The following is a 138,402-nucleotide window of genomic DNA, read 5'->3' as shown; positions in this document are numbered from 1 at the left end:
AACCATCCTTGCATCTCTGGAATAATTCCCACTTGATTGTGGTATATGATCCTGTTAACATATTCAGTTTGCTAATATTTTGTTGAGGATCTTCTCATCTACATTCATCAGCGATATTGGCTTGTAATTTCCTTTTTTTGTGTTGTCCTTGTCTGGTTTTTGTATCAGTGTAATGTTGGCCTTGTAAAATGAGCTATGGAGCATTCCATGCTCTTCAGTTTTTCAGAAGAGTTTGAAGAAGGATAGGTATTAAATCTTTGAATGTTTCGTGGAATTCACCAGAGAAGCCATCTGGTCCTGGATTTCTGTTTTGGGGGAGGTTTTTGATTAATGTTTCAACTTCCTTGCTAATGATCAGTCTATTCAGATTCTCTGTTTCTTCTTGATTGTTTTGGAAGTTTGGAAGTTTTGGAAGATTCTAAGAATTTATCCATTTCTTCTAGGTTATCTAATTTGTTGGTGTATAGTTCTTCGTAGTATTCTCTCATAATCCTTTGTAATTCTTTGGTATCTATTGGAATTTCTCTTCTCTCATTTCTGATTTTATTTATTTGAGCCCTTTCTCTTTTCTTCCTAGTGAGTCTAGCTAAAGGTTTATCAATTTTTTTTTCAAAGAACTAGCTCTTAGGCTCACTGATCCTTTTTAATGTCTTTTCAGTCTCTATTTTATTTATTTCTGCTCTGAGTTCTATTATTTCCTTCCTTCCATTGACTTTGAGCTTTGTTTGTTCTTCTTTTTCTAGTTCCTTTAGGTGTAAAGTTAGATTGTTTGAGATTTTTCTTGTTTCTAGAGGTAAGCCTGCATTGCTATAAACTTCCCTCTTAGTACTACTTTTGCTGCATCCCTTAGATTTTGGTTTGGTGTCTTTTCATTTTCATTTGTTTCTAGGTATTTTTTTTAAATTTTTTATTTGATTTCTTCATTGGTCTAATAGTTGTTCAGTATTTGTGACTTTCTCAACTTTCATCTTTTAGTTGATTTCTAGTTTCATACAGTTGTGGTAAAAAACAATGCTTGATATGATTTCAACCTTCTTAAATTTATTGAGACTTGTTTTGTTTCCCAACATATGGTCTATCCTTGAAAATGTTCTATGTGCATTTGAAAAGAATGTGTATTCTGCTTCTTTTGGATGGAATTTTCTAATGTATCTCTTAAGTCCACTTGGTCTAATGTGTCATTTAAGGTCAATATTTCCTTATTAACTTTCTGTCTGGATGATCTATCCATTGCTGTGTGGGATATTAAAGCCTCCTACTATTATTGTGTTGCTATCAGTTTCTCCCTTTAGGTTTGTTGATAATCGCTTTGTATATAATGGTGCTCATATCTTAGGTGCATATATATTAACATGTTATGTCTTCTTGATGGATTGTTTGCTTTATCACTATATAAGGTACATCTTTGTCTTGTTATCGTTTTTGACTTAAAGTCTATTTTATCTGATATAAGTATGGCTACACCTGTTTTCTTTTGGTTGCCATTTGCTTGGAGTATCACTTCCATCCCTTCACTTTGAGCCTATGTTTGTCTTTAGAGCTGAGCTGAGTCTCCTAAGGGAGCATATTGTTGGGTCTTGTTTTTTAATCCATCCAGCCACTCTGTGTCTTTTGATTGTAGTGGCAAACACTTTTCTTATTTAGGTATAGCTTTGTTTGTTTTGATTCTAACTATTCAACCAGTTGGTGATTAGAGGTCTTTCTTTTGTTTTCCACTAGGTGGCACTATTTTTTTTCTTGGTTTCTCTTACCTGAGCTGCCTCTAGCTACATTTGAGGATGGGCACTTTCCACTCTCCACCTCCTCTATAAAAAGGTGTCACCAGTACTCTTATTATTGCTTCCTGTGCCTCCAGGGGTCACTGATGCCTTCCTTTGCCAGTGTCACTGTGGTTGCTGGCTTTGCCACCAGGAGTACCAGGATTACTAAACACCTCCACTGGATCAAGGATCACCTGGGTCAGAAGCACCACCACTATGGCAGAAGAGGAGTATGGGGAGGGAACCAGGTTCGCAGGGCACTGCCTCCGCTGTTGCCAGTTTCCTTGTGGCTGCTGGCACTGCGGTGGTTGGGAGGCTAGAGTCTTATGGGCACTTCCACTTCTGCTATTAGGCTCTGAGACATAGCCAGGGGCCCAGGAACATGGGGCTCCACCTCCACTGTTGCTCTGCTTCCCATGGCTGCAGGTGATGCTGCAGCTAGGAGGTTGGAGTCACGTGCATGCCTCCGCTGCTGCCCACTAGGTTTTCTAGGGCTGGGAGAGGCTAACTCAGCTGCCATGGCTGGGGGACCAGAATCTTTAGCACTACCTCTGCTGTTCCCCCAGTTTGCTTCTTGTGTATGCTGCAATCCACCCACCTTTGTATGTACCAATATGTGGATCTCTCTGGCATCCTGGTCTGTTGGACAATGTAGCCTTTCTTGAGTTATGAATGTTTCACTTGTTGTAGATTGAAGGAGAGAGACAGAGGGATCCTCTCATGTCCCCATGATGATGACATCTTATTTTAAATTTCTCTAGTATGCTGATACGTGCATGAATGCAGAGCTGTAAGTTTTCTTCCATGTAGTTTTGTCAAGCACCATTTTCTTTTTTCTTTCACTTTATTATATAAGGTTCAGGTGTACAACATTATAATTTGACATATGTATGGCACTACAAAATGACCACCTCCAAAAGTCTAGATATCATCCATCACCCTACAACTGACCCCTTTCATCCCTTTCACCCACTCCTCAACCCCCTTCCCCTCTGATAAACACTAACCTGTTCTCTGTATCTATGAGTTTGTTTTTTTGTTTGTTTTGGTTGGTTGGTTTGGATTTTTTAATTCCACATATGAGTGAAATCATATGGTATTTCCTTTCTCCTTCTGACTTATTTTATGTAGCATAATACCCTCAAGGTCCATCCATGTTGTTGCAAATGGCAATATTTCATTCTTTTTCATAGCTGAGTAGTATTCCTCTGTGTGTGTGTGTGTGTGTGTGTGTGTGTGTGTGTGTGTGTGTCACATCTTCTTTATCCATTCCTTCATCAGTGTACACTTAGGTTGTTTCCATGTCTTGGCCATTGTAAATAATGCTGCACTGAACATAGAAGTGCTTATATCTTTCTGAATTAGTATTGTCATGTTCTTCAGATAAATATCCAATAGTGGGAGAGCTGGGTCATATGGTAGTTCTATTTTTACTTTTTTGGGGAATCTCCACACTATTTTCCATAGTGGCTGCACCAATTTACAATCCCACCAACAGTGTATGAGAATTCCCTTTTTTCCACATCCTCTTCAACACTTGTTATTTCTGATCTTTTTGATAATAGTCATTCTAACAGGTGCAAAGTGATATCTCATTGTAGTTTTGTTCTGCATTTCCCTAATAACTCGCGATGTTAAATATCTTTTCATGTGCCTGTTCATCATTTGGACATCTTCTTTGGAAAAATGGGCCCATTTTTTAATTGGGTTGTTATTGAGTTGTACGAGTTCTTCATATATTTTGGATATTAACCCCTTATTGGATGTATGATTTGCAAATATCTTCTCCCATTCAGTAGCTCGCCTTTTCATTTTGATGATGGTTTCCTTTGCTGGGCAGAAGCTTTTTAGTTTGATGTAGTCCCATTTATTAATTTTTGCTTTTGTTTCCCTTGCCTTTGGAGTCAGATCCACAAAAAGATCATTAAGACTGATGTCAAGGAAATTACCAGCTATGTTTTCTTCCAGGAATTTTATGGTTCAGGTCTTACATTCAAGTCTTTAATCTATTTTGAGTTAATTTTTGTTCATGGTGTAAGATGGTGGTCTAGTTTCATTCTTTCACATGTGCTTGCCCAGTTTTCCCAGCACCACTTATTGAAGATATTGTCCCTTCTCCGTTGTATGTTCTTGGCCCCTCTGTCATAAATTAATTGTCCATATATGTGTGGGTTTATTTCTGGGCTATCAATTCTGTTCCATTGGGGCGCATGGTTGTTTTTGTGCCAGTGCCAAACTGTTTTTGTTACTATAGCTTTGTAGTATAGTTTTAAATCAGGGAGTGTGATACCTCCAGCTTTGATCTTCTTTCTCAAAATTGCCTTGGATATTCAGGACCTTTTATGGCTCCATACAAATTTTAGAATTATTTGTTCTAGTTCTGTGAAATATGCCATTGGAATTTTGATAGAGATTGCACTGAATCTGTAGATTGCTTTGGGTAGTATGAACATTTTAATAATATTAATTCTTCCAACCCATGAGCATGGATTATCTTTCCATTTATTTGTGTCTTCTTTAATTTCTTTCAATTACATGTCATCTGCAAATAGTGACAGTTTTATTTCTTCCATTCTGATTTGGATGCCTTTTATTTCTTTTTCTTACCTAATTGGTATAGCTAGGACTTCCAATACCATGTTGAATAAAAGTGATGAGAGTGGGCATTCTTGTCTTCTTCCTGATCTTAGAGGAAAAGCTTTCAGATTTCCCCTATTGAGTATAATGTTAGCTGTGGGTTTGCCATATATGGGCTTTATTATCTTGAGGTACGTTCCCTCTATATCTACTTTACTGGGAGTTTTTTTAAATGGATGCTGAATTTTATCAAATGATTTTTTTGCATCTGTTGAGGTGATCATGATTTTTATTCTTCATTTTGTTAATGTGGTGTATCATGTTGATTGATTTGAGGGTGCTGAACCATCCTTGCATCCCTGGAATAAATACCACTTGATTATGGTGTATGATCTTTTTAATGTATTGTTGAATTTGATGTGCTAATATTTTGTTCAGAATTTTTGCATCTAGGTTTAAGGATATTTGCCTGTAATTTTCTTTTTTGGGGGTATCTTTGTCTGGTTTGGTTATCCTGGTAATGTTGGCCTCGTAAAATGTGTTTGGAAGCATTCCCTCCTCTTCAGATTTTTAAAAGAGTTTGAGAAGGATAGGTATTAAATTTTCTTTAACTGTTTGGAAGAATTCACCGTTGAAGCCATCTCGTCTAGGACTTTTGTTTGTTGAGAGGTTTTTGATTACTGATTCAATCTCCTACTAGTAATTGGTCTATTCAAGTTTTCTATTTTTTCATGATTCAGTCTTGAAGACTGTGTGTTTCTGGGAATTCATTCATTTCTTCTAGGTTGTCCAATTTGTTGGTGTATAATCGTTTGTAGTAGTCTCTTATGCTCCTTTGTGTTTCTGTGATATCAATTATAACTTCTCTTTCATTTCTGATTTTATTTGAGCCCTCTCTGTTTTTTTTCTTGGTTTGTCTAGCTAAAAGTTTGTCAATTTTGTTCTTTTCAAATAATCAATTATTTAGTCATTGATCTTTCCTATTGCCTTTTTGGTCTCTATTTCATTTATTTCTGCTCCGATCTTTATTATGTCCTTCCTTCTACTAGCTTCGGGCTTCATTTGTTCTTTTTCTATTCCTTTAGGTGTAAAGTTACATTGTTTATTTGAAATTTTTTGTTTCTTTAGGTAGGCTTGTATTGCTATGAACTTCCCTCTTAGAACTACTTTTGCTACATCCCATAGATTTTTATGTATTTCTGTTTTCATTTGTCTCTAGGTATTTTTAAATTTTTCCTTTGATTTGTTTCATGACCCATTGGTGGTTCAGTATTACGTTAATATCCATATTTTTGTGGTTTCTCCCTTTTCTTCTTCTTCTTTTTTTTTTGCTCGAGGAAGATTGTCCCTGCACCTTTCCACATTCTTTACACACACATGGTTTCTCACAAGTGCAAATTCTCTGATGTTTTGTAAGTATAAGACTGTTATAAAAGGTCTTTCCACGTGCCATACAAACATAGAGTTTCTCACCTGTGTGAATTCTCTGATGTCCTATAAGTTTTGAACTGCTACAAAAGGCCTTTCCCCAATCCTTACATATATAGGGTTTTTCACCAGTATGAACTCTCCGACATTGATTAAAGGCTGAACTACTTCCAAATGTCTTAGCACAATTTTTACATTCATAGGGATTCTCACAAATATGAATTCTATGATGTATAAAAAAATATGATACACTCTTGAAGGCCTTGCCACATTCCTTACATTCATAGAGTTTTTCACCAGTATGGATTCTCAGATGTCTTTTTAGATCTGAGGAATAATGAAAGGCTTTTCCACAATCTTTACATATATATGGTTTCTTACCAGTGTGAATTCTCTGATGCAGAGTAATGACTGATATACTACTAAAGGATTTTCCATATAACTTACATTGATAGGGTTTCTCACTGGCGTGAAGTCTCTGGTGGTAACTAAGGTCTGAGGAATGATGAAAAACCTTCCCACTTTCCTTAGGTAGACAGGGTTTCTCACATGTGTGAATTCTCTGATGTGACCTAAATATCGAACCAGTACTAAAGGCTTTTCCATGGTCTTTACACTCAGAAATTTTCTCCTCAGTATGAATGCTCTGATGCTATACACAGTCTAAGGACCCACCACATTCCTTATTCCATAGGTTTCACCAGTAAGCATGATCTGATGCTGAGTATGTTCTGAACCTTGACTAATGGCTTTGACGTACTTTTTATGGTTATTTCCTCCAGTATCAATTCTCTGATGTGCTGTTAGTTGCAATCTTGTACAAAAGCTTTCTCATAGTCTTTGCATCCACAGGCTTTCACTTCAGTATAAATCTTTTTGATATAGAGTAGAAGATGTGTGCTGACTGAAAGTGTATATATTTTCATAGTTTAAAATAACTTGATTAAAATATTTCTCATGAGGCTGTGTTTTTTCTCAGTCTTCCATTTACATTCTCAATCATCTCTGAAACAGAAACACTCAGGTTAATGTTTTTTTAAGACCTCTCAAGATAAACCACTGGGGTGATTCTATTTCATAAATTTCCTTCTTCTGAGATAATCCTTAGTTTCACACCTAGATTCACGGTCTGAAAGAAAGCATAAAAGAAAACATTCACCGTTTTTCCTGGAAGAAATAAAACGTCTTTTTGGAGGAAGATTGGCCCTGAGCTAACATCTGTAAGAAAGTGGCCTTTGTTCTTCAAAAAATGATAATGTGGGGCTGGCCCCATTGCCTAGTGGTTAAGTTCAGTGTGTTCCACTTCAGTGGCCCGGGTTCAGTTCCCAGGCATAGACCTACACCACTTGACAGTGGCCATGCTGTGGTGGTGACCCACATACAAAATAGAGGAAGACCGGTAACAGATGTTAGCTCAGGGTGAATCTTCCTCAGCAAAAAAAAGAAAAAAGAAAAGAAAAGATAATGTAATTATAAACAATGAAAGTCTAATGAACTGTTGCAACTTAAAGGAAACTAAAGAGACATGCCAGTAAAATGCAAGGCCAAGTCATAGGCTGGATCCTGTACCAAATAGGGAGAAAATGCCCTAAAGACATTATTGAGACAGTTGACACAACTGGAATATGAATGATCAATTGGATCAAAATATTTTATCAATGTTTTGATATGTATTGATATTTTATCAATATTATATTTCCTAAATTTTATTAGTGATGTTGTAACAATGTAAGAGAATAGTCCTGTTCTTAGGAAGTACACAAAGAAGTGTTAAGGCCTAAAGGGCCATCACGTATGCAACCTATTCTTAAATGGTTCAGGAAAAAATGATACTTATGACTGTGTGTGCATGTGGAGACAGAGAACGAGAAAGCAAATGTGGTGAAATATTAAAAATCGGAAAACTACTGAATCTAGATAAATGATGTATAAGAGTTCTCTGATTCTTCCAACTTTTCTGTAGGTTGAAATTATTAAAATACATATATTATATATATAAATATATAAAAATATTATATATATTTAAATATATAAGTATATATTATATAATATATATTTAGTATAATATAAAATATACAATTAAAAATATATATGGAAGAAACATTCCTGTACTCATAGGATGAGGCTAATAAAGCCTTTAAACTAAATGAAACAAAAACTGTACAAGAAAAGAAAATTATAGGCCAATCTAAGTCATCAAATAGACATGCAAAATCTGAACAAAGTATTGGCAAAGTGTATCCTGCAACATAATATAAAATAAACGAACATGACTGTGTTAATTTTATTCTAGGAACACAAAATTGCCATTATAAAATTAATTATATTAACCAATTAAAGAGAAAAAATGATTATTTCTAAAGATAGGGAAAAAATAATTTTACGAAGTTGAACATCTGTTCATAAAAATAAACTCTCAACAAACTATGGATAGAATAGATTGTTCTTACTTTAATGAGATCTACAGATACATATGACAAAAACATGCATGACTATGAAATGTTAAAATGATGCTCTAAAAAAATCAGTAAAAACAGATGGATGCATCTACTATCCCTACTTTTCTTTAACAATTACTGGAACATTGTAGGTACTGAAGTAAGACCAAGGCAAGAAGAAAAAGAAGCAAAAAGTCTAAAGCAAGAAAAAACTTGCAATTGGAAAAAACTGACATTGGAAAACAAGAAAAATCTGACAATATTATCTATAGGAAAACAACAAATTGTGGAAGTATTCTAAAAATTAATAAGATAAAGAAAAATCGACATATAAATAAAGTTTGATTGCATTTATCTTTTGAAATTTTGCCTGCTTATTATTGGAATGAATTACTAGGAGTGAGATATCTGGATCAATGGGTAAAATCAATCTGTCATTTCCTAATATTGCCAAATTCCTCTCCTAAAAAGGTGTACATTCACTCGAGCAACATTTTAGTGTCTGTTTCCTCACACCTTCTCAAGGATAGTATACCATCAAACTTTGGAATATTTGCCAACTTGATGGCTCTCTCAGTGTAATTTTAATTAGCATTTTTCTTATAATGAGCAAAGCTGAGCATCTCCTTATGTGCTTATGTGGACTTGCATTTTTTTTTTTATATTTAAATCTGAGACTCATCTGGAATTTAATGTGATATAGCAACAGAGTGAAAGGGTAACCCACAGAATGGGAGAAAAATATTTGCAAATCATATATCTGATAAGGGATTCAGAATATATGAAGAACTCCTACCACTCCACAAAAAAACCCCAAACAATCTAACTTCAAAAGGTGCAAAGGACCTGAAGAGACATTTCTGTAAAGAAAATCTACAAATGGCTAATAAGCTTATGAAAAGCTGCTCAACATCATTAGTCATTAGAGAAATGCAAATCAAAACCACAATGAGACACCACTTCATACTCATTATGGTGGCATAATTAAAAAGACAGACAATAATAAGTGTTAGTGAGGATGCAGAGAAATTGGAACCTTATCCATTGTTGGTGGGAATGTAAAATGGTGCAGTCACTATGGAGAATATTTTGGCAGTTCCTCAAAAAGTTAAATATTGAGTTACCATATAACTCAGCAATTTCATTCCTAGGTACATACCCAAAAGAACTGAAAACATATAATCATACAGAAACTTGTACATGAATGTTCATAGCAGCATTATTCATAATAGCCAAATTGTGGAAATAATCCAATATCTATCAATTGATGAATGGATAAACAAAATGTGGGGTATCTCTGTGATGGAGTATTAAATAATATTCCAAATGGCCATAAAAAGGAAGTTGCAATCCAGGCTACAACACATGAAACTCAAGGCATTATGTTAAGTGAAAGAGCCAGTCACAAAAACCACATACTGCATTATCGCATTTATATAAGCAAACTCTAGAGACAAAAAGTAGATTCCTGATGGCCTAGGGTTGGGGGGAGAGGGTGGAAAAAGGTGAGTGACTACTAATAGGGACAAGGTTTCTTTGAGGATGAAGAAAATGCTCTAAAATTAGATTATGGCGACAGTAGCACAACTCTGTAAATGCACTAATAATCATCTAACTGTATACCTTAAGAGAGTGTACTTTATTATATGTCAATTATAGCTCAATAAAGCTATTTTCCTTAAATCAAGTTGTTTTTTAAAAATACATATATGGTTTTCATTTTACCATTCTTTGAACTTTTTTGGAGGGTTGAAATATTTAAAAGACAAAAGTTGGAAACAAACCATAAAAGTACAATTTTATGCAAATGTGTATCAAAGATGTTTTTTAAGTAAGAAAGTGCACATTCCTAATGAGGATGTAATAAAACCGCTCTCTTCTCTGGACTAAGCACACTCATTCTCTACAACCCCATTCTATCATACAACTTTAAATCCCATCTAGACAGTCATGGCTTCCATATTTTCTCTCCAGCCTGCACTCCATTTGAAAAACCACAAACATAAATCCAAATAACTCATTACCTTTTACATCTGGACACATGACAATCACCTCAAACAGAGCATGTCCAAAACCAAACTCTTGAATTCACTCACCTTCACATCTTATCTTCACTTCATATTCCACATCCCAAAAAATGTTAACTCAATTCTTCAACTGGTCGAGCCAGAAAACTTGGAGTCATCTCAACTCTTCTCTTTTTCTCACACCCAAGCACCAAAGTATCTGCAAAATTTCTGGTTCTATGATCCAACCACTTTTTATCACTTACACTGTTAATACATCACTCACCTGGATACTGGAAAAGCCTTTTTTTGGCCTCCCTTCTTCTACCTTGTACCTCCAATCTTTTCATTACCTAGCAGCTAGGGTAATCCTTTTAAAGTAGGAGTCAGTAATTAAAATCTTCTATTTATGTCCCATTTTAGTGAGAATAAAATCATCATCACAATTTAAAAGCCATTACATAATCTGACCCATTCCAAAATCCACAGCTCTGCTCACATTTCTTCCCTTTTCTCACTGTGTCTGAGCCACACTGGCCACCTTGCTGTTCCCCAAACACAGTAATTCTGTTCCTCGTGGCCTTTGTATCTACTGTCCCTTTTGCCTGAAATTCCTTCTTCCCACATAACCACATAGGTTTCACTCTCTAATACATGTTAGTTGAATGGAAAAATGCACCTGTCTGGTTCTCCTCCTTCGCCCCAATCTCTCCTTGCCTGCAACCTCTGCCTTGGGATTTCAGGCACATGCCCTTTATCCCCAATACTCTCTACAGAGGTGACTGCAATCACTCCCAAGGCTCCTACTATTACATCTCTGTGAGGCTGCAATGGACTGAATGTTTCTGTCCTCCCCAAAGTCATATGTTGAAATTCTAACCCCTTAGGTGACAGTATTAGGATGTGGGGCATTCAGGAGGTGATTGAGTCATGAGGGCAGAGCCCTCATGAACGGAATTAGTGTCCTTAAAAAAGAGACTCCAGAGAGATCCCCCTTCTGCCATGTGTAGTTACAACGAGAAGATGATCGACTATGAGGAAGTGGGCTCTAATCAGACACTGACTCTTCAGGTGCCTTGATCTTGAACTTCCCAGCCTCCAGAATTGTGAGAAATAGATATCTGTTGTTTATAAGCCACTAATTCTCTGGTATTTTATTACAGCAGCTCAAATGGACTAAGACAGGTGCTTTCCACTTTTCCATCTACAGCCCTTTCTTCTGAGCACCCTACTGAAAGCTTATAGCTGATTCTACTTTTAAAGAAATTATTTATGGAGTTGTTCCTAGGTTCCTTAGTCTATGAAATTTCTTAGTAGCTTAAGATCTCGTAATATTTCCATCACCTAGCAGAGCATCTTGTATCAATTATAAAATCAGTAACTGCTGGTTGGAAGAATAAACTAATAAATGAGTAAAATAAATTAAAAAGAAAACTGATTCAAGGAAGAGAAGCCTCAAAACTTATAAGAGAAAGTGACACTTACACAAATCTAAATGCAAAATAAGATGAGGAACTATGCAAGAATTCTATGCAAAATAAAGGTAGAACAGAGTCACTGAAGAGGAACAGGGTTGTACTGCCCGCTTTGAAATGGGAACGAGGCATGAGAGGAGAGAAGCATGGACGGTGAGGGTGGAGGCAGAGGCAGGGAAACTTGGACAGTTTGGTGCAGAGGTCTTAATTTTCTCCACAGGTTTTTGACTGTTGATGGAAACTTCCCAGAAACAACTTACAGAATTATTTCCTCCATCAACAGCTGGCTCACATCCTTCAAAGCCCTCTCCTTGCGTGACTATCCCTCACTTACCTGGAAGCCAGCCCCTTGGCAGCTCTCTGCCAACCATCCAGGGCTCTTCCTCTTGCTCCCATAAGGATACCACATCTAGCTTAGAAATGGAGAGTCCTGATCCCAAGAGAAATGGTACACGGTTTTACTATGGGAAGCCTAGAATTCGACATCAAAGAGGAAAGGTCACTATTTAGAGAAGATGGGGCTTCAGCCTCAGCCCCAATGGAGCTGCACATTTTCTACTTTATAAAGCTCAAGGCTATTCTTTGAGAACAAGGAAAAATAATCTACAGGATATTTGAAAGGAGCTGAGAAATTCTGAATTGGGGAAGCAAATATTCCAGAGGGAAGACTGAATTTTTAGAGGTAGCCATGCTTACCAACTGAGACCAGGTTGTTACAGTCTTCCAAAGTCACTTTTCTGTAAAATTCCTCTGATCATAATCCAGGAATTCCCACTCGTCCTGAGAAAAGTCTATAGACACATCCTTGAATAACAGCAATCCCTGAAACAATAAACCCATTATTAAGGGTATAATAAAAACAAATGTTTTTATGATGAGAAGAGTCAAGAAAAAGATGAAAATGCAGGTGATAGAGTGTTTATAGGAAAGGATTCATAGAACAGAGTTGGTCTGGATGCCTGGAAGTCAGTATGATTTATGTCTATTTCCTGAAGATTGATCAAACCACCTGTTCACAGTGGGATATTTTCAGTATCCAATCAGGTTTGGGATATACGAAGGCTAAGTGAAGTTTCTCTATTATGTGAAATAGTATAAGCCATTATCTGGTCTAGTAACGCTTGGTATATAATTAATTGTCAGTAAACGGTAGTACCCTGCACTCTTTACCCATTTAGCTCTAAGGGAGAAAAAGTGATCAACTTTACAAAATATCTTAGAATAAAATTTGAGAACAAAAGGGATAAATAGAAGATGCTAAAAAAAATTAAGACAGAGAAAACAAGTCATCTATAAAGTATCAGGAATGAGAAATGCAATGGACTTCTAAACATCACTGTTAGAATCAAGCGAATCATATAAAGACACATCTGGAGGAGAGTTTCTCAGCCTTGGCAATGTTGACAGTGGCTGGATAATTCTGTTTTGGGGGCACTGTTTTATGCATTGTTTCTTAGCTGTTTAGCAGCCACTCTGACCCCTACTCTACTAGATGCAGGTAGCACTCCCCCCTCCCAGCTCTGACAACCAAAAATATCTCTATACATTGCCAAATACCCCTGAAGCGGGTGAGGGTGGAGGCAAAGTTGTCCCTGGTTGACAACCAGTTTAGAGTCTAGACAAGCAAGGGCTCAAAATAGTCACTTCCTACTTCTATGCATTTTTGCTTGGAAGTAACTGGTTGTGTTCCATAAAAACGATAGAGCAAACCATGAAAGCGGTATATAAGATATTCAGGTAAGGGGAAATAAGAGTCACAGGAGAGAGAGGACAGAAGGTTCCAGTGTAACTGTGAAAGAAAGGTGCCAGGATGGCAGTTGTATAGTCTGAAGAACAATCAATTGAGACAGGAGCAGTAAAACAAAGGAAACCAGAAGAAAATACTGGGGAAATAAATGACTGATGTTTATGACAATATGGAAAATGTAATTGATAGTCATGTGAGAGTGATGTTTGCACAATTTGATGGATTAGCAATACAAATGTGGAAAACTAAGCAAACAAATTTAGAAGATAACTAGCTCCAGGAAAAAATATTACACTAGAAATAATACATCTGCTTAGTATACTACTTGGCTCAGCTATAATATTTACATGTTAATAACTATATATACACTAAAGAGTTAACTAAAAATCATGTTATAACCATGTTGGGGGAAGTGTGAGAAAGAGCTAAGTTTCCATTCCAACACACAGGGAAGCCAAGGAATAATGACTAAAATTGATAACTCCACAAATAGAAAAACGAGAATAACTGGAAACACAGGGGTAAATCCTGAAGGCAGTCAGTTGAGGGTAATATGGTGTAATAGGGTAATAGGTGATAGGCCAAGCCCCTGCTATTTTAACTACAAGCATCATATTTCTATTTGAACCATTAATATTTAAATTTTGGTATGAGCTCTAGAATATTTTTAATAAATAGAATCTATACAGAATTTAAGAATTTTTTCAAGACTGAGGTTCCTTCTTATACCAGTAATATAAAGGGATTTATTCTTTTTGTGAAAATTCTTTAATAAACATCAGTTTTATTGGAAGTATTATTATCCATCATATGGAATCAACTGATTTAATCTTTCTTCTTATTTTGGTCATTTGGCTTTAATGAGACCTTTAAGGTCTGTCTGTCTGGACTCTAACAGGAAGGTTCTCAATGTATGCTCTGGGATGATCTAACCTGTAACAAGGCATCACTAAATTGTAATAAATGTTCCTGAGTTGCCAAAATCTGATGGAAGATGATGAATATTCACAAAGAGGTTGAGGTCAAATGAAGACTGGACCCACCAACACTACCCCTCATTTTGTCTTACTGGGAAACCCCAGTCTGTGGAGATGAACATGACTTTCCAGATGTGAGCTCCCACTCAAGTGCTCAGCTTGACCTCCTCACGTCATCGTCCAGATAAAACAGGTTCATTTAACAAATAATGTCCTCATTTTCCTCCCTGTGCACTTCCACTCCATCAACATTTCTGACTCCACAGGGAAAAAGATAATGAACGATTTACAGGAAAAAAGTCGGGAACACTTGGCAATCAGAGGGGGCATCTAGGGAACAGAGCTGAGCAGATGGAATGAGAGGAAATGGTTAGCAGGCCCTGGAAGACAAGCTCCTGCCCAGGAAAGGTCAGGATAAAGAAGGTGAATGCTCATGTGTTTCAAGAAGCACAGAAGTGTCACCTCACCTGGGTCATGGCTTTCAGTCATGCAAGAGATGTGCAGTCCTCCTCAGGGCTCCTCTTCTTAAAAAGGGCAGAGTCTTGAGACTGCGTGGCTGGCAGGGCAATGCCAGCCTCACAGTTCCCAGAACAAGCCTGTTCAAACAGCTGTTGTTTACCCTGCTTCCCTACTGTCCACTCTCTCCATTTCACAAAGGCACATTTACAGGGATGGGAGGGAGAGTGAATGAATCCAGCCCCATCCTTAATCCTGAGGCCCCAGGTTCTGGCTGTAGCGGAAGAGCCTCTACACAGCTGGCCATGTCTGGAGACATGGATGCAAATGCCTCCTACCCCACGTCACCTTATTTCTGAGCATCCTCATGTCCCAGCTACACCTGGGGAGAAGGACTCTGGTGAGACTAGACCTATAGCAGAAAGACTTGCCTCAGGCAAGACCCTGAGCCAGAGATGAGCCCAAATTCAGGTCCCATATCAAAGACTCAGGGATGCCACTGTCCTCAAGGAGGCCATCTCTGCCCTGAGTGTAACCATGGGCCTACTAGGACCAGTTCAACTGACCCATCTTATCAACAGAGCAATTAAGAATTGCTTTTCAGGATCTGAGAGTCCCCTTTTGTTCAGTTCAGGCTGGTTGAGACCACCAAACCATGAACTGGGCCTTTACAAATGCTTAAGTGATCTTTTTGACATCAAGGGGCTGAAAACTTCACATCCACATCAAACTAACACCACCATTTTGTGACACCATTTGGTGTCAGACTAACACCACTATTTCGCATCCTACAAAGAGCCATGAAACTTGCCTACACTAGTGCAGATTATCAATTACCTCACTTCTCCTAACCTCCAATCATCTATCTCCACAGTTCAGGTAGCCTCTGAACTCTCCATATCTCCAGACATGGCCAGCTGCCTAGAGGCCATTCCACTACAGCCAGAACCTGGGGCCTCAGGATCAAGGACGGGGCTGGATTTGTCCAATTCTCCCTCCCATCCCTGTAAATGTGTCTTTGTGAAATGGAGAGAGTTCCGATAGCATCTCATAAATTTTGTGCATGCCCTGGATCTGGGAGACAGATCTGAGAGCTCACGCCTCCTGTCTCCTTGCAGATCTACCTCACAATAAAGCTGTATTCTTTTCTCAAAAGCTGATGCTGTAATAATTGGCCTTTTTAATGTGCATCGGGTAGAAGAATCCCATCTTTGTGAGGTAACACAAGCACAGCTTATCAGTCAGCCCCAGATGCCCTTGTGACGTAAATCACCCTCCAAATGTTAAAAGCATGGCTTGCTAATAACTGAGCCCAACTCGCAAAGACCATGGCAACAAATAAAGAAGCTTACTGGATATAAGGCCTCCAGTCGCGAGGTTATGCTTTTCCCCTTTTGGGCCTGGCCTGAAGGCACTCCCACACCGTGAGCCTTTCAGCCCTAAGAAGGGCTGTTCCCCACTGCGAAGTAGCAATTGGAGCCCAACATATGGCCACAGGAAATAATAGAAGTGAGACAGCTGAGAAAGCTGGGCCTACTTTACCAAATTGCATCTGCTCCTGTGCACATGGAGGCATTCACGAGGCCTGAACCACAATCCCCAGAATGCTTTGAGCTCACTCTCTCTCTACTCTTGACAGCACACCACTCCCCACTCTCCCACTCCCTCCATGGCTATACATCTAGCACGGGGGTCATACTGCCCTCTTTGGTGAACTGGCTCTGTGGGGTGGGCCCACGTCCTGCAGACTCCTGTTGCTATTCAACCGCTAATATTATTTAGTAACCACTGCCTATGTGGTAGAAGGCTACCAATGCCCTTGGCTCACTCGATTCCATCTGGGAAGTCATTACTCTGTCCAACAGACTTTGGAACCCCCGCTTAGAAAAGTTTAGTGACAACTAGAAAGTAGAAACAGATTGTAACCGAAGATTGATTTTGTAACAATTTAAAATTGTTGTCCATGGTATAAAGTTGGCTGACTAATTTTGCATATGCTAAATAAAATAAAAATTAAAAAGCGATATAAGGTGAAAAATGAACAGCTTGCATCCTTGTCTCCCAGACACCCAATATTCTCCAAGCAACCAGAGCATTCACCACCCTCCCATCACAATGATAAGTGTGTGGGTGTTTGTTTACATGTAAAATGATACATTTTAAACAAAAATATTAGCTTGTTACACACACTTACAATATTATTTGTAACTTTCATATTAATATATAGCTACCTCGTCCTTTTAATTTGCTGCATATTTTCCATTAAATAGATGTATGATAATTTATTTAACCAATTTATTAGTGTAATTGATCCACCATAGTTGTAACTGAAAGTTCAGTCTCTGAACCCGATGCCAATCCAAATAACGAGAACAAAGTCTTGAGTGGAAGAGGAAAGGTTTTTACTATGCCAGGCACAGCGAGCAAAGCAAGGGCTCATGCCTCAAAAATTGCTAGCTCCCCCATCAGGAATGGGTAGGGATTTTTATTTGGGGTTTTGGGTAGGGGAGGGGAACACGTAGCTTGTGCAGCTCAGTGATTTTCCACCAGCCTCCATTTGGCCTTGAGAGGCTGCTTGCAGCAAGGCGTGGGGGATGGTGAGATATGAGGATGGCAGGTGGGCGACCTTCGCCGTTGTCTTGTCTTCCTGTTTGAGGTGGGTTTGAGCGCCAGGAGTTGAGGTCTGGGAAGCCTCCGCTCCTTGATACTCTTGAGACAGCAGCTTTCCTGGCAAACTTCAAGGACACATGATTAGCTAAACTTCAGTGTGCCTCCAACTCCAGGCCACCTGGGCTCAAAGCAATTGTAACTCCCATTTAGTTGTAAAGCTCAAGGAGTCCAAGTTTAAAGAAACAGGTATTTACATATGAGAGGAGCTAGAGAAGCAGGAAAGGGGGTGGTGGGTTTTAGTTTTAACCCCATATACGCTGGGTTCAATGTGGGGGAACTGATATCAGGGCTGATGTTAAGAGCCTGTAACATAGTCTTTTGCTATTACACTGGTGCCACAAATTATACTCTTGTGGATATGTCTGGTGACATCTATTGCATAAATTCCTCCATTAATTCTGGAGAAATGGGCACCTATGTTTTAAGTTTTGATAGGTATTTCACTACTGCCCTCTTAGTTATATCAATTCAGCTGTCCACCAGCAACTTGTGTAGAACCCTGTTTTCCTATTCTGTGGCTAAAAGATTAGATATTGAATTTCCTTATTTTGTCAATCTAATGGATGAAAAATGCATTTCTAAATTACATATATCTTATTGGGAAAGAATATAAAAATCTTTCCAAAGGAATAAAAATTCCTTTGCAGTTTCTCTTCTGTGATATATTTTTTCCTATTCATTCATTTTCTATTAGGTCATTGTTTATATTTTCTCTTAATGATTTATATTCCCTATTTTTGTTATTAAGTAATATAGACTGTTTTCTGTTAAATAAATTTCCAAGTTTGGGATTTATATTTTGACTTTCAATAGTGTTTCAAATATTTTGAATGTAAAAGTAGATGAATATATTCTCTCCTACAATGGCTTCATGGTTTTGTGTTTTACAATATTGTTTTCTTCTATGTTTGTCTCTGAGATTTTACAGTTTAATCTTAAATCTTAGAATCCTTAACCTACATCTTTGATCCATTTGCATTTTATTTTGCTTTGAGCTGTGCACTAGGGATCCAATTTTTTTTCTCTTTCCCATATGGCTACCCAATTACATAAGGTCATTTAATAATCTATTTTACAGACATATCTACATTTTACACATGTCCTATGAACTGGTACATTCTTTAATATAACCACAATAAATACACTCAGGAAATTTAACAATCACACCCTATTATGATCTAATATGTAGTTCATATTCAAATTTCTATCAATTATCCCAACAATGATTTTAAACTTCTTTTTTAACCCAAGATACAAGGATCATGCACTACACTTAGTTGTCACGTCTCATTAATCTCCTTTGATCTAGAACAGTTCACAGCTTTTTTTACTCCAAAACTTCATATTTTGGGTCTCCAGACCAGTTTTCTCCCCCAGAATGCCATTCTATACATTTAAAGAAATTACTTCCCCATGATTAACTTCAGGCTAAATACTTTAGCCTGAAGCTGTTTTGTATGGAGTATTATTTTGTGTGGAGTATGTATTTTGTATGGAGCATTTAAGAATACTCCTTGGGTAATACTGCGTCCTTCTTAATGTAGCACATCAGGAGCCACATGATGTCACTTTCTCCCATTCTTTTTTCTTTTTTTTTTTTTGGTGAGGAAGAGTGGCCCTGAGCTAACATCTGTGCCAATTGTCCTCTATTTTGTATGTGGGACACCACCACAGCATGGCTTGATGAGTGGTGTGTAGGTCAATTCCCAGGATCCAAACCCATGAACCCCAAGCCACTGAAGTGGAGTGCACAAACTTAACCATTACGTCACTGGGCCGGCCCCATTTTCTCCCATTCTTGATGTTAAATGTTAATTTATTTCCCTTAGTGTTGTGGTCAACAGCCCTATCCACTGTAAAGCTATATTTTCCCTTTTTATTATTGTGTAAACTATGGAGTGATGTTTTCAGACTCTTTGAATAAACATGAATACAAATTTGTCTTATCTTTGCCATGTGGCTACTAAAAACATTTGTCAAAAAATCTATATGTAACACATGATATCCACATGAAATAATACATCCAAATCCTCAAGATTTGTTAACAGTTCAGAAGGGTATTAAATGATCCAAATGCCTTCATTATCATATATGATCTTTCCTATGTGTTTGGATCTATGGCTGGAGTAAGTAGTTCTGGTGATCCATTATATTTTTGCTGGAGCATCACCCTTAATTATTGTAGAGTTAAATTTTAATGTCCAATAGTTCTAACTATCCAATTATTATTATTCTTTTTGAGAATTTTACTGGTTATTCTGGTTTCTTTATTTTTCCAATATAGACTTCAGAATTAGCCCATATGGTTTTAAAAAAATTCTTATTTTAAGTTGAGATTGCATCACATTTATAACCTAAGGAATTGTGATATCTCAATGAAGTTAGTACTGCAATCCCAAAACATGATATTTCCCTTCGTTTTTTATCTTCTGATTGCTTTGGAAAATTTTTCTTTATTTATTTTTCCATAATGGTCATGGACATTTCTATTTAGTTATATTTTGTGATAGCTCAAATTTTTTGTGACTATTGGAAAAGCTTTTATTTTCCTATTGGACCTTCTGCTTCTTAAGAATATTTGTACATGAGTTCATATGTTAATTTTCTACAAGCCAATTTCAGATTGCTCTGTCTTCATAGTTTAATGTGCAAAAGGATGATAAAATACAACTTTTTTCTCTTAGGTTTAGGTGAAGCCATAAAGTAACTGGGGCCAACTCTCCCTAACTTTCCAAAATAAGTCTGTAGATATCAGTGCAGGATATGCAACAGAATCAATGAAAACCAAGTTTTCTCCTATAATACAGTAACTCTGACAATTGTTTATGTCATTAGACTGTTGGGGTAATTTTTTACAATGATGGAAATTATCTATAATATGCTGTCCAATACAATGGCCACTGGCCACATGTTGCTATTGAGAACCTGAAATGTGCCTAATGAGACAGAGGAAATGAATTTTAAATCTTATTTATTTTAAATCTAAATTTAAATAGCTACATGTGGCTACCAGCTAATGTATTAGACACTGCAAAGTAAAGATGTCCAAGAAGCTGAGAAATGGGATTGGTTTTGAGATAAAGAATTCCTTAAAAAGAGTTGGTTTTTGCTGCATATTCCTACCTTCATGGAGGAAAAGATGGGTTGCTTTCCTCTTGCCTCAAAAACAGGCAATGAGGCCACTGGCAGTAATTAATATCTTATCTTTCTGCTTCAATTCTAATACCTCCATTCACTGCTTTATGAGTTTGTAACTAGGGACTAACATTCCAGCTGGTTTTCTATTAGGCTTTACTAAAATGGAGTGCCAGAGGAAAACTGGAAGTCTTAAGGAGGGAAAAGAGGCTGGCTGGTTCATTCTTCTTTGTTTCCCAAGTTCTATATTGGTAACTGTTTCTTTCTGCATTGCCCAGAAATGCTTCTTCACATTGTGTGGCAAAAAGCAGAAGGCAAAATTTTAAGATGACTCTCAAGGACCTATGCCTGAGTCAAAGGCAGGACCTGTAACCTGTTTCTAACCAATAAAATATGGCAAAGAAAGTGGTATGATGGTATATTACTCCCATAATTATGTTAAATTGTATGGCAAAGGTAAAGGGATTTTGGCAAATTAATTAAGGCCTCTAAACAGTTGACTTTAAGTTAATCAAAAGGGAGATTATCCTGGACGGGCAGAGGACCTGACCAGATGTGCCTTTTAAGAGAAGATCTACAGGTCAGAGACAGAAGATGTCAGACTCTCCCTCCTGCTGCCCTTGATGAAGCAAGTCACCATATCTACAGCTACAAGGAAGTTAATTCTGCAACAACCATGTGAATTTGGAGGATGACCTGAGCCTTAGATGAGACACCATTCCCAGGTGATGCCTTAACTACAACCTTTGTAAGACCCTGAGCAGAGGACCCAGCTAGGCTGTGCCCACCTACCTACCCATGGAAACTTTGAGATAATAAATGTGTGTTGCTTTAAGCTGTTAAAATTGTGGCAATTTATTATGCAGCAATAGAAAAGTAATAAACCCTCTCAGTGGCAGTCTTTCCCTGTAGAAGCTGGTGATTCTAGTTTGCATTTGTTCCAAAATTCTCAGAACAACCTATCCTATACCTCCTCAGAGACACCGGCACCAGCCAAGCTAAGCCCCACTCTTAAGGTAGTCTGAGTCCCAGATCCATGGAATCTTCCTCTCTATTCCTAAGCCACCAGTAACAGATTTCAAGTATTCACTATTCCAAGTCTTCTCATTGTTCTCCTACACAGAGGTGGTACTTGCTTTCCAAAATTACTATCCTTGTGATATCTTAATGGTTACTTTTTGCCTTTTTAATGACTCAATACATAGCTTAAGATTATTTTTCTTATTTTTTTTTAGTAACAGCTTTTCGAGATAATTCACATACTATGCAATTAACTTATCTAAAGTAATACAACAGTTTTTTCTGTTATATCTGGTATAGTCTTCTGGTTCCAACTAAGATAGAGTAAACATACACCACTCTATCTCTCTCACTGATTACAACTAAAAACCATGGATGGAATACACAAAGCAACTATCTGAGGACTCTGATAATAAAATAATAGCAGATGGATTGAAGATGGAAATTAGTACACAAAGAATGATTGATAGGGTGATTAGTCTCCTGGTTTTTATTTCTTTAACATATCATTTGGCTTACACTTGAAGCAGACCAATTAAAGAAATGTACAGTGGATGCAGACAGAAAATGCTTCAAGAGGAAAAATCGTGTTGGTCAGAGACTAAGAAGGGAATCCTTGAAATACAGAGAGTGTAGGGAGAGTTGACCCATTTTTCCCTTTTCTTCTGCCAGACCTGTCCAAGGCAATCTCCAGTCACAAAGCTTCAGTGTTGTAGTTGTGGCAGCAGATATGCACACACAGACAACTCTTAGATAAAATCTTTAACATATTAAAATTTTTCTAGATACAATTCAAAATTACTTGACATATGGTGAACCAGGAAAATCTATAACTCAAGAGGAAAGACAATAGACAACAACCCCATGATGATCCAGATGTTAGAATTATTAGAAAAAGACTTTAAAGCAGATATTATAAACATTCTTCATGAATGGTAAACATTCTTGAAATGAATGGAAATAAAGAATTCAGCAGAGAAACAGAAACTATTAAAAAAGAAAGAAAGAAAGAACCAGGCAAGACATTGACTGGGGAAATTCTGACAAAGAGACAAGTGATGAGCACATAATAGATTTGGAAATAAAAAGGAAGGAGAGTAAGAGCAAGAGAAAGAAACAAGAAAAAGAAGATGAATATGGTGACAGGAAAAAAGGAGGAGGAAGAGGAAGAGGGAAAGATCAAAGGCTGAGGAAAGTGGAATATACTCACTGATACCTGCATAGGAAATAGGTAGAAGGTTAAAGATGTGATTTAAGGCTAACAAACTAAATAATATAAGCATAAGTAAGAAAAAAGCAAAACAAAGGCATTATAAAAGGAATAAGTAAATAGTAGAATACCACTAAATCAGTGTGGACAAACTTCTTAAAAGCCAAATGCAAAGCAAGTCAAAGGAGAAATGTGATTATTAAGAATCCAGAAGAAAGAAAATGTGAGCCACAGATTTTATATCCAACAAAGATGACCTTCAAGTATCAAGATTAGAATAAAACAGTTTTAAACATATGAGAACTGAGAGAACATTGTATTCATAACTCTTTGTGGAGGAATCTACAAAGGTGGGGTCAGATTTGGCCCCCAAACCGTAGTTTGCCAAACCTTAACATATGCAAAAACACATCTAAAACATAATGATTATGAAAGACTAAAAATGCAGAGATGACCAAGTGGTATCAATGAGAAAACAGCTGTAGTGAGCCTACTGTAGAACAAGATAAAAATCAGAATAATCAAGACTAATCTACAGTAGAAAAAAATCAGAAGAATGGCGGCATCTGTGAAGTGGAGATCATTTTGACTAGGAAGAAGCATGAGGGAACTTTCTGGGTGGCACTCCTGAATGGGATTTATGTTATACAGGTGTATGTGTTTTTCAAAAGTCATTGGATGTGACTCAACACAAGCAGATCAATCAATGTAATCCATCACATAAATAGAGTGAAGGAAAAACATATGATCGTCACAACTGACACAGAAAAGGCCTTTGACAAAATCCATCAACTTTCATGATAAAAAAAGCATTCAGGAATAGAATGGAACTTTCTCAATATGATAAAGGGCATTTATGGAAAACTCACAGCTAACAGGATACCCAACAGTCAAAGACTGGAAGCTTTCACTCTAAGGTCAGGAATAAGACAAAGATGTCTGCTTTCATCACTGCTATTCAAAAGTATACTGTAAATTCTAGCCAGAGTAATTAGACAAGAAAAATAAATAACAGGCATCCAAATTGGAAAGAAGTAAAACTGTTGCCATTCTCAGACGACATGATTCTAAATATAGAAATTCCCAAAGCATCTGAATGGAAGCTACAAGCACTAATAAACAAATTCAGCAAAGTTATAGGGTACAAGATTAATACATAAAAATAAGTTGTGTTTCTCTATACCACCAATGAACAATATGAAAAGAAAATTAAGACAGCAATTCCATTTACAACAGCATCTAAAAGAATTAAATATTTATAAATACATCCAACCAAGGATGTGAAAGACTTGTAGGCTGAAAACTACAAAACATTGTTTAAAAAAAATAGTACTAATTAAACGGAAAGATGTCCTGTGTTCATGGGCAGGAAGACAATATTGTTATAATGTCAATACTACCCAAAGCAATTCAATGCAACAGATTCAGTACAATTCTTATCAAAATTCCAAAAGTTTTTCTCAAAGAAATGGAATATCCAATCTTCAAATTCATATGAAATTGGAAGGGACACTAAATAGCCAAAGCAATCTCAAACAATAACAACAAAGCTAGAGGACTCACACTTCCTGATTTCAAAACTCACTCCAAAACTATTGTAATCAACAGTGTGGTACAGCACAGGGATAGACATAGAGACCAATGGAATAGAATTAAGAGTCCAGAAATAAACACATACATTTATGGCCAATTTATTTTTGACCCAAGTCAATTCATTGGGGAAAAAATAGTCCCCTCAATAGAAGGTACTGGGACAATTGGATTTCCAAATGTAAAAGAATGAAGCTGGATCCCTATCTCACACCATATACAAAAATAAACTCAAAATAGGATAAATGACCTATATATGAGCTAAAATCATAAAACTCAAAATAAAACATGGGGTAAATCTTCATGACCTTGAATTTGGCAATGGATTCTTAGTTGTAACAACAAAAGCATAAGCAATAAAAGAAATAATAGGTAACTTGGATTTGATCAAATTTTTAAAAATTTTGTGCATTAAAGGACATCACCAAGAAAATGAAAAGACAACCTTCAGAATGGGAGAAACTATTTGGAAGTTATATACCTGATGAAGGTTTATACCCGGAATATATAAAGAACCCCTAAAACTCAACAAAAAGGGGCAAACAATCCAATTAAAAATGGGCAGACAACTTGAAAAGACATTTCCCCAAAGAAAATATACAAATGGCCAATAAGCACACAAAAAGATGCTCAACATCATTAGCAATTAGGGAAATGAGAGTCAAAACCACAATGAGATACCAGTTCACACCATTAGAATGGCTATAATTTTAAAAAGCAAAACAGGAAAATAACAGTTGTTGGCAAGGATGAAATTGGAACTCACAAATTGCTAGTGGGAATGTAAAATTGTGAAGCCACAGTGAAAACAGTACAGTGGTAGCTCAAAACACTAAGTGTAGAGTTACCACATGACCAGCAGTTCTATTCCTGGTTATATACCAAAATAATTGAAAATAGGGACACAGATACATGTATGCCAATGTTCATTGCAGCATTATGCATAATAGCCAAAAGGTGGAAACAACCCAAGTGTCCATCAACAGATGAATGGATAAACAAAATGTGGAATGTATTATTCAGCCTTAAACAGGAATGAAGCTCTGATATATGCTACAACATGGATTAACCTTGAAAACATTATGCTAAATGGAATAAGCTAGACACATAAGGACAAACATTGTAAGATTCCACTTACAGGAAATATCTAGAATAGGTAATTTCATAGAGACAGAAAGTAGATTAGAGGTTACCAGAGGCTTGGTGGGGGGGGGGGAGGGTGGCAGAATTGGAAATTATTGCTTAATGGTTAGAGTCTGTTTGGGGTGATAAAAAGTGTTTTGGAAACAGCTAGCGGTGATGGCCTCACAGCATTATGAATGTAATTAAGGTACAATGTATACTTAAAAATGGCTAAAATGGCAAATTTTGTATGATATATATTTTACTATAATAAAAAATGAAAAAAATATATATTAAAAAAGTCATTAGATGAAATCTTCTGTTCCTGGCCAAGATGGAGAAACAGAGACTAGATATACTGTACTACCTGAAAGAACCAAAAAAATAAAGACTGTACCAAAATATATGAAATGATGGTTTTCAAAACACTGGGCATCAGGTGATGAAGGCCAGTGATCCCTGAGACACAAAAAACAACTGACGCAAGTTCTATGATTACACTTACTGCCTTGAGAAAATTCACAGACCACAAGCAAGGAAGAACAAACCAGGCAGCATCTGGTAGACTCCCTTAGGTGGAGGAGACAGAGCTGAGAGTCTGAAGAGATCACAATGGCTAGAGATCACAATGGCTAGAGTTCACAGGACAGAGTTCCAAACAGAAGAAAAATGCAGAGAGAGAACTGCAAAGATTTGCAGAGAGACCTGCTCATACTGATCAGCACATAACATGTAAGGAAAACATTCAAGGCCAAATATAGAACCACCTCAGAGAACTAGAGGTAACAGTGTTCAGTGCTTCTAAGATCCACTTCCATGCTCACTCACATGGCTTTGGGCAGGCCTCAGATCCTCCCCTGCTACTGGCTAAAAATATCAGTTGCTTGCCACATAGGTTTCTACATAGGGCTGCTTACAACAAGAAAGCTTGCTTACTCAAGACCAAGGGCTCTAAGAGAAAGAGAGGGCACCCAAGACAGAAGCCATATGGTAAACTAATCTCAGAAGTGATATCCCATTCACTTTTGCCTCCTTCTATTTATTATAAGCAAATCACTACATGCAGCTCAAACTCAAGAGGTGATGATCCAAAGGCATTTTGAATAGTGGGGGGAGCGATTTTGAGGGGCATCTTAGAGGCTGCCTACCACAGCCCTCTGGAAAAAAATATCTGGCAACTTCTTATAAAATCAAACATGCATTTCCCATATGACCAAGCAATCTCACTCCTCAGTATTTATCCTAGTAACAAAAAATCTTATGTTCAGACAAAAACCTATACACTAACTTTATAGCAGCTTGATTTATAATGCCCCCCAAACTGGGAACAATCCAAATATCCTCCAACAAGTGAACAAATAAATGAACTGTGGTGCATCTATACATTAGAATATTACTCAGCTATAAAAAGCAATTAACTATTGATTTACACAACTTGAGAGTTTCAAAGGCATATTGTTGGAGAAAGAAGCCAGTGTCAAAAGGTTACATACTGTACAATTCCATTAATAAAACATTTTGGAAAAGGTAAAAATCTTGGAAGAAAAAAGATCAGTGGTAGACAGTGATTATTTATAAGTAGGGGTAGGGTGTGATTCCAAAGCAGCAGCATAAGGAAGTTTTGGTGGGTAATAGAATCATTGTGTAACATTATTGTGATAGTGTTTTCAAAACTATACATTTTTAAGAATTCATAGAATTGTACATCCAAAAAAGAGAAGATTTACTTCATGTAAATTAAAAAATAAATATCTAGTACATTTTCTGTCTTCTTACTGAGCCTGAATGATACAGGGCCCTGAAAATCCTTGTACCAATTGAAAAAAAGAGAATGTTTCTGGGAGAATTCTACCTGAGTCCCGGCATTTGAAAAGTAAACTTTACAAACTAATGGTAAAAAGAGACTTCTTGAACACAGAGAGCTAGATCATATCCTTGATGTCACTTTGTGCAATTTAAAAGTAAGATATCAAAGGATAACAGTTTTATCTTTAGGACAATTTATCCGAGGGGAGTGCCATCAGCATCATGGCAGAGTGAGCTTGCCCAGTACTCTCTCCCCTCCAACATACAACAAAAAGGGATATCCATACTTCTGTTGGACATCCATCCAACAGAAGACATCCTAACAACACAAAAACCTTGGAGAGACATGCAGCCACATGACGGAAGGCAGAGAGGCTGGAGCCCCCCTCAGAGGAGCTGGAACTGGGTAAGAGAGAACTTCACTCCCTCCCCTAAAGACTGCAATTGCTGCCATAAGGGGATCCATGAGAGGAGTGGGGGAGGGGTCGCACATCCATGGGATCACCCAGGACTCCCTAGGGCCCTTGCAGCCTAGAGGGAAGCTCTCTAATGGGGCAAAAGCTTTCACATGGGGTGACCTATCAAGCCAAGACCCCAGGAGACCACATAGCGAGAGCTGATCAAGAAATCCCAGAATGCATCGTAGAAGAAAGTGCCCCTCCCCCCACCTGCTCCATGCTGTTCCAGTGCCTGGGATCTCAGATAAGGCAGAGGGCTGAGTATATGTGGCTCTTGACTCCCACTCAGTGGTGATAGGCTGTAACTGCAACCAAATAATATCAGAATGAGAAAGAGTCAACTTTCGAACATCAGACACTACACCAAATCTCCAGACCAGAGAGAAAATGACAAGCACCCAGAACTCAGCCCTGAGGACACAGAAATATGTAAGCTAAACGACAATGAATTCAAAATAGCTATCATCAAAAAACTCAATGAGGTAAAAGAGCATGTAGAGAAACAATTCAACAAGTTCAGGAGCTACTTCACAAGAGGTTGAAACTATAAAGAAGAATCTATCAGAAATATGAGAAATGAAATACACAATGGAAGAGATAAAACAAAATATGGATTCCCTGAATGTTCGTGTGGACACCATAGAGTAGTGAAACAGCATAATCGAAGACAGACATGTTGAAATGTTCCAGACAGAGGAGAACAGAGAACTAAGACCAAAAAGAAATGAAGAAAGTCTCCAAGAAATATTCAACTCAATGAGGAAATGCAACAGAAGAATTATAGGTATTCAAGAAGGTGAAGAGGAGAATGGAGCAGAAAACGTGCTCAAAGAACTAATAGCAGAGAACTTCCCAAATCTAGGGAAAGAGAGGGAAATATGTGTGGAAGAAGCTTCTAGATCTCCTAGATTTGTCAATGTAAAAAGACCTACTGCAAGGCATATAGTAGTAAAACTGGCAAAAATGAATGACAAAGAAGGAATACTCACGGCAGCAAGGCAGAAGAAAATAACCTATAAAGGAACCCCTATCAGACTTTCAGTGCATTTCTCTGCAGAAACCTTATAAGCTAGGAGAGAATGGAACAACATATTCAAAACTTTAAAAGACAAGAATCTCCAGCCAAGAATACTCTATCCAGCAAAAATATCCTTCAGATGTGAGAGAGAAATTAAATCTTTTCCAGACAAACAAAAGCTAAGGGACTTCATAGCCACAAGACCCCCCCCCCTACAAAAAAATCCTCAAGAAGGCCCTCATACCTGAAAAAAGAAAAAAAAAGGAGAAAGGAGTCACAAAACACAGAGTAAGGACATAAATAGGTAGACAGAATCAGAATAGGATAGCAAATATTCAACTATAGCATTAGGCTAAAGGGAAGGAAAACACCAAAAACAAAGACAATCTTGTCACTTTAACCACAAACTCACAACACAAGTTGGAATAAGACGTGAGAAAAACAACTTATCTGAGTATATCATGGGAGTTTAAAAAGTTAGATATATCTTATTTAGGACATTGAACATACCTTCATAATTGAAACTAAAATGAAATTTTATAACTTTCCTAGTTCAGGTTTACAATTAGAGTTAGGAAAGTCATAGACTTAGATGTCAATCTTGCTATATTTTCATATGCAATAGTTCTTGATGTTTTGAGAATTTTGCCTCTATAGATGGTCTGGATATAGTTTTCTGTACAGGCAACAATCTAAGTTAATTTCATTGCACTAGAAATGGTTCTAAATCTTCTAGTCAATTCTGGAGACTTATAGCTTTCATACACACATTCCTTATTTTTAAAAATTATTAATAAATAGTTATATGTATAGACTATATAATCTTTGCTAGTTCATTTTCATTTTTTCTGATATTGTAATATGTCTTGATATAGTGTTGTAAGTTCTCCTGTGAGTAGTTTTGCTCACCTCCCACAGGATTTGCTGTGTAGAATACTCAGTGTTGTGTCCAAAGAAATTGTAGTCTAAATTTTTATTTCATTCTTAACCAAATGTTGGTTTAAACATGCACTGGATAAGGAGTCAGATGTTCCTACAATCTAATATTATTTTTTAACTAGCCAGATAATGTGGGCAATAATATTCTCAACAGTGTTTCATGCTGATTGGAATTTTAGGATTCAGCATAAAGGGTTAGATTTGAATGAAGGCACTATTCATTATATTTTTATGGGTTTTTTTTCCTTCAGGATGAATCATCTCATGACCAAGAAGGAATGAACAATGATGACTTTGCTATATTCAGTAGAGGTTTAAGGTTTTTCTTTAATATTAAATTTCTGATATTAAGTCAAGTGTGTACCACAGTTAAGAGTGTTTCCATAAACAATAAAAGTCAAAGGAAGAAATAATTTTGACAATGGATTATATTTACTGAGTATGTTACAGTCTCAACTATAAGCCATTTATGTATAATCCTTACAAAACCCAAGTATGCTAGTGAATATAACCATGTCCATATCACATCAAATATAACAATATATATGTATAAATTTTTGAATATGAATATATTGAAATGGAAATAATTTTTTAAAAAATTAAATATTCCCATAAATACTTATATTTATGCAAAATCATTAGGAAAAACTCTGCAATAAGAAGTAATATGGGGAGGAGAAAAATGGCTAGCACAGTGTGGTCAAAAGGGAAGTCAGCTTAATCTGTCATGTTTAAAATCTGTGCATGTTAAAAAGTACAAATGGATTATTTCAGCAATGAAAAGCAAATAAGCAAACACAATGTATCAAGTGGAATGCTAAATGAGGCATTCTTTAGAATCACAAAAAGTGGAGTCAATTACAGTATTTAACCACAGATATTTGGTAAAAATAATGGTATAGTCACATATATTAATACTATTAATACACTTACTTACATGGGATGTTATGTGTAACGTATCTTGTCATTAGAAAGGCAATTTATGAAACTATTTGAATAATATGATTACATTTTCCTTAAAAAATTTATGAAAGGATTTGTTCCAACAATTTGACAATAGTTACATCTCCTTGGGAGGATAAAGGTAATTTTGTTGGCCTCTTTGTAGTTCTTTAAAAATTCAGAGAAAATTACTACAACAAAGTACCAATTTTATTAAAAGAATATTAATTTGTATATAAAAGTACAGTTTTATCAATGTTAAAACATATTTCTTAAAGTAACATTTTAAATAAAATGATACAGATGCAGAGATATACAGTTAGAAATTTATTTTTAAAAAATCAATTGAAGATTCTCCAAATCGGATGTGGGATATAAAAGGACTGTCATTAAATCCAAGCTTATAATACTAAGAATATAAAATGTCATTAAACTATGCATAAAAAGCATCAGGAAATAGTTACTGGATAAGTGGTATTGGAATAAGAATTTCGGTGAGAACAAAATAAATTTAAAAATTTAATGTGCAACTTACGATAGTACTTTAGTTATGTGCAAACCAAACTAATCATAGCTAAACAAAAAATAAAGTGGATTTAAAGTATTTTTAAATAATAAAAATGCAACAAAGAAGGTGTTTCACTTTCTACACTCATGATTAGAAAGTTTTTGAAATTTAGAAAAAAGTGAACTGTTGATAAAGGCTTTCCAATGTTCATTTTCTTCTTATGATAGTCAAACTGTGAAACACTTAAGGCATTCTTGTATTAATTATATTTTTATGTTTTTCCCACCGATGAATTTCTTAGGATTTCTCCTATTAATTTTGTTTCCAGGGTTTATCTCTCACGTCAGGTGACCTAAAAGACATGCTCAAAAGTCTTACAAAGCCTCCTTTCATACTATTTCTTACCATCATGAACTTTTTGATGGCGATTAAGATTTGAACCTCTTGCAAAAGCCTTCCCACATTCCTTACATTTATATGGTTTCTCACCAGTATGAATTCTTTGATGCAGAATAAGGTCTGAAGAACGAAGAAAGGCTTTCCCACATTTGTTGCAAGTATGTGGTTTATCGCCAGCATGAATTCGCTGATGCCGAGTCAGGTATGCTGCACAAGTAAAAACTTTCCCACATTCATTACATTCCCAGGTTTTCTCACCAGTGTGAATTTTCTGATGTTGTATAAGTATTGAATCTCTACTCAAGATCTTTCCACATTCCTTACATTCACACAATTTCTCACCAGCATGAATTGATTTATGTCGAGAAAGTTCTGATGAACGACGAAAGGCCCTTTCACACTCCTTACATTTATAGGGTTTCTCACCAGTATGAATTCTCTGATGCTGAGTAAGGTCTGAAGACTGACGAAAGGCCTTCCCACATTCCTTACATACATAGGGTTTCTCACCTGAGTGAATTCTCTGATGTGCTGTAAGTATTGAGGCAGTACTAAAGGCTCTTTCACATTCCTTACATTTGTAGGGCTTCTCACCAGTATGAATCCTCTGATGGCGAATAAAGGCTGAAACATTACTAAATGCCCTAACACAATACTTACATTTGTAAGGTTTCTCACCAGTATGAATTCTTTGATGTTGAGTAAGGTATGAGGAATGACGAAAGGCTTTTCCACATTCTTTACATTCATTGGGTTTCTCACCTGTGTGAATCCTTTGATGTACTCTAAATATTGAACTAGTACTAAAGGCCTTTCCACATTCATTACACTCATAGGGTTTTTCACCAGTATGAATTCTCTGATGACGAATAAGGGCTGTACCATTGTTAAATTCTCTAACACAATCCTTACATTTAAAGGGTTTCTCACTCATATAAATTCTATGATGCAGGAAAAAATGTGAGGCATTAGTCAAGGCCGTCCCACTTTCCTTACATTCATTAGATTTTTCTCTAGTAAAAATTATCTGATGTTGTATAAAGTCTGAGCCATTATTCAAAGACGTCCTACATTCTTCACATTCATAGGTTCTCATACCAATATGCACTGTGTGATATGAAGTAAGTTTTGAAGTCCTACCAAGGGCCTTCTCATAGTCCTTATAGTCATAGAATTTCTTGCCAGGATGACTTTCTTGATTTGCAGTAAGTTGTGAGTCTTCTCCACAGGCATTTTTATATTTTTTGCATTCATAAGATTTCTCTTCAGTGTTAAATGTTTGATGTAGTGAAAGAGATGTATGCTGAATGAAAGAGGATATGTCTTCAGAGGTACATGACACTTGGTTAAAATGTCTTTCCTGAGATCCCTGTTTAAGTCCATGTTTTGTAAATCCTTCCATTTTAACACGTTGGGATGAATCCATTTCATAATTATCCTTTTTCAGAGACAATTTCTTATTCTCTTTATATTCTGAAAGAAAACACAAACAAAAATGTTCACTTTTTTTTCTTGGAAGACACAAAACTTACAATAGAAAAGGGAGAATTACACTGACATAAATATCTATAAATGTGAATAGAATATATTGTTCTCTTATGGTGGTGCAATTTGAGAGATAAAGTATAGAAATTGAAAAGTGATATAGAAAGGTAAGGGGGAAGCAATTAGGAAAAGATTAAATCAATGACTCTCAGATTCTGGAACAAATTCAAAATATACTTTGGCAAAAAACTGGAAGCTTGATAACATACTCTGTTGGAAGGCTATAGGTAAGTAAGTCTCTCTCACATATTGAGCGTAGCAAATAAAAATGACACAACCACTATAGAGGGCTATCTGCCAGTTTCTAGCAAAATTATATAAGCATTTACCTTTTGACCCAGCAGTCTTAGTTCTAGGAACCCAAACATACACTTTCTGGGAAGAATCTGAAAAGATTTATGCAGAAGGGTATCCACCACAGAACTATTCATGAGAGCAAATGACTAGAACCAATCCAAATAGCCATCAATGTGGTACTACTTGAACTCATATAGTATATGCACACAACAGAGTTCTATACAACTGTATAAAGAAATGAGAAGCATCTATATATCCCTATGGCATAATCATCATGATTTTTTTTAAGTAGAAGAACAAGGTGGAGCAAACGGTATCTAGTGTATGCTACCACTTATATAGAGGGAATGTATGAAGATATATACATACGTGCTCACATTCAATGAAACAATGAAAGGATAAACCATAAAGTTTATAAAAGATCTCCTATGTTGGAAGGAATGAAAACAGTGGGAGGGGACAAGAATGGAAGCTAGACTTCTATGAGTATATGTTGTTTTGTAGATCTGACATTGGAACTTTGTAAATATTTTATAAAATTGTAACAAATTAAATAATAAATGCAAAAATATGAAAAACAAAGTTAAATAGATGAACTTTGTAAGGTACTGGGCTGTTCTATAAGTAGAGATAGAAGGTAATTCTAATGTTGCTAAAACATAAGATTTGATTGTACTTACTAATGGGTTACCAAACACACTATTGAAAAATGTCACATGCTAGTTATGTGAGTGTACTTATTACTTGAAATGTAAAATACACTTTATAATCACTTCTTTATGTATATTTCCCCCAAAAATATTGAAAAAAATAAGAGGAATAAAGGGGAATAGTCTCAGTTCATCTGATGAGGCTGGTACAAAATGAGACCAGGACAGTATTAGAAAGAAAAATTATGATTCAATCTAATTAATGAATATAGATGTACAGATTCTAAACAACATATCACCAAATTGGATCTAGTAATTTAATAAAAAATAACATCATGACCATTTGAATTCATTCTAAAAATATAAAATTAAAACAGGAAAATTTATTAATGTAAGTCACTATAATAAGGGGAAAAAAAAACATGATCCCAGAAGAAAAAATAATTAAACAAAACTCAGCATCCAACATAAAGTAAACCCTTATATGCTATGTATAAAACAGAATTTCATTATACTAATGAAGTGTATCCTCATAAAAATACAGCAAAAATACATACAACAATGAAAGTTTAAAATCAAGCCCAAATTCAACTTTGTGCTATTCTTTCCAAAACCCCCCAAATCAGAAGTCTAGTTATCAGAAAAACATCAGACAAATACAAATTGATAGATATTCTACAAAATACCTGACCAGTATTCCTCAAAACTGTCAAGGACATAAACAACAAGGAAAAATCAAGAAACTGTCACAGACCAAGAGACATGGTCTAAATAAAACTAAATAAAATGTGTTATCCTGGATTAGGTCCCCTAACACAAAAAGGACATTAGTGGAAAAACATGAAATCTGAATACATACTGCAGTTTAGTTAATAAGAATGTACCAGTCTTGGGTTCTTAGTTTTGACAAATATACCACAATAAGGTAGGGGGTGAGGGCTATACGGGAACTCTCTACACTATTTTTGCAACTTTTTTGTAAATATAAAATTATTCCAAACTTTAAAATAAAAAAGAAGGAAAAAACCATACTCATAAAAATCATTAAAAAAGATGAAAACACACAGCAACACCACTTCTATTGAACATTTCCTGGACGGTATAGCCACTGCAGTAGGACTAGAATGAAGTATTAAGGTTACGAGCATAGGAAAGTAAGAAACAAAACTGAAAATATTTGCAAATTTTGTGATTGTCTACATGGAAATTCTAATTATTGGAATTATTCTTATAACTAATGGGTCATGGCAAAAGTCAACATATAGAACACCAAGAAAGAAAAGTCTATATTATATACCTTTTTGATTTTTGTCACTGAATCTATATGGAATGATTTCCACATCTTATTAATAATCATAATAAAAAGAAAACAAGTACAGTAAAAAAGAGTGCAGAGAGAATAACAGGCCATGTAAAAGAGGGAAGGAGAATTGAGAATATAAATGTGAACATACTTTATTCCTGAAAAAATAAATACAGAAAGGATAAATCAGACTAACCAAAAAAAAAAAAAGGTTACCTAGAGTTGGGGTGGCAATGGATGAAGCAGATAGGGATGCGAATATGACTTGTCTAAGTATAATTTTCATAGTTTTGACTTTTGAAGCAAGTAAATGCTTTACATATTCCAAATATAAACTAAAAAATATCTAAACTCAACAATTAAACTGTATATTAGGTTGAAAATCCAGAGAACAGAATTAATCTAACAACTTTTCAAACTAAACTCTGACTGGAAATCCTTAGAGTAACACATTCTAAGCAAAAAACAAATTAAAAAGAAAAAAAAGGAAAACAAAACTAAGAAATCTTGAACTTTACTTAGTAGGTTTTTTCTCAGTAGTTGTGTTAGTTTTCTAATTCTGAACCTATTCTATGGCATTTAGGACAGAAGACGCATAAATACACTCATATTGTGGAAAGCAGCGTTTTTTCACTGTTCAAGGTAAAGTTACAAAATTGAAATGCAGAAAAGTGAGACAGAATCTCATCTTTTGGATTTGAATTTAGAGTTATTAGTATGACTCAATGATAAGAACAGGTTTCCTCTTTCCAGTGAATGGGAACAGAAGCAGTGATAGCCCAGCAGTAATGAGCACACTGAATACTCAGGTATTGGTCGCTGAACACTACTCCTTATTAAAAGAAACTAAGCCTTCTTCACGAGTTGGCTAATTCCAAGTGGGGAGCAGCGAAAATACAAGATGAGCCTGGAACATATTTTTGTGTCAGAAAAAAAAGTCATTAAAAACATGAAGACATGAAAAAAGGATGCACAAGCTAGCTGAAAGTGGTCCCCAATAGCCAAATTTGAGACAGTTTAATCATCAAAAAGAAAAATGATTACAATGGATTATAAGATATTTAATTAAAAAAAGAATCAATGAATCTGTAATGCTTCTCAACAAAAGTGGAGAGGAAAAGCTCTTCTTAAAGCAAGACCAACGAATAAATGCAGAAAAAAAGGGATAATTAGAACCTCACCATTTTCTAAGCTCAATGTAATTACTTTGAAGAAGAACTAATGAACGTCAAACCTTCTGGGTGAGCCATTTCTGGAGGACATTTATACAGTCTCCAAGAATCAGCACACAGATTAGTCAGTAGTTATAAGGGGCAAAATGTACCTTTCCAATGGAGCGATCTGGCTGTCATCTCCATAACCACTTGATCAACATTACCGTCATGTAATGAGAAAGATTGACTTTCCCTCCTGATATGAGAAATTAAGAAGTACACAACCCTCCCTAAGTATCAGATCAGACAAAACTTTTTAATGTAAACCTAATCATGGAGTGGCAACTAGATAAGTCCTGAATGTAAAACATTCTATAACAATTTGGCCTTCACTGTTAAAACATTTTTATTTTGAAAAACAAAAAGATGGGCAAGGTATTGGTTTCAATTCCAAAACTAAAAAGAACACAGAATGATTTATTTAAAAAAAAGATATACATTCCTGAAGATGATGCAATAAAATTGAACATATGCATTGTATGCATTGATGGAAAAGCTTTAAAAATTCTCTGCTTTAAAAAAATCAATCATAAGAAAATATGGGGGAAAATCCACTTACAAAAAAATGTATAGAAGAATGGCAGTTTCAATTATAAGTTGAAACTGGAAGAATTTGGAAGGCAACCTAATTATGCAAATATATCTATATTATAATACTGATATAATATATCTAAAAGTTTATTAAGATAGGAAGGCACATGATACAGTATTTTAGAGGAAATCTACAATGCATTTCTATACATCAAATGTGTCTATGTGTGTACATATATGCATGTAATGCATGTGTTATAGTTACCTAGTTGTTTGTGGAATATTAAATGTATTTTAAAAATTCATTTTAAAAATTAACTTGTATCTATTCACCTGTAATTCAGAGGAAAACATGTCCACTATGTCTACACTCTTTTGATTAGACTTGGAGAGGCAATATAGCTCAGGAGCTTAGAGCACATATAGCTTCGGTTCAAACCTTATCTCCAACACTTACTCGTTGTTGACCTTGGACAAGTTATTTCGAGTTTCTGTGCCCCAGTTTCCTCTTCTGTAAATGGAAAAAAACCCCGGTATTTTTAAAAAATAAAAATCTAATCATGTCGTAGTTCTGCTTAAAATCTACTTATGTCCCATTTCACTCAGAAAAACTTCAACTGCAATTTACAAGGTCACCATAAACTGACCCTTTCCAACATACACCTCTCTGATCACATCTCACCCTCCTCTCCTCTTCGTTCACTCTCACCTAGCCATACTGGCCACCTTGGTGCTGCTGACACACAATGAGCCTGACAGCCTCTGGACTTTTGTACTTACTGTGCCCTCTGCCTTGAATTATCCATCTTCACATGCTCTTCTCCCTCACTCCCACTCTATTTTATGTCGATTGCATGCATTCACGCAATTGCTTGATCCTCCTCCCTCATCTCAATCTCTCCTCGTCTGCACCCTCTGCCTTCCCATTGCAAGCACATACCCTTTATACTCAAAACTCTCTACCAAGGTGACTGCCATCACTCCCAAGGCTCCAACGATTACAGCTCTGTGAGGCTTTTCCACCTTTCAATCTCCAGCCATTTCTTCTGGTTGTACTATTTGAACTTCTCTTACAATTAATTCTACTTTTTGAAGGACTTTTATGGATTTTTTCCTCAACTCCTAGGCTATAAGTTTCTTAATAGCTCACGTATTTTATAATCTCTACATCTCCCAGAAAAATGTCCTCCTCAGCATAGAATATAGGGAAGTGTTGGTTGAAAAAAATGAATATATGAATAAAGTAATGAATCAAAAAAGTGAACATACTGAATAGCAAAATGTTTAAGAGAGTAACGCATATATAGATCAAAGGGCAAAAGACAGTAAGCCAATGGGAATGAATTAGATCTCAAATAAAGGTAGAAGTCTGTCATTAGAAATATCTACTAGGAATTGAAAGAAAATATGAAAGCAAAGAAGCAGGGACAGTGTTAGGTTCGAGATGGAGGTGTGGGTGTTTGGAAGCTAATGGTGAAGTTTACTTTTCCCTACAGCTGTGGGCCTTTGAAGGAAGATTCTGCAAAACATCTCAAAGATATGGTCTCCTCACTCATCTGAGTTACGCCCTGCACAGCTCTCCCCTTGCCTGATCATCAGTCACTTACCTAGGTACAGGCCCTTTGTCAGCTCACCGTCAAAAACACGCCAAGGCTCCTTCCCTTGCTCCAATAAAGAGATCACGTATGGCTTGGGAATGGCAAGTCCTATTCACAAGAGAAGAAAGGAGAATTTTTATGTTGTACATGTCTCAGGACTCAAATCCTGTCCCGTGATCAGCAAATAAAAGATGATGCCACTCTTGGAAGGGCCACAAAAAAGCAGAGAAGACAGAGCTTTGGCCTTAGGCCCAATGAAGCTCCCCATTTCCAACTTTACAAAGCTCAAGCCATTTCTTTAGAAAGAGGGAGAAGAAATGCATGATACATGAAAGGAATTGAGAAATTCTTCTTGAGGGAAGCAAATACATCAGGGGGCAAAATTTGACTTTTTAGAGATAGGTATACTTACCAACTGAGACCAGGTTGCTATAATTTTCCAACATTACACATCTGTACAAATTCCTTTGAGTTGAGTCCAGGCATGCCCACTCTTCCTGAGAGAAGTCTATGGACACATCCCTGAATATCACAAATCCCTGGAACAAAAAACATGAGTCATACTTGTGTAATGAAAATAAATGACTTCAAGATGAAAGGAGAGGAAAAACATAAAAGTAGAGGAAGTAAAGGAGAGTTCTACAGGAAAGGAGAGAGAAGGAGAGCAAACAGACTGGAGTCACTGCCTGTGATGAGTGAAGAATAGAGTCAGTGTTAATCAATGGGCCGGCCTCACACAACCTAATTCCTGCAGGCAAAAACTCTGTGCCCAGAGGATTCCAAGATCATTCTGGTTTAAAAATATATTAAATTCAATTAAGAGGAATATCCCAATTAAAAAGCCAACTTGGATATAGTATATTTTCAATAAAGAGAAGTAACTTCCTGCTTCCCCTTCTCCCGTGAAAAGCCAAGTTATAAATAATTGGTAAACTCTTGGCAGGGTATCAGAGGATAAAATTGTAGAATAATAGGAATATAGAGAAGGTCCCAACATTTTCAACAATCAGAAAGCAAGTCACATGAAAGACACCAGGAAACAGAAACACAACAGCCTGCTCAATAGTACTCTTCAATGGAAACACAAAACAAAATATGTAACCAATTTTGCAATACTGAAAGAGAAGTGAATTCTTGACTAGAGTTATTTATCCAGCCAAAATTCACACTAATGTGAGGGTTGTATAAGACATTTTAGATAAGCAAAAGCTCAAATATATAACTCCTACATACCTTTTTTATTCTTTTATTTAAAACAGATTTTTCAGCTTTATTGAGGTATAATTGACAAATAAATTGTATATTCTTAAAATGTATAACGTGATGATCTAACATACAGACACTTCGTGAAATGATTACCACAATCAGGTTAATTAACACATCCATCACCTCATGGAGTTACCATTTTGTGTGTGTGTGCATGGTGAGAACACTCAAGGTCTACTCTCCTAGCAAATGTCAAGTACATAACACATCACTGTTAACTATAGTCACTACAATGTACATTATTAGATCCCCAGAGTTTATTCATCGTGTAACTGAAGGCTTGTACCCTTTGACCAGCATATCTCTATGTTCTCCACCCACTAGCCCCTAGTATCCACCATTCTCTTTGGCCTCTAAGAGTTGGACTTTTTTTTATTTTTAGATATACAGGTAAGTGAGATCATACAGTATCTGTCTTTCTCTGTTTGGCTAATTTCACTTAGCATAACGTCCTCGAGATATATCTGCAAATGGCAGGATTTCCTTCTTTCTTATGGTTGAATAATATTCCATTATACGTATATCTATCTATTGATAGATTGATGGATATCTCACATCTATTTTTATCCATTCCTCCATCAATGGACATTATTGTAAATAATGCTGCAATGAAAATGAACATGGGAGTGCAGATATCTCTTCAAGATACTGATTTTGTTTCCTTTGGACATATACTCAGAACTGGGACGGCTGGATCATATGACAGTTCTAATTTTAGTTTTTTGAGGAGTCCCCATTCCATATTCTATATGGCTGTACTAACTTACATTCCAACCAACAGTATACAAAGTTTTCTTTTTATTCACATCCTCACCAACACTTATCTGTTGTCTTTTTGATAAAAACCATCCTAACAGGTCTAAGGTGGTATCTCACTGTGGATTTGATTTGCCTTTCCCTAATGATTAGTGACGGGGAGCACCTTTTATGTACCAGTTGGCCATTAGTATATCTTCTTTGGAAAAATGTCTACTCAGGTCCTTTCCCCATTTTTTAATAGGGTTACTTGTTTTTTGGCTATTAAGTTGTATAAATCCTTATATATTTTGGATAGTAATGGCTTATCAGATATATGGTTTGCAAATATTCTTTCTCATTCTGTAGGTGGCCTTTTCATTTTGTTGACTTTCCATTGCTGTGCAGTAGCTTTTTAGTTTGATGTCGTCCCACTTGTTTAGTTTTGCTTTTGTTGCCTTTGCTTTTGGTGTCATATCCAAAAGATCATTGCCCAGACCAATGTCAAGAAACTTTCCTGACGTTTTCTTCTAATAGTTTGTTCTAATAGTTTTATGGTTTCAGGTCTTACATTTTCTTCACTGTTTTTCATTCTTTTTTCTTCGTTTTCTCTGACTGGATAATTTCAAATGATCTGTCTGTGACTTCACAGATTCATTCTTCTGCTGGATTAAGTCTACCGTGGATGCTTTCTATTGCATTTTTCATTTCATTCATTGTATTCTTCAGCTCCAGAATTTGCCTGCTTCTTTTTTATGATTTCCATCTCTTTGTTAAACTTTTTTGTTTTTGAGTTGTTTTTCTGATTTTGTTGAATTCTTTCTGTGTTTTCTTGTTTCTCATTGAGCTTCCTAAAAACAACTCTTTTTGATTCTTTACCAGGAAAATTGCAGATCTCCATTTCTTTGGTGTTGGTTATTGGAAAAGTACTGTGTTCCTTTGGTGGTGTCATGTTTCCTTGATTTACCATGTTCCCTGAAGTCTTGCATTGCTGTGTTCACATTTAAAGAAGAAGTTTCTTCTTCCAGTCTTTACCCACTGGCTTTGGGAGAGGAATACCTTCTTTCAGCCCTTTCTGCGGACCATTTTTCTGAGAAGGTAATAGAGGACATGTTATATCAAGACCAGACAGTAAAAGAGCAAAGAGTTACATAAGAGATCAAGAAAGAAAAGCAACATAGCAGAGTGGCAAGAGAAGGTACCAGCGTAAATATAAAATGGAAAAGCTAGGACAATAGCTGGGAAGCAAAGATAAAAATTTGTCCAGATGGCTGTAGTGGCCATGGAAGAACATAAGAGACTCCTCAGGAAATAATGTTCAGCAATGTGGAAATTGCTATTAATATGTATGTAATAGAGATATTGTTACATTTTGAAATATTAGCAATAAATACTAGAAAACTAGGTGAAAAAAAATTCATCCAAAAAATTAACTTCAGAAAAAAATGAAGAGTTATACAAACTTATCTCTCATGATGACTATTTAGGAATGATTTTTTACTTCAAAAGCTTCCAAAAATTAAAGCATTTCTTCCACAATAACACTTTTAATTTTGAATATAATGACTCTTCTACTCCAAAACACACTAAATAAATATAAGAACTGATATGTGAACATTATGTGGTTTTAGGCACAAACAAACACCAATTTACTTGCTACAACAATTTCTAGTCAGAGAATATAATACGGAACACATTTCCATTGTTGTGACATTTGGATGAGCCTCAACTATTTTCTTTGTATACTTTGCCAAGTGAGAAGGTGAAGAGAGAGTGTTGTCCAGGATTCTTTGGAATGTTATGCATATGTACCACTATTGACGTGTGTTTCAATGCACTGTTGTGATTACCCTTTATTTTGCCTTAAGGCAGTCTGCGTGTGTACTATACTTTAAAGAGTAGTTTGATTATAAGATAACCAAGAACTCAATAAGGTTGAAAAATTGGTGATGAAAATGGGGTAGAAAGAAATATATATATTCAATTGTTTAATAAATAACAATGTGAGAATAACTGGAAATCTAGGAGCAAATGCCATTAGTTGAGTGTCAGTGCCTTTGAGGAGTTCGGCTGAAACTGAATGACAGGGGAAACACTGGTGGTTTTTTTCCATTATAAATCTTTCAGTGCTATTTCAATATTTAGTATCTAATAAGAATTAATTTAACTATCTTCATTACAGAAAATAAAATTTGTATATAACTTAAGAGATTTTAGAAGCTCTTGGTTCATTTTCATGACACATTTTAGTATAAATATATTTTCCCCTATAGAAACAAATTTATTTCATCAACAGCATTGCTAGGAGAAGCATATATATCATAGAGAGGCAACTTTCTTTAAGACCCTCAAGGTTGGTCTGAACTCTGACATTATGATTCTCAAGAACATATGCCTTGGGCTGATGTCCTTCTTGTAACCATCTATCATCAAATGCAAATTTTTATTTTTCCTGAATTACAGAAAACTAATGAAAAATGATGATAGAGTCACAAGGAGGGTGCCATCAAATGAAGTCTTGGCTCCACTAACACCACCTCCCATCTTTTCTTACCATGGAGAAGAAATCTTCCCCAAGGAGATAATCATGAGTTTCCACTGTGAGCTCGAACCTAAGTACTCAGCTCCACCTCACCACATAACTTTCCAGGCATGTCAGGACCCCCAACAAACATCTCTGCTCTATCAGGATTCTTGGCCCCAGTAAACCAAGGAGATGTCATTTAATTAACAGAAAGAATGTATAAACACTTGTTTGCAATTAGAAGGGAGATTAGACAGCAAGTAAAACAGAGATCCCAGAGCTGTGTGCCTGGAATGGGATGAAATGGTTAGGAGGCTCTGGAAGAGATGTCATTGCCCTGGAAAGGTCAGGATAATGAAAGCAAATGGTCATGTGTCCTGGAGGGAAGAATATATTTCAGGAAGGAGAGAGGATGAATCATCTCACCTGGGCCATAGCTTTCAATCTTGTAGGAGATACGCAGTCTTCCTTGAAGGTCCTCTTCTGGAAAAAGGCAGAATCTTGAGAAGGCAGGTTTGATGGCACAGCGCTAGCCTCACAGTTCCCAGAACTAACATATTCAAATGGCTGTCCTTTCCCCTGTTTCCAACCCTGTCCACTCAGGCAACCTGCAACTACCCCGCACCAAACACAGATATGGACAGTGGTGGGTTGGAGAATGTACAAATACCACTCCTTCACTAAGCTTGAGTCCCCACAAACCAGCTGCAGCATGCTGAACTACAGGCACCTGAACCTGGTTGGAGATGGGGATCCAGAAGCTCCTTCCTCTGCTTCTCCTTCTTCCTTCTCCTAAACAGCTCTAGGTTTTTCCAAGCAGTAATAATTCAAAAAGAATAAAAGGGGACATTGTGATGAAAGAACATCTCTCAACTATATACGCCAGACTCCAGGTTTTTCTCCCCATGCAACAAGTACACCTTGAGAGTACATGTCTGTATATATGTGGGTGTGTACATATTTACACATATAAATAAATTTTTTGATAAATTATTGGCTTATTATACCTATTTCTGCATCTTACTATTTTCACATCTTAATATTTCTTAAAATGGTTCTATATTAATACATAAATAACATCCTTTTAATGTTCTACACTTTTCATTAAATTTATATACAATAATTTATTCGACCAATTTGACATTAGAGGAAATTGACATTGTTTCTAAACTTTTGCTTTAATTATAAAATCAATGTTTCTATAAACAATATCCTTGTCCATATGCCTGACACCAGTAGGATAAAAGCCTAGAACTGGAATTGCTGACCAACAATACATGAATTTTAAAGTTTGAAAGGTATTTCCAATTGACCTCTATTGAGGTCGCCGTGCCTATCAGGAGGGTGTGAGAATATTATTCCCCACACAATGGCCAACTTAGTTAATACCAAATTTCTGTATCTTTGCCAGGATAAGAAGTGAAAACAAAAGTTCTCATTTACATTTCTCATAATATTGATAATTATTTTCAAAATATTTTAAGGATAAGTACTTCTTTCTAGTTCTCACTGCAGTTCCCGTTCTATGAAATATTTTTTTATATTCTGGCAATTTTTTAAAGTTAGTGTTTTACTCTTATTTAGATTAGTACTAAGTCATAATTTTCAAAAAGTGTATCATAGTTTGCTACTTGTATTATATGCAAAAAGTCATACTTATCAAATCTTTTCTATAAGGGATTCTTGGTTTTGCATTATTAAAAAATATTCCTTTACTCTCAAGCTTACATGGAAGATTCACCAAGATAGACTATATTCTGGGCCATAAGACACACCTGAACAAATTTAAAAGAATCCAAATCATACAATGTGTATTCTCAAACAACAATAGGATTAAATTAGAAATCAATAACAGAAAGATACCTGGAAAATCCCCAAATACATGGAAGTTAAACAACACAATTCTAAATAATACATGGATCAAAGAAGAAATATCAAGAGAAATTTTAAATATTTTTGAACTAAATGAAAAAAACACAACTTGTCAAAATTTGTAGGATGCAGCAAAAACAGTGCTTAGAGGGAAATTTGTAGAAATGAATATATACATTAGAAAAGAAGATCTAAAATCAATAATGTAAATTTCCACCTTAAGAAATAGGAAAACAACAAATTAAATCCAAAGTAAGGAAGAAAAGAAATAATAAGAATTAGAGTAGAAATCAATGAAATTGAAAACAGGAAATCAACAGAGAAAAGCAACAAAATTAAAAGCTGCTTCTTTGAAAAGATCAATAAAATCACTGAGCCTTTATCCAGGATAACTAATAAAAGAAGACAGGACATAAATTACTAATATAAGAAATGAAAGAAGAGATATCACTTCAGATCCCATGGACATTAAAAAGATAAAATAGGAATACTATGAATGACTCACTCTATGCCCACAAATTTGATAATCTAGATAAAAAACAATTCCTTGAAAGATACAATGTGCCAAAACTCATACAAGATGAAATAGACAATCTGAATAGGCATAAATGTATAAATACAATTGAATCAATAATTAATAACCTTCCAAAACAGAAAGCATCAGGTCCAGATGGGTTCACCTGTGAATTCTATCAAACAATTGAAGAAGAAATTATTCCAATTCTCTACAATCTCTTTCAGAGGATAGAAGCAGAGGGAATACTTCCTAACTCATTCTATGAGGCCAGTTATTACCCCAGTACCAAAGCCAGACAAGACATTACAAGAAAAGAAAACTGCAGATCAGTATCTCTCATGATCATAGATGCCAAAATCCTCAACAAAATACTAGCATTTGAACCCAACAATATGTAAAAATAATTATAATCCACAACCAAATGGGATTTATCCCAGGTAAAAAAGGCTGGTTCAATCTTTGAAAATCAATTAATGCAATCCATCACATCAATAAACTAAAAAACAAAAATCATATGATCATATCAAGAGATGCAGAAAAAGCATTTGAAAAAATCTAACATTCATGATAAACATTCTGAATAAACTAGGAATAGAGGGGAACTTCCTGGACTTGATAAAGAATATCTACAAAATCCTACAACTAACGTTATATTTAATGGTGAGAAACTTGAAGCTTTCTCACTAAGATCAGGAAGAAGGCAAAGATGTCCCCTCTCATCACAGTTTTTCAATATGAACTGGAAATCTTCGCTAATTCAATAAGACAAGAAAAGGACATAAAAGGCATACAGATAGGGAAGGAAGAAATAAAAATGTCTTTGTTCATACATGATATGATTGCCTATGGAGAAAATCTGAAAGAATCAACAAAACAAAACAAAACAAAAAACAAACCAAAAAACTCTCCTGGAACTAATAAAGGATTACAGCAGTTACCGGATACAAAGTTAATATACAAAAGTCAATCACTTTCCTATATACCAGCAATGAATAAGAGTATTTTTAAATTAAAAAACAGAACATCATTTACATTAGCACCCCCAAAAATGAAATAATTAGTCTAGCAAAATATGTACAAGATCTATATGAGGAAAACTACAAAATTATGATAAATGAAACCAAAGAAGAACCAAATAAATGGAAAGATATTCCATGTTCATGAATGGGAAGCTTCAACAATGTCAAGGGTTCAGTTCCTCCCAACTTGATCTATAGATTCAATGTAATCCAAATAAAAGTCCCAGCAAGTTATTTTGTGGATACTGGCAAGCTGATTCTAAAATTTATATGTAGAGGCAAAAGACTCAGAATAGCCAACATGATAGGAATGGAAAAGCACAAAGTTGGAGAAAAGAACAAAGTTTCAAGACTTATTACAATGGTACAGCAATCAAACAGTGTGATAATGACAAAAGAACAGACAAATAGATGAATAGAGTCTCTTTAACAAATGGTGCTGGGAAAACTGGAGAAACACGTGCAGAACAATGAAACTGGACCCCTATCTCACACCACTCACACAAATTAACTGAAAATGGATCAAAGACTTAAACATAAGACCTGAAACTATAAAACTCCTAGAAGAAACATAGGGAAGGAGCATATCAATATTGGTCTTGGCAATGTTTTCTTTTTAATATGATGCCAAAGCACAAAAAACAAAAGCAAAAATCAACAGATGGAACTACATCAAATTCAAAAGCTTCTGCACAAAATAAACAACTAACAAAATAAAAAGACAACCTACAGAATGGCAGGAAATTTTTGCAAACCATACATTGGATACAGGGTTAATATCCAAAATATATAAAGAACTGGGTCAACTCAATAACAACAAAAAAAATTCAATTTAAAAAATGGGCAAAAGAATACACAGACATTTTCCCAAAGAGGACATAAAATTGCCAACCGACACATGAAAAGATGCTCAACATCACTAATTATCAGAGAAATGCAAATCAAAACCCCAGTGAGGTATCACCTCACACTTGTTAGAATGGCTATCATCAAGAAGAGGAGTGACAACAGGTGCTGGAGAGGATGTGGTGAAAAGGGAACCCTTATAAATTTTTGGTGGGACTGTAAATTGGTCCAAACACTATCGAAGACAATATGGAGGTTCCTCAAAACATTAAAAATAGATCTACCATATGATACAGTAATTCCACTTCTGAGTATATACTCAAAGGAAATGAAAATAAAATTTCAACAAGATATGCACAAGACTTCAAACACGCACTCCCCATGTTTATCACAGCATTATTCACAATAACCAAGACATAGAAACAACCCAAATACTCAACAAAGGATGAATGGATAAAAAAAATATGTGGCACATAAACACAATGGAATATTATTCAGCCATGAGAAGGGAGGATATCCTTCCATTTGTGACAATATGGATGGACTTTGAGTACATTATGCTAAGTGAGATAGGTCAGACAGAGAAAGACAAGTACTATATGATGTTGCTTATATATGGAATCTAAAAAAGGTTAAGCCTGTAAAAAACAGAGAGTAAAATGGTGTTACCATGGGATGGGGGGAGGATAAGAGTGACGGTGTTTAAGAGTACAAATTTGTAACAAGTAGTAAATAGAACCTAGAGATCTAACGCACAGTATAAAGAATATAGACAATACAGTACAATAATTATGTAATATGATAAATACTGCATGATAATATTACAATATATAAATGCATCAAAGTAACATGCTGTACACCTTAAATTTACACAATGTTACATGTCAAATTTATTCAACTAAAAAAACAGATCAATGGAACAGAATAGAGAGCCCAGAAATAGTTCAACATAAATATAACCAACTAATCTATGACAAAGGCACAATAGCAATACAATAAAGCAAAGAAAGTCTTTTTAACAAATGGTGCTGGGAAAACTGGACACCCACATGAAAAAAAATGAATCTATATAAAGCACCTTCACAAAGATTAACTGAAAATGGATCATAGATCTATGTAAAATGTAAAACTATAAAACTCCTAAAAGATAACATAGTAGAAAATCCAGATGACTCTGGGTTTGGTGATGACATTTTAGATACAGCATCAAAGGCATGATCCATGAAAGAAATAAGTGATAAGCTGGATTTCATTAAAGTTAAAAACTCTTTCTATGAAAGACCATTTCAAGATAATGAGAACACAAGCTATTGATTGGGAGAAAAGACATCTGATAAAGGATATATGTCTATTATCCAAAATATACAAAGAACACTTAAAACTCAACAATAAGAAAACAAACAACCACATTAAAAAATGGGCCAAAGAACTTAACAGAAACTTCATCAAAGAAGATATACAGATGGAAAATAAGCCTATGTAAAGATGCTCCATATCATATGTCACTGGGGAAATGCAAATTAAAATAACAATGAGATACCACCACTTATCTATTAGAATGGCCAAAATCCTAAACACTGAGAACACCAAATGCTGCCAAGAATAGGGAGCAACAGGAACTCTCTTTCATTGAGAGTGGCAATGCAAAATGATTCAGAGACTTTGGAAGACACTAGCAATTTCTTATAAAACTAAACATACTCTTACCATATGATTAAGCAATTGGGCTTCTTGGTAGGAGTTAAAAACTTATATCCACACAAAAACCTTCATATGGATGTTTATAGCAGTTTTATTCACAAAGGCTAAAACTTGGAAATGATCAAAACATCCTTCAGTAGTTGAGTGGATAAACAAACTGTAATACATTGAGACAACAGAATATTATTCTTGAAATAGGCATTTATTGCTTTGAACGTCCCTCTTGGAACTGCTTTTGCTGCATCCCATAAATTTTGGTATGTTATATTTGCATTTTTGTTTGTCTCAAGGTATTTTTTAAATTTTTTTGATTTCCTCTTGAGATGTTGGTTATTCAGCAGCATGTTGTTTAATCACCACATATTTGTAAAATTTCTGGCTTTCTTGGTGTAATTAATTTCCAGTTTTGTACCATTGTTGCCAGAAAAGATGCTAGATATGATCTCAACCCTTTCTTCAAAAACTTAAAAATAGAACTACCATATGATTCAGCAATTCCACGTCTGGGTATTTATCTAAAGAAAACAAAAATACTAATTCAAAAAAGATATATGAACCCCATGTTCACTGCAGCATTATTTACAGTACCCAAGGTATGGAAACAACCTAAGTGTCCACCAATGGAGGAATGGATAAAGAAATTGTGGTATATATAGTGGAATATTAGCCATAAAAAATAATGAAATCTTGCCATTTGCAACAACATGAATGAACCTTGAGGGCATTATGTTAAGTGAAATAAGTCAGACAGAGAAAGACAAATACTGTATGATCTCTTTTATATGTGGAATCTAAAACAAAGAAACAAACAGAAAAATAAAACCAAGCTCATAGATACAGAGAATAGATTGGTGGTTGCAAGAGACAGTGGGTGGGGTGTGGGAGAAATGAGTAAACTGTCTTGGTTTTTTTTCCTTAGTTTAAATAAATTGAATAAAAATTTTAAAAAGAATAACCATAACCAAAGAAATTTGCTAATGAAAATATAATATAAAAAAGGTAAAATCTAACATCAATTATATAAATTGTGTGTGGAGAGAAATAAAGTGTAGAGTTTCTGTATATGATTGAAGTTAAGTTGTTAGTTTAAAATAGACTGGTATAACTATAAATTATTTGAGTCAAGCCTCATGGTAACCACAAAGGGAAAACCTATGGAAGATACATAAAAGATAAAGAGAAAAGAATCACAGCATGTCAGTACAAAAAAAATCAAAGTACAATAAAAAAGCAAGAGAAGAAGAGAGAAATAAGAACTACAAAACGGAAAGCATTAATAAAATGACAAAAGTCTTTACCTATCAACAAATACTTTAAGTGTAAAGGGACTTAACTCCTCAAGCAAAAGACATAAAGTGGCTGAAAAAACACAGAGTGGACCAAAACCCCCAAGACCCAACTATATGCTGTTTATAAGAGACTCACTTCAGAGTTAAGGTAAGTAAGTAAGGTAAGTAAGTTTGGCTGAAAGTGTAGGGTGGAGAAATATATTTCACGCAAATGGTAATCAAAAGCGAACAGGCATAACTATACTTATAGCAGACATAATTGACTCTAAGTAAAAAATTGTCACAAAAGACAAAGAATGCCATTTATAATGATACCAGGGGCAACTGAACAAGAAAGTATAACAATTATAAATATATATGTACCCAATATCAAAGCATCTAAATATATAAACCAAACATTGACAGATTTGAAGGGGAAAACAGCAATACAATAATAGTAGGAGACTTCAATACCCATTCTCACTAATGGACAGATTATTCAGACAGAAAACCAATAATGGAAATGCAGAACTTAACAATACAAAACACTAAATGAAGCTAACACACATATACAGAACATTCCACACAACATCAGCAGACTACTCATTCTTCTCAAACATACATGCAACATTATTCAGGATACATCACATGCTAGGTCATAAAACAAGTCTTAACAAATTTAAGGAGATTGGAAATTATTCCAAGTATCTTTTTATATCACAATGGAACGAAACTAGATATCAATAATAGAAATAAAATGGGGAAACATAAATATATGGAAATTACAGATCCAATGCAATTGCTATCAAAATTCCAATGGCATTCTTTATGGAAATAGAAAAAAAATCATAAAATTCATTTGGAGCCACAAAAAAACACCAATTAATCAAAGCATTTTTGAGCAAAAACAATAAAGCAGGAGGCACTACACTTCTGATTTCATAACACATTACAAAGCTACAGTAATCAAAACAGTATGGTACCAGCATAAAAACATAAACATAAGCTAATGGAATATAATAGCCCAGAAATAAATCCTCACATACATGGTCAATTAATCTTTGACAAGGGCACCACAAATATAAAATGGGTAAAGGGTAGTCTCTTCTTTAAATGGTGTTGGGAAAGTTAGATATCCACCTGCAAAAGAATGAAATTGTTTCAAATCATACACAAAAAATCAAATGAAAAAGGATTCAAGATTGAAACATAAACCAGATGGACATATACAAAACATTCCATTCATAAACAAATATACAGGGGCTGGCCCCGTGGCCGAGTGGTTAAGTTTGCGCGCTCCACTGCAGGTGGCCCAATGTTTCGTTAGTTCGAATCCTGGGCGTGGACATGGCACTGCTCATCAGACCACGCTGAGGCAGCGTCCCACATGCCACAACTAGAAGAACCCACAACGAAGAATACACAACTATGTACCGGGGGGCTTTGGGGAGAAAAAGGAAAACAAAAAACAAAAAAACCCCACAAATATACATTCTTCTCAAGCACACATGGAACATTCTCCAGGATAGATTATATGTTAGGTCACAATAAAAGTCAATAAATTTAAGAAGATTGAGATCCTATCAAGCATCTTTTCCAACCACAATGATATGAAACTAGAAATCAATTACAAGAAAAAAACTTAAAAATTCACAAATATGTGGAGATTCAACAACATGCTACTTAAACAACCAATGGGTCAAAAAAGAAATTTAAAAAAATAAGAAAACACTTGAGACAAATGAAAATGTAAATACAATGTAACATATCTTATGGGATGCTGTAAAAGCAGTTCTAAGAGGAACGTTCTTAGCAATATATGCCTACATCCAGAAACAAGAAAGATGTCATACAACCAGCTTTACATCTGAAGGAACTATAAAATGAAAGATCAAAACTCAAAGTTAGTGAGAGGAAGGAAATAACAAAGATCAGAGTGAAAATAAGTGAAATAGAAACTAAAGAGACAATAGAAAAGATCAATGAAACTAAGACGTGGTTTTTTGAAAAGGTAAACAAAATTGACAAATCTTTAGCTAGATTCACCAAGGAAAAAAAGAGAAAGGACTCAAATAAAATCAGAAATGAAACAGGAAACATTCCAACTGATACCACAGAAATACAAAAGATCATAAGAGACTGCTAAGAACAATGATATGCCAACAAATCAGACAACCTAAAAGGAAATGGATGAATTCCTAGAAACATAAAACCTACCAAGATTAGGGGCTGGCCCCGTAGCTGAGTGGTTAAGTTCGTGCGCTCTGCTGCAGGCGGCCCAGTGTTTCGTTGGTTCGAATCCTGGGTGCGGACATGGCACTGCTCGTCAGACCACGCTGAGGCAGCGTCCCACATGCCACAACTAGAGGAACCCACAACGAAGAATACACAACTATGTACCGGGGGGCTTTGGGGAGAAAAAGGAAAAAATAAAATCTTAAAAAAAAAAAAACCTACCAAGACTAAATCATGAAGAAATAGAAAATCTGAACAGCCTGATTACTATTAAAGAGATTGAATCAGTAATCAAAAACCTCCCAACAAAGAAAAGTCCAGGACCATATGGCTTTACTGATGATTCCTACCAAACATTCAAAGAAGAATTAATACCAATCCTTCTCAAACTCTTCCAAAAAATGGAAGAAGAGGGAACACTTCCAAACTCATTTTATAAGACCAGCATTACCCTGTCCCCAAAATTAGACAAGGACACAAGAAGAAAAGAAAATTACAAGCAAATATCCCTAATGAACATAGATGCAAGAATTACCAACAAAATATTCCAAACCAAGTCAACAATACATAAAAGGATCATACACCAAGGGGGATTTATCCCAGGGATGCAAGGATAGTTCAACATCCACAAATCAATGTGATACACCACATTAACAAATTGAAGGATAAAAATCATATTATCATCTCAATAGATGCAGAAAAATCATTTGACAAAATTCAACATGCATTTATGATAAAAACTCTCAACAAAGTGGATATAGAGAGAACATAGCCTAACATAATAAAGGTCATAATAGACATATACACAAAATATAATCTCTCCCTATCTATCAAGATATGTGACTTTATTTTTGTATAGCTTTTAAAATTTTTAATTTAATTCAAGCTGTATTGGTATAATTGACAATAACATTGTGTAAGTTTAAGGTGTATATCATGTTGATTTGACACACTTATTTGATGCAAAATGATTACCATCATAGTGTTAGCTAATCCTTCTACCACGTCACATAACTAACATTTCTTTTTTGTAGTGAGACATTTGACATCTACTCACTTAGCAACTTTCAAGTATATAATACAGTATTATTAGTCACCATGCTGTACATTAGATCCCCAGAACTTATTCATCTTATAACTGGAAGTTTGTACCCTTTGACTGACATCTTCCCATTTCCCCCAACAGCCCGTGGTAACAACCAATACACTGTTTCTATAAGCTCAGCTATTTTAGATTCCACTCGTAAGTGATATGATACAGTATTTATCTTTCTCTGTCTGACTTATTTCACTTAGCATAATGCCCTCAAGGTTGATACAAGCTGTTTCAAACAGTAGAATTTCCTTCTTTCTCATGGCTGAATATTCTATTGTGTGTGATACACACACACACACACACACATATCACATCTTCTTTATCCATTCATCCATTGACTGACTTAGATTGTTTCCATATCTTGGCTATTATGAACAACACTGCAAGAACATGGGAGTGCAGATATCTCTTCAAGATCCTGTTTTCATTTCCTTTGGATATATACCCAAAAGTGGTATTGTTGGATTATATGGTATTCTTATTTTTATTTTTTTAAGGAACCTCCATATTGTTTCCATAGTACCTGTACCAACTGACATTTCCACCAACAGTGCATAAGGGTTTCCTTTTCTCCACATCCTTGACAACACATTTTAACTCTTGACTTTGATGATAGCCATTCTAACAGGTGTGAGAGAATATCTCATGATTTTGATTTGCATTTCCCTGATGATCAGTGATGTGGAATATCTTTTCCATTGGCCATTTTTATGTCTTCTTTGGAAATATGTCTACTCAGTTCCCCTTCCAATTTTTTAATCAGATTCTTTTGCTATTGAGTTGTATGAGTTCTTCACATATTTTGAATGTTAACCTGTTATGAGATATCTGATTTGGAAACATTTTCTCCATAGGTTGCCTTTTCATTTTGATGGTTGTTTCTTTTGCTGTGCAGAAAAGTTTTAGTTAGAGGTAGTCTCATTTATTTTGGTTTTGTTGCTTGTGCTTTTGATGTCATATCCAAAAAATCATTGCCAAGACCAATAACAAGCAGGTTTTTCCCTGTTTTCTTCTAGGAGTTTTAGGGTTCCAGGTCTTACGTTTAAATTTTTAATCCATTTTGAGCTAATTTTTGTCAGTGGTACAAGCTAGGGGTCCAAATTCATTCCTTTCCATGTGAATATCAAGTTTTCCAAACACCATTTACTGAAGAGACTATCCTTTCCCCATTGAGTAATCTAGGCTCCCTTGTCAAATATGAGTCGACTGTATATGCAAGGGTTTATTTCTGGGTTCTCAATTCTGTTCCATTGCATTTTGTGTCCATTTTTATGCCAGTACCATCCAGTTTCAATTACTAAAGCTTTGTTGTATAGTTTGAAATGCGGCAGTGTGGAGTCTCCAGCTTTCTTCTTACTCAGGATTGCTTTGGCTAGTTGGGGTCTTTTGTGGCTCCATACAATTTTTAGGATTGTTTTTTCTGTTACTGTGAAAAATGCCATTGGAATTTTGATAGGGACTGCATTTAATTTATAGATGGCTTGGGGTAGTATGGACATTTTAACAACATTAATTCTTCTGATCCATGAACATAGGATATCTTTTATTTGTGTCTTTGACTTTTTTCATCAAAGTCTTGGAGGTTTCAGTGGACAAATATTTCATCTCATTGGTTAAATTTATTCCTATGTATTTTATTGTTTTTGATTCTATTGTGAATGGGATTTTTAATTTCTTTTTCAGATACTTTGTTGTTAGTGTATAGAAATGCAACTCATTTCTGTATATTGACTTTGTTTCCTGCAACTTTACTCTATTTGTTGATTAGTTCTAACAGTCCTTAGGATTTCCTATATATAAGATCATATCATCTGTAAACAAAGCTAATTTTACTTCTTCCTTTCCAATTTGGATGCTTTTACTTATTTTCTTAAATTACTGCACTGGCTAGAACTTCCAGTACTCGGTTGAATAAAAGTGGCGAGAGTTGGTACCGTGTGTTGTTCCTGATCTTAGAAGAAAAGCTCTCTACTTTTCACTGTTGAGTATGATAGTGGTGTGGGTTTGTCACATATGGCTTTTATTGTGTTGAGGAACATTCCTTCTACACTCAATTTGTTGAGTGTTTTTATCATGAAAGAATACTGTATTTTGGCAAATGTTTTTTCTGCAACTACTGAGATAATCATATAAATTTTAGCCTTCATTCTATTAATGTGATACATCACATTTACTGATTTGCATATGTTGAACTATCCTTGTATCCTAGGGATAAATTCAACACGATCATAGTGTATGATTCTTTTAAAGTGCTGTTGCATTAGGTTTGATAATACTTTCTTGAGAATTTTTGCATCTATATTCATCAGGGTTATTGGCCTATAATTTTCTTTCTTTGTGGCATCCTTGTCTGGTTTTAGCATCAGAGCGTGTCTGGTCTTGTGAAATGATTTTGGGAGTATTCTCTCCTCTCTGATTTTTTTGGAAGAGTTTGAAAAGGACTGGTATTCTTCTTTAAATATTTGATAAAATTCACCAGTGAAGCTGTCTCATGCTGGCTTTTCTTCATTGGAGATTTTTGATTACTGACTCAATAGCCTTACTAGCAATTGGTCTGTTCAGATTTTCTATTTCTTCATGATTCAATTTCGATAGGTTTTATGTTTCTAGGAATTTATCCACCTCTTGTAGGTTATCCAATTTGTTGGCATATAATTGCTCATAGTAGTCCCTTATAATTCTTTTTATTTCTGTGGTATCAGTTGGAATGTCTCTTTCACTTCTGATTTTTTCATTTGGGTCCTCTCACTTTTTCTTTTTTATTCCAGTGAAAATTTTGTCAATTTCATTTATCTTCAAAAAAAACAGATTTTAGTTTTGTTAATCTTTTCTATTGCTTTAATAGTCTCTATTTCACTTATTTTTGCTCTGATCTTTATTTCCTTCTGCTAACTTTGGCTTAGTTTGTTCTTTTTCTAGTTCCTTGACATTTAAAGTTAGTTGCTTATTTGAGAGTTTTCATTTTTGTTAATATATGCATTTATTGCTCCCTCTAAGAACTGCTTTTGCAGCATCCCACAGGTTTTCATGTGTTGTTTCTATTTTCAACTGTTTAAGTTTTTTTTTAAATTTCTTCCTTGAACCACTGGTTGTTCATGAGTGTGTTTTTTAGTTTCCAACTGTTTGCAAATCTTCCAGCTTTCTTCTTCTTCTTGTTAATCTCGAGTTTCATACAATTGTTCTTGAACAAGATACTTGGTATGATGTTAATCTTCTTAAATTTCCTAAGACGTTTTGTGACCTATCAGATGATTTATCCTGAGGAATGTCTTGTGCACTCGAGAAGAATGTGTATTCTGCTGCTATTGAATGGAATGGTTTTTTTTTTTTTTCAGGAAGGTTAGCCCTGAGCTAACATCTGCTGCCAATCCTCCTGTTTTTGCTGAGGAAGTATGGCCCTGAGCTAACATCTGTGCCCATCTTCCTCTACTTTACATGTGGGAGGCCTGCCACAGCATGGCTTGACAAGCAGTGCATAGATCCACACCCAGGATCCGAACTGGTGAACCTCAGGCTGCCAAAGTGGAATGTGGGAACTTAACCATTGGGCCACCGGGCCAGCCCCTGGAATGTTTTATATATGTCTATTAGGCTCATTTTGTCTAATGTATGGTTCAAGTCCAATATTTCCTTGTTGATCTTTTGTCTGCATGATCTATCCATTACTGAAAGTGGGGTACTTATGTCCCCTACGACTGGTGAACTGTCTATTTCTCCCTTTAGATCTGTTAGTATTTGCTTAATATATTTACATGCTCCAATATTGGGTGCATACACATTTATGATTGTTATATCTTCTTGATGAATTGATCCCCTTATCATTCTATAATGACCTTCTTTGTATCTTATCACAGTTTTTGGCTTAAAGTCTATTTTGTCTGATATATTTATGGCTATACCTGCTTTATTCTGGTTTCCATTTGCATGGAATATCTTTTTCCATCTCTTCACTTTGAGCCTCTGTGTGACCTTAAAGCTGATGTGAGTCATCGGAGGCAGCATATAGTTGGGTCTTATCCACCCAGCCACTCAGTGCCTCTTGATCAGTGAATTCAATCCATTTACATTTTGAGTAAACATTGACATGTCAGAACTTACTAATGCCATCTTATTGCTTTCTGGCTGTTTTGTAGTGCCATTGTTCTTTTTCCCTCCCCTCTTTCTGCCTACCTTGCTGATTTGGTGATCTTCCATGGTAGTATGCTCTGATTCCCCTTAATCTTTTGTGAATCTACTACAGCTTTTTACTTTGTGGTTACCACGAGGCTTACATAAAATACCTTATAGACAAAACAGTTCATTTTATGTTGATAGCAACTTAACTTTGATGAAAAACAAAAGTTCTACTTCATTTACTGCCCCCTTTGTAAAGTTTTTCATTTTCCCATTTACCTCTTTTTATATTGTGTATTCATTAACCAATTACAATTACTAATAGTTATTTTTTATATTCTTTTCCTTTAACCTTTATACTCTAGTTAACTGGCTAATACACCACATTACAGAATTAGTTTTCTCAATCTGATTGTATATTTACCCTTACTAGTGTGTTGTATATTTTCCTGTCTCCAGGTTACTAGTTAGCGTCTTTTCATTTCAGCTTGAAGAACTCATTTTGGCATTTCTTGTAAGGTGGTGATGAACTCCATCAGCTTTTATTTATCTGGGAAAGCTTATTGCTCCTTCATTTCTTAGTGATAACTTTGCTAGACAGAGTATTCTTGGCTGGCAACGTTTTCTTTCAACACTTTGAGTATGTCACTCCATTCTCCTGGCCTGTAGGGTTTCTCCTGAGTAACCCACTAATAGCCTAATGCAGGTTCCTTTGTAGATTACAATTCTTTTTTTCTCTTGCTACTTTTAGGATTATCTTTGATTTTTGGAAGTTTCATTATAATGTATCTTAAAAAAGGTCATTTTGAATTGAGACAATGAGGTGGTCTATTAAGTTCATGAACTTGGATGTCCAAGTCTCTCCCCAGGTTTGTGCAGTTCTCAGTTATTACTTATTTAAATAAACTTTCTTCCTCTTTCTCTCTCTCTCCTTTTTGGAACTGCAGTGATCCTGCTATTTGTTCATTTTATGGCGTTCCATAGATGTAGGCTTTCTTTGTTCTTTTTCATTCTTTTTTCTTTGTTCTCCTCTTACTGGGTTCTTTCAAAGTTCCAATACTCTATCTCTCTGATTCTCTCTCCTCTTTGGTCTATTCTGCTGTTGAAGCTCTCTATTGCATTTTTCATTTCATTGATTCAATTCTTCACCTCTAGAATTTTAGTTCATTTTTTATTTCTCTTTTTTAAATTTCTCATTTTGTTCATGTACTGCTTTCCTGATTCATCGAATTGTCTTTCTATGTTTTCTTGTAGCTCATTTCTTGTAGCTATTTTGAATTCTTTACCAGGCAAATGACAAAATTCTGTGTCTTTGAGTTTGGTTACTGGAGGATTATTGAAATCTGCTTGTGATGTCATATTTCCTTGATTCTTCATGTTCCTTGGAGTTTTGCATTGCTATTTTCACATTTGAGAAAGCAGTCACTTCCTCCTATCGTTATTAATAGCCTTCAGGTGGAAGACAATTTTTGTTGGTCCTGCTTATATCTGGGGTTTTCTCTGTTCCATGCTTCTTGCTCTCTCATGGCAGAATTCTTAAGCTTTTACATCTTCTCTCAATCTTACAACTCACCAGGCTGGCTGCTGGGGATTCCTTTGTTTTCTCTAAGATGATACTACAGGTCAAGTTTTTGGTTTCTCCCTTGCCCACAGACTCTGGCCTGTTTTCTGCATGCATTCCCTTTCTACTGGAACTGGCTCTCACTGTTGCACTTGGAAGCATGCACAAGGAGCCAGCTGCAGAATGGGGAAGGTGTGGGTCTAACATTCAGTTTTGGGGTGCCTGCAAGCCAGGTTGGGGCAATCACTGAGTGAGGTTTCCCCAGAAGCTCATGGTGGGCTTCCTGCTGGAGTCCTGAATGCAGTCAGTAGGAACTGCATTCCTTTAATCCAGTCTGATATTCTTACCTGCCTCTTCCCCAATCTCCTCCCTCCCCCAAGTCATGGAAGTACTGTCTCAATACTCTGGGTGCTGGAGAAGAGAAATGGGCTTCTCCAACAGCATCCTGTACAGCTGGGGAAGCTGGGCATGCACTCACCACTCTCCCTTTCCCCTGCAGGAGAGGTTGTCAGTCACTGGTTAATTCAGCTCTGTGCTGTGACACCTTGGGGAATGAGCAGTGCTGGCAAAGTTCATCTTACCCTTTCCAATGCATCCAAACTTTTGTTTGCTCCAACAGAAATAGAGACTGGATCTCTTCTTAGGAAACTTGGACATCTACAAAGGCTCTCTTATCTGTGGGTGTCTGCAAAATCAGCACTCTCCAGTTTTACCCTGACTGCAGACAAGAGGACCTGTGGCTGTTTCACAGACTCCTGCTGGTTCCACAGCCTGTACCAAGGGCAGCCTGCCTATTACTTGATGCACACGTGGGTGAGACTCCTCCCAGGTCCCTTGACATATGCTGTTGGATCTCACAACTCCCACAGAGGCACTTTTGTTTGTGGATGAATGCTGAATTTTAGTTTTTCAAACGAGGGGCAGGGGATGGAAGGGCATCTTATGCTATCATGATACTGACACAATTCTTCAGTATTCAGATTTTCATGAAGGAGCTACCACATTTTTACTTTCATCTAGGTATGAATTTTAAGATGCATTTTGCCCTCTTACACTTTACAGTCTCATATTTTTCTTCAAGATGAATTATCCCTTATTCAATAAAGAATGAATATTGATCAAACATTTCCTATATTCATTTACATGAATGTCTTTTTTTCATTATGATATCTTTATGTTGAGTTAGGTATGGACTGTGATTAAAACTTTTTTCTATAAATAACAAAGATTAAGAAGATAAAAACAATGATGATGACTAATACTGACCAAGTATTTATTATGTGATAGGCACAATTATAGAATGCACATAACAAGCTTCTGAAGTACACTAATTATGCCTGTATTACCATAAATACATTATGTGTGCATATAAAAGGATCTGAAAGAATAAGTCAGTTGGTTAACATTGGGGAAATAACTGAGGTAAGGGATGTTGTTCAAAGGGAAGCACAGCTTTATCTATAATGTATAAATCCTCCAAAGCAGAAGAAATCCACAAATTGTCTCTGAAATGACAATAAATAAAGCAGACATTCAAAAGGGGCCATTAAAGTAACTCTTTATAGTGGAAAAATTCTTGATATTTGACAAAATAGGGGTTTGATAAAGACATATGAATACTTTCAAGCCAATAAAATACTAATAACATATTTACAGACAAAGACTATTAAAGGCTGATTTTTGTATAGCATAATCACACTTTCTTTCAAAAACAATGATATATAATCCTAATGTGTTTGCTCCAAAAATTTGACAGTGATTGTCTATGACTGGTAATATTACAAATAACTATACCTGGAGTTTTTTTTTTCATATCTACATTTTTATAGAAGAAAATTGTTTTTGCAAAAAGTATAAACTTTATAAAAGGAAAATAAAACAATCTTCCAAAACAAAAGGTACAGATCCACAAGATATTAAAGAATACTTAAAAGTAACAGTAACTTAACACAAGCAGGGTGAAACAGATATGCAAATTTAAAAAACAAAGACTGACCTGCTATCCAAGTTTTATATGTATAAAAATATAACTTACTATCAAACAGGCAATAAAAGAACAATACAAAAATAAATATGGTTAGTGAATAAATGGTGTTAGGATGAGAAACGGAGGAGGGAGAAAAAGGATAAACTAGACCCTCAATAAATAATTTAAAATAATTTTGAGATGGATTAGTAATTCTGTATAATCCACAAAAAGTCAAGAACATTAAAAAAAAAAGTAGCAGGGTTAGCTCCCACATGAATTTTTCAATATTTAAAATAAATGCAAAATACAATAAAAGGTTTTTCAATTTTTAATATTCACAAGTATGAATTTTCCAAAAGTAACGAAGGAATGAATATAGATAAAGAATGTTACATATTTATTTTATTCAGGATGATTTTTTTTCCTGTATAAACTCTCTCAGACTAAGTGGTAAAGCCTAAGTAAGGTATTTGTACCTTAATTACATTTGTAGGGACTCTCACTAGTGTGAGTTTTCTTATATGTTGTGTGTCTTTCCTTAACCACATAATTCTTACCTATAGAGTTTCCAACTCACAGATCTTACCACTATAATTTTTCTTATGTTGCTGAATCTCTGAACCCCTCCCAAAAGTCTTCCCACACTTCTTACATTCATATGGTTTCTCACCAGTATGTATTCTCTGGTGCCGATTAAGAGCTGAGCCACTACTAAAAGACTTTCCACATTCTTTACATTCATAGGGTTTTTCACCAGTGTGAATTAGCTGATGTTGAATAAGTTTTGAGCCACTACCAAAAGCTTTCCCACATTCCTTACATTCATAGGGTTTCTCACCAGTATGAATTCTCTGATGTTGAGTAAGGTCTGAACCACTACTAAAGGCCTTCCCACATTCCTTACACTCATAGGGTTTCTCACCAGTGTGCATTCTTTGATGCTGAATAAGCTTTGAACCACTTCTAAAGGCTTTCTCACATTCCTTACACTCATAGGGTTTCTCACCAGTGTGAATTCTCTGATGCTGAGTGAGATCCGAGCCACTATTAAAAGCCTTCCCACACTCCTTACATACATAAGGTTTCTCACCAGTGTGAATTCTTTGATGTCGAGTAAGGGCTGATCCAAAACTAAAAGCCTTCCCACATTCATTACATATATATGGTTTCTCACCAGTATGAATTCTCTGATGCCGAGTAAGGGCTGAACCACTGCTAAAGGCCATTCCACATGATTTACATTCATAAGGTTTCTCACCAGTATGAATCCTCCGATGTTGAGTAAGGTTTGAACCACTGCCAAAGGCCTTCCCACAATCCTTACATTCATAAGGTTTCTCACCTGTGTGAATTCTGTGATGCCGAGTAAGGGCTGATTCAAAACTAAAGGACTTTCCACATTCCTTACATTCATAGGGCTTTTCACCACTGTGAATTATCTGATGTCGAATAAGGCCTGATCCAAAACTAAATGCTTTCCCGCATTCCTTACATTCATATGGTTTCTCACCAGTATGAATTCTCTGATGGTGAGTAAGGTTTGAGCCACTACCAAATGCCTTCCCACATTCATTACATTCATAAGGTTTTTCACCCGTATGAATTCTCTGATGGTAAGCAAGGTTTGCACCACTACCAAAAGCCTTGCCACATTCTTTACATTCATAAGGTTTCTCACCAGTATGAATTCGCTGATGTCGTATAAGGACCGAAACAAAACTAAAATCCTTCCCACATTCCTTACATTCAAGGAGTTTCTCATCAGTATGAATTCTCTGAAGCTGGGTATTGAAAGTGGGCATGTCTTCAGGAGTGAATATCATTTGACTGAAATGTCCTTCCTGAGATTCCTGCTTTCTCTCAAACTGGCTTTTACATTCCCAATCACCTCTGAAACTTGAATACTCAATGCTGTTTCTTATAAGTCTTTCCATTATTTCCCATCAGGATGATTATATTCCATAAATATCCTTTTTTCAGAAATAATTTCTTGGTCTCAACCTTGAGTCACAGTCTGAAAGAAAATATAAAAGCAAACATTCACTTTTTTTGGGTTCTGGGAGAAATAAAACTTTTAAAATAGATATGAAAAGACTTAACTGACACTAATTTTCATAAAAAGTGAGTGGTTTATACAGTTCTCAAATATGATTGGCAATTTGACAAATAGATAAGGAAAGTAAAAAGTATGAGAAGTCACACCAGAAGGTGAATGAGGTATTTAAGAAAATAGATTAAGTCAATTGTTCCTAAATAGTGATTTAGATAAAAATCTCTTACAGACATGGTGAGCTTGATAAACATAAAGATACCAGGCCCCATGCGAATTTTGTTTGAGGATAAATCTAGTGTCATATACATTTAAAAATAAGGATAATTACCGTTTAACTTGTTTCTTAGGGTCGTTTGGAGCATTAAGTAACCACATCTGGAAGAAAAATCTAGGATAGAGGGTCAAGTAACAAACATAAATTGCATATAATCAGAAGGAGCTAGAAGAGAAAGTTACTTCAGATGTAGCAGTATCCCAATGAAAGATTAATGTGCTGAATGAGTCTGGGATGAGCAATGAAGAAGGAAGATTCTTCTGTGGTTAGAATGTGGTTTGCTTATGCCATTTGATAAAATTGCCTAGGAAGTCTATGAGAATAACCTTGAGAGAACAAAAGAGGAGAATCAGTAAAGGCTCCAGCAGAGTAATTGAGAATCTAGGTTTAAAGTCACAGAGAAAGAGGGGCTGGCCCCGTGGTCAAGTGGTTAAACTTCTGCATGCTCCATTTCAAGAGCCTGGGTTTGTGGGTTTGGATCCTGGGCACAGATGTACTCCACTCATCAGCCATGCTGTGGAAGGCATCCCACATACAAAACAGAGGAAGATTGGCACAGATGTTAGCTCAGGCTAATCTTCCTCAAGCAAAAAAAAAAAAAAAAAGAGGGAGATTGGCAACAGATGTTAGCTCAGGGTGAATCTTCCTTACCAAAAAAGAAAAAAGTCAGCGGGGCCAGCCCTGTGGCTGAGTGGTTAAGTTTGCGCTCTCTGCTTTGGTGGCTTAGGGTTTTGCTGGTTTGGATCCTGGGTGTGGACATGGCACTGCTCAAGCCATGCTGAGGTGGCATCCCACATAGCACAACCAGAGGCACTCACAACCAGAATATATAACTATGTACCAAGGGACTTTGGGGAGAATAAGAAGAAAAAAAAAGAAGATTGGCAATACATGTTAGCTCAGGTGCCAATCTTTAGAAAAGAAAAAGTCAGAGAGATGGGAAGAGAAGATAGGAGGTAATGAAATACTACTGGAAGATTACAAGAAGGAAGCAGATAGACAAATATTCTAAACCTCAGCTCTGGTGATTATTGAATGATTCTGAAATCACACTTAATGTATTTATGTAGTTGTATAAAGCAACCGCACAGTGTTTGGTAGCTATTATTTTGGAAGACTTACATGCCATAAAAGACACCAGGGAAAAGAAGGGATTTAAAGACATCAGTTAAGACCCTGAGCAAATACCTCAAGCCCCAGAAGGTGAAAACATCTCAGCTCCATCCCCTTCCTATGACACTCATACAGCAAGCTTGTTTAGACCAAGACTAAATGTCTTGAAATTGTTCTTTCCATCTCCACTGTCAATAGATAACCCAAGTCAAAATTACCTTTTACTTGGACATTAAAGCAGCATTTTATCTAGCTGCTTGCATTTCCAGTTTTGCACCCTCAGCAGCCAGAGTGATATTCAGCCTGGCACTGATCTGCTCAGAATGCTTCAATGGCTTCCCACTGTCCTTAGGATAAGACCCCACACACCTTACTTGGTCTTAAAAATTCCTCAGTGATCTGTCTCCTGCCTGCCTCTTCAACCTGTACCTCTCTCCCCTCAACAATAAGCTATAGCTATACTGGCCTTCTCAGTTCTTCAAACACACTAACTTATAACACTCCCCCTCCCCAATAGTTTCATCTGCCTGAAATATTCTTCCATACCCCTTCCCTACTAACCCCACTCTTGGACTTGCAAGTTCCTGGCCATTGTTTAGGTTGTTTAGGTCTCTGCTAAATGGCATATTCTAATAAAGATTTTTTATGAATATTCAGTCTTAATTATGCACATCCTGTCATGATTTCCCAAAATACTTTTTTTCTTTTCTTTTTTTCTTCCTTTCTTTGTATTTTGTTTTGGTAATGGGTGATTACACATTTGTCCCCTACAACTGCAAATTCCATATCTGTTTGAATGTTTGCTTAATGTCAGTCTGCTAGAATAGAGCAAACATTCAGGAAGGCAAGGATAATGCCTGTCACTTTAATCAACTTGAACCCTGGCACATGCAAAAAGATCAAAATATATTTACTGAATGGCTAATATAATAAATTAGTTTCAAAATTTATTATCCTTAAAAATAAACTTCTAAAACCAAGATTTCTCTAGAAAGAGGATATAGTTTCTCTCAAACAGGACAAGTAGATCACATACATTTTTCCTGCCCTTTTTAAAATCTCACTAAAAGGAATGAAATGGATTTTTAAAAAACAAAGAAAACTACAAAGTCAAAGAGATTTAAAGAGGAAATAGGAGCCACCAAACTTCTGAAGCTAGAAAGCATAAAAATAAATGATTACTAACTTAACAAACCAAAGAAAGATGAAACCTAACCCAAAAGTAAGGAAAACCCAGAAGAGGATGATATATGCTGCAGAACCCCACAAAAGCTTAAGAAATGCGGGCACTACATACCTAAGACAGTCTACCAGTTGGCATACAAAAAGTTACATCAGCTTCTCAGTGTCCACTCTAAAATATAGACTGGCAAATTTCAACACATATTTGAGGAAAGTCTGTAATGTAGAGGAATTAAACAAACGAAACCCAAAGGAACTTAGAAGAGAAACTACATAGGAAAACAAAGGAAATTCCAGAAGCCACCATTAATATCCTCAGAGGAATATGAGAAGCTATTTCACATGACAGAAGAATAGGATAACATGAAAGGAATAAGAGACAAAAAATAATTCTTAGAAAATAAAAATATAAAGTGGGAATAAAAACAAATCATTAGAAGGGTGAAAAGGTAAATGAAATAAATTTCTTTAAAAAGTACAAAAAGATATGGAAATAGAAAATAGGAAAGAAAATTGGAAGGTCATTCAAGGCAGCTCAACATCTAATGAGGGGGGATCATTTTTTAAAGAGTGCTAAGCATCTGCTAGGTGTCAGGCAGGGTGCTAGAAGGAATGACGGGATCTGAAAACCACCATTTTGAAATCACCAATCTAATAATTGAGTCAGGCAAGTACCCTCAACGGCTTTCTGGCTTCACAGAAAGTGAATGGGTGTTGGAAAACAGAATATTCGCTTGGTCTCATATCACTCCACAGATTAGGATTTACTACTTATAAAGGAAAACATGTTACCTTTATAATGGAAAGATTTATTACTCACCATCTTTAACCTTAAGTGATAAATTGGCATCATCAATACTGGAACAACCTGACATTTGCACCTCCCAATGCAATGAAATAAGAGGTACACCATCATATCTCCTATACAGTATAGTATGCTTGCCAAAAATCCTTAAGCTGAATCTAAACCTCCTATTTCCATTAGAAACCCATCAGACAAATGGAGGTTGTGAGATATTCTATAAGACAACTGTTTTGGATTCTCCAAAAAGTTCAATGTCATATAAAACAAACAAAAAATGAGAAGCTGTTCTAGATTAAAAGAGACTAAAGAGACCCAACAACCAAAATAATGCATGAATCTTGATTGGATCCTAGATCAAGCAAACAACCAACCAAATAAATATACAAAAAACATAACGTCAGCTAAAAAAAGACATTTTGGGAACCAGTAGAGATAGCTGAACATGAAATGTTTGAAGTGATATTAGTGAGTTAATGCTAATTTTCATAGATTTGATACATCATTGTTATTGTTTGGAAAATGTCCTTATACTTAGGAGCTGCATACTTAATGCATTAAAGTTAAAATGTCAGAATGTCCCAAACTTTCCTTCAAATGATTCAGGGGAAAACATTTGTTTGTGTGTGTGTGTGTATATTTAGAAAGATAAAGCAAATGTGGCAAAATGTTAACAATTGGTGATTTTAGGTGATGGCTATATGAAGTTCACCGAAATATTCTTTCAATTTTTCTGTAGGTTGGAAAGCTTTCAAAGAACACAATTACAGATTGTTTTTGAAAGCAACATTTAAGAAAATTTTCCAGAACTTACTGAAGCACGTGAATCTCAACATTTAATGGGCTCACCTGATGCCTAGCATAACGAATAAAAACGAGTCACAAAAAGACTTTATTTCTATTAGGTTCCAGGACACTGGGAACAAAGAAAAGATTCTAAAAGGCTCCAAAGAGTAAAAACAGGGCATAAACAAAGACCAGGATTGAAAACGGCTTTGGAGTTCTCAACAATATTCTAAGTTAGAAGTCATAACTTCAAAATTCTGAGGGAAAATAATTTCAAGTAGAATTCCGTGCCCTGCCAAAGAATCAATACACTAGCTGAAAAAGTTCTTTTCAGACATGTTAGAACTCACAAATTTAACACATTTATCCTTTGTTACATGTCACCTTTATCAAAAACCAATTTTGACATTTGGAGCTTTTTTGGAATAAACCAAGAAACAGGAAAGCATGGAGTCCAAGAAATAAAAACTCAACATAGAAGAAGAGAACAGAATTCAAAAAGAAGGCCAATTCTAGAATAATAGTGGTACAAACACAGTTGGCAGAGAAAACAAAGGACTGTAGCAGGGCTGCCTTTAAACACATGAAACTGACAGATTTCCCAAAGATTTATTTTCTGGAAAACTGAGTATGAATTAGTGATAGATAATATGGACAACCAGGCATCACCCTCCCTTTTAATAAAAGGTAATATTAATTACCCAGAAAACAAAGTAGTACAACAATGTCAACATTATTCATAGCTCAGTTATGAATAAAAGTCATTATAAAGAGTAAAGAAATAAGCCATAGAATAGGAGACGATATTTACAAAGTATTTACCTGCCAAAGAACTATTCAAAATATAAAGATCTCTTTCAAATCATTAATAAAAAGCAAAAGGATTCAAGAGAAAAGGAACCACTAAATAAATGGGAAGGTATCAACTGTATAATAAAGAATTTGGTCTTTGTACCAGGTTCCCAGAACAGTTTCTAAAACCCTTGGAATTTCCCAAGCAATAGAAGTGTCTTTGTTATTGAATCACACCTGAGTTTATGCTAATGAGGTGACTCATGGTGCTCCATAGGCAGCTTCAGCATTGGGCCTGGTCACCAGAAAGACTGAGCCAGCTCAACCTTTGGGAGAGGCGAGTGGAGATGGAGATTGAGTTTAATCATATGGTCAGTGATTAATCAATCATGCCTACATAATGAAAACCCAATAAAAATTCTGGACACTGAAGATCAGTGGAGCTTCCTGGTTGGTGAAAACATTGACAGCAGAAAGGTAAAGCACCCTGATTCTACAGGGAAAGGGCATAGAACCTCTGTGCCTGGGTTCCTTCCAGATCTTGCTCTATGTGTCTCTTCATTTGGCTATTTCTGATTTGTATCCTTATTGTTTATAGTAAAAATTTAAATGTAAATATAGTGCTTTCCTGAGTTCTATGAGTCATTCTAGTAAATTATTAAACCTGAAAGGGAGGGTGGTCATGGGAACCCCTTCCCCCCAACCAGATTTATAGTCAGTTGGTCTGAAGTAGGGGCAGATAAACTTAGTGAGCTAACACCAGTGGAGTGTGACACTAACTCTGGGTGGTTAGTGCCAGAATTGAACTGCAGTACACCAGTTGGGGTTGAAAGAGAATAACATCTCATGTGCATGGAGTGGAAGACTTAATAGTTAAGATATTAATATTCTCCAAAGTCATCTACAGATTCAATGCAATCTCTATCAAAATTTCAATAGTCTTTTTGGAGAAATGGAAAGTCAATCCTCAAATTCATACGAAATGGGCCCTGAATAGCCAAAACAATATTGAAAAAGAAAAACAAAGTAGGAGGACTCGCCTCCTGATTTCAAAACTTACTAACAAAAAGCTACAATAATCAAAATAGTGCGATACTGGCATAAGGATAGATATATGGACCAATGGAATAGAACTGAGAATTCACAAACAAACCCAAATATCTATGGCCAGCTGATTTTTGACAAAGATGACAAGTCCATTCACTGGGGAAAGAAAAGTCTCTTCAACAAATGTTGCTGGGACAATTGGATAAACACATGCAAAAGAATGAAGTTGGACCCTCTGTTTCACTTGATATAAAAAAATTAACTCAAAATGGATCAATAACCTAAATATAAGAGCTAAACCATAAAACAACTCTGTGAAAACAGAGGAATTTGAAAATCTTCACGACCTTGGAACTGGCAATGAATTCTTAGATTTGACACTGAAAGCAGAGCAAAGAAAGAAAAAAATACATAAATTTTAATTCATTGAAGTTAAAAGTTTTGTGCTTGAAATGGGTACAAGGTGTTTTATGGGGTGAAGAAAAAGTTTTGAAACCTGAAAGAGTTGACGGATGCACAACATTGTGAATACAGGTTAAATATCACTGAATTGACACTAAATACCACTGAATTATACACCTTAAAAAATATACACCTAAAATGGTTAACTGTATGTTACGTGAATTTCACCTAAATAAAAATTGAAAAAAAGACGTCAAAAGGAAACTCAAATGAAAAGATGTTCTGTTTCATTAGTAATTGAGATATTATAAATTAAAACCATAATGAGATATCACCATATACACATCAGAGAGATAAAAAGTATGATGATTCCAAATGTTGGCAAAGATGTGGAACAATGGGAAATACACTGTTAGAAGTAGAAACTCATACAACCATTTTAAAAGAGTTTGACACTATCCAGGTTCATATGCATATTCCCTATGACTCAGCAATTCCACTCCTAGGAAAAACATATACAAGACTGTTCATAGAAATAGTTTTTATTAAGAGCAAAAAACTGGAAATTCCAATATCCACAAAAAATATATATTGGATAAAGTAAACTATGATATAGTCATACAGTTCACAAAATAAAATAGCATACAGCAGTGAAAATAAATAAGATACATCTAAACGTAAAACTAATATGAATTAGTTTCAAAAACAAAGTTAAACAAAAATTAACAAAAGAACACAAACAGTATGATTTAGTTTATATATAAGCAGACCTCATTTTATTGCACTTTGCAGATACTGTACTTTTCACAAGACTCTCCACCAGGAAAGATGACAACTTGCTGAAGGCTCAGGTGATATTTAGCTTTTTTTACGAATAAAGTTTTTTTAATTAAGGTATCTACACTACATTATTTTTTAGACAAAAGCTACTGCACAGTTAACAGAGTATAGTATAGTGTAAACATAACTTTTATATGCGCTGGGAAGCCAAAAAATTTGTGACTTGCTTTATTGTGATATCCCCTTTATTACAGTGGTCTGGAACTGAACCTGCAATATCCTCAATATACTCTTAAATAAAAGGTGCTAAAATAATCAGACATGCATAAAAAAAGGATTATATCTCTATCTTATATCATACATAAGTCAAAATTAAAATTCGTAGAAGGCTATATGCTAGTTATCAATTTATTGCCTACTCTGTGAAAGTGGATCTGGGCTATTTAAACACTTTTCCTTCGCCCGCACAGGGTTAAGCTTTGGCAGTAGAGGATGGCAGAAAGACACTGCAGGAGGAAGTACTCCCTCCCAGGTCTGGTGTGCTTGCCCGTCAGGCTCCTCCAGCACCCAGGTCCACCTCCTGCAGCACACGCAGCTTCCCTAGTGCTCAGCTCCTGCAACCTGGGTGGCTTCACCAGGCTCTCGCAGTGCAAGCAGCTTCTCCAGCCCGTGTCTTAAAGTCAAAGGTGGCCAGCAGCATCCGTCAGCTGGCAGCTTCCTCTGGCAATTTTTTTTGCAAATGCTTCTGGTAAAACACCTTATCCTACCCTTGAGGACAGATTTCTGACAAATTCCAGGGGGCAGATTTCCAGCAAGTTCCACTGCCACAGCACCATGGCAGGGACAGGACCTTGGTGAGGCAAATGAGGCACCTGGGACACAAAACTTAAGCAGTCCCTCTCAGGTGCCAACCCTGCACTTGTACCACCCTTAAGAATGAGGCACCCCAGGTGCAAAATTTGAGGCACTCACTCTCATGGTCACGAAAGTGTAGAGTTGACACCTGAGAGTGAGTGCTTCTTTAAATTTGCACCCTGGCTACCCTAAGTGCCTCACCTTAGTCCCAGCCCCATGCCACAGCAACTACTCTGTCATTCAGTGAGCCACAACTGTACCCTCTCCAACAAGGTCTGGCTCTCAGCCCTGGGCTTCCTCGGGCGCTCAACCTCAACCATTATGAGTAGTGGCTGCTCTTTATATCTGCTATTCCTACAGTCTTCAGCATTCTCTTCACTTCTTACTAGCCAATCCTTTGCTGCTCCAATCCCATTATGGTTAATAATTCTTTATATTAAACTTTCCCACTTCAAATTACTGTGTGTTTTCCGTCTCCTGATCGGATCCTAACTGCAACACAATTGATACCTGAAGTGGTCCCAGGAAACAGGCCTGTAAAGATGGGATTTGGGGATTAGTTTGGTCATGCCTTTTAGCCACCCCTTAAATCTCTGTTGCTATTCTTTTCTAAATGTTTACTAATCCTTTGGGCTTTACTACAGAGCAGAGTTCCTTGTCAGTGGGATTTGGGATGCTAAAAATTCACGGCATGCAGTGGGATCACAATTAATCAAGCTGTGGTTGATTGTGATGAAGTGTCAACTAAAGCATGTGCCTTGGGAGCCATGTAGTTGCTGTACTTGACATGATGGCAGTAATGATGACTTACAAGGACTGTGGTGTGGGATGTATTCATTTGTGCTCACTTGAGCACTTACAAAGAGAAATTAACAAGACCAGGTCTATTAATTCTCACAGGGCTGATACTGTTGAAAATCAAACACAAAATTGTGCAGGTTGCTGACTTACAATAACAGATGAATTCACAGTTTTGCCATGTTTTTCATGTGAAAGTTAGAGGATTGATTGGTAAAGAATGAGATCCATAAATATGAAATTGAGACAATTGGTTGGGACCCAGATGAAACTGACAATCTTGAACCCCCCAAGTCACTTTAGGCCTCTCTTACCAGTAGAAGAAACCTGCAATGCAGTGTCTGGGAGACTAGCCTTCCTTTCATTGAAAATCTATGATAACATCACCTGGAACAGTACCTTGAAAGGGCATCCTCATTCTCCTCAAGACCCATCAGAACCAGCCTGTTGCCACTAGACCTATACTGAGGGTCTAATCTCAGCATGTTCCAGGGGGACAGGTACATACTACGAGGCAGGAGGAATTAACTACTAGTTTGCTAGGGCTGCCATAACAAAATACCACAGACTGGGTGGTATAAACAACAGAAATTTATTTGCTCATAGTTCTGGAGGTAGGAAGTCCAAGATCAAGGTGTCAGCAGGTTTGGTTTCTTCTGAGGCCTCTCTTCTTGGCTTGCAGATGGCCACCTTCTCACTGTGTCGTCACATGGGCTTTCCTCTGTGTGTGTGAGCATTCTTGGTGTTTCTGGGTGTCTAAATTTCCTCTCATACAAGGTTACCAGTCAGATTGGTTTTGGGTCCACCCTAAGAGCCTCATTTTAATTTAATGATCTGTGTAAAAGCCCTATCTCCAAATACAGTCACATTCTAAGGTTCTGGGGGCTAGAGTTTCAACATATGAATTTTGGGGGAACACAGTTCAGTGCATGATATTCGCTAAAACATATTCACTGTGGGAGCAGAGTGACACCGTTCTCTATACCTTTTTGTACAGTTTTAACTTTTGGACCCATGTTAACGTTTTACATACTCATCCAATCAAATCAACAAGAATGGATTAACAATAATAAAAAAGTTAAACAGAATACAAACAAGAACAAGTGAACCTAAATGTATTCCAAATGAATAACATAACCACACTGAAGGAGGGGATAAAAAATGAATCCAAGTAAATCTGAACACAGTATTTTAACTATGCACCCTTATTCTAAAGACAAAGAGAATTATAAAAAATACTGCGCTCCACTTAGTAGGTTTGATTCACTATAACTATTTTTGTATATTCTAGAATTGAACAAATTAGGAAACATAATGAGGATAATGGGAACCAGGTTTTTAACTATTGTAGAAGAGAGATACAAACATGCAACAAGACTAGAATGAACACTGTAGTCCTCTCTCTCAGATCTTGATTTCTACATATTCTTTATTGCAAGGAACCAGGCTCTTTAGAGAAATAGTTCACTTCAGGCTGGAACTAAGACAGTATCTAGAAATGAGCCTGTAACATCTTCTTGTGCCAGAAAGTAAGGAAATGCTCAAAAAATCATGGGCGAAGTCAAAAGGACATAGAAGCCAGCCTGAATAGGCTCTCATTGGCCAAATCTTGGACAATTTGAGTATCAAAATAAACAGTAACAGATTATAACCCCATTATGAGTACAGTAAAAATCTACGAATTCATACTGACATACAAAGGAACAAATAAGGGAGGGAGAAGAGAATGCTCTTCTTTACAGTAGAATGCCGACTAATTAATACATACAAAATGATGGAGATTTAAAAAACCTGACCATTTTGAAAACACAGCAATAATGAATCCAGATAATAATAACTATGGATGCTAAAAGTAGGGGGTGAAAATTTGGTGACAAGTTATTTACACAAAGTATGTCTCCATAAATTATCTATTAATTACAAAAAAGACAATTATTACCTTTACAAAGAGAAGAAACATAGTATATAACACCTTAACTAATTATCAAAGTCAGCATCTCCAAATACAGGACGGGTCAACATCATGTATCCCCTGATATGATGCACTGAGAATGATAAATCACTTTTGTGGTATTCCTGCCAGAGAATTCACAATCTGAATCTAAGTATGAGGAATCATAAGACAAACTCTAATTAAGGAACATTCTACAAAATAACTGGCCAATCCTCTTCAAAAATGTCAAGGTCATGAAGCAGAGAAAGAGAGAGCAACTCTTCTAGATTAAAGAAGACTAAAAAGGATAATTAAATTCAATATGTGATCCTAGACTGTCTCCTGGACAGTGTGTGGGGGTGAAAGGGCAAAGGTACGGTGAATTGCTACAAAGAACACTTGGGAGGAGTGAAAAACTTTGAATATGCTCTGTTAGATAACAGTATTGCATAACTATTAAAATTTCTTATGTTAACAACTGTACAGTGGTTATGGAAGAGAAAAATCTTGTTCTTAGGAAATAACACACTGAAGTGTTTAAGGGTAGAGGAGCAAATACCTAGAATTTATCCTTAAATGGTTCAGATAAATGTGTGTATTGTGTGTGTCACTGTGTGCGCCTCTGTGTGTGCACGTGTGTGTGTGCACACGTGCATGCATATACAGAGAACAACTCCAAGTACATACAGGAATGATAATGCAAATGGGGAAAAATGCAAACAATTGGTGAATCTGAGTAAGGAGTACACAAGAACACTTTATATTATTCCTGTAACTTTCCTGCAAGTTTGAAATTTAATCAAAATTTTAAAGCTACCCAAAACAAGACATATTCCTAAATAACTCTCATGTTAAATATGAAACTAAATAGAAAAAATATCTAGAAATGAAGTGAAAAGGAGAGCAATGCATATAAAAAACTTGGACACAGAAAAATTGCCACCAAAAAAGAAAAATTAATAACATTAAACTCCTTTAAAAAAGAAAGTAAAACTGATCTGAATTCAATACTACAACAAAAGATCTCAGAGAAATGCAGGAAATAATGAAGTTAAAAACAGTACATAATGATTTAAAATATGTAAGAGTCACAAAACTCAAAGCTCGTTTTTGAAAAAAAATGAAGACTGCTGGGGCTGGCCCCGTGGCCGAGTGGTTAAGTTCGCGCGCTCCGCTGCAGGCGGCCCAGTGTTTCGTTGGTTCGAATCCTGGGTGCAGACATGGCACTGCTCATCAAACCACGCTGAGGCAGCGTCCCACATGCCACAACTAGAAGGACCCACAACGAAGAATATACAACTATGTACTGGGGGGCTTTGGGGAGAAAAAGGAAAAATAAAATCTTTAAAAAAAAAAAAAAAATGAAGACTGCTGATTAAATATGTGTATACCACATGCTTTAGGTTTTCTCCCAAAACACCACTAAAATGACCAAACTGATATATTCATAATAACTGCTGGCAAGGGCACTGGTAAGGCAGATACTGTTGAATGCCTCCTCAGAATCATCGCTCACCTACCTCCCTGCTACAAGTATGTTGGTTTTTCCCATAGCTATGGTACTCAGCTCCAGAAAATGAATCATGATCTGCCTAAGCCAGTGGTTCTCAACTCTGACTGCAATCAGAATCAACTGGGTAGCTTTTTAAAAAATTCTAAAGCTTGAACCCAACTCCAGACCAACTACATCTTACTGTTTTTCTTGTCACTTTCTATGAGCTTCAGTCATTAATTCTCAACTGTGGCAGTACACTAGAATCAGCCGGTGATCTTTTTAAAAATGATGATGCTCAGGCCATATCCCAGACCAAATAAATCAGAATCGCTGAGGCTACAACCCAGACAGATCTCAGTAATCAAGGTTAAGAACAACTAGCTTAAATTAAATGAAATAATTAACCCTCGGTCCTATTTGTTGGAAGTGCTTTTCTGACCTTGTGCAGTCATGAGTAACTGAATCGGCAGCAGAGAAACAGGTTCTGTCAGAGACAGGTGGGTGTGCCATGAAGTGACAAGCCCCCGGGAAGGTTAACTTAGAAACATTTACCGAAGTTTAAAATATGTGTAGTCTACTGTCCCCATAATTTCACTTTTACTATATACCTTAGAGAAGGTCTATACATAGATGTTTACTGGAGCATCATTTGCCACAGTGATAACTATATAAAATATAAATGTTTAAAAACCAGAAAATGATTAAACATACCACAGTTTTACAAAACATGGCCTTACATGAAGCAATTAAAATGAGGTAGCTCTATACTTACATGAATAATTCTCCACACAGAATGAAAAAGCAAGTTTCAAAATGGTAACAGTAACTACCAAGTGACCACTAACTGACACTAAGTGAACATGTCAGGTCCTGTTCTATGAACCAACTTGATCCTGGGATCAACCCTACAATGCAGTTACTTTCCACATTTTTGCAGGATGCACTTATAATCCTCTTTATATAGAAATACTTTTAAGCGACAAAACAGTACCACATACACATTTACACGAGTATGAATTTAAATGCAGAGGGTAAAAATTAAAAGGATAGCTAATTAGCGGATAACAGTGGTACCTTTGGGTACTTTGGGTAGAGACCTGGGATTGGGGACTGTGGTCACATGGGACTTGAGCCCCTCTATAACATATAAATTATTTTTATAAGAAAATATATTCATTATTTATTTAATTATAATTTAACTAAAAACAAAATAAAATAAGGAAAACACCAGCATTCAGCCTAAGGATATGCTCATTGTTTATAACAGCAATAATCTGCAAGCAAACCATATTCAACAAAAGGGGCTTGGTGAAACGGTAACACTATCAGGCTGTTAGAACTCATGGTAAAGATAAACGTGTACAAACATTGACAGTTTTTCATAAGGTATTTTGGCATGACAAAGGTGGGTTGTAGGTCAGTAGCCATAGTATGAATCACATTAAAAAAAAGAATGCTAAGTATTTGCTCTAACAGTTGGACAGCAGTTGTCTTTAATCAATAGCATTACAGATGACCTTTGTTTTTTATTTGTGCTTCTCTGTATTTTCTAAATTTTTTGTAATAAAGAATTCTTTTGTAGTGAAAGGAATAGAGAATGCAGCTATCTTCAGAAAAGATGTGACATATTTGATCAGGTATTCAAAGATTTTTAAAAAGAAATAATCTAAAAATCTTGCACAGGTGCAAGCACAGAGACATAATTTAAAAATTTCAAACAAATAATACAAACTATTTAAATAATATAATACCAAGTAGGAAATGCAAAGTAATAGAAAAGGAAATAAGTTACTATTGAATAAAAGATACTGGAATAACACTGAGTAAATGAGAAAAAAAGTGAATTTAGACTCCCAATATACAGCAAAACAAATTAAGGTAGATTGAAAAGTTATCTACATAAGAGAATTGAAATATACAATCTTGACTCTCGAGGATTTACAATGCAGCTAGGGAGCAAAATTTGCCAATAAGATCCTTAGGAGAACACAGATGGAGACATCACACTCCGTGATTTCAAACTATATTACAAAGCTATAGTAATCAAAACAATACTATGGTAGTGGCATAAAAACAGACACACAGATCAATGCAACAGAACAGAGAGCCCAGAAATAAACCCAAGCATACATGATCAATCAATTTATGACAAAGGAACCAAAAATATACAAAGGGGAAAGGATAGTCTCTTCAATAAATGCTGCTGGGAAAACTGGATAGCCACATGCAAAAGAAAGAAACTAGACTACTATCTCACACCATATACAAAAATTAATTCAAAATGGATTAAGGACTTGAATGTAAGATCCAAAACCATAAAACTCCTAGAAGAAAACACAGGCTGTAAGCTCCCTGACATTGGTCTTGGTGATAATTTTTTGGATATGATTCCAAAAGCAAAGGCAACAAAAGCAAAAATTAGCAAGTGGGACTACATCAAACTAAAAAGCTTCTGCACAGTCAAGGAAACCATCAACAAAATGAAAAGGCAACCTACTGAATGGGAGAGAATACTTGCAAATCATATATCTGATAAGGGATTAATATCCAAAATATATAAAGAACTCATAAACTCAATAGCAAAAAAAACAAACAATCTCATTTCAAAATGGGCAAAGATCTGAACAGACATTTCTCCAAAGAAGACATACAGATGGCCAACAGGTACATGAAATGACGCTCAACATCACTAATCATCAGAGAAATGCAAATCAAAACCACAATGAGAGGCTGGCCACGTGGCAGAGTGGTTAAGTGTGGTGTGCTCCACTTCAGCAGCCCAGGTTCATGGGTTCAGACCCCAGGTGTGGACCTACACCACTCATCAGCCACGCGGTGGTGGCAACCCACATATAAAGTAGAGGAAGACTGGCACAAATGTTAGCTCAGGGCTATTCTTCCTCAAGCAAAAAAGAGGAAGATTGGCAATGGATGTTAGCTCAGAGCGAATCTACCTCCCCCAAAACAAAATAAAACAAAATACAAGGAGATATCACCTCACACCTGTTAGAACAGCTATTATCAAAGACAAGAAATAACAAGCGTTGGCAAAGATGTGGAGAAAAGGGAACCCTTGTGCACTGTTGGTGGGAATGTAAACTGGTACAGTCGCTATGGAAAATAGTATGGAGCTTCCTCAAAAAATTAAAAATAAAACTACCACATGATCCAGCAATACCACTTCTGGGTATTTATCCAAAGACAAAAACACTAATTCAAAAAGATATGCGCACTTCTACATTCATTGCAGCATTATTTACAATAGCCAGGATATGGAAACAACCTAAGTGACCATCGATGGACAAATGGATAAAGATGTAGAATACAGTCATGTGCCACATAATGACGTTTCTATCAATAATGGACCACATACATAACAGTGGTCCCACGAGATTAGTACCATATAGCCTGGTGTATAGTAGGCTATACTACCTAGGTTTGTGTGAGTATACTCTATGATGTTCACACAATGACGAAATCACATACCAACACATCTCTCGGAAGGCATTCCCCTTGTTAAGCGACTCACGTGACTGTATATATACAATGGAATACTATGCAGCCATGAAAAGGAATGAAACCTTGCCATTTCTGACAACGTGGATGGACCATGAAGGCATTATGCTAAGTAAAATAAGTAAGACATAAAAGCGAATACCCCTGTGATCTCACTTACATGTGCAATTCAAAAAGACAAACAAACAAAAACCAAGCTCATAGATATAGAGAACAGATGGGTGGTTGCCAGAGGCAGGGGCTGGGAGGTGGGTGAAATGGGTGAAGGGGGTCAAAAGGTATAAACTTCCAGCTATAAAATAAATAAGTCACGGGGATGGGATGTACAGCACGGTGACTATAGTTAATATTACTGTATTGCATATTTGAAAGTTGCTAAAAGAGTAAATCTTAAGTCTTCATCACAAGAAAAAATTTTTTATAACTATCTATGGTGACAAATGCTAACTAGACTTATGGGGATCATTTCACAATATATACAAATATCGAATCATTATGCTGTACACCTGAAATTAATATTATTTTATATGTAGATTATACTTCAATTAAAAGGAAAAAAGATCGTTTAGAAACCACCAAAAGGGCTTTAGTTAAGTGCTTTATCCTGTAATTGATATAGAGGTCCCAAGAATGAGAGGTAAAGGAGAAAGGGAGGTAATATTGAACTTCTGATGTGTACCAGGTGTTCTAGACATATCTTAGTTCATTCTCAACAACGTTGGAAATGAGAACCTCTAATTTTCAGGTTAAACAGCTCACAGGTGTAGCTGAGATAAAAAACCACATCTGATACTAGATGCCATGTTTGTTAGACCATGTTACGGAAAGACTAGTGTAGGTATAATTGAGAGATGACTTTTTTTCTGAAGAAGCCAATATTTAAACTAAAGGATTAATGAGAAAAGACGGCAAAGATGTAGAGGCAGAAGATACCTGACAGAGGACAGTGGGGTGGGGCGGGGTGGAGGGAGAAGAGGAAAGGGCAGTTAAAAAAGAAATACAATATGGCGAGAACAGTAAAAGATGCCACACAAAACAGACTTCATTGGACCAGAACGTTATTATAATAAAAATATTAGACAATAAATATCTACATCTGTATCTAAGTCTCTATCTCATTTTTATATCCCCCACTTCCAAAAATGTATTGGAGAAGGCTAAAGATAAGAAAAAAAATTTTAAATCGTACACAAAGGTCATAGGTACTCAATATCAAAAACCTAGGCTAAAATTATTACTTTGATCATTATCTGAAGCGCTCAGATTCCTGGCAGTCAATGCAAAAGGGAAATATAATACAATAGATTAAATGATTCCTATTTGCCTAGGACTATTTACAGGAGAGAAGACCTTGTTGAGAAACATTAAGAAAACCTAAATCAATTGAGAGGTTCATGTTATTGGGAGATTCCCCAAATTTCTACTCACATAATTATAGACACAATGGAATTCAATCAAAATCCCAAAAGATGTTTGCATGGAATCAAGCCATTTCAAAAATTTATATGGAAATGCAAAGGAACACAAACAGCTAAGACACTCTTGAGGAACGAGAAGATAAGAGGACTTGTTCCAAATATTATAAAGTCACACTAAATAAGACAGCAAAGGATTGCTGCAAGGAGAGACAAACACAGCAATGGAATGGAATACTGAGTCCAGAAACAGATGTAGACATATACACACTTGATTTTTGACTATCATGGTGCTGCAGATCAGTGAAGATTAGATGAACTTTTCAATACATGATACAGGACCAAGTGGATAACCACATGCGGGATAAGATGAAATTGAATCCCTAACCTACAGAAATCAATTCCAGGTAGTGTAAAGATCTAAATGCTAAAGCCAAAAACCAGAAAGCTTTTAGAAGAGAAGCACTAACCATCGAAAAAGATTTCATTGAAATTCAGGACCTCTATCCATCAAAGGGCACCACGGAGTGAAAAACCAAGTCAGAGCAAAAGAAAATACCTGTCACACGTGTAACTGACAATAGACTAATATGTAGAAGATAGATACACATACATATATCAACATACATATATCAACCGTCAATCAGTTACAGAAAAACCACCTGATTAAAAATTGGCAAAATATTTGAACAAGCATTTTACAAAAGAAGACATCAAGGTGGGCAAGAATTGGTATTCGATTTCATTGATAATGAAAAAAAATCAATGAAATGTGATAACATTAGACATCTACCAAATTTGCAAAAATTAAGAAGTATGATAATGCCAAGGGGTGGCATGGATGTGGAGCAAAAGGAACCTCTGTAAACTGCTTGTACAAGTAGATAACGCACGGTATCTTTAGGGAACAGTTTGGCATTGTCTAGAAAAACTGAAGATGTACAAACCCTAGTCCTCAGCAATTTAATCACAATTTTACTATATATACTAAAGAAATGCAAGCACGTGTACCAAAACATGTGCAAAAATGTTCAGTCACATTGTTGTAACAGCCAAAAATTGGAAGCAAGTCCAATGTCCAGAAAAGGAGAACGGATAAGTAGTAAATTATGATATTATCATAGAATGAGATAGTATATACATAAAGCAAGGAAAAAAATGAACTGTAGTTATGTAAAACATGACTGAAGCTCACAAACAATTTTTATGAAAAAAAAGAAGACGCAAAAGAATGTCTATTCATACAAAGATAGAAAACAGACAAAAAATAAACCTATATGGCTTTGGAATTCACACAGAGGTACTAAAGTTCTAATAAAAGGCAAAGAGATGATCACAGTGGTTATCACCAGAGGAGCACGATTGTTTGTGACTGTGGAGGCGTACATCAGGACTTCTCTGGAGACGGCTGTATTCTATTTTTTGACCTGGGTATTTTTATATGGGTCTTTATAATTATGTGTTAAACTACACAAATGGGCGTTATATGCCACTTCTATATCTAATTTGAAAGGAAAAAAAAAATAAGCCACAGGCATTCAAATAAATATGCACCTCTAAAAATGTTTCAAATAGTAAATTGCAGGGGAAAATACTTATATATAGTTTTATGTGAAAATGTAGGCCATAAAAAGGTAACTGCAGAATGAATTCAATTTTAAAAAATCATATTTTATATACATACATAAAACACACTGGGAAGAAAACATCAAAAAACGTTGGTTTTAACCGGGAATTTACATTTTCTTCATTGGGGATTGCTGTACTTTTGAAATTACTTAAAATAATGTTTTACTTTTATTATCAGAAAGAAACTTTTTTTAAAAAAAGACAACATAAGGAAAAATTAAACCATTTCACAAATTAGTAAGAGACAATCAGGTGGAGCGGGGGAGGGGTTGGAGCCAATCACATTTTCTCAAAGGGGAAATTCCAGGGATCAGGTCACCTGATGGGCTAGAATTTTCAAGAGAAAGAAAGCAAGTCAGGTCCTGACAAAGAAAAGGGGATTTCAGGAAACAAGGGGCAACAACAAGCTACCTTGCAGGTGCCTTGTGGATGTTCAACAGCCATTCTTTATTCCACTCTGGAAGCTTCTGTGCAAGCAGAGCAGAGCTAGGGAAGGAGAAAGGAGTCAGGAATCACTAGGCTCTTCTGGCGGCGCAGGTCCGCCTACAGCCCACCACCCACACGCAGGTCAGACAAGGCGAGGGATCCTGCTCAGCACCAGCATCACAGACAAGAGCAGGGTCACGGCAGCTGTGGGCAGAATCTGTCCCTGAGCTCACAGAGGTCTCCTGGGAGCAGAACGCTGGAGTCACAAAGGCACAGACAAAGGCGCCCCACACCTACAGTGCTATACAGACACACAGGCACACAAATTCACTCACCCCACGGGGACACGGGCACCCCAAAGCTAAACACTCTGGGCCGCACACGGCCACACACGCATACACACCACGGGGACAGACACAGTCACAACCGCAGGGTCACAGGCACCCCACACACTCACATTCCCAGTGCCACACATCATGGGGACACTGTGACAACAACCAATTCACATGCACCCTACACCAACAATATCACAAATACACACATACACCCCCCACGGGGAAACAGTCACAAATCTCACAGTTAAGGCACCCCAAACCCCACAGCCACGGTTCAGCAATGGTCATAAACACACACACACCAAGAGTTTTACCAACCGCGGTCAAGGAATCCCACATTCGCAGAGTTGCCACACCCGGTCACACAATTAAACCTGAATCGCACCTGCACAACCATAACCGCAAATCAAGCCCTCCTCCTTCCCGCCCTCACAGCTCCGGGCTCAGCCACACCGACACAGACGCTCGCCGTCACAATCAGGCACACGCACTCCTCACCACCTCCCCTTCTCAGCCGGCTCCCACACATACGCCGTACAGGCCGAAGGTTCCAGACACGCCCAGCCCCAACCCCGGGCTCCGGGCCACCTCACCTACGCCCCCTCCGGTCTGGTCAGCACCGCTCCGCTCCAACTGGGACAAGCAGAACAGACAGCTCCCAGGGCGCCCTCAGGCCGTCTGCCCCAACCAGCCAGGAGATCCCGCCCCCTCCTCGGGAGACGGCCTAGTTCTCGCGGGAGGGAGCACTAGGCCTAAAGGCTTCTGGGAGATGTAGTCCAGAAAGCGACAGGCTGCTAAAAAGCTATCTCCTGGTCATCCCGAGTCCCCCCCAGAGGCACCGTGCCTGGACCTGGCCAAAACTGCGTCCTCCAGCTGAGCCGCGCACCAGAGGCTTCCGGGAGTCTCGGCTGACAAGGACTCCCTTGAGTAAACTTTAGTCAGGCTCCTTTGAGTCCTCTTCTTGATTAGATCTCGTCCTTGACCTGCTGACCCTAGTTCAGCAAGAATCCCCTCACTTTTGATACTAAACCAAGTTCCTCTTAGAAATTTTCCATCCACTGACTCCTTCATCTATCCCCAGAAACTGTTATATACCAATTTGAGTTCAACCTCTCTTCCCTTCTGCCATAGTCTTTAATAAAGTCTTCCTTACCTGTGTAACCTGTCCAGTGCAATTTTATTTCGACGCAGCCCAGCCTCAGAGCGCGGCTCTTTCAAGATTTGGCCGCTCCCTCTGCAACATACTGGACCCCATGGTCTTCTGGGAAATGGAGTCCAGGACTTCGCAGGAGCCCGATGGACCTGGCCAAGGTAAGCTGTGTCCTCTAGCCATTGAGGCGGGACCTGGCCGCAGTTAAGTGCCTAAGAGGTTGTTCGGAATTCCGCTTTGCCCTGGGAGCGCGCAGATGCTCTTGAGGCAGGCTGCTGCGGAGCGTGTCGGGGAGCCAGAAGAACGAACCTGAGTCGGAGACCTGAGCATCTGGGACGGAACCAGCCCGGGAAGTTTGAAGGGGAGGAATCCGCAAGCAAGCCCGGTCGTGATATGAATGCGCAAAGGAAGGCTCGAATGTGTGAGACCGTGGCGAGATTGCGCATGTGACTAGGTTTGAGGGGTGCTTGAGTGAAAGGGAAACTGCATGAGGGTAAAATTGATGAGTGTGAGAGAGAGGTAGGATCAAGATTATGTGTGGCTTCGTGAGGATGGAAGGTCATACTGTAGGCGTGAGTGGTTGGAGTAATTGTGTGTGTGCACGTGTGGGGAAAGATTGCGTGTGGATCTGTGTGTATGTATATGAGTAGGCATGTGAACACCTGAATGTGAGTCACTGCATGGATGGCTGAAATTGTGGAGGAATCGGAATCCTCTAAACCTCATTTCCTCTTCAGATTGTGATAATAAAGGCATGTCTTCCTGGAACTTCCATTTTAAGGGGAAAAAGCTACATAATTGATATAATAAATAACATAGCATTTTTATATAAACACTTCAGATTCCAAACATTTGTTCTGGAATAGAATACCAAATCAGTGTGACTTTTTTAAACAGAGTATATTTTGTGATGGGGGTGCCTATTTTGGGTTATGTCTACAATCTTCCCCCCTGGACATTTTCTCTTCTCTGTTCTTTGGGAGGCATCGGTGGGGTAAACATTCGAAGATGTGACTGTTCAGTTAGGAGCATCAGCCACAATGAAAAGATGATCAGAGGAAGCTGTAGACGGCCGTGAGAACTGGAGAACTACAGCAACATAGCCACATTTGGTATGGATAGCTTCTCTGTATAATCCAACTTTTGAAAGGGCTGTCTCTTTTCAATTTCTGAAATATTTAGAAACTTTACATGGCTAGTAGATTCAGCTTTGAGATGCAGGCTTCGGACATTCCCAAGGAGCAAGTGTTCAAGGAGCAGCAAGTAGGCCAGTGTGACACAGTGGAGAGTAGTAGATGAGGTGAAAGAGCTAATGAAGGGACAGGTTATGGAAGGCCTTGGAGAGCACTGCAAGAAGTTTGGTTATTCTTCTCAGTGAGATGTGAAAGCAACCGTGGGTTTTGAACAGAGGAGTGACATGATCTACCGTACATTTAAAAGAGCTCACTCAGGGTGCTGAGTAGAGAGTAGGGTGTAGGGAGACAAAGAAGGGAGGAGGGAAACTAGCTAATGGGCTGTGGGAATAATCCAGGTAAGAGATGATGGTGACTTGCTCTTCCTTCTGCAAAGCCTTTAGTGTGGATAGATAACAACTGATACGCCAAGATATTATTACCTTAACAGTCGGGATAGTGCTCAGCTGGGGGCTGGGGATCAGAAATGATCACATAGGGTAGGCATTTCTTCTTGAGACATCAACAATATACTATTTCTTCACTTGTCTGGAGTTACACTGAACTTACACACTCTATGCATTTTTCTTCAAGTTTTTTTTCGCAGTGGGAGTGGTGAGAAGTAGTTGGATTCTAGATGAATTTTGAAGATAGAGCTGAAAGGATTGGGTAATGGATTTGATGTGGAAAATGAGAGAAAGAGAGGAACTTAGGCCGACCCAAGTATTTCAGCTTGAGAAACTAGAAGACCGGAATTGTCATTTACTGAGATAAACTATGGAATGAGCACATTTTAGGGGGTAGATCAAGAGTTTGGTTTTTCCTCTTCTAAACCACTGAGACAGTCCATGCTAAGGAGAAACATTTGTGTGTTGTCAGCACCTAGATGTTATTTGTAGCAATGAGACAGGATAAGAATTCTAAGGAAATCTATTAGGGTAAGACTAAACAGAGTAGCAGGCTGTAGCGGGTTGAATGGTGGCACCCCAGAGTTATGTTCATGTCCTGACCCCCAAGGCCTGTGAGTGTGACCTTATTTGGAAAAATGGTCTTTGCAGAAGTAATTAAGTTAAGGATCTCTAGGTAAGATCATCCTGGATTATGTGGATGTGCCCTAAATCCAATGACAAGTGTCCTTAAAATTGACAGAAGATATAAAGAACTCACACAACTCAACAAGAAAAAATCAAACAACCTAATCAAAACATGGGCAGTGGATATGAACAGACATTTCTCCAAAGAGGATATACAGATGGCCAATAGGCACATGAAAACATGCTCATCATTACTGATCATCAGGGCAATGCAAATCAAAACTACACTAAGATGTCACCTTACACCTGTTAGAATGGTTAAAATAACCAAAACAAAAAGTAACAAATGTTGAGGAGGTTGTGGAGAAAAAGGAACCCTCATACACTGCTGATGGGAATGCAAACTGGTGCAGTCACTACAGAAAACAGTATGGAGATTTCTCAAAGAATTAAAAATAGAAATACCATATGACCCAGCCATCCCACTACTGGGTATCTATCCAAAGAGCTTGAAGTCAGCAATTCCAAAAGTCCTATGCGCCCTATGTTCATTGCAGCATTATTTACAATAGCCAAGACATGGAAGCAACCTAAGTGCCGATCAACAGATGATTGGATAAAGAAGATATGGTATATACACACAATGGAATGCTACTCAGCCATAAAAAAAGGATAAAATCGTCCCATTTACAACAACATGGACGGACCTTGAGGGTATTATGTTAAATGAAATAAGCCAGATAGAGAAAGACGAACTCTGTATGACTCCACTCATACGTGGAAGTTAAACACGTGGATAAAGAGAACAGATTAGTGGTTACCACGGGAAAGGGGGTGGGGGGATGGGCACAAAGGGTGAAGTGGTGTACCTACAATATGACTGACAAATAATAATGTACAACTGAAATTTCACAAGCTTGAAAACTATCATAACCTCAATAAAAAATAAAATATAAAAAAAGTTAACTACTGAGATTACATGGTGGATAATGATCATAAAAAAATTCACAGAAGATGAGAAGACATGGAAGAGAAGAAGGCCATGTGAAGACAGAGGCAGAGATTGAAGTTATGCAGCAAGAAGCTGAGAACACCTCAGGCTAGTTCTGATGGTTGTTTTGTGTCTTGGGAGTGTCTTGATTTTTCCTGCTTTTTCTTATGCCTTGTAATCTTTTGTTGTTGAAAGCCAGACATTTTCTTTAGGACAGTAGTGTGGAGAAAAGAGTTAACATAGCAGACCTGAGACTTCTTACCCTTTGAAAGTCCTGCTTGCAAGGTTGGCCCCTGGCTTGCATCTAGAACTTAGATTTTGAGTGAGTTCCTACTAACCTAACTGATAAGAGTGGCTCACTGTTCCTAAACTGTTTGTGCAAACTATATAGCTTATGGTAAACACCTGCTATCCTTCTGGGAGTCTGAAATTCTGGTATGTGCCGGGCAGAGGTTGCCCATGTGACCAGCACCCAATAAAAGCCCTAGGTACTGAGTCTCTTATGAGGTTCCCTGGTTAGCAACATTTCACATGTGTGGTCACAACACATTGCCAAAGGGGGAAAGGATCCTGGGAACCATGTGCCTGGTTTTTCCTGGACTTTCCCCCATATGCCTTTTCTCTTTGCTGATTTTGCTTTGTATTGTTTTGCTGTGAGTTCTCCAAGTGAATCATTGTACCTTGGAGGGAGGGTTGATCGTGGGCTCCTGAATCACAGTAGTAACTAAGGAGAATAATTTTTGTGCCTGAACGGGCATACATTTCCTTCTGCAAAGCCTTTAGAGTGAAGTTTTGAGTTAATCCAGTTACGAATTTTAATAACTAAGCAAGACAGGAGGTTAATACAATTTGATTGCATTTTTGTAAATTTCAAAGATAGATAACAACTGATGAGCCAAGATATTATTACCCTAACAGTCAGGATAGTGGTCAGCTGGGGGCGGGCTGGGGATCAGAAATGATCACATGGGGTAGGCATTTCTTTTTGAGATATCAACAATGTAATATTTCTTCACTTGTCTGGAGTTACACTGAACTTACACACTCCACGCACTTTTTTTTCAGGTATTTTCAATTTCACAACAAAAGAACTTTAAAGGATAAAATTTTTAAAGATAACCTGATGAATTTGAAAATACTGAAAAAAATAACTCCTGTCAGAAAGTTTAGATATACATCCAAATGATGAGCACGTAGGAAAGGAAGCAAATTAGAAAAGTTGGGAAGTATTAACTTTAGCAAAAGGAATAGCCCAGACGTGAATAACATTTACAAAATAGCAATGTAACCATGGATATTAATTTAAGCCAAACACTTTAAGGATAATTGGAAGATGGCAATAAGGTAAGTGTTTGTTTGTGGATCTGAGGGATACTACATCTGGGTTCGAAGAGAAGCTCCCACGGATTCTCAGACCGGTGACCTCCCACCTCCAAACCTCCCCTCCTGCTCACCCCGGGGCCAGGCACCGAGTTGTGCCCCATACATCCTCCCTTCACCCTACCCCCAGGCCGGAGCTGGTGAAGAGGTATCCACCGTCCGGGCTGAGGCTCAGGCGGACATGGTAAAGATTCGCCGGTCGCTTGGCACCGCCTTACAGGATCTTTCTCCCACGCCACATCCATCAGATGCCCAGGCGGCCAACTCGCGCTGAAAAGGATAGCGCCCTCCCTGAGGTATTTCACGGCTCTGGACTACATTTCCCAGGAGCCATCGCGTCGAAGGCTACTTCCAGTCAACCTGGCTTTCTGTCCAGGTTGCCAGAGCTGGGCACCCGTTTGCGGAGGAAGAGCAGCGTGGGGGTCTCAGGTGAGGCTTGCGTTCTAAACATCTCTTGGGACTTGTCGAAGTTTTCGGTTACAGATGTGCACGGTGTAGGGCGACCGTGTTTGCCGAGAGAAAGGACGGCGTCCAAGACCAAGGCCTGTGAATTGAGACTGTCAGTCTCTGGGCTCTTAAAGGCTATCCAGGTTCCGGACTACATTTCCCAATGTTCACCGTACCCGAGGCAACGTCCAGTCCGCGCACCGGCCCTTTGAGGGCCATAGAAGGGATCGCGCGCAAGTCCCTGCGGAACACTCAGCGGGGGCCGCAAGGTCAGGTAAGGGAGTCTAACACCCGCAAGCGGAATGACCCCTGAGGCGCGAGGCCGCGGGGGAGGGCAGTGATGGGTAACGTTTTCGGAGTCTGGGGCTTTGCCAGCAAGGGGACATGAGAAGGAAGGTGGTGGGGCTCCGTGTTTGTGTGTCTGTGCGCGCGCCAGCGATCACGGTGGGAACCGTGGGTGCTTGTGTGAAATTGATACAGGAGCAACGTGTGGAGGTGATCGCCCAGGAGCCATAGGGGTGGGATGTGTATATGTGTGTGTTTGCACGCGCGGTGGTGACGGGAGCTGTATGTGATTGTAATGCACTATTTAGGTGTGACTCTGTATGTATATGACTGTGAATGCGTCACTGTGTGCGTGACCGTGTGTGTAAATGTGGTGGCAGCAGCCGTGGGGCCGGAAACAGAGAATTGAGCATTGCGTTTAGTAACATTCATAGTCATTCGTGAAAGTATGGAGAGCAGTTTCTGTGGTGACCGTTAGTTGAGTTGGAGTAGGGTAACAGAACGAAGGAAGGGGAATAGGAAACAGTGTAGACGACATATTCCAAGAGTTTCTCTGTAAATATGAGCAGAGAAATGGAACAGCAGCTGGTCGGGAGAGAAATAACCTATCAGTATGCTGGTGGGAATGAGCCAGGAGGAAGGAAAAGTAAAAGTACAGGGAAGGGTGAGTAAGCCAGGCTCCTCTGTGGGCGTCCTGAAATGGCAAGAATCAAAGAAGGGTGTTAGTGTTGTAGAGAGTGAGCTATGAGCTCAAGTTTTCAAAAAGCAAGGGGAAATATTCTGTGTTTGGTAGATGTCAGCAACAGTGAGGAGTGGTGAGTTGTACATAATCTCATGGCGTGAAATTCTAAGCTGGAGCTCTTAGGAGGAGGAAGAGAGAAAGGTCTGAAAGTAATAAGAGCAAGGGGGACGTTTGCCCCACTCCCAGACCCAGTGTCAAAAGGCTATAGGGGAAAAAATGTTGAGAGGGCTGCGGAGTCCTCTGGGGAGAGCCAGGTTTCTGTTAGGCACAAAGGTGAAGGGAGTGTTCAAGGAAGTGGTTGAAGGTAACAGAGAGGTTTATTTATGAATTGTGAATTCCAGAGGGCCTACTGGAAAGCGTCAAGACTTGGGGAGGGGTGCGACAAGGGGACAACCAACTATGAGGAGTACAGTGTCTGAAGAGGGAGATGGCCAGGGAGTCCAGGGCTTCTTAGGATGGACATAAACACGGATGTAGGGGATATGGCCGCTTATTTTGGTTGGATTGGAGACAGTGTTGGAGAGGTAGTGTTGTAAGAGGTGGTAAGAGGTGGACTTTTGAATATCCCTCGGAAAGAGGGAAGCCAATGATAGAAGCTTTAAGCGTGGTTGGGATATGTGGAGTAATGCCCCTACAAACAAGTCCAGATCCTAATCCTCGGAACCTGTGAATAAATTGCTTTAAGAGGCTAAAGAGGGGCCGGCCTGGTGGCGCAGCGGTTAAGTGCGCACGTTCCGCTTCTCGGCGGCCCGAGTTCGCAGGTTCGGATCTAGGGTGTGGACATGGCTCTGCTTGGCAACCTGTGGTAGGCATCCCATATATAAAGTAGAGGAAGATGGGCACCGGATGTGAGCTCAGGGTCAGTCTTCCTCAGCAAAAACAGGAGGATTGGCAGCTGTTAGCTCAGGGCTAATCTTCCTCAAAAAAAAAAAAAAAAAAAAGAGGCCAAAGGGATTAAGTTAAGGACCTTGAAATGAGATTATCCAATTGGGCCCAATCTAATCACATGGATCCTTAAAGTCAGTAAACCTTTCTCGCCTGAATTTAGTGTCAAAGGGAGATGTGATTATAGAATGGTTAGAGAGCTGCAAAGTTGTTGGCTGGATAAAGGAAGGGAACCTTGAGCCAAGGAATGTTGGTGGCCTCCTGAAACTGGACAACGTTAGGGAATGAATTCCCCCCTAGAGCCTGCAGAAAGGAGCACAGCCCTGCCAGCACTTTGTTAGTCCAGGGAGAAGCATGTCAGACTTTTGTCTGACCGTGAGGTAAGAAGTTTGTTTAAGCCACTACATTTATGAGCGTTTGTTACTCAGTAGTAGAAAACTAACATAATGGTGTCGTGTCTGAGCCTCAGCGCTGTGGGGGGGTCTTGAGTCCTGTGACATGAGGGGAACTCAGTCCCTATTGATAACGTTGAGGACTTCAGGTAAAGCACATAGGCCCCCTCTTCACTTGTAATTTCCAGTTTTGCTGCATTGTGATCTTTTTTAACTTGGAAATATAATGAATTTTTCTTTGTGATCTGCTATATGGTCTGTCTATAGTTACTTATTTGTTTTCCACTTGATTTGTCTTGGATTGAGAAAAGCTATGAAAATCCTCTGTTATTAATGAAATTGTATCTTATGTAACCTGTAACTCCTGCTTTATGAAAGTTCCCGCTGTTAGTTGATACATAGATTTCGATAATTGTGAATTGTAGGCTTTAATATTTTAGCATGCTCAAGATCAGGGCCCTTGCTTATTTTTTTGTTTCCATTTGTCTTGTATATATTTGTCCATAATTTGTAAAATGAACTTTTTTTGAAGTTTATCATGTATATGGATAAGTGTATACATAATAATATGATCAAACAGCCAACACAATCAAAACTGTACAGCTTGAATAAATTACCACAGAGGGAACACCCACATAATAAGCACCCAGATCAAGAAATAAAACAGTACTTGCACCCCAGAAGTCCCTCTTGTGCTCCTGTTCAGTCAGTAGCTCCCTAAAGTAACCACCATACATCAGTTTTGTCTGTTTTTGAAGTTAGATGTAAATGGAATCACATAGCATGTAACCTTTTGTGTTGGCTTCCTTTGTTCAACATTGTGTTTGTGAGATTCATACATATTCTTGTGTGTAGAAAAAGCTTATTGTTCACTTTGCTAAATGCACTGGTATTCCAGGGCATGAATATCCCACTTGTGTTTGTCCATTCATGCCGTTGATAGACATTTGGACTGTTTCCAACTTTGGGCTCTCGTGGATAATGGTGCTGGAAGCATACTTACCCTTTTTTTGGTGTTCATATGTATCATTTCTGTTGGGTCTATTTCTAGGAGAGAAATTGCTGGGTCATAGGGTATGGGAATCTGCTTAAGCAGATACTGTCAGTTTTCCAAAATGGCTGAACTAGTTAGCACTCCCATCGATAGTTTATGCAAGTTCCAAGTGCTCCACTTTCTCATTAATACATGGTATTGTCAGACTGTAAAATTTTTGCCAATATAGTGGATATATAGTGGTATTGCATTGTGGGTTTTCTTCCTCAATTATCTTATTGAAGTCATGTTGATTTATAACATGTAATTTCAGATGGACATTATTATATGTCAGTTTCTGTATAGACTATCATGCTCACCAGTAGTCTAATTTTTTTTTACATTTTTTTAATTGAGTTCATAATAGTTTGCAACATTGTGAAATTTCAGTTGTACATCATTTCTTGTACATCACCGTATAAGTGCTCCCCTTCACCCCCTGTGCTCACCCCCCACCACCCTTCTCCTGGTACCCACTGAACTGTTCTCTTTGTCCCAGTGTTTGTTTATCTTCCACATATGAGTGAAATCATCTGGTGTTTGTCTTTGTCTGGCTTATTTTGCTTAATGTGACTCTCTCCAGGTCCATCCATGTGGTTGCGAATGGGATGATTTTGTGATTTTTTTAATGGCTGAGTAGTATTCCATTGTGTATATATACCATATCTTCTTTATCCAATCATCAGTTGATGGGTACTTGGGTTGCTTCCATGTCTTGGCTATTGTGAATAATGCTGCAGTGAACATAGGGATACATAAGTCACTTTGAATTGTTGATTTCGTGTTCTTTGGATAGATACCCAGTAGTGGGATAGCTGGGTTATATGATATTTCTGTTTTTACTTTTTTGAGAAATCTCCATACTGTTTTCCATAGTGGCTGCACCAGTTTGCATTCCCACCAGCAGTGTATGAGGGTTCCTTTTTCTCCACATCCTCTCCAACATTTGTTATTTTCTGTCTTAGTGATTATAACCATTTTAACGGATGTAAAGTGGTATCTTAGGGTAGCTTTGATTTGCATTTCTCTGATGATTAGTGATGTTGAGCAACTTTTCATGTGCCTCTTGGCCATCTGTATACCTTCTTTGGAAAAATGCCTGTTCGTATCCTCTGCCCATTTGTTGATTGGGTTGTTTGTTTTTTTTGTTGTTCAGTTGTGTGAGTTCTTTATGTATCATGGAGATTAACATCTTGTTGGCTATATCATTTGCAATTATCTTCTCCCAGTTGGTGGGTTGTCTTTCTGTTTTGATCCTTGTTTCCTTTGCCTTGCAGAAGCTCCTTAGCCTGATTAAGTCTCATTTGTCTATTTTTTCTTTTATTTCCCTTGTCTGAGAAGCAATGGTATTCAATAAGATCCTTTTAAGATCCATGTCAAAGAGTGTACTACCTATATTTTCTTCCAGACATTTTATGGTTTCAGGTCTTACCTTCAAGTCTTTGATCCATTTTGAGTTAGTTTTTGTGTATGGCATAAGATAGTGACCTACTTTCATTCTTTTGCATGTGGCTGCCCAGTATTCCCAACAGCACTTATTGAAGAGACTTTCTTTTCTCCATTGTATGTTCTTAGCCCCTTTTTCAAAGATTAGCTGTCCATAGATGTGTGGTTTTATTTCTGGACTTTCAATTGTGTTCCATTGATCTGTGTGCCTGTTTCTGTACCAGTACCATGCTGTTTTGATTACTGTAGCTTTGTCGTATACTTTGAAGTCAGGAATTGTGATGCCTCCAGCTTTCTTCTTTTTTCTCAGGATTGCTTTAGTCTTTTGGGGTCTTTGGTTGCCCCATATGAATTTTAGGATTCTTTGTTCTATTTCCATGAAGAATGACATTGGGATTCTAGTTAGGATTGCATTGAATCTGTAGATTGCTTTGGGTAGTGTGGACATTTTAAGCATGTTTATTCTTCCAACCCATGTGCATGGAATATCTTTCCATTTCTTTATGTCATTGTCGATTTCTTTCAATAATGTCTTATAGTTTTCATTGTATAGATCTTTAACCTCCTTGGTTAAATTTATTCCTAGATATTTTATTTTTTTTTGTTGTGGTTGTAAATGGGATTGTATTCTTGAGTTCCCTTTCTGTTAGTTCATTATTGGAGTATAGAAATGCAACTGATTTTTCTAAGTTGATTTTGTACCCTGCAACTTTACTGTAGTTGTTGATTATTTCTGATAATTTTCCAATGGATTCTTTAGGGTTTTCTATATATAAAGTCATGTCAGGGCTGGCCCTGTGGCCAAGTGGTTAAGTTTACCTGCTCCACTTTGGTGGCCTAGGGTTCACTGGTTCAGGTCCTGGGAACGGACCTACCCACCACTCATCAAGCCATGCTGTGGAGGCATCCCACACAGAAGAACTAGAATGAACTACAACTAGGATATACAACTATGTACTGGGGCTTTGGGGAGAAGAAAAGGAAGATTGGCAATAGAGGTTAGCTTGGGGCCAATCCCCTCCCCCCAAAAAGAAGTAAGCTGTATTAACTCTCAAAAAAAGAAAGCATATGTTATCTGCAAACAGGGAGAGTTTCACTTCTTCCTTGCCAATTTGGATACCTTTTATTTCTTTTTCTTGCCTAATTGCTCTGGCCAAAATCTCCAGCACTATGTTGAATAAGAGTGGGCACCCTTGTCTTGTTCCTGTTCTCAGAGGGATGGCTTTCAGTTTTCCCCATTGTGTATCATGTTGGCTGTGGGTTTGTCATATATGGACTTTATTATGTTGAGGTACTTCTGTACCCATTTTATTGAGACTTTTTATCATAAATGGCTGTTGGATCTTGTCAAATGCCTTCTCTGCATCTATTGAGATGATCATGTGGTTTTTATTCCTCATTTTGTGTATGTGGTGTTTCACATTGATTGATTTGCAGATGTTGAACCATCCCTGAGTCCCCAGTATAAATCTCACTTGATCAAGGTGTGTGATCCTTTTAATGTATTGCTGTATTTGGTTTGCCAATATTTTTTGAGGATTTTTGCATCTGTGTTCATTAGAGATATTGGCCCCTAAGTTTCCTTCTTTCTGTTGTCCTTGTCTGGCTTCGGGATCAGGGTGATGTTGACCTTGTAGAATGAGTTGGGAAATGTTCCATCTTCTTCAATTTTTGGAATAGTTTGAGAAGGATAGGTATTAACTCTTTTTTGAGTTTTTGATAGAATTCTCCAGAGAAGCTTTCTGATCCTGGACTTTTATTTTTTGGGACGTTTTTGATTACTGTTTCAATCTCTTGTGATTGGTCTATTCAGATTATGTATTTCTTCTTGATTCAGTTTTGGGAGGTTGTATGAATGTAAGAATTTATCCATTTCTTCTAGGTTATCCGATTTCTTGACATATAATTTTTCATAGTATTCTCTTATAATCGTTTGTATTTCTGTGGTATCCATTGTAATTTCTCCTCCTTCATTTCTAATTTTATTTATTTGAGCCTTCTTTTCTTAGTGAGTCTGGCTAAGGGTTTCTCAATTTTGTTTATCTTTTCAAAGAACCAGCTCTTAGTTGCATTGATCCTTTCTACTGTTTTTTAATTTGTTTCATTTATTTCTGCTCTTATTTTTATTATTTTCCTCCTGCTGATGTGGGCTTTGTTTGTTCCTCTTTTTATAGTTCTGTTAAGTGTAGTTTAAGATTGCTTATTTGAGATTTTTCTTATTTGTTAAGGTGGGCCTGTATTGCTGTGAATTTACCTCTTAGGACTGCTTTTGTTGGTTCCCATACGAATTGGTATGGTGTTTTTTCATTTTCAATTGTCTCCAGATATTTTTTTTATTTCTTCTTTAATTTCTTCAATGATCCATTGGTTGTTCAGTAGCATGTTGTTTAGTCTCCACATATTTGTCACTTTCCCAGCTTTTTTCTTGCAGTTGATTTCTGGGTTCATAGCATTATGGTAGGAAAAGATGTTTGATATGATTTCAATCTTCTCAAATTTATTGAGGCTTTCCTTATTTCCCACATATGGTCCATCTTTGAGAATGTTCCACATGCACTTGAGAAGAATGTGTATTCTGCTGGTTTTGGATGCAGCATTCTCTATATATCTATTAAGTCCATCTGGTCTAGTTTTTCATTTAATTCCACTATTTCCTTGTTGACTTTCTACCTGGATGGTCTATCCATTGATGTGAGTGGGGTGTTAAGGTCCCCTACTATTACTGTGTTGCTGTTAATATCTCCTTTTAGGTTTGTTAATATTGCTTTATGTACTTTGGTGCTCCTGTGTTGGGTGCATATATGTTTATAAGTGTTATGTCCTCTTGGTGGAGTGTCTCTTTTATCATTACATACTGCTCCTCTTTGTCTCTTATTGCCTTTTTTATCTTGAAGTCTACTTTGTCTAAGTATGACAACACTTACTTTCTTTTGTTTGTCATTAACTTGGAGTATCGTCTTCCATCCCTTCACTCTGAGCCTGTTTTTGTTTTCAGAGCTGAGACGTGTTTCCTGGAGGTGGCATAACATTGGGTCTTGTTTTTTAATCCATCCAGCCACTCTGTGTATTTTGATTGAAGAATTCAATCCCTTTACCTTTCAAGTGATTATTGATATATGAGTGCTTCATGCTACCATTTTATCACTTGTTTTTTGGTTTTTCTTAGTCTTCATTCTTATTTCCTTGTTTCTCATCCCATGTATTTCCAACTACCAGTTCAATTTGGAAGTTTTCCCTGATGGTTTTCTCAGTTTTCTCTTTTTTATCATTTGTGTCTCTGTTCTGATTGTTTACTGGTTGCTGTGAGGTTTGTATAAAGATGAGATAGTTCCTTTTCTGATAGCCTCTTATTTCCTTAGTCTAAGCAGGTTCCATCCCTTTCCCTTCCCCATCTATGGTATTGTCACACCTTATTCCATTTTGTGTTGTGAATTGTGTTTAAAATTAAGTGATTATAATTATTTTTGATGCCTTCCTTTCCTTTATCTTTAATGTTATAATTGTTTGGTAACCTGTTCTGATAGAGAGCTGCAGTTTGTAAGTTTGTCTGTCTACGTAATCTCCATCTATTTTTTTTTTTTGAGGAAGGTCAGCCCTGAGCTAACATCCACTGCCAATCCTCCTCTCTTTGCTGAGAAAGATTGGCCCTGAGCTAACATGCATGCCCAGCTTCCTCTATTTTAAATGTGGGATGCCTGCCACAGCATGGCTTGATAAGTAGTGCGTAGGTCTGTGCTGGGGATCCAAACCGCGAACCCTGGGCTGCCGAAGTGGAGTGCATGAACTTGTCCGCTATGCCACCAGGCTGGCCTCTCCATCTTTCTTTTTGAGTTAGATTTGCGTTTAAATATGTTCAGCATCACTGGTTTTCCTGAAATTTTCTCTATTGTCTCTTTTGTGGCTGAAATATGTCCTCTAGTAGTTCAGAAATAACTCATGTGAATAATGTCCCTAAGTTCTTGCATCATAAAACTCTGTATATCCTTTATACTTGAAGAACAGACAGCTTGGCTACATATAAAATCTTTGATTCCCTCATTTATTTTTCCACATGTATGTTGGAGGGGCTACCTCATCATTTGGGGCACTGAATTTAGCAGTGAAGAAGTCTAGTGACAACTGAATTTCCTTTTTCTTATAGGTGGCTTGATATTTTTATCTTGATTCTTTATGGTTTTTTTGTGGTTTTTTTGAGGAAGATTAGCTGAGCTAACATCTGCAGCCAGTCCTCCTCTTTTTGCTGAGGAAGGCTGGCCCTGAGCTAACATCCATGCCCATCTTCCTCTACTTTATGTGTGGGACGCTTACCACAGTACGGCTTGTCATGCAATGCCGTGTCCGCACCCGGGATCCAAACCCCCAGGCCACCGAAGCGGAACATGCGCACTTAACCACTGCACCCCCAGGCTGGCTCCCCTTCATGGGTTTTGTTCTAATAATATTATTAGGAAATGTTTTGGTACTGATAATTTTGAGTCATTTCCACCTGCAATATGTGTGTCTTTTCATTATGTATATTCATACTTTATTTCAGGAGACAACCCAGATGTCCATTACTGGATGAATGGGAAAAGAAAATGTGTCTGTGCATACACTGAAGTATTATTCAGCCATAGAAAGGAATGAAATACCAACACATGCTTCAACTTGAATGAACCTTGAAAACATTATGCTAAATCAAAGAAACCAGTCACAATAAGTCCACATGGTATATGATTCCATTCATAGGAATATCCAGAACAGGGAAATCTATTGAGACAGGAAGTAGATGAGTGGTTTCTTAGGACTGGGGAAAATGGGCAGAGAGGCCGTGGTGGGGTTTGAGAACACAGGGAGCGATAGCTAAAAGACTCAGGATTTCTTTTTGAGATGATGAAAATATTCTAAAATTGATTTGTGATGGTTGCACATATCTGAATTTGCTAAAAAAAAAACCCCATTGCATTGTTCACTTTAAATGGGTTAATTGTATAGTATGTGAATGATATCTCAGTAAAGCTGTTTTTGTTTTAGAAAAAAAAAAAAAAAGAAGAATACAGCCTATGTGTTTTGCCATCTTGAATCCCCCTGACATCTCCCTGCCTCCTTTTACTCCCTCCCCCATCAATTGCCTCCTTTGCGTTCCTGCTCGCAGAAACTCCCATTCAGGCTGTGATACTCCTCATGGGAATGAACATTTCTCATTTTTCTTTGCAGCGTCTCTATAGCTACCAACATAGTTTCTGTTCTTTCATTTGAGTTTGGCCACATTTCCAAATAATTTCGAGTGTGTCATTTTCTCTGTTTCCTAGTGGTTAGGACTTAATTTTATTTTTCTTGTTTCTATGTACATGGTTTCCAAGAGAAGAAATGTCAGGTTTAGAACCAGTTCTTCCCTAAAACTATATAATAGTCACTCTCAAGTCCTTTTTAATTCCCAAGACAGAGTATATTTCAGTCCACAGTTTGTTCTCCAGCTGTTCACTTATCTTCGAAAGCACTTCAAGTCCTGTTACGTGACTGAAGTTCTCTGTCTCCTGGGCCAAATTTGTACTACACGCTTTACGTGAAATTTTCATGAACCTCCCCCCATTGAGTATATCAATCTTTCCTCTACCTTCCCACACCAACTTTGTTGTATCTCTAATGAGAAGCATTTTTCAACCTTTAAAAATGCAGATTACTTCTGAGATGAGGCCCAAACTCCATAGCCTAGTTTTTGGGGATTTTCATGATGTGATCCCTACTATGTACACCTTCGTCTGCCGTTGGTCTCTCCTCCCACTCTGTATTCCTTGAATGAACAAAGATATCTGTGCTTGATTTTGACATGTTTCCTCTGCCTGAAAACCCCTCTGCTTTGCCCGTCTTCTCTGGTGAGCCCCTCAAGACTCAGCTGAAGCGCGTCTCCCAGAGGAGGCCTTCCCTTACCGGCTGGCTAGTTTGGCTTGAGCTCCTTTGAGCTGCTGGACTCTTCTACATCCGTGATAACCTTTATCTCCTACTGTATTGTAATGGCTTCTTTACTTTTCTGACTGAGTTCCTTGAGGGCAGATCCTGCAACATATTTATCTGCATCCCCAGTGCCGAGCACAAAGCCAGATTCCAGAGGCTTCAGTATGTTTTTTAATAAAAAACAGTTTGCTTTGTAAAACTGTTTACTCACCCGATCTCAACCTTCCTTCCGTCTTTGAATTCCTTTCATGGCAAAGCCACTGTGCTGCTCATTGTTGATAAAATACAGGAGACAAAGCATAGTCCACCAGGCCCAATTCATCTTCACTCAATATGAGGAATCCTGGAATCCAGAAGTGAGATCCAGTGTTGAAAATCAACAAGCTTTGGGTTCAGCAAACCTGTACTACTTCCTAATAGTAAATTTGAGCCAGGGACCAGTTCCCTAATCTTTTGAATGTGGATGATAACTGACTTTCACAGATGGCTTAAAGATGAAGGTTAATGTAGATATGAGTTGATCATTGATGAATCTGAGGGAAGAGAAAATGGAGATTTATAATGCTACTCTTATCTGCTTTTATATGTTTAATATTTTCCATATTTCTAATTTTTTAAAAATTATACATACACACACATAAAATTCCGAGAACATACTACTACTCAGTCGGTATTTTTTGTTGTTACCCTAGAGTGGGAATAAATTATCAGAACCATATTCACCCTTTCCTCCAAGGCTTTACACCGAAAAAGGAGGCTTGTAAGGATGATGCAAGAAAACAGAAAGAAACCAGAGAGGGCTGGGCCTGGAGGTTAATGGGAATTGACAGTGCAGCTGGGCCAAATACTGTGCGCACAGGTGTGTTTATGCTCCGGAAAAGACTGCTAGGCTGTGTGAACAGTCATCTCACTGGATGACTAGTGAATCTGGTCAGGGTTATTTTGGCCTCACAATTGCCTTTAGTTTTGCGGTGTGGATGTTTTGGACGAAAATGTGTCAGTAGTTTTTATATACTTTGTTGGACATAGAGGAGGTGAAAAGCCACTGTCAGGAGAAGTACGCAGGACGGCCCTGGGCAAATGCACTGGACTCCCGGATTGCAGAGTTCCTTTGTTCTTGGGGTTCCCTTGGGGATGTCTAACTTGGGGTCCATATTGTTGAAGGGGATATTCAGGGCAAGTCAGAATGGCCTTGTCTCATATCCTGACTATCCTGAGCCGTGTCATGATTTGGCATACCTGGGTAGACATCCTGCAGTATTTGAGGCTTTTGGGTTTTGGATGGGGCCAGGACGTTTGCAGACTCCCTCTGACCTTCCTTCAAGGAAGAAAATGGCATTCTTAGTCCGTGTGAAAGCTCTGAGGAAAGCCTGACCTCTCCTGATTTCTTCCCTCTAGCTCTGCTTTCTCAGGGCTCTGCTTCACCAGGAGAGGAATCCAGAAGACTGATCGACTCTTGGAATTTTAAGTCATGGCCCACGTGAGTTGGAATTGCCTCTCCAAAAATATAACCATTTATATCACGTCATGTGAATATTTTTACTCCTCATCCTTAAACGGCTTACCGGAGTCACTGTCAGTGTGTTAAGTGATAGTTGTGAAACTGTGCAGTGCCTTCCCTACGTGTCCCGCTTCTTTCCAACATGGCATTGAGTACCCCCTGTGTCCTGATACTTTGACAGAGCGCTCAATGAGGAGAAATACATTCTCTTAAAGGAGATAGTAGAGACTTTCTTTTCAAAACTGTTGCTTAACAAGTTGGAACTGAGTGGCTAAAATGGACACACTGCGTGGGAGAGTTTTTGTCTACTCTAGAGAATGGGATGTTTCAATTAGGAAAGATGGGAGTTGGTGTTGGTTGGTATTTATTTTAGTATGTAGCACTTTGTCGTGCTTTTAGATTGAGGATATGACAGGAGGTTGAGTTCAGAGAGGTCTGAGATCTTGCTGGGAAATCAGTGAGAGATTAATATCATTAACAAGACATGTACTGATTGTCAGCTACTTAGCTGAGAGCCTAGAGATTTTATACATTAGCCACAGAAAATTCAACTAACAGTAGCTTAAGGAAAAAAAAAATTCTTCTCACATAATAAATCTAGAGTTAGTCATTTCCGGGCTGGTGTAGCCTCTCAGTGGTGTCGACAAAGAACTCACACGATGGCTGTCAGTCTTGGCCGCCATCCTGTGTTCTTGTTACTTGTTACTGGAAAGTCCTAAGGATGTTGTGACTGAGCAATAGATGGTAAGAGCGTATAGGCACTTGGCTTCAGTCACACTAATTTCCATGTCATTTCCCCCCATAGCAGACAGCCAACTCCAGCTTTCGCTCAGTGTGGATACCACTCAAGCAGTGCCCTTTTCTGCCTTTCCCCTTCCATCTAAAGGCTGTCTCTTAATTTCACCACTGATGCCTGGGTTTGCCGTTTCAGCAGTTGGTGGCGCTCAGGGATGTGGCTGTAGACTTCTCTCAGGAGGAGTGGGAGTGCCTGGACTCGGAACAGAAGGATTTGTACAGAGATGTGATGTTGGAAAACTACAGCAACCTGGTCTCACTCGGTAGGATTCGGAATTTGACCCCAGAAATTCCTGCTTTCTGTGTTGTGAATTTTTGGATTATCCTTCACCTGTCTAGGGGAATTTCTGTCCTCTTTCTGGGAAAATGGTTTGTGCTTTGTAAATTTGGCAGGAGTCATCATCATCACAAACCTCCACCTTCTCCATCCTTTAGAAATCCTTTATGCCTTTTTCTTGCCTTCCTGTAATTGTCTCTCTTCCTTAATAACCAACGGACTGGATGCACATTTGGAACCCTTACCACATGGTCATTTCCTGTTTCTTGTCTTCTGATCAGGACTTTGCATCTATCAGCCAGATGTGTTCTCTTTACTGAAGAAGGGGAAAGAGCCCTGGATGGTTTCGAAGGATAAAACAACAGGATCTTGCTCAGGTGAGTGAGGGCTCAGCAGGCACACGGAGGCCATCATTGCAGATAACAGCCCAGCTGTTTAGTGAGGCAGCAACATCTCTGAAATATTCATCTAGAATCTCTACCTCAAAGGCCTAAAGCCTGTGGATAAAGCCCTGAAACCTAGAGACAAAGTAACCTTTTCAGGAGCCAGCCCAGTGACGCAGCGGTTAAGTGCGCATGTCCCGCTTTGGCAGCCCAGGGGTTCGCCAGTTCGGATTCCGGGTGTGGACATGGTACCACTTGGCAAGCCATGCTGTGGTAGGCATCCCACGTATAAAGTAGAGGAAGATGGGCACGAATGTTAGCTCAGGACCAGTCTTCCTCAGCAAAAAGAGGAGGATTGGCAGCGGATGTTAGCTTAGGGTGAATCTTTCTCAAAAAAAAAAAAGTAACCTTTTCAACATGAATTTCCAAATGAACCTTCAAATACCACTGCCTTTCAGTGTTCTCATTTTTCCTTCATGTTATGAAAAGGTAAGTGTCATTCTTTTTCTCCAGTGGTCACTTTATCTGTGGTTTGGGTCAAGTTTCTTCTCATCTCTCTGGGGTTTTTTCATTTAGATATTTGTAAAGTTCTTCACTCCCTAAAAAAAAATTTTTTTTAGGAAGATTAGCCCTGAGCTAACATCCGCTACCAATCCTCTTTTTGCTGAGGAAGATTGCCCTTGGGCTAACATCCGTGCCCATCCTCCTCTATTTTATATGTGGGACACCTGCCACAGTGTGGCTTGATACACAGCACATAGGTCTGCACCCAGGATCCAAACTGGCAAACCCCAGGCTGCGGAGAGGCGGAAAATGCGAACTTAACCACTGCGCCACCGGGCCAGCCCTAAAAAAACATTTTTGAACCTGTTTTTCATTTGACCTACTATCTCTTGAGCTTTTCTTATTTTGCCTAGTTGCTCCTTGCTTCTGCATTTCCTGCACTCATTAATTTAATCTTCTAAAGTTTATTGATTTTCTAATTTCATTTTAGTTTAAGAGTGGTTAACGGAGAGTATATAATTTATCAAGAAACTTTGTCTTCTTCTCTGTGACTAGAACATGTCCATAAATCTCTGTAAAATAGGCTCTACATTAAGAGAAGTCTTAATAGGCTGTTTAGTTGAAAATCAAGATAATAACTGAAAATAGTTTCTCGCTACAGTGAAGAGGAAATGACAGAAGAGAGGTTAGAGTTAATGGAGGGCAACGAGGCGAGTGCAGTGTCATAAAAGGCAAGTCCTGGCTGTCAAGAGGAAGCAAGGATGGTAATTGATGAATTTCCTATTTTGAGCAGGATCAGATTGCAATAACGTACTCTTGGAGCTTCCTTCTTCTTTGAAATATCAAGGGAAGAGAATAAATGTTATTTCTCTACTGGAATCATGTTTTTGAATTTCAGAAACTGTGTTTATATTAAAAAATTTTTTTTCTGAACTATTGATACATGCAACAACTTTAATAAATCTGAAGGATAGTATGCTGAATGAAAAATCCCAATCTCAAAAGGTCACATACTATAGGAATCCATTTCTACAACTTTCCGGAAATCACAGAATTAAAGATATTGGAAACATATTAGTGGTTGCCAGGGTTAGGGGTGGGCAGCGGGGAGCAGTGGTGGTGGGTATGACTATAAAGGGGTAGCATCTTTGTGACGGTGGACTGTTTTTGTATGTTGATTGTGGTAATGGTTACAGGAATCCACGTATATGATGAAATGACCTATAACTGTACACGTGCATTGTGTCAATGTCAAGTTCATGGTTTTGATATTGTACTACAACTATGTAAGATGTATTCACTGGGCAAAACTGGGTAAAGGGTCCATAGGACTCTGGACTATATCTGTACAACTTCTTGGGAATCTATAATTATTTCAGAATAAAGCTTTTAAAACTTACTCTCTCTCACACAGTATACACAATTTTATGTCATATTTTTATTTCCTAAACACTCCCATGTACCTTTTTTTTTTTTGGTCTATTTTCATGTATTACTGTTGTATATTAAGGTTGTTCTGCATTTCTTGTCGCTGGAGTTGCCACTCTTGGTACATGTCAGTTATTCATGGGGTTTTTTTTAATGTTGGATGATTATTGTGTCTCAAATATGAGATTCCCTGGCCAAAGGGTGTAAAGCTAGAAGACCATGTGCCCAACTAATTAAGATTAATTGATTAGTCATTCAAAAAGTTATTTTAAATCATACAAAATTATATGAATATCTTAAACAACCTGTAAGTGTTTATTTACAGCTCATAACTGTTTCACCCATATTTCAATATAGGGCCAGGGCGTGTTCTCCCTGATTGGAGTTCTGCCTGTTCTTTCTTGTGTTAACCATGCCAGTACTTCATTCTCCTAATTTCCTGGTTCTCTTTTGTTAAGGGCAATGAGAATTTAAGCAGTCTTACTGTAGAATCTCTATTTTTTTACAATCTTTATGTTTGACTCTACTAAAATAAAATTTGTAGCCTTCTTGAATGAGTTTTTCTAGAACATTCAACTTTCATAAAAACAACCAACCTTTCTCTCATATTTCTTTACTTAATGTTGTTAAAATATGTAATTAAAGTATCAAGAACAAATGGTATAAACAAGTTTGGAAACACAGCTGATTCATGGTAAGCACGTGGGCATCCTAGAGGCAGCTCCTACTTGAGTGCATTTCTGTATCGTGGGCACTAATAGTTACATTTTCTGATGGGTTGGAGGGCATTGGTTCATGAGAGGTCAGAGACAATATCACTTTCAATGTAGCCTCACTGCAAATGGGTTATTTTTAATTAAACCCTTCTAATAACTTAAGAGGATAAGGCTATTGATTTCTAGTGAGGACAGATATTTCCCCTGAGTTTGTTTACTGATTTACTGCTTGTGTTTATTTGATAAATGTCTGCTCTGTGCTTGATCTATCCTTATCACTTGTTGACTTAATACTTGTATTTTTAGTGTGAATGGGCATTCAGATAAAGAAAACACAAATACGCTAAAGCTGAATTAGAGTGTTCAATAAAGTTAGATAGTTAGATCAAGGATATTTCTCTTTATTTTCTTTAGGACTTTAGTTTTCTTTTATTTTGGTGCTGCAATTTTTACTTTACAACTTAAAATGTAGTTGAAGAACAATAAACTGCATATATTTGAAATATTCAATTTTATCTATTTTACATATGTATACATCTATGAAATAATCCCTCTAATCAGGACAATAAACACTTTAGTCATTGCCACATTTCCTCATGCCCCTTTGCTATCCATCCCTCCTTCCACCCCCATCTCTAAGTAATCACTAAACTGCTTTCTGTAACTCTAGTTCATGTGTTCTAAAATTTTATATAAATTGAATTAGACAATCTATACTCTTATTTTGGCCTTGTTTCTTTTGCTGGCATGATTTGGAGATTCATGTATGTCGTTGTGTGTGTCAATAGTTTATTTCTCTGTAGTATTCCATTTATGTAGTATTCCATTTATGACCATACTATAATTTATTTATTCATTCATCTGTTTATAGACTTTGTTTTGAAATTTCTCAGCTATTATCTTTTCAAATATTGCTGCTTCTCCCATCCTTCCTCTTTCCTCCCTTTAAGCCTCCACTTACATTGATGTTTAGCCTTCTAACTGAATCTTCTATGTCATAATGCTTCTCTTGTAACTTTTGCAACCTCTTTCTTTTGGAATTTTTCTTTTAGACATATATTGGTTTCTTGTTCTTTGCTGAAATGATCAGTTTTGTTTTTTAGCTTCTAGAGCATAGTTATTTTTAAGCTCTGTCTCATAACTCTAACATCTAGAGTCCTTATAGATGTATTTCTACTATCTGTTGTTTCCATAGTTTTTGTGTTCATTTTGTCTGGTTATTTCATTCATTTTGTGCCAGACACTGTTTGCAAAATAGTAAAACTAATACCTAGGATATCTTCCTTTATGGTGGATTTCTGTTCGCTTCTACCAGGTGCCTGAAGGTATTAGCCTTTTGGTTGATGTCTCAATCCATCTCTCTCCTCATTCACTGAGATGGTTTGAAACTGAGCTGTAGTTCCTGTCTAGTCTACCTCTGTTTTGTCTGTGTTCCTAGGTTGTGGTTTTTCACTTATAACTCAATATGAGGAATGTTTAGGACTCCGCATGTAGACAGAACCGGGATACCAATCTCTTATCACCTTAGCCCTGAGAAGATGACATAAGTCCTCTCAGTCTCTAAGCCAAATGCTAGTACCAGTACAGTTTGAATAGTAGAAACTGGCAAAGCCCTTCAGTATATTCAAATAGTAGCAGTCATAGTATTTTCTTATTTTGTTCTTCTAAAATATTTTACTAATAAGTTTGGTATCCCATGGAGATTTGGTAAAGATGTTTAAGTTTTCTTCAATAAGTTTCGAAGATTTTTTTTTTTTTTTTTGCCATTTATGTCTTTAATTTACTGGTCATTTAGGTTTGTATATGGTATAAAGAAGAGATGTAATTTTTCCCCATATAGCTATAATGAAACAGCAGTTGTGAAATAATGTGCCTTTTTCCTTCTGTCGCAATCTAAGTTTCCATAAAAACTCTCTTCTGGGGCCGGCCCGGTGGTGCAGCGGTTAAGTTCGCACGTCCCGCTTCGGCGGCCTGGGATTTGCCGGTTTGCATCCCGGGTGCAGACATGGCACCGCTTGGCACGCCATGCTGTGGTAGGCGTCCCACATATAAAGTAGAGGAAGATGTGCACGGATGTTAGCTCGGGGCCAGTCTTCCTCAGCAAAAAGAGGAGGATTGGCGGCAGATGTTAGCTCAGGGCTGATCTTCCTTGAAAAAAAAAAAAACCTCTCTTCTGTTTCTGGGTCCTTGATTGTCTTCCACAGGGTTATACCTAGATATTTGCATTTGACCAGAGATATTTGGAAATTCTGGGCAGAGCTGAGGACCCACTTGTGGGTTTTTTTTAAAAATAAATTTAAAATTAGTCAGCACCACTTCATTTTTTCCAGGTTTGTTCACCTGTCTAGTTCAGGCCCAGGATAAGCAGCAAGTGGGGTTTCACCAAGATGGGGTGTAACAAGAGTCATAGTTAAGGACCTGGAATCTAAACAGTGAGAAAAATAAGAAGGTTACAGAGAGTGAAAATGTGTCATTATTTCTAGCTTTCATGTTTGTCGTGTGTGTTGGAGGCCCGTAGCTGGTGTATTAAATTAAGAACATGCAGATTATGACCTGCTAAATGAGGAGGCACAAGCCACTCACACAAGTTGGGCTAGTAGTTCCCTCAGCATCTGAGCTCCCACTTTGGGGAAGTGAAAACCCTGGGGCCCTTTTGATTGAAGGCACAGTTTTAACATGCTCACACAAAGGAAGTAAAGTCGCAAGATTTATTAGTTAAAGATTCCAGAACTGGTGGGGTAGGGGACATGCAGTGAGCCTGGGGAAGGGCAGTCCTCCATCCCAGGTCACAAGCAAGCAGGAGATGGAGAGCAGGGTAGCAAGAACCTATTACTTATAAAGTGGTTGGGGCAGAGGTCACTCACTTTTTGTGGACTCAACTCTAAGTGGTGGTTTTGTAAGGTGCCCCGGGAAAAGCAAAGTGGGACCTTCTAGTGGGCATCCTGAGCTCAGGTCCTTATATAAAGGTCCAGACTCCGGGTGTGAGCCGGGTCTTCATACCGGAAAAGGTGCAGGCAGCAACTCAAAATAGCTGTTTTCTCATCACATGCTGTCGTCTGGGGAATTTATTTTAATGTCTTTGATTTATATTCCTCCAGTATTTTTTCCATTTATCCTAAACTACTTGTCTGCAATATTTAGCACAATAATAATTACTACTTTCTGAGTAGTAGGTTATGTGCGAGATACCGTTAAACCAGTTCCAATGTCCAGTTCCCCACATTCCCCAATTTTTCTTCTCTAATCATCATCTTCATCATTGTCTGCTAGTTGTTCAGCGATTCTGTCAGTCATTTTATAGAAATAGTATATTATCCTAGTCCTCTCAATAAACCTCTTGAAAGAGATATTATTATCCCTATTTATCATATGGAAAAATAAGAGCTCAGTCAAGCTCAGGAATTTTCTCATGACCTAAAGATGATTTTAGTAAACAGAACTGAGCCCTGAACCTGTGGTCTGTCATCTTTCCAATATGTCCACTACTGCTTATATGTTGTACTTGAACTACCTTCCGACTCATTCAGTACTTGTGTGGTTCTCACCTCTGTCCTCCCAAGAAAAATGTATAGCACAACCATATGACAGTTTCATTGAATTATAAAGCACATAGCAAAAGTGAGTCACAGAGGAGTCCTGCTTATTCCAGCTCATGCCAGATTCTTCTCCCTTGGCAGATTTCTCAAACTATTTTCCTATTTGAACTGTCACCCATAATTAGGCAGTGAGATGTGTTACATTGTCATCACTTGATTAAATGATCCTATGTGTGCTTCTTGGTCCCTGGTTTTTGTAATATTATCCTTTATCCCATCCTAAATTCTCCCCTGTTCATTTTTTTGGTCTTGTAGTATATTTTTTACATAATTTTTTTTTAACGCCTAACATGTGATAAGCTTGACTATATCATACTGAAGGAAACAGTCTTAAGTCTTTAAATTGGTATTCCATGAATGGGGTGGTACCTAAACAATCGTTTTTTTCAATTGAACTCTTCAGATGAATTTGACCAAAACAAAACTTTATATATCTAACCACCTGCTTCAACTTTTATTCCTTTTAATTTCTATTTATTTCTTGCCCACTTTTCATATTGCCCAGAACTTGAGAATTTTTTAAGCTATTCACTTCTTGGGTGCTTTATTTATTTCTTATATCTACATTGGCAGTTTTATGGCTTTTTGGACAGTAAAACAGTATGAACTTATCTTCTTATCTTTCAGATGTGCAGTCCAGGTATCAGACCGAGAAGTTATCACAAAAAAATGGCGTTTTTGAGAGAGAATTATCTTCATGGGAAATAACGGAAATGTGTAAAAACCACAGCCTCGAATGTTTATGTTTTAGAGGTGATTTGGAAAGCAAAGGTCAGTTTGAAACACAGCAGGAAAATCAAGAAGAATGTTTTAAGCAGGTTATATTCACCTATGAAAAGATGTCCACTTTTAACCAGGACACAGCTTTTAATCTACAACAGAGACCTAATACAGAAAAGAAACTGAATGAAGTTAAAGGGTGTGAGAAAGCCTGTTGTTCTGGCTCAGATTGTACTCAACACCAGTTAATTCACACTGGTGAGAAATTTTGTGAAGATAAGGAGTGTGAGAAAACCTTTCTTCCTGACTCAGAACTCACTCCATGTCAGACAATTCACACTGCTAAGAAAGTATATGAATGTAAAGAATGTGGGAAGGCTTTTAGTTTGCGTTCAAGTCTTACTGGTCATAGGAGAATTCATACTGGTGAAAAACCTTTTAAATGTAAGGAATGTGGAAAGGCCTTTAGATTTCATTCACAACTTAGTGTCCATAAGCGTATTCATACTGGTGAAAAATCTTATGAATGTAAGGAATGTGGGAAGGCCTTTAGTTGTGGCTCAGACCTTACTCGACATCAGAGAATTCATACTGGTGAAAAGCCCTATGAATGTAAGGAATGTAAGAAGGCCTTTAGTCAGCGATCACATCTTACTAAACATCAGAGAATTCACACTGGTGAAAAACCTTATGAATGTAAGGAGTGTGGGAAAGCTTTTACTCGTGGCTCACACCTAACTCAACATCAGAGAATTCATACTGGTGAGAAATCTCATGAATGTAAGGAATGTGGAAAAGCCTTTATTCGTGGTTCAAATCTTGCTCAACATCAGAATGTTCATGTTGGTAGGAAACCCTATGAATGTGAGAAATGTGGGAAAGCCTATATCTGGAGTTCACACCTTGCTCGACATCAGCGAATTCATACTGGTAGGAAACCTTATGAATGTAAGCAATGTGGGAAGACTTTTATTTGGGCTTCATATCTTGCTCAACATGAGAAAATTCATAATGAGAGGAAACTCTATGAATGTATGGAATGTGGGAAAACCTTTCTCCATGGCTCAGAGTTTAATCGACATCAGAAAATTCATACTGGTGAGAGAAACTATGAATGTAAGGAATGTGGAAAGACCTTTTTTCGTGGTTCAGAACTTAATCGGCATCAGAAAATCCATACGGGAAAGAGACCATATGAATGTGAAGAATGTGGAAAAGCCTTTCTCTGGGGTTCACAACTTACTCGTCATCAGAGAATACATACTGGTGAGGAACCTTATGTATGTAAAGAATGTGGAAAATCTTTTATCTGGGGTTCACAGCTTACACGACATAGGAAAATTCATACTGATGCAGAACCCTATGAATGTAAGGAAAGTGGCCAGATCTTTAGTCACTATTCATATTTTACTGAAGAGAAAATTCACAATGGTGAGAATCTCTATCAATGGAAAGACTATGGGAACACCTTTAGTCATGACTCAGACTTTGCCCGACACCAGAATATTTACACTTTCAAGAAATCCTATGAATATAATGAGTTTGAGACAGCATTTTCTCCCAGCCCTAACTTTATTTCACTCTTGTGAAATCTTATGGTACAAAAATGTAGGAAAGGCTTTGTTCATGACTCCTTAATTGATGTCAGTTAATTCCTTCTTTTGAAAAACCCCAGAAGTGTAGGTAATATTAGGAAACCCTTTGACATAGCACACAACACACTGAACAGCAGAGAATTCATAATGCAATCTGTGTTAATACAGGAAGATATTTATGGATTGGTTGTCAGTTATATATGGAATATAAGGGTAAAACCCTACAAATGAGATGATAGTGTGAATTCCTTTTGAATCTTTCTCAAAACATTTTGACATCATTGATATTATGCTGCATAGAATTTAAATCTAACTCAAATGGGAAATCTTCCATCACTACTTAAACCTTGTTGCAACCATAAAATCACACCAAAGGTGAATTTGTGTTATGTAAATTAATCTGCAAAAGACTTCAGTTTTGTCATACAACTTATTTAGTGTGTCTTAGTTTCAACACATCTTATCTCTGTATTTTTTGAAAGGTAACTTAAATCTGTATGTGTTTGCTTACTAGTTAGATTATAAGGGTTAAATGAGTTTGAGGATTCAGATGACTTTATGACTGTCATTCATATTAGTATTAGACCATATCTATGAGAGGAAGACCTTAAGAGTATAATGATTATAAACAAATAGGCCATTTGTATGTGTGACTTATTGAACAGCAGAATGTTAATTCTGAAGAAAACACAGTAAAATAGAATTAAGGGAAGGAAACTGTGAATCAGTATCGATTTCATTGGCTGCATCAAAAAATTTATACTGTAGGGGCTGGCCCCGTGGTGTAGTGGTTAAGTTCGCATGCTCCACTTCGGCAGCCTGGGGTTCGCCAGTTCACATCCCAGGTGCGGACATGGCACCACTCATCAAGCCATGCTGTGGCAGACGTCTCACATATAAAATAGAGGAAGGTGGACACAGATGTTAGCTCAGGGCCAACCTTCCTCAGAAAAAAGAGGACGATTGGCGACGGATGTTAGCTCAGGGCTAATCGTCCTCAAAAAAAAAAAAAAAAAAGAACTTTATATTGTAAAAGAAAGCCTTATGGTTTTAGTAAAATTAGGGTTGAGTGTTCAGCATTTTTTTTAAGAAAGGCATTTGGAAGTGATTTGTCTCTAACAGATTTCCAAAGCCAAATGTCATATCCATTTTATCAACACAATTAAAATTTAGCAATCAGAAAATAGCAAAATGAATTCTAACTTCTTGGAAATTTACCACTACATATATAAACAATTCTCAGATTAATGGGCAAATGAAAAATGAAATTACAGGCTATTTAGATGTGAATGATAATGAGACTCCTGTATATCAAATCCTGTGAATGTGACCATCGCACTTCTCAATGGAAATTGCTCTGTATAAAACCAAGCAGATAGAGGGCCATTTATTTCTTGTCACCACTGTATCTCCAACACTTAGGACAGTGCCTGTCATATTGTGGGTTCCAAATATTTGTCAGATTAAATAATGATTTCTCAAACAAGCTAGAATAAGAGCAAGTTGATGCAAAGACTTAATTAAAATAAAGCAAAAATCATGGAATAAAGAACAATACAGAAAGGCTTTTTTTTTTAAATTGAGGTAACTGGTTTGTTTGAAGGTTTTTTATTTTACCTCAAAATGTTTCTTTGAAGAAAACTGTTATTTACTAGACTTTGGCAATGCCTCCACATTATGATAAGAAAGGAGAAATATGATATACCTATATCTCTAGAGGATTTTTTAATGGTCATGTAAATATATGTAAACTTTATTAGACATAATTTTTAAATATAGAGAGTATGGTTTATTTTCTGGGAAAGTATTATTTTAAATGATTAAATTTGGAGAATCATTAAAAAGGGCCGAAAAATTTTAACAGTTGGAAAAAAATATTTAAAAATCATGTAGGACCAGATAATTGTACAGACTACCCCATGAAGGAGCAGAAAATCCTATGGAAAAATTGCCGGCTCGCGCTAAAAGACTAATTCTGATAACAAAGTCAGATATGGAGTAGCCCTGGAACAACAAATTCCAGAATAATTTCACTCATGAGTGAGCATGAAAAAAACTAATACAATGGTCAAATGACATTTACCCAGAATGTTTAAGCTCTGATCTAGTTGGGTGGTAATTCTGTAGTTTAGACATAACAGCAAGATTTCAATGATGAAAATGTACCTTATCAGTTCTGTATTTAATCAGTTTATTCTACGTGCATTTTCTTAGTACCTTTTAGTATTATATGAATTAAGGAATGGTGAGTATATGTACATATACCCAGCACATTTACAAGCCAGTTTTTTAACGGTAGTTAAACAGTATTAGGAAACAGTAGTTCCCTCCCAAATTACTGTCTTCTATGGAATTTCACAACTCTTGTCGGGAAAATGAATTTTTTTTGTTACATCTCTTTATTATAATAAATAAACCATTTTACTTCATGCTGATTAGATTTTATTTAAGGTGACAAGTACACTAAGAAAAATAACATTTAGAGTTTCCGGACATCCGTATACAGACAAGTATGGGACATTCCCTTTTCCTTGGCCCAGACGCCTTGTTGAGTTTAGTGTTAGTAGGCATATCTGCTGTTCCTGTCTCCTTCATGGTGAATTTCTGGATCTCCTTGAACGCCTGAGGTGCATGCTTCTTGAACTCTTACTCCATTGATACATTTGTCGTTGTTGATAATGTCTTCTCTGGTCTACAATGTAGATGACAGAATGGCCGTTAGTTTTTCCGTAACCACCTTTCTTTGCAGAAGCCATTCTGCTAGAACTATTTTGGGAAAGAACTTTTTAATAATTAGTGTTAGTACAGCTGGATAAAATTTAGGGGGCAAAATTAGATTCACTCCTGGCAGTGTAAAGCAGGATAAATTCTCAACAAATGAAGAGATGTAAATATTTAAAAAGAGAGAGAGAAAAAACTTTACAGGTACTACAAGAAAACATGGGTGAATTCCTTTATAACCTTAGAATAGAGACATCAATAACTATGACTGAAAAATCCAGTAGAAATAAGGAGAAAGAAATAAGTTGTTTTAGGACTAAAGCAGTATTAACATAGATAAAGGAAAATGACAAAATTAGAGATATTTACAACTATATCACAGACTAATATCCTTAAAGAGTCTAAAAATTGAAATGAGAATGCAAGTTACCCTACACTCAGATACCACTTCATACCAATGAGATGGGCAAAAATCTAAAACTGTATTAAAATACTCTATTGGCAAGACTGGACAAATAGAGACTCTCACATTGCTGATGAAAATACAAAATAGTACGACTCATATAGGAGGGAATTAAGTAGTGTCCCTGTGTAATTTTGTATGCGTATACCATAAGACCCAGCACCCTTGCTTCTATCCCGAAGATGCACTGGTAAAATTACAAAATATGATATGCACAAAGGAGTTTTTTAAGACACGACTTGTAAATGCAGCAGACTGAAAACAACCCAGATATACAGCAATAGACCGGCTGAGTTAACTATCATCTGTATGTACTGTTGAGTATTGTGCAGCTGTATACTTCTATGGAGCAACCTTCAGAGTATGTGAAATGAAAAATAGGTAAGTGCATAATAATATGTATATTATGCTAATATTTGTAAAAGAAAGGGAAGAATACTATATATGCCTGTACTTTCAAAAAGAAAGATCAAAATGAAGAAACAACAATTGGAAGAGGGCAAGGATGGAAGTTGGTTGTCTTTGGTTATACCTTGTTTTATATTTTGACTTTGGATCCATGTAGATATTTTACATATTAGCTTTTATAAAGAAAATTAAAGGGAAAAATAGCAACCCTAAATATCAAAACCAGTGATTTGATTCTATATCAGCTTATAGCATAACAACATAAATCATAATAACTTCAAATGATGTTAAAATACTTTAACTTAGGAGAGCTATATCTCAAGGCCAGAGAAATACAAAGAAATCTAAGCTGTCTTTACTACTCATTTGTTAATGGTAATATTTGTTTTATTTTAGGTGAGTCCAAAATTAAATACATAACTTCATGAGGAATTCAATTTTTGCAAGAGAAAACATACAAAAATGAAGCAAAATGCCATAATCTTTTATTTGAATTGAAAATATGTATTTCCTACCTCTGTCCACAGAAGGGGTTTAAAAGCGTTAATCATGATATAGAAGCAGTGAGCACCCCATGTATCCAAAATGTGGTCCCCAAATTCCATTTTCTATTAAAAGAAGTAAGGGCTTCTTGGAGAAATGGCGTATGACAGGTCAAGGGTAGTAGATGTGTATGTGATTATCCTGAAACATCTTATTGTGCCTAAAAGCAAGAAAGCTATCAAAGACTATAAGATTATGTCAACCTGGAGGAACTGACCAAAGAGGATAATTTGAGCATCAAAAAAATATTGAAATGCACTGAAACAGTGATTGTAGGTAAAACTTACTAAATTCAAAATGAAAAAAAAAGCAATGATAGAACCCTTTATGGAGCTTGCCAGAGTACTAGCTCATTCTGAAAATTTGATAAGGGATAGAAGCAAGCATTTATCGTGATTTTTCTTTACAAGCTATAATCAAATAGTTGGTGAGAGGAAATTTGTTATAAGAGAATTAGCTAATATATTCAGAAAGAATGACAGACTTAGAAAATTACATTTGGCAACCTTTAATAAAATTATGGAATTGGCAGTAATCCCTAGTAGACGGTGATTGGGAATTTGAAAAGGGAGTGAGCAGGTTGATAACACCTGAACTTGCTGGCCAATCTTAGCAAAGCTAAATTGGAACAATCTGGTATTCACATGCCTCCTAATGTGATGCCATAGGAAGTACAAAATACTGCCTACGATATTTTCCCCAACATATTGAACCTTCATCCAATTTAGCTTCCAGATTTAACTAGCAGTTTATAGGAAATAAGGTGAATTTAAAAACCTTTAGGTGGTATGGTAAAGATAGAATTGGCCAAATCAGGATATGGAAAATCTTACAGGACAAATAACCAAGTTTCTTCAATAAATAATGGCATGGCGGGGAGGGAGGAGAAAGGGAAACTGCTGTAGTTCAAAAGAGACTAGGAAACATATCAACCAAATTCAAAGTGTGAAATGTTTTAGGGTCCAGATTTGAACAAATAAGAAAAGTCATGAAAAATTGAACATGGTTTTGGTATTAGATATTAAATAATTTTGTTAATTTGGTTGAATGGGATAAAGAAAGTGCAGTTATTTCAAATGAAAATATTTGCCAGATATATTAGAGTGTTTGTGGTGAAATGATATGACTTGCATTTAGGCACCCCAGAAAAAATTAGGGGATGAAGGAAAGGTGAAAAATAATGGCAAAGTGTAATGAGTTGTTTATACTGTTTTCTCAGTGCATGTTTTAAGTTTTCTATAATTTAAAAAAATATTTTAAATAGCCATCGTCTCCCAAAAGGGAAATGCAAAATCACTACTGGTAGTCATTTCTCTTCTTAGTCACATTTCCACTCTAGTTTGCTCTGACCTACAGCATACATTTTATCCTTAATCTCCATCAAGAGACCTTATATAAATCAGGATCAAGAAAGACTGAGAGGGAGGAAGATTATGTACACAAACACATGCGTACATACATTAGGGAAGAAAGAATGTAGAGCAACTATAGTTCTCCTTTTTGCAAGTCTTGAGACTAATTGGTATTTAATACTTCCTTCAGATACTTATTTTATGTTCCCTTTGCCAACAGCATCTCTGTATTCCCTACCTCCCTTTTTTTGTCCAATATTTTTTTATGAAACTTTCAAACATACAGAAAAGCTGAAAGAATATTACAGTAAACCCCGTATGTCCACTACCTAGACTCTACCATTAACATTTGACTACACTTTCAGCTGGTAGTTCTAGTTGGGTTGACACAAAGCTTCATTCCTGAAGGGTCTGAGCTATTATTCATCCTGTCTCTTTGGAGTTGCTGTTGTAATCCATTAATTCTTACCAGTGGGGATGGAAACACTAAAGACACCTCAGAGGATTCCTCTGGGTTCCAAACATACTCCTTCCTGCCTGCATTTTGACAATCAGGATGATTTTCTGTGGATGTCACTTTGATACTTTTCCTTTGCCTGTTTGTCAGTGGCATAAAAAGCCACAAATGGCAAAATGGCAGATATGGTCGTTGGAGTCATTCTGTCCCCTCATGGAAGCTTTCTTCCCTTGGAACTAAGAATTTAAAAATAGCAAAGCCTAAACTTATAGGAATGGAAAGCAAAATATTAGTGGTTGGGTGTGAAAGCTTGCTACTGGGCCCAGTGAGATGTAATAACGGGAGGACACACTCCATTCTTTGTTTTCCAGACCTATCTATTCTGAGTTTGGGTTTTTTTATTTTTTATTTTTATGTTTTGAGAAACAGCAACGTACTAAACAGTACTCCAACCTAAACAAGGCGTTTTCTCCTCTGGCTCCATAAAGCCTACAATTTCTTATTCTACCATTCTACTGAGACAGACTACTTTTGGTCGATGGGATCCACGGTAAAACAAGTAAATCTCGTCGGTGTGTGGCCATTACCTTATTTTGCTTTAAAATTACTCACTTAGAAGCACCATTATATAGGATTATAATGACGGTGACTAAGACATTCAGTAAGTCCCTCAATGGTGGTTAGTAATGGCAAATCCTTAGTTAATTGTCTGTTTCTCCTCTACCCCCATATGGCCAACATACCCCCCTCCATTAAGAGAGTTCCATTGTAGTCAATGTATTAATCAGAAGGGTGACTGGTCTTTCCAGAGAAAGATAACATCAGGTTTCTATTTAGCTTTTGCCGGTTTGGCATTCAGCAGTGGCAGTCTCCAGGTTAGCTTTGCTGAAAGAAAGATAATGTTGGTCCTAAGTATAACCTGCATCCCTGCCACTCATTAAAACTGAGTGGTAGAGGAGCTGAGAAAAAAGTTGGCATCCTGTCTACTTGTTTATTTACAGTCTTCTCCAAAATGGATGCGTTTTGGTGAGCATTCGCATAGGACACAAATAGCTTCATACTCTGTGCTTATGAAGAGATAAAATGTTGTAGGAGTCTATTTAAGGCTAGGCTAGTATAACATGCTCAGTTTTGTTTATCGTTAGTCAACCGATCATATTGCCCATGGGGTTTGTGGGAGAGGTAGCAATGGAATAGATGCCATGAGAGTCTGAGCCTATTACTTGTGAAACTATTTGTACCTTCAAGAATTGATGTGGGTTTCTACCACCCATCTACCAGATGTCTTGAAAGATCAAATAACACCCAGTTCATGATGAATAATTCAACATGTATGGTCATGTATTGTCCCATGGTCAGCCAGGCGGTCTCTCCTAGGGTCCAGAAGCAAGGCAGAAGCTGTTTAATAAGGTAAGAGTAAGCCTGTGGAAGAGGTCTTGTGTTTGCTTTAAAATTGTAGGGTTATTCTCTTGATTCTCCTATTAAGTAAAGAAAATTAAAGTTTAAAAATACCAATTTACAATAGCATTAAAAATAACTGATAAGAATAAATATATCAAAAGATGTCTAAGACCTCTATACAGGTCTAAACCTATAAAAGCATTTTGAGGGAAAATTAAAAACACTTGGATAAAGTGACCTGTATACCTCAGTAATATGTTGTAAGAATCAATACTGTAAAGTTACTAGTTCTCAAAATTGATCAGTGAACCAAGGAAACCTAATAAAAAAACCATAACAGGAATTTTTTGAAACTTAACTGCTGATTTTTAAATTTATATGGAAATGCAAAGGGTAATGAATAATCAAGACACTACTGAAAATTAACAATGTGGTAGAACATTCTATCATATATTAAGACATAAATGTATAGACAGTAATACAATATGGATACATAAGGATTAATAGACCAATGTAACCAAACAGGGATCTCAGAAATAGATCCACTAATCAAGAGACACTTGATTAGTTATAAAGGTGGCAATGCAGAGCTCTGGAGAATGAACACCTCTTCAATAAATTTTCTAGAACAATTGAGTATCCATATAAGAATGCAATTGAGTACCCATAAATAATATATGAAAATGATTTCCAGATGGGTTGATGACTTAAAACAAAAGGGAAAATAATAAAACTTTTAGAACACAACATATGAGAATATTTCATAACTTCAGGGTACAGTATATTTCCTAAACAAAACATTTTAAATTTAACCAAAAAGGAAAAGTGTGATGTATTTGCATTAATTTTATTAATTCTGTTAATCAACAGTCACTATTAAAGAGTAGACAGTCAACTGCTTACCTGTACAATTGAAATAACCAAAACATTGAACAAAATAGGTGAAACAATGGTTTTCAAGACGTTGACTATCTTCAAGTGTTTACTTTTAATGAAAGACAGTGATCCCTGAGATGAGAAATGAGATGAGCCCTATAATTGCCCAGCTTATGGCTGGGAGGGATACCCCAGGCAGAGCCCAGTGGTCTCCTAGTCTTGAGATGGGGTGAGGAGTCCAATGAGGCCAATGTGGTCAGAGTTTACAGGGCAGAACACCAAAGAAGAGAGAACTGCACAAAGATTTCCAGAGATCTGCAGACGATTTCTCGTAAGTTCAGCTAAACACTCATTAATACATTTATGTGAAGAAACTACCTGAAGCCAGGGAAAAATCACCACCTGAAAGAATTAGAGGGAACAATCCTCAGAGCTCAGAGAGGTCCAGGAATAATTCTTGCTCCCAGCAGCCAAAGTGGAAAACCTGAGATGTCACATAGTGTCAGGTAGAGTATTCAGAGGGTTTCACCTCAGTTGTGGGGAAAATTTCCCATGAACTAAGCACAACTCTGATCCCACCTAACAAACCTTAAAAGCACATCTCAAAAACATCCAACTTTTCAAATCACAGTATCCAAAACAAAGGTCAAGAATATTTATAGGAATACAAAAATATGCAGCACCTAATGGCAAAATGTATATCTGACATCCAACAAAACAGTATTAGACATCCAACATCTATTAACAAGAAGAACTCAGCTAAGAGGAAAAGAAGGGAATTTCCTTAACCAATAAAGAGTATCTGTGAAAAAGCTACACCTAACATCATACTTAATGATGAAAGACCTAAGATCAGGAGCAAGAGAAAGATGTCTTAACACTTTTACTAAGCCTTGTACTGGAGGCTCTAGCCAGGGCAATAAAGAAAAAGAAAAAAGGAATCCCTGTTGGAAAGGAAGGAAGGAAACTTTATTAACAAATGTGAATGTCTAGATTTTAAAAATCTGATGGCATTGATAAAAAAAAGCTACTAGGACTAATAAGTGAGTTTACTGAGGTTGCAGGGTAAAGATCAATATGCATAAATTGTTATTTTCTATGTTCTAGCAATGAACAATCTGAAACTTGAATTTAAAAAAAAAAGCCATTTACAACACCATAAGAAGCATGAAATACTTAGTGACAATCTAGAAAAAGAAGTGCAAGATAGGGGCCGGCCCAATGGCCCAGCAGTTAAGTTCACACATTCCACTTTGGCGGCCCAGGGTTTGCCAGTTTGGATCCCAGGTGTGGACCTATGCACCACTTGTCAAGCCATGCTGTGGCTGGCCTCTGACATATAAAGGAAGATGCGCATGGATGTTAGCTCAGGGCCAGTCTTCCTCAGCAAAAAGAGGAGGATTAGCAGCAGATGTTAGCTCAGGGCTAATCTTCCTTAAAAAAAAGTGCAAGATATATACCATGAAAAGCAAAATAGCACTGCTGAGAGAACTTAAAGAAGATTTAAATAAGTGAAGATATATACTGTATTCAGAGATTGGAACACTCAATACTGTAAAAATGTCAGCTCTGTACAAATTGACCTATAGATTCAATGAATCCCAATCAGAATATCAGGAAGCTTTTTTTTGTGTGTGTGTGGCAACTGATTCTGAAATACATGTGGACATGCAAAGGACCTAGAATAGGCAAAACAACTTTGAAAAAGAATAACAAAATTGAAGGACATGGACTACTTGAGTTTAAGACTAATTATAAAGCTAAAGTAATCAAGACTGTGTTGTCAAGATAGACGAATAGGTCAATGGAACAGAATAAAGTTCAGAAATAGACTCATACATATATGGACAACTGATTTGTGATAAAGGTGCAAGGGCAGTTTAATGGATTAAAGATAGCCTTTTCAAGAAATAGTGCTAGAAGAAATGAATATGCATACACAAAAAAAACTTTGATTTATACTTCACACTATACAAAAAATAACTAAAAATATATCACAGACCTAAATGTAAAACATAAAGCCATAAAAATTCCAGAACTTTGGGTTAGCCAAAAATTTCTTGGCTATTATATTGAAAGTGTGATCCTTAAAGAACAAATTGATAATCATTCATGAAAATTGAAAACTTCTTGTCTTCAACAGACTCTTAAGAAAATGAAAAGATTAGCTGCCAACTGGGAGAAATATTTTCCAATCATATATGATAAAGGGTTTAAATATAAAAAGAGTTTTTGAAACTTAATGATAAAACAAATACTTAAACTTAAAAATGAGTAAAAGATTTGAAGAGTTATATAACCAAAGAACATATACAGAAGTCAAATATACACACAAAAAGATATTCAACATCATTAGTCATTAGAGAAATGCAAATTAAAACACAATAATTAGTCTTCTGATATTCCCTAACATGCTTAATGGCATCAGAGAGGGTGTCAAGATGGCGGTATAGGAGGACTTGGGACTCACCTCCTCCCACAAACATAACCAAGTTACAACTATTTTTGGAACAACTACCTATGAGAGAGAACTGAAAACTGGATAAGGAGAACCCTCACAACAAGAGACAGTCCTGACTGAGGTAGAAGAGGCAGAAATTCCTGTCTGGAGACAAAGAAGCCACCTTCACAAGCCATGGAGCTTCACTGCTGGCTGGCTGGCCAGCAGCAATCCTGAGGTAAACAGCCTTCCCTGGAGGAGTGGGGGACAGCTAACAGGGGAGTGTTGTTGCTATAAGCATGCTTCAGACCCAGCATAACTGACACGAGTCTTACAATAGCTGGCTTTGCTGGCCATTAACTACAATGGGGAATACCCCTAGAAAAGCTATCAGACATAAGCAGAAAAAAGCCAGCTATTAAAGGGCCAATGCACAAATTCACCTATTTCAGAAATCAACCTAAAATCACCAGAAAAAAAGTGCAAAAGTGCACAGTCCTTTGGTAAGACTCACTTGATAGACTCTGGGTGTATCTCAGTGAGAGGTGAAACCTCTCCAGGGACTGAGACATTGGCAGCAGCCATTACTGTGACCTAGTTCAGGCATGCTGACACAAATGCTGGCAGATGCCATTGGAGTTCTTCCCCCTCCCCTGTTAGCCAGTGGTCTGCACTGCCCACTAGAGAACTGATTTAATCCAGCTCAAGCAGAGCAGGAGCCTACCGTACCGACTTGCCCCACCCAACAGCAAGCCCTTGGACAACTTTTCAGCCTTCATAGACTGGGTACCTAGGTCCTCAGCAAGCAGATGAGTGAGTCCACCTGTGTGGGGCAGGGCATGCATGAGCAGCAGGTGGAGAGTGTGCGGGCCTCTCCAGTGGGGCAACTGTATCCACTCCAGGGGGTTTGGAAGTGTGCATGGGCCAGGACTGTGTTGACAGTGGGTGTGGACCTGTGGGCCATGGGGCATATCAGTGGCAGAAGACCTATCCTTCTCAAACAGCCACAGAGGGGATCAGACTCACCTTCCAAAGCCTGAAACACTCAGCTGCAATCCTGAGACAGCTGACAACAGCCTTGCAGGCCAGAGGCCTTCAGCAATTGTAAGCCCCTGAGCCTTGCAACTAGCCATGCTTGGGGCCTACTCACTTAACAGAAAAACTGCAACAGGAATGTGCTATTAGACCTTGCAGCCAACTGTGCTGGGGCTCCCCAAACCCGAAAAACTGACTGAAGGGTCCATAGCAGCCACATGCAGCTGAGCACTACAACCAGCCAGTCAGTAGGACAGCCTAGACTCCCTGGGCACCTGCAGCAAGAGCAACCCTGCCTCAACAGAAGGGCACACATAGCCTACACAAGGGTCACTTCTGGGACATTTGGAACTGGTGATGAGAGGGAAGCACACTGCTAGGCCTTAAAAGGTGTCTCCTACATAAGACCACTTCTCCAAGATCAGGAGACATAGCTGACCCACCTAATACATAGATATAAACACAGAGAAAGAGGCAAAATGAGGAAGCAAAGGAATATGTTCCTAGCAAGGGAACATGACAAAACCCCAGAAAAAGAACTAAGTGAAACAGAAATAAACAATCTACCTGACAAAGAGTTCAAGCAAAAAGTCATAAGGATGCTCACCAATCTTGGGAGAAGAACAGATGAACTCAGTGAAAACTTCAGCAAAGAACTGGAAAATATAAAAAAAGAACCAATCAGAAATGAAGAATACAATACTGGAAATGAAAATTTCACTAGAGAGACTCAGTGGCAGACTAGATGATACAGAAGAATGGATCAGTGAGCTGCATGAAAGACAAAGGAAGTCACCCAAGCGAACAGATAAAAGAAAAAAGAATTAGAAAGAACGAGGATAGTCTAAGAGAACTCTGGGACAACATCAAGTGCACTAACATTCGCATTGCAGGTATCCCAGAAGAGGAGAGAGACAATGGGGCAGAGAATCTATTTGAAGAAATAATAGCTGAAAACTTATCCTAACCTAAGGAAGGAAACAGACATCCAAGTACAGGAAACACAGAGAGCACCAAATGAGTTAGACCCAAAGAGGCCCACACCAAGACACATTATAATTAAAATGTCCAAAGTTAAAGATAAAGAGAGAATCCTAAAAGCTGCAGAAGAAGGGAAACAATTTCCATGTCCCTTCTCCTTTCTGCCTCTCCCTTCTCAAAATATTGCATAAAAGGCTGTATCTTTGACAAAGCCTTTAAATAAAAATATTGTGAAACAACAACAAAAAAACTAAAAAACTAAAAAGTAAATTTTATTTTAAAGCTGAATAGTTTGTGTGGTTATACATGACATTTGGGTGAATTTGTATAACTATCAGCTGCCTGAAGTACACGGACTGATAGATAATACTTGTATCATATGTAAAAGAATGTATATCCTTCATATATAAAGGAATCTTACAGGTTAGTAAGGAAAAAAAGGCAAATTTAATTGTATGGAAAAATTTAAAGCTACAGAATATGATTGGGGAGATTCTCCAAATTGATAACAGAAAAATAATCTTATAGAAAAATGGGTAAGGACATAAATAGAAAGTCACAGGAAAAGAAATGAACATATAAGATTTTAAAATAATGTTCAATTTCACTCAAGGTTAGTAAAATGGAAGTTAAAATAACCATGATATTTTGTATGTATCTCAAAATTTTTTTTGAGGAAGATTAGCCCTTAGCTAACATTTGCTGCCAATCCTCCTCTTTTTGCCAAGGAAGACTGGCCCTGAGCTAGCATTCATGCCCATCTTCCTCTACTTTACATGTGGGACGCCTACCACAGCATGGCTTGCCAAGTGGTGCCATGTCTGCACCCGGGATCCAAACCAGCGAACCCTGGGCCTCTGAAGCAGAATGTGTGCACTTTACCACTGCGTCACTGGGCTGGCCCCTCAAATTATTTTTTAATATGCAAGTTCTCAGGACATCTTTTTTCCATGAATTGTTAAGACAATTTTAAGTTTCTAGCCTAGAATACAGTTTATCCTGGAGAAAATTTCATATACACTTGACAAAAATGTGTATTTTGCTGTTATTGGTTGGAGTTTTCTATATCTGCTAGGTGTGGTTGGTATTGTTTAAATCCTCTATTTCCTTGATGATCTTCTGTCTAGTGGTTCTATCCATTATTGAAAGTGGACTATTGATATCTCCAAGTATTATTGTTGAACTATTTATTTCTCTCTTCAATTCCATCAGCTTTTGCTTCATATATTTTGATATTTTATCTTCAAGGTTCATCCATGTTGTAGCAGGTGTCAGAATTTCCTTCCTTTTTAAGTCTGAATAATATTCCATTGTATGTATATACCATATTTGGTTTATTCATTTATCTGGTGATGGACACTTGGGTTGCTGGTATTAGGTGCATATACACTTATAATTATGTATTCTTGATGGATTGACCCTTTTTGAATATAAAATGTACCTCTTTGTCTCTGCTAATTTTGCCTTAAGGTCCCTTTTATCTGATAACAGTATAGCCACTCCAGTTCTGTCATGGTTGCTGTTTGCATGGTATATCTTTATCTGTCCTTTTCTTTTGAAATTATATCTTTGAATCTAAAACATGTCTCGTATCCAGCATATTGTTGAATCATATTTTTTAATTCTCTGCCAATCTCTGCCTTTAATTGAAGTGTTTAATCTATTTACTTTTAATATAATTACTGCTGAGGGAGGACATCTTTCATTTTGCTATTTGGTTTCTATATGTCTTACATCTTTTTTGTTCCTCTATTCCTACACTACAGCCTTCCTTTGTGTTTGACATTTTTCTATTGTGCCATTATCATTCTCTTGTCATTTCTTTTATGCTTTTTATTCAGCTATTTTCTTAGTGGTTGTCCTGGGGATTGCAGTAAATATCTTTATTTATAACCATCTGTTTCAAATTAATTATAATTTAATCACAGTTGTATACAAAAATTTGCTTCTATACAGTTCCATTCTCTGCTCTCTTTTGTGCTTATTGTCATACATATTATATCTTTATACATTGTATGCTCATCAAAAACATATTTATAGCCCTTCTTTATGCAGTTTCTTCTATGTGAAATAGGAGACAAAAAGAGTTACAAATAAAATGTATATTATATTGTTTTTATATTTAATTATGTAGTTACCTGTACTGGTGCTCTTTATTATTTATTGTGGATTAAAGTTACTCTTTAGTGTCCTTTCATTTCATCCTGAAAAAAATCCCATTAGCATTTTATTCAGGGTAAGTCTACCAGTGATGAACTCTCTCAATTTTTGTTTTTCTGGGAATTTTTAATTTATCCTTAATTATTGAAAGATAATTTTACTGGATATAGAGTTCTTGGTTGGCACTTCTTTCAGCACTTTGAATATATCACCACACTTCCTTCTGGCATCCATGATGTCTGATAAGAAATTAGCTGTTAGTCTTATTGAGGATCCCTTGTACATAGTGAATTCCTTCTCCCTTGCTGCTTTCAAGATTCTCTTTTGGTCTGAATTTTGGTAGTTTGTGGTGTGTCTAGATGTGGATCATTCTTGGAGTGATGTCAGCATCATGGCGGAGTGAACTTGCCCAGGACTCTCTCCCCTCAAACGTACAACAACAAGGGGCATCCATACTCCAACAGAGAACATCCTAACAACACAAAAACCTCGGAGAGACATGAAGCCACACAACCGAGGGTGGGGAGGCTGGAGCCCCACTCAGAGGAGCTGGAATGGGATAAGAAAGAACTTTGCTTCCTCCTGTAAAGACTGCAATCATGACCCTGGGAGGATCCATGAAGGAAGGAGTTGGGGAGGGGTCACTCGTTAGTGGGATCACCAAGGACTCCCTAGGGCCCTTGCAGCCTAGAGGGAAACCCTTTACCAGGGCAAAAGCTTTCACGGGGAGTGACCTCATCAAGCCAACACCCCAGGAGACCAGATAGTGAGAGCTGACCAAGAAAGCCTGGAGTGCACACAGGAGAAAGCGCCCCTCCCCCCACCCGCTCTGCACCACACTGCTCCAGTGCCTGGGATCTTGGCTGAAGGCAGAGGGCTCAGAATACATGGCTCTCGACCCCCACCCAGTGGTGATAGGTGGTAACTGAAACAAAATAATATCAGAATGCGTCAGGCCCAACCTTCCAACATCAGACACTACATCAAATCTCCAGACCAGAGAGAAAATGACAAGCACCCAGAAATCAGTCCTGAGGACACAGAAATGTGTAACCTAAATAACAATGAATTCAAAATAGCTATCATCAAAAAACTCAACAAGGTAAAAGAGAACGTAGAGAAACAATTCAACGAGTTCAGGAGCGCCTTCACAAAAGGGATTGAAACTATAAAGAAGAATCAATCAGAAATATTAGAGATGAAAGACACAATGGAAGAGAGAGAACAAAATATGGATTCCCTGAACACTCGAGTGGACATCATAGAGGAGCATATCAGCATAATCGAAGATAAACATGTTGAAATGCTCCAGACAGAGGAAGAGAGAGAACTAAGACAAAAAAGAAGGGAAGAAAGTCTCCAAGAAATATCCAACTCAATGAGGAAATGCAACATAAGAATTATAGATATTCAAGAGGGAGAAGAGAAGGAGAATGGAGCAGAAAGCTTGTTCAAAGAAATAATAGCAGAGAACTTCCCAAACCTAGGGAAAGAGAGGTAAATCTGTGCGGAAGAGGCTTCCAGATCCTAGATTTGTCAATGTAAAAAGACCTACTGCAAGGCATATAGTAGTAAAACTGGCAAAAATGAATGACAAAGAAAGAATACTAAGGGCAGCAAGAGAGAAGAGAATAACCTACAAAGGAACCCCTATCAGGCTTTCAGCAGATTTCTCTGCAGAAATCTTACAAGCTAGGAGACAATGGAATGACATATTCAAATCTTTAAAAGACAAAAATCTTCAGCCAAGAATACGCTATCCAGCAAAAATATCCTTCAGATATGAGGGAGAAATTTAGAACTTTCCCAGACAAATAAAAGCTAAGGGACTTCCTAGCCATGAGACCCTTCCTACAAGAAATCCTCAAGAAGGCCCTCACACCTGAAAAAAAAAGGGGGGGGGGTAGAAAGGAGACACAAAACACAGAGTAAGGAGATAAATAGGTAGACATAACCACAATAAGATAACAAATATTCAACTATAACATTAAGCTAGAGGGAAAGACACCACCAAAAAGAAAGGTAATATTGTCATTTTAACCACAAACTCACAACACAAGATGGAATAAGATATGAGAAGAACAACTTAGCAGGAAATGAGGAAAGGGACTGAATTGGTTTAGACTAAGGAAATAAGAGGCCATCAGAAAATGGACTATCTTATACATGAGATTCTGAATACAAACCTCAGGGTAACCACTAAACAAACAAGCAGAACAGAGACATAAGAATAAATAAGGAGAAAACAAAAAAACACATCATTGAAAACTACATAATTCAATGGGTAGACGAAAACACACAGGACGAGAAATAAAGGAAATGCAGGAAAACTGGAAAACGAGTGATAGAATGACAGCGTTGAGCCCTCACACCTCAATAATCACCCTAAACGTAAGTGGATTGAATTCTTCAATAAAAAGACACAGAGTGGCAAGATGGATTAAAGAACAAGATCCAACAATATGCTGCCTCCAGGAAACACATCGCAGCTCCAATAAAAAAACACAGGCTCAGAGTGAAGGGGTGGAAGACAATACTCCAAGCTAATGGCAAACAAAAGAAAGCAGATGTCACAATACCTATCTCAGACAAAGTAGACTTCAAGATAAGACAAGTAAAGAGAGAAAAAGAGGGTCAGTACATAATGATGAAAGGAATGCTCCATCAAGAAGAAATAATGCTTATAAATATGTACCCAACACAGGAGCACCAAAGTTCACAATAATAGCTGTGGATCATTCTGGGATGTGTGGATTTGTTTTCATTGAATTTGGGAATTTTCAAACATTATTTCTTGAAATATTCTTTATACCCTTTCTCTCTCTCTTCACCTTCTGTGACTCTATTATGCATGTGTTGAGAAGCTCAATGGTGTTCCACAGGTCTCTGAGGTTGTGTTAATTTTCCTTCATTCTTTTTTCTTTCTGTTACTCAAATAGATTATCAATTGACCTATCTTCAATTCACTCATTCTTTCTTCTGGCTGCTCAAATCTGCTGTTAATTCCCTCTAGTGAAGTTTTTATTTCTGTTATTGTTTTTTTTAAGTGTAGAATTTTCATTTGTTTCTATTTTATAATTTCTTTCTTTGAATTGATATTTCTCTTGGGTGAGACATTATTCTCTAACTTTATTTATTTAGGCTTGGTGCTCTTTAGTTGTTTGAACATATTTAAAATTGCTGATTTAAAGTCTCTCTAGAAAGCCCAAAGTCTGGGATTTCTCCAAAACAATTTCTATTTACTTCTTTTTTGTTTTTATTTTTACTTTGTATGGGCCATTCTTTCTTTGTTTCTTTGCATGTCTCAACCTTTTGTTGAAAACTGGACATTTAAAATAATAAAATATTATAAGTCTGGAAATCAGATTTTCCCCCTCCCCAGGATTGGTTGTTATTTAATTAGTGACTTTTCTGAGCTAATTCTGTAAAGTTTGTATTCTTCATATGTGGCCATGAAGTTTCTGCTCAAGTAGCTTAGTAGGCAGCTAATGACTGGATAGAGACTTCCTTAAATGTGTATCACCAATAAATCTCTCAGTCTTTGCCAAGAGTCTCTGCATCCATCTTGGGGCATATCATTCATACTAAGCCTGGTAGTTTACAGTTCTGTTTAACTTTCACTTCCTGCTTGTGTAGAAGTTCAGCCAGAATTTGAAGCTCGTGTCTCTCAGGTCTCATCACGCCCACAGCCCTCTGTTCATGCACAAGCCCCACTATACATGTGTGTGGCCTTGTAGTTTTCCAGTAATATGTCAAAATTTTTCAAAGCCCCCTTTGGACATCCTAGTCCCCCAAATTTTCTTGTAAGGTTTAATTTAGCTTATTGTTTACTCCAACTGTTATCTAATTACCTCTGATTGTTTTCAACAATTGCCCTGGGAAAAGGCTGTTCTTACTGAGAAAACACCAAGTAAGGTCAAACAAAAAGTCTTGCAAGTAGGGTCTTCCTTGGAACCACCAGATAAGTCAAATAATTACAATTTCTCTAGGAATGGAGCATTGATGGAGCCACAACCTTGTTCTGTTCTTGCCAGTTGCTGCCAGGAGTGATTTGCAATATGATTGCAAGCTGTTTATTTCCAAGACTAAGATTGAGCTGGGGAGAGGTGGGATGGGAATAGAGCAAGTTAAAACACCACAAATATCACTGTTATCATTGGTGTTTAGCCTCTTTTTGGAAGTCCTTATTCCATCATTCCATCATTTTCACTGATGTCCTATTTATGCTCTTACCTGTGTTCTTTCCTTTATTCTATTGAGTTTCAGTTTGATTCTTTTTTTTTTTTTTCCCTAAGGAAGATTAGCCCTGAGCTAACTACTGCCAATTCTCCTCCTTTTGCTGAGGAAGACCGGCCCTGAGCTAACGTCCATGCCCATCTTTCTCTACTTTATACGTGGGATGCCTACCACAGCATGGCATGACAAGTGGTGTCATGTCTGCACCCAGGATCTGAACTGGCAAACCCCAGGCCGCTGAGAAGCAGAACGTGTGAACTTAACTGCTACGCCACTGGGCCAGCCCCCTTCAGTTTGATTCTTTCCTTCTGTTTCTACCTTCTTTTAATGGAAGCTTAATTCATTGATAAGTATTTAAAGCTATATATTTCTCTCCAAGTGCTGTTTAAATTACATCCCACAAAATTTTATATGTGTGATTTTCATTTTCATTTGATTCCAAATATATTCTAATTTCTCAGTGATTTCTTATTTGACCCATGGTTATTTAGAAGTGTCTTCCTTAATTTCCAAATATTTTGGATTTTTAAATTTATGTCCAGTTTAATTCTACTGTGGTTAAAGAACATATTCTATGTGATTTCAGTCCCTTTCAGTATTGATATTTGTTTTATGGCTCAACATACAATCAATCTTGGTGAATTTTCCTTGAAGAATTGAAAATGATCTGTTTTCTGCTGCTCTTAAGTATACTGTTCTGTAAATATCAATTAGGATGAGTTGGATAATAGTGTTGTTCCAGTGTCATAGATCTTTAGTGATTTCCTATATACTTAAAAAAGATCAATTACTGAGAGGAGAATGTTGAAAATTCCAAATATAATAATGAGTTTGCCCATTTTCCTTTTAAGTTCTATCAGTTTTTACTTAATGTATTGTTAAGTCCTGCTATTGGGTGTAACTACTTGTGTGATTGTTATGTCTTCCTAGTGAACCCATCCCTTTAGTATCGTAAAATATTCCCTTTTATTTCTGGTAGTATTTTGTGTTTCAAATCCATTTGTTTTATATTCATATAGTCATTCCAGTATGATTAGTGTTTGCATGGTATATCTTTTTTACTTTTGATCTCTTTGAGTTGGTGTATACTTTTTACTTTTAATCTGTCTTTATATTTAAATTGTCTCTTGTCTTTTATCCAGCCTTACATCCTCTTTCATTGGAGTATTTAGACCATTAATATTTTATATAGCATTGATATATTTGAGTTTATATCTACCACCTTGTTCTTTATTTTCTATTCATCCAATCTACCCTTTGTTCCTCTTTTCCTCATTTCCGCCTTCTTTTGGATTTTTTATTTTAGTATTCCCTTTTGCTTCTACTGTTGGCTTACTGAGTATATGTCTTTTAAACTTTTAGTCATTTTATTTCCTAGGGGTTTTCAATATTCATCTTTAACTTTCATTGTCGATCTTCATGTTCTATACCATATCATGTACACTGTGGAAAATTTGCCACAGTACACTTCTATTCTCCCTCACCTGTTGTGCTACTATTTTCATATTTTTAACTTCCACAGATATTATAATCCCCACAATACATGCTTATTAATTTTGCTCTAAATATTTTTTGAAGATAATAAAATATGATTTGATTATATTTACTCAGATATTTAACTTTTCTGCTGCTTTTCGTTTCTTTGTGTGGATACAAGTTTCTGATGATATGCTTTTCCTTCAGCCTCAAATTTTTTCTTCAATATTTTTGTAGATTTGATGGTGATGAATTCTCTTAGCTCTTGTTTACAAAAGTTTTCACCTTACTTCAAAAAAGGTATTATCACTATGTTTAGAATTATAGATTGACCGAGATTTCTTTCATCAGTATAAAATGCCTTTTTTCCCTGTTTTCTAGATTGTATAGTTTCTGACAGGTAGTCTATGGACCTTATTATCGTTGTTCCTATATACATAATGTCTTTTTTCTCAGGCAGTTTTCAAGATTTTCCTTTACCACTGTTTTTCAGGAATTTGTTTATGATATGCCTTGGTTTTCTTTGTGTTCTTGGACTCCTTGAGCTTCTTGATCTGTAGGTTTAAAGATTTCATCAATTTTGGAATATTTTCAGCCATTATTTCTTCATAGATTTTTCTTCCCTCCTTCCTCTCATATCTTCTGAGACTCACGTTTACACATTTACACATTTTTTTATATTTTATTTAATTTTCAGAAGAACGCAACATGAAATCTATCTTAACAAACTTTTAAGTGTACGTTATTGTTGACTATAGATACAACGTTGTACAGTCCTTTAGAGCTTATTCATCTTCTTTCATTGAAACTCTATCCTCATTGATTAGTGATTCCCAATTTTCCCCTCTCTCAGCCCATGACAAGCATTCCACTCTTTGTTTCCATGATTTGACTATTTTAGATACCTCATATAAGTGGAATCATTCAGCTTTTGTCTTTCTGTGACTGGCTTATTTCACTTAGCATAATGTCCTCAAGATGCATCCAGGTTGTTGCATATTGCAGAATTTCCTTCTTTTTAAAGGCTGAATAGTGTTTCACTGTGTGCATATACTACATTTTCTTCGTCCATTCATCTGTTGATGGACATTTAGCTTATTTCCACATTTTGGTTATTGTGAATAGTGCTGCAATGAACATAGGGGTGCTAATATCTCTTCAATATCCTGATTTCAATTATTTTGGATAAATATCCAGAGGTGTGATTCCTGGATCATATGGTAGTTCTGTTTTTAATGTTTTGAGCAACTTCTATACTACTTTCCATAGTGGCTGCACCATTTTTGCATTCCTATCAACAGGGGGCAAGGATTCCAAATTTTCCACATCCTTGCCAACATATGTTGCCTTTTGTTTTTTGATAAAATCTATCCTGATAGGTGGTAGATGATAACCCAAACCTGGGCTGCAGTGGTGAGAACACTGAATTTTGACGACTAGACCATCAATTTCTGCTCTAAATTTTATTTCATTTCATCTTTTTCTAGCTCCTTAAGGTGTAAAGTTAGTCTATTTGAGATATTTCTTCATTTTAAATGCAGGCATTTATCACTATGAACTTCCCTCTTACTACTACATTTGCTGCATCCCATAAGTTGTAGTATGTTATGTTTTCATTTTCATTTGTCTCTATGTATTCTCTAATTTCTTTTTTCTTTTCTTTTTTTTTTTTTTTTTTTTTTTTGCTGAGGACAATTCACCCTGAGCTAGCATCCATGCAAGTCTTCCTCTATTTTTTAGTATGTGGGCCACCAGCACAGCATGGCCACTAATAGAGCAGTGTAGGTCCACACCCAGGAACTGAACCTGGGCCACCAAAGTGGAGCACATTGAACTTAACTGCTTGGCCAGTGAGGCTGGCCCTCTAATTTCCTTTTTGATTTTGTCTTTGATCTAATGTTTTTTAAGAGAGTTGCCAAATTTCCACACATTTGTGAATTTTCTAGTTTTCCTTGCTATTGATTTCTAGTTTCACTCTATTATGATTAGAAAAGATACTTGGTATGATTTCAGTCTTCTCAAATTTGTTAGAATTTATTTTGTAACCTAATGTGATGTATCCTGGAGAAAGATCCATGTGTGCTTGAGAAGAATGGCATTGTGTTGATGTTTGCTGGCATGCTATCTATATATCTGTTAAATCCACTGGGGCTATAGTGTTATTCAAGTCTGCTATTCAATTATTGACCTTCTGTCTGGATGTTCTATCCATTATTGAAAGTGGGGTATTGAAGTCTTCTACTGTTATTGTACTGCTGTCTATTTCTCCCTTCAGTTCTGTCAATGTTTGCCTTATATATTTAGGTGCTCTGATGTTGGATGCATAAATATTTTAATTGTAATATCTTCCTGGTGGATTGACTCTTTTATCATTATATAATGTGGTGGGGTTTTTTTGGTTTCTTGTGACAGCTTTGACTTAAAAACTATTTTGTCTGAAATAAGTATAGCTACCCCTGCTCTCTTTTGGTTACCATTTACATGGATTATCTATTTCCATTCCTTCACTTTCAGCCTATGTAGCATATAGCTAGATCTTGTTTTTTTAATATCTGCTCAGCCACTCTATGTCTTTTGAATATCATCTATCTATCTATCTATCTATCTATCTATCTGTCTGTCTGTCTGTCTATCTATCTAGTCTAGAGAGAGAGAGTATGAGGAATTGGCTCATGTGATTATGGAGACCGAGAATTCCCATGATCTGCCATTTGCAAGCTGGAGACATAGGAATATTAGTTCAGCCCAAGCCTGAAGGCCTTAAAACCCGGGGAGCCAGTGCTGTAAATCTCGGTATAAAGGCAGGAAAAATGAGAGGTCCCAGCTCAACAGTGAGGCAGAAAAAAAAGTGGGGGCTGAATTCTTCTTTCCTCTGTGTCATGTTCCACTTAGGCCCTCAATGGATAAGATGATGTCCATCCACATTGGGGAGAGCAATCTACTTTGTTGAGTTCACCAATTCAAATGCTAATCTCATTTGGAAACACCCTTACAGACACACCCAGAAATAATGTTTAAACTGGGAGCCCCTGGCCCAGTGAAGTTGACACATAAAATTAGCCATCACACATTTTGTTAGTTGATTTCTATTAATCTTGTGGTTCTTTTTTTTGTCTTTTCTTCTCTTGTTTTCTTCCTTTGTGTTTTGTTGATTTTTGAAATTGATAATGCTTTGTTTCCTTTCTGTCTTTCTTTTGTGTAACTTCTATAGGTATTTGTGTGTGTGGTTACATTGGGGCTTACATAAAATATAGTTATAACATTTTATTTTTAGCTAATAACAACTTAGGTTCAGTTACTTACAAAAACTCTGCATTTTAACTTCTCTTCTACCTCCAACACTTTATGTTGTTGTTTTCACTATTTATATCTATTCATATTATCTTTAAACATATTTTTAGTTATAGTTATTTTTAATGCTACCTTTTAATTTTTATATTAGAATTAAAAGTAATTCACCAAACAGTATTTCAGTAATACAGTATTCTGTATTTGTGTGTATATTTACAGTTACCAATGTTTCATACTTTCTTATGCTGTTATATTGCTTTTTAGTGTCCTTTCATTTCAACTTGAACAACTCCTTTTAACATTTCTTGTAAGGCAGGTCTAATGGCAATGAACTCCCTCAGTTTTTGTTTATCTGGGAAAGTCTTTATCTGTCCATTTTTGTGAGTATTTTTGCTTGGCAGTTTTTTCCTTTCAGCACCTTGAATACATCATCGCACTCCCTTCTAGCCTGCAAGGTTTCTGCTGAAAATCTTCTCATAGTTTTATGGGAGTTCCCTTTAATGTGACAAATCACTTTTCTTTTGCTCCTTTTGAAATTTTCTCTTTGATTGTTGATAATTTTATTATAAAGTGTCTCTATAGGGCCTTCTTTTGTTCTATCTTATTTGTTTTCCTTTCAGCTTCTTGGATCTGGATGTCCATCTCTCAAGATTTAGGAAGTTTTCAGTTGTTATTTCTTTGAATAAACTTTCTGGTCCTTTCTCTTCTCCTCTGGGGCTCCCATGACACATATATTGGCCCACTTGGTGGTATCCCATTAAGTCCTTTAAGCTTTCATCACTCCTTTTCATTCTTTTTTCTTTTTACTCCTCTGAATTATTTCCAATGACCTGTCTTCCAGTTCGCTGATCATTTATTCCGCTTCATCTAGTCTGATGTTGAAGCTCTCTGTTGATTTTTTTAGTACACGTATTGTATTCTTCAGATTTATGATTTCTATTTGTACATTTTTATATTTTCTATCTCTTTGTGGACATTTTCACATTGTTCACACACTGTTTTCCTAACCTTGGTAAGCATCTTCATGATGGTTATTTTTATTTCTCTGTCAGGTAAATCATATAACTCCATTTCATTAGGGTTGGTTTCTGAAGATTTATCTTGTTCCTTTTGTTTGGAACATCTTTGCCTGATTCTTCATTATCCTTGACTGTTTGTGTTGGTGTCTGCACATTAGACAAAGCAAGCATCTTTCTCAGTCTTCATGGACTGGGCTTGTACAGGAGAAGACTCCCATGAATCAGCCCACTCAGAGATTCTGGGGGTCCCTACATACTCTTTCCCTTCCCAGGAAGAAATAATCAGTGATTTTTGCCCACTCATTCTGTGCTGAGCTGGGGTTGGGGGGGTTATGCTGTCTACCAGTCCAAACCATTGTCTCTCTTCTCCCCTTGGTGTATAGACTGTGCTGGATCTGTCAGTGCTCTAAAACTATTAAGTCAGCTGCCAGTTCTCTGGGCAGTTCCAGCGAGGTATGGGTATTGCACACACTGATCAACTCTTCCTTTCCCATGGGGAAGCGGAGGGCTGGGATTTTTCATCTTCTCTGTGCTGAACAGAGGCAAGGATCTATGGTGTCTACCAGCCCAAGCTACCATCTCCATTTTCCATCGGGTGGCTAGAGTCTGCTGGGCCTCTCAGAGCTCCATGACAGGCAAGATAGAAGCCAGCCTTCTGGGGAGCCCCTGCAGGAAATTTTGGGTATAGTATGTGTGAACCAATGCCTTATCTCCCCTGGGTGAAGCTGGTAGCTAAGAGGTCTCTCACTGATCAAAGGATGTTGCACCAAGAACCAGGACTCTGGTGAGAGGGTGTCCCATATCTCTTTACAGGTTTTGGTGAGTCTGGCTTTGCATTCTTCTGGGGTGCAGAAGGCTTTTAATTAGTTTCTGGATTTCTCACAAAGGGAGTTTTTCTAAGAATTGTTCAATCAGTGTATTTATGGGGAGAAAGAGGGTCTGGGACATCCTACTCCACCATCTTACTGACATTCCATTTACACCTATCTTAAACCGCTTTATATTTGTCCATGGGTCACCGAGGATCTCTTCTTTTCTTTGAGTTTTTTTCTCTCTGTGCTTTATTTTTCTTGGTATGTTTTTAAGTTCACATAATTTTTTATTTCATTGTGTTTAATCTCCATTAAAATTTTCTTCTTGGGTATTTTTCTTTTTGAGAAGTGTCATTTTGTCCTTTTATATAGCTTCCATTTCTGTCCTCATTCTATTCATATTTTGTTTTGGTGAGGAAGATTGGCCCTGAACTAACATCTGTGCCAATCTTCCCCTTTTTGCTTGAGAAAGATTGGCCCTGAGCTAACATCTGTGCCAATCCTCCTCTATTTTGTATGTGGATTGCCACCATAGCATGGCTTGATGAGGGGTGTAGGTTTGTACCCAAGATCTGAACCTGCAAACCCAGGCCGCCAAAGCAGAGCTTGCCAAACTTAACCACTATGCCACTGGGCTGGCCTCCTGCTTATGTTTTTTTTTTTAATTCTTCAGTATATTGAGCAAAATCGATTCCTTAAAAATGTTATGCTAATACAATTTTCCCTGCAATTTCAGTCTGGATCAACAGATTGATTTTTCCTGGTTTTGTGTCACATTTTTCTGTTTCTTTATATAGATACTAGACATTGTGAAATTAACAGTATTGAATGGTGGATATTGTTACATTTCTTTCTTTTTATTGCTTTTTCTCCCCAAATCCCCCCCGTACATAGTTGTATATTTTAGTTGTGGGTCCTTCTAGTTGTGGCATGTGGGACACCACCTCAACATGGCCTGATGAGCAGTGCCATGTCCACGCCCAGGATCCGAACTGGTGAAACCCTGGGCCGCTGCAGCGGAGCACGTAAACTTAACCACTTGGCCACTGGGCAGCCCCTACATTTCTTTTAGAGTATTGAGCTTTGTTCTGAAGACAGTTATGCTACTTGTAAATTGGCTTGATTCATTTGAAGTTTAAAAAAGCAGTTTG

The 138,402-nt window shown here is 37.1% G+C and overlaps 3 protein-coding genes and 1 long non-coding RNA gene across 20 annotated transcripts; 1 reads left to right on the top strand and 3 right to left on the bottom strand.

Annotated features, from left to right (window-relative positions):
- Window positions 1–30,245: 30,245 nt before the first annotated feature.
- Window positions 30,246–84,378, bottom strand: LOC138915035 (zinc finger protein 383-like). 14 transcript variants are annotated; one of them, XM_023651301.2, is made up of 7 exons: window positions 84,328–84,378; window positions 82,825–82,899; window positions 43,771–43,827; window positions 39,232–39,358; window positions 38,829–38,927; window positions 37,679–37,732; window positions 30,246–33,154 (listed from the first exon to the last, which is right to left on the bottom strand). In XM_023651301.2, the coding sequence occupies exons 2-7, from the start codon at window positions 82,855–82,857 to the stop codon at window positions 31,677–31,679; spliced, it is 1,848 nt and encodes a 615-aa protein (XP_023507069.2). In that variant the 5' UTR covers window positions 82,858–82,899; window positions 84,328–84,378; the 3' UTR covers window positions 30,246–31,676. The 14 variants fall into 14 exon arrangements, 11 of the variants coding, with proteins under 11 accessions (XP_023507069.2, XP_023507067.2, XP_070080327.1 ...); XM_023651299.2 differs by lacking the exon at window positions 84,328–84,378 and adding an exon at window positions 83,768–83,833; XM_070224226.1 differs by lacking the exon at window positions 84,328–84,378 and adding an exon at window positions 83,673–83,748.
- ZNF345 (zinc finger protein 345) lies at window positions 61,114–84,384 on the bottom strand. Of its 3 annotated transcripts, none has more exons than XM_014733380.3 (4): window positions 84,328–84,384; window positions 82,825–82,899; window positions 63,923–63,982; window positions 61,114–63,555 (listed from the first exon to the last, which is right to left on the bottom strand). In XM_014733380.3, the coding sequence occupies exon 4, from the start codon at window positions 63,473–63,475 to the stop codon at window positions 62,099–62,101; it is 1,377 nt and encodes a 458-aa protein (XP_014588866.1). In that variant the 5' UTR covers window positions 63,476–63,555; window positions 63,923–63,982; window positions 82,825–82,899; window positions 84,328–84,384; the 3' UTR covers window positions 61,114–62,098. The 3 variants fall into 3 exon arrangements, with proteins under 3 accessions (XP_014588866.1, XP_023507075.1, XP_070080392.1); XM_023651307.2 differs by lacking the exon at window positions 84,328–84,384 and adding an exon at window positions 83,768–83,854 and having other exon boundaries at window positions 63,923–63,969; XM_070224291.1 differs by lacking the exons at window positions 63,923–63,982; window positions 84,328–84,384 and adding an exon at window positions 83,768–83,832.
- Window positions 84,385–89,078: 4,694 nt separating this feature from the next.
- Window positions 89,079–114,009, top strand: ZNF790 (zinc finger protein 790). 2 transcript variants are annotated; one of them, XM_001493784.6, is made up of 5 exons: window positions 89,079–89,622; window positions 101,464–101,545; window positions 102,501–102,624; window positions 102,920–103,015; window positions 109,893–114,009. In XM_001493784.6, the coding sequence occupies exons 2-5, from the start codon at window positions 101,537–101,539 to the stop codon at window positions 111,572–111,574; spliced, it is 1,911 nt and encodes a 636-aa protein (XP_001493834.2). In that variant the 5' UTR covers window positions 89,079–89,622; window positions 101,464–101,536; the 3' UTR covers window positions 111,575–114,009. The 2 variants fall into 2 exon arrangements, with proteins under 2 accessions (XP_001493834.2, XP_014588634.1); XM_014733148.3 differs by having other exon boundaries at window positions 89,281–89,622; window positions 102,498–102,624.
- LOC111775426 (uncharacterized) lies at window positions 114,000–119,002 on the bottom strand. Its single transcript, XR_002811089.2, has 2 exons — window positions 118,766–119,002; window positions 114,000–114,272 (listed from the first exon to the last, which is right to left on the bottom strand). It is a non-coding gene; the product is annotated as an uncharacterized lncRNA (long non-coding RNA).
- Between the last annotated feature and the right edge of the window lie 19,400 nt (window positions 119,003–138,402).

The sequence above is a fragment of the Equus caballus genome, chromosome 10 (assembly GCF_041296265.1).
Source record: "Equus caballus isolate H_3958 breed thoroughbred chromosome 10, TB-T2T, whole genome shotgun sequence".
Taxonomy (NCBI): domain Eukaryota; kingdom Metazoa; phylum Chordata; class Mammalia; order Perissodactyla; family Equidae; genus Equus; species Equus caballus.
Note: the sequence above shows the minus strand (reverse complement) of the source record. Positions and strands in the feature narration are given on the sequence as shown.

Coding starts and splice junctions, on each gene's coding strand:
- ZNF345 (XM_014733380.3), bottom strand. CDS start 63,475: ATGGAAAGACTTATAAGAAACAGCATTGAGTATTCAAGTTTCAGAGGT.
- LOC138915035 (XM_023651301.2), bottom strand. CDS start 82,857: ATGGCTGTTGAACATCCACAAGGCACCTGCAAG. Junction 38,928..39,231: donor TAGCAACCTGGTCTCAGTTG/GTAAGTATACCT, acceptor TCTTGTGAATAG/GACTTGCCATTCCCAAGCCA. Junction 37,733..38,828: donor GACAAAGGGCCTGTACCTAG/GTAAGTGACTGA, acceptor TTCCATTTACAG/AAGAGGAAACTGGGGCACAG.
- ZNF790 (XM_014733148.3), top strand. Junction 102,625..102,919: donor CAGCAACCTGGTCTCACTCG/GTAGGATTCGGA, acceptor TCTTCTGATCAG/GACTTTGCATCTATCAGCCA. Junction 103,016..109,892: donor AACAACAGGATCTTGCTCAG/GTGAGTGAGGGC, acceptor CTTATCTTTCAG/ATGTGCAGTCCAGGTATCAG.